Source organism: Pimephales promelas, chromosome 4 (genome assembly GCF_988280905.1).
Source record: "Pimephales promelas chromosome 4, fPimPro1.hap1.1, whole genome shotgun sequence".
NCBI lineage: Eukaryota > Metazoa > Chordata > Actinopteri > Cypriniformes > Leuciscidae > Pimephales > Pimephales promelas.
The window spans coordinates 29,849,633-29,981,436 of NC_142772.1; the positions used below are offsets into that span (position 1 = coordinate 29,849,633).

Here is a 131,804-nt window from a genome sequence, read left to right on the forward strand (position 1 = left end):
CCGAAAAGTCATTAAAGACATCGTTAAAATAGTCCAAGTGACTACAGGGGCTCAATCTTAAGTTTATCAAACGACAAGAACACTTTTGTGCGCAAAAAAACAACAAAAATAACGACTTTATTTCAACTATTCACTTCCTTCTCCATGAGCCTGTAAGTCAGTTAACGTAGTGTGATTGCGTAGAGCTACGTCACACGTAGGCTCACTATTGGCCGACGCTGGTCATGTGTGTGTGATGCGTGTGACGTACAATAACAGAAGCTTACGCTATTAAACTAGTAACCTGACTCGCGCAGAGGGAGAAATAAACGAATAGTTGAAATAAAGTCGTTATTTTTGTTGTTTTTTTGCGCACAAAAGTGTTCTCGTCGTTTGATAAACTTAAGATTGAGCCCCTGTAGTCACTTGGACTATTTTAACGATGTCTTTAATGACTTTTCGAGGACAGCGAGAGCCAGTCCCTCAAGAAGCCTATGGACTGTATGCAGGAGCGATCTTAATATCTTAAATATCTTAATTCGTGTTCCGAAGATGAACGAAGGTCTTACGGGGTTGGAACAACATGAGGGTGAGTAAATACTGACAGAATTTTCATTTTTGGGTGAACTAACCCTTTAAACAGTTGAGTTTCACCGTTTTCAAATGCATTAAGCCGATTTTATGATACTTAGAAGAATATCAGTAACCAGACAGTTTCTGGTCTCATTGACTTCCATAGTAGGAAAAAAATATACTACGGAAGTCAATGAGACCAGAAACTGTCTGGTTACTGAAAATGGTAAAACTCAACTGTTTAACTCTGGGGGAGTTGTAAAATGAGCCTATTTCCAAAAAAGTGAGTATCCCTTTAAAGCATTATTAGCATTAAACAAAAAAAATTACGCGAATTACTTGGAACTAAAATAAACAAATATATACAACATAAATAAATAAATTAAGCTTATTTTATTTCAGCTAGTTTCCAAAGCAACATTTAAGTTGAAATACTAAAATAACTAAAACTAAAACCTAATTAAACATATAGATATTAAACAACAAGAACAAAAATGACAAAACACAACAAAATTCAATCAAATGAAAAATGGAAAAACTATAACAGTATATCATTTATACTAAAATAACACAATCTGATGATAACATATTTCTTTAAACATCACAAACACATATTAGAGAACTAGAGAACTGATTTTTGAGAGAACATTTGCCTTGCTTGGAGTCTTATTTATGAAAAAAATATTTGAATATTTGATTCATGTTGTTCATGATATATCATCCACTGCTGTAATTTATATTCAAACACTTTTCTCTGTTCATTTTTTAGCAGGAAGAAAACTGTCTAATTAGTATGACATATTATTTTTTTACTAGCAGCATTTCTTATTAATGATCAGGGTTTCTTCATATCGTGGCCAGTTGTGCAGCTCACTAATGACGCTTTCTAGCGACCAACAGCGACCCGATGACCTGCAGGGCTAAAATCACACAAGACTGTGAGAGAGAGGGCGTATACGTCTGTTATATGCCATGGTATAATCTGAGCATCACAAATAAAGCCTTTAAAGCCATAAATATGTCTGCGAGGAACACAGAGGTTTTAATTATGAAGCAGCATCTAGAAACAGCCATAAGCCTTTACGCTATCCGAGTATTTTTCCATTGTCTCCTTTCGCGTCCGTATGTAAATTGCATGAGCATATTTTCATCCAATTATAAACCATGTCTACACCTGGTATTAAAATGTGTTTTGGATTACAAGTACACAAGGGAGGCACATTCCCGTTTACACCTGGTGTTTTAATCCATTTCTTTTGTCCACTTAGACCACTTACGTCCAGATTATTTCGAGGGGAGGGTTTATGGGCGGGTAAATGTAGGGGTTTTTCAGATCTTTCGATTTTTCGCCCCGTTTGCACCTGGAATTAAAGTTACACTATGTAAGATTTCTGTAATAAAATATCCAAAAATCACTTGCACACTGTTATATATTTCCTGCAGTTGTGTACTTATACAATTCCCTGGTTTCCGCTCGTACTGCCATAGTAACTATGGCGACAGACATTGACAACTGCATTACGTCAGAGACTATTTAGAGACATGCCCAATCCTTAATAGAGTGCCGAAGTGATGACGTCACTTTGTAGGACAACTCGGAAGCTGGCGGTGCATGGGTTCCCTCGGTCGAAAAGCAATGCATTTTCCCCATAGACTTTTGGAAAATCGAAAAAAACAAGATCTGTATTTAACAAAGGGTTGTGATCCTTACACGTTTTGTCAAGCAAAATAATCTTTACAAGTTAATCCAAAATTTATACATTTTGAAGCCTATATAAATATTTAAAAAAACACAATCAGACACAATAAAGTTTAAAAAAACACAAGCAGGTTATAACTGTGTGTTCTATGTCATAGATCAAAACGTGAAAATATCTAAAGGCTTTGTTCACCACAGACCTTATTTCAGGGGATTTAGCAAAAACCCATTCAAAAATCCCATAGGCTTTAGAGCGAGGGAACTCACTTCCACGTTTTGGCCTACAGAGTGACGTCGTAACTTCGGCACTCTATACAACTATATAGGGAAAACCCATAACACCAAAGATGGTGGTTGTATGTACATGTCCCGCCCCTCCCGCTGGAAAGCCAATCATCTGCTTTTAACAGTCAAGCCGGGAAACATTTAAGCCTATCGTCTGTTTCCACTGACGCATGCGCACGGTTGAGGTTTGCGACAGCGAAAAATACGTTACTGTTTGAAAAAGCGGCAGATTTGATATGCAGTGTATGTGTGAGTTGTGTAAATATCAGACATCCCAAGTCTCCCTGAAGTTCCGGGAGTCTCCCGCAGACTGATAACGGCTCCCTGATCCCGCAAATTAGTTCAAATCTCCCGGAATAGAGCGAGCTCGCAAGAGCGAGTACATACTGTGCTTCAAACCGTGTAACGCGTGCACGACAGAGAGGGAGAGAACCCTTTGTAAAAGTATAACCTGTGGGGGAAATGGCGTTTTAAACCTTATTTTGGGGCAAAGTCATCAAACCTTTTCAGCGATTTTAATCATATTTTACTGCTGTTTCTATGTCTGCAGTTTTGAAAGTGCAGTTCTGACTCTCTGCCCATTCATTTAGATAGGAGCCTGGACAAACACATTTTGTCATGTGTTTAAAATTTTGTCTGAAATTATTTCAGTGTTCAGCACTTTGGCAAACCACGGTTGTTTTAAATGTGCTTTACAAATACAATTGTATTGTATTGTATTGTATGGTCTTGTTAGTCCGAAATAGCTGCCCGGACTGGAGGCGTTGCCAAGATGACGGCCGAGTGGCATGACTTGCCTAAAAAGACTTCGATTACGTCTAGAGGCACGCTCACGCTGTTGTTGTTTCGTTCAAACGTTATGGACCATGGCAAGCAGACTTTGGGACAATAGGAGAACTAAAACGAAGATCAATATCAGCGTGGCGTTTTCGAGATGCTAAGAGCTACTTCGACTTGACAGAGACGCGACTCTTGCATGTACTTTATTAGACAGGTAAGCAAATGTACATAAAACTAATCAATGTAAAGTGAAACAGTGCTGCGTTACCTCCCAAGTTTCAATTGTCTAATAAACTGACCTGTGTGAGTATTAATTTAGCACTTGCGGGTAGTTCGGTAGAATGAAATGTTATTCCTTTATATCCGGGAGGCTCGCTGATATCTGTCTCTCATTAGCAATCACACCCTGCTTCATACCATTGTCATGCTAAAAAACAACAATAATGTATTCACTCATCCATAAAAAAATCATTAGATCCATCGGCATGACGACAAGTTCCATAATTCCGCTTATGCTTCATCAACCTACGCCTTTGTTATTGTAAGAAGTTAGTAACCTCTAGCGGTTAAAAAAAGAATTTTGTAGGTTTAAGATGCATTTTGGTAAATCGGATCACATGTGAACAACACTAAATACGAATGCATTCGACCACATGAGCATTTAAACTACGAAAGCAATCCGGTCAAATGTCGATTCTGACTTTTTTTCTCGAGATTGTGAGTTTATAGGCTATCTCACAATTCTGACTTTATAACTCGTAAATGTGACATTAAATAATGCAATTCGAAATAGCATGTTATAAAGTCAGAATTGTGAGATAAAAAGTCACAATTACCTTTTTTATTATTCTGTAGTGGATACAAGGTTCCATAATTTTGTGTCGTCCACTTGTGCTTGGATCGATCAACTCTTTTTGATATCAGGTGTAAACAGGGCCTGAGAGAGAGATTTCTGGGAACAGATGGAGAAAGGGAGAGTTAAAGTAGTTGCACTGAGGAGGATTTTTTTGCTTAAGTAATTTTCCTGTGGTTTCAGAGTGATCAGTCACATGGCATTTATGACTGAGGTAATAAGCTCAACAATTGAATCCAGTATCCATGAGAAGATGACAGATTTCACCAATAACTTGTATTATAGCTTATAGTGGACAGACAATGCTAATAGATTGTCCTTATATGATTTGCTTGATTCTGCCTCTTTTCTTTCCAAGACACATGACATGAACTGGAACGGATGCTGTGACTTTTATCAAGCTAAAGCGGTCACAGAGAGGTTTGTCCTCTGATAAAGCCTTTTTTAGCACTCTCAGTCACATAATATCAGTGACAGCTACAGACTTCTCTTTCTCACCCCTCACACTTACAAATATACATACTGTTCATGAATGATGTTAAATTTAGGATTGTCAGTTCTGGTGCTACTAAAGCTGTTGATAAGAACCAAATAGCCTCGACAAAGGACACATTTGCCCCCAAAACAAAAAGAAAAAACACAAAAAAGAGCAAGAGAGATGAAAGCAGACTTTTCTACTGTGAAGTTTAAAAAGTCCACTCACGAAAATGCTTTTATTGTTGCATTTTTAATTTAATTTAAAAATGAACAGTTCTGAATTTATCATCTTTTGCTTTAAGGCATGAACTCAAACCTGAAGATCACATTCTCCAGTATGACTTGAGAATGATCCAAAAAGCATATTGTGCTTCAGTGCTTTCTCATCTCATAAATGTTTGTATTTTATTAGTGTTCTAGAAATAGAAGCAAAATGTTTTTTTATGTATACATGACAACGTTTTCATGTTTTATAATTGTTTAAAACTATTCCTTTTTTCAGTTTTAATTAGATTTTGAATCACATACTTTAAATGTGGACCTTCAATGTTGGGTTTCCATTATAGGGACAGTCCATAGACATAATGATTATTATACGATACAGACTGTATATTCAATCGCTTAACCCTAGACCTAAAACTTTCTACATTTTTACATTTAGAAAAAACGTAACATGAATTATAAGCTATTTTTCTAAAGGGGACAAAAAAAAAAATAGCTCAAGGACAAAGGATTTCGGATATTGCCATCTTTGTGTGGGAACATTGTTCCCATAATGAAGGTTTACCAGGCCACACACACGAATGGCTGAGACTGAAATGTCATTCGTGTCTCATCCTTTTGCATCAATCACAAACACCTTCTATTTCCCCTCCATCTGTCCTTTCCTATAGGCAGCTGCGGTCTAAAGAGCAAAGTTTATTTTCTGTGAAGCTGAGACAGTCGAGGTTTATCCGTGTCCTATAACCACTGACCCTAAACTACTGCTTGTGTGAATAAACATCTTTCTCGTCTGTCTTATCTAGGTTTTTTTTTTCTTTTGCGTGCGCAAACATCAACTACACCAAAAAAAAAAAAATCTGGAAATGACTAATCTAAAAAAACGAGTCAATGAGCAAGAATATTGCACATTATAAAGTCTGGAAGACTAGAAAAATGGTTTGAAGAGTCTTTGAGGAACTAAAATACTGCTGAGAGCAGAGAGGCGTAAATATTTTGTTGACATAAAGGCATGAAAATATGACATCAGAGCATTTTATCACGATGACATCTTTAATTAAAAATGTCCACGGGAGAGAAAAACCACTCCTGCTGTGTTGTGTTTGCCTGAAAATTATATCTTCCTTAAAAGAAATGTATTTCAACTGATTTAAATCTATACTCAACAAACCGTTCATGAGCTTTGATATATATATTATCGCTGAAACTTTGAGGTGTTTGCACATCTCTTGTGGATATTATGATTAATTAGCTCAGTTTCTGTGTAAAATATGAAACTGTCAGAAGTAGTTATTATAAAGCAGTGTGGTTGTTTAATGACAATGGCTCAGTTTCACTTCTTCACTAGAATTGTATTGTATTTTCTTATCTTTACAGTTTTTACAATCATTTTCAGAACCTTGATGTCATTTTTCACAACTCTAGATAAAAACTCACAACCAATGATCAAAATGCACATTTTTCAAAACTTAAACCCATTTCTCAATTGCTTGGATACAACACACATACAACTTAGATCATTTGTTCATTCAACATAAATCACCTGTTCAATATGACTATTTGAAAAGGCAATTCACACATTACATTTCAAATGAGTGTCTATTTCTTACAATGATCTAACTATCAATTGATACAACTGCTCAAAATGATAAGTAACTGTTGCAGTACTCTAGTTGTATGGAAACATACACACAATCTTCCATGTTTACAGTAAATCATGAAAGTTTCAAGATAAAAGATTCATTGTCACCAATTAGCGTAGAGCATGAACCAATTCGACTAAATATCCATGGATGTAGCATATTATATATATTTTGCGCTGATTCCAATACGTAAACATCATTATGTTGTGATATTGTAGTGTTTTGCATCAATATATTAGACACTTTATTCAATGATTCCACTAGGCCTATATCTGTATTCTCTACTGCAGTACTTTTACAAAGATGTATATTTACTGTACATGTAGTACCATAATGAAATCTGTGTTATCCATTTTGTTCTACAATATTTAATGATTGTACGAACAATCACAGTGAATCTATCAGTTGCTTTTGTGTGGGTGATCTAAAATTATGTTTCAATGGTATTTCACAGTAAATGTGTTTTTCGAACCAATGATGTACTGTAACTGCACTGTAATACCAATCCACAAACTTTCCATAATGCAGGTAATGGTTGTCAACATGCAGGGGAGGAATTGAAGCAAAGATTTGAGTATGAATACCGAACATTCAGACAGGATTACTAACTTGTGTGGGAAGATGTGGGGGAAGATTCTCTGTCTGCTTTGTGGCAGTAATGTCACAATTGAACATATCAAATTCAAAGCAACCCCGTGAAACAAAGAACACGACACTCAAGCATTTTCAGAAGGCGTTTTGAAAATTGCAAACAAAAGATGTTTGTCAACTAACCAGTTACCGAACTGGCTAAATTTGAGTGTACACACACTTAAGACAAGTGCTTTCCTTTAAATTTTTAATTTAAACACCAGCGAATGATACAGGTCTATTAAATCAAAGCATCCACATGGCTCCTTTTGTAAATTTGATGACAATTAGTTTAAGTTCATTCTCAGACGAATCGTTCTTTTAAGTCTGTTCTTTTAAACCAGTGTGAATCAGGCTAATACCGTCAGAACGGTTCTTGAGTTAACTCACTGAATCCATTGTAATTCCTAACTCAAAGCTTGCTATTAAAACTTTAATTAAAAAATATAAAATGTCTGGGAACATGCAATGGCATATAAAAGCTGATGAATATTTTATATATATATAATAATTGCAGCAGACAAGTACAGTAATGAACAGGTGTTATTTATACACAGCAATAGTTTTATAAGTGTTCAGATTGTTAGAAGTTGATCATTATGACTTTATCTGCAGCAGCCGAAAGTGTGGAATTTTAAAATGAATCAGTCGTCCTGTTTTAAAGTTCACAGTGGTTTAACTAGTCTGCCTTAATCCACTTTCAAAGTCACACTGCGAATTTATGGGCTACCCTCTGACCTTATGAATTACAAACACATGCACACACAAACACGCGCACACATACGAGAGATCAGAACCAAAAGGGAACATGTGTAGGCAGCGTGAGGGAATGGGTGCATGGATGATGTCCAGACTTCACAGGCTTCAAAAGAGAAAGAACAAGATTAAGTTTGTGAATGGAAAGGAAGACAGAGAGACGTGGAGATATGAAAAGTAAGGTTTGCTTTATAGCTTAACCCGCTTCATTTTTTCCATCCACATATTCATTTTTACTTAGCGCTACAAAAATAGCATTTTTTGTCTATACTGAAAAAAGTGATAACCTGCAATTGTATCTGATCAATCCCTTTAATTGAGTATTTTTTGAGAGTAACCCAATGGTTTTCAACTCAGCACATTTTGTAAGTCTCATTAATGTTATTCTCAGTTCATGAAGCTATGCATACATATCACCGGAGGCAAAGTTGTGCAACACAAGGCTTCTGCTCTGACAGATTCAGTAATACTTGAAATCGAATAAACCAATTTATTTAGATTAATTAATTAATTAATTACATTTTTCAGTATAGTTTGACATTTTTTGTTTTAACATAATATTTCTAAACAGTGGAAACATTTACTTCTTATTTTGTGATCATTTACTAAGGCTCATTTAGTTTTGCTAATATCAAGCGCTGAGGTTGTTGCATTACAATGTATTCATGCTTGTTTGTCTCACGAGTTTATGTGATGATTCATATGGTGTTGCAATAGTTCAATACAATAAGAGTTGAACCATTAAAACCATGTAAATTTCAACTCTTAAAAGTCGGCATGAAACAGAAGTCTTTTTTTACTTGTGACATATTCTTGAACAACAGATAGTATTTTATTGTGAATTATATATACGCACCAAACGGCTTCTCTAACAAGAAAAAAAATAAAAAAATTTAGGCCGGGACTTGATTTTGTCCATTGGGAATTGTTTGGATTTGTTGGACCGTTGTGGTTTGCTATTCGCTGTGAACTGATGTGAGTGACAGGTATAGCCCTGCCCTTAAGTAACCAGTAAACGCATCATCAGAGAAGAGACGTCACTGAGATTGGGGTTAAGTTATTAGATTACGAGCACACATGTATTTATTTATTTATTTTTTAATATACATTATATGTATATGTTTTTTGTGTTTTTTTTTTTTATATATAACCTTGAACTTGAATGGTCTCGGATGTGCACAACAGGTCCATTCCATATTTGGCTCCCACTGGCACAGTGTCCTCATTAGAGATAGTTTCTCTCTGCAGGAGAATCTAAAGCACAAACGCCAGAGAAGAGCATCTAAGGCTCAGACAGAAGGAAGAACACTTTAATAAATCTCTGCGGTCCATTCAAACACACACACACGTACACACGTTAGACTCGAGTTTATGGAGGGTGACACACACACATGTGGCTGAGATTAAGTGATATCATGTATCAGCATTGATGACTTTACCAGAACTCATATTAGTAGCAGGCATGACACTACAGATATCACACACACACACACACACACACACAGGAACACAGAACAGGGATTTTCCCAGCCAATCAATGTAGAAAGATACTCATGCTATCCATTTTTCAATTTAATTAACTCAAGAATTGTTTGTAATTATGTGTGGATGAAAGAGAAAAGGAAATCTTGACACAGTGCGTCTGTTTCTGTGTATATGAATGCCTGTGTACATACATATGTTTAATTGAAGGTCTATGTATATTTGCAACAGATGCAACAGCTACAGTGTGTCGATACTTGCATATCACATAGCTAACGTAACACATCTTTTATTTATTTATTTTTTGCAGAAACATTTTGCAGGGGAGAAAAGCAAGAAGAAAAGCTTCATCCCCAAAAGAAAAGCAAAACCTGCCCATGTGCGTGCTACCCACACACTCACAAACAAAATGTCAGAAACCTTGTTAACGCTTGACTAAACACCACTAAAGAGACCATGTAAATAAGAGCAGTTCATCGACATGGTACACGGACAAAAGACACACAGACAAAACATGAAGAAAATAAACATGAAAAAAAGATTAGAGCCTGAAGGATCTACACCAATTATTGTCTCTGAGAAACAAACAAAAAGAACAATTTCATGAAGATCTAAAAAAATTAATCAATTAATTTTCAAAGCAGTCCCGTGTCAGAATTATAGCTGACACAGTTGGAACAGATCGACTGGTACCGTGCATGACACAGACACTCATGTGAGCCCCCCCAGATATTACATTAATTCAAACATACAGTTTTAGGTCACCATCTTGTATACAAATGGAAAAACTCAGAACTCAGAGCAGCTGAGAGCATCAGTCATGAGCTCAGTTTACAGTAGGACATTCAAGGGTGATTTTTGAAACCTCTTCAGAGTCAAATGCTTAGCTGATCACAAGCAAAGTGTGTTTTAAAGTTTTGCCTCTGTGTGCTTACAAAATCTTAAGTTCTCATCAGTATTTCAGCCCAGAGGACATTTTATCATAATTCTGTAACGAACACACACACACACACACACACACACACACACCCAACCCCCCTCTCCAACACACACACACACACACACACACAAAGCCCCGGAGCATAGTCTAGTCTTAGTAATTAAAAACGGCAAACACCTTTAACTTAAAACTGAACAACTTTGTGCGTGTGTGAAACATTTCTTTGGTTGTTCCTGTTCTAACCTGTAATCTGAGGAGTGTATCTTTCACAATCCTTTAAACTGAGTAGAACAGCTGCCAACATGGATGATAAATCATCAACAACAAAAAAATAAAAAAATTAAAAAAACTGTCTGGTTAGTGACCACAATTTACAAACAGGTTTTCAGTCAGATATGTAAATATTATAACAATGAAGCCACATCAAGCGACTAGTTTATTCATTAAGTGTGAACCATAAATTCTAACAGCTCACACATGCATTTTTTGATTTAAACTGAATTATTTTAATTTTCCTGCCCCCTTTTTCCTGCGACACTGTAACTACACAATTGGCATTAATGAAAATAATGGCCCTGATTCAATTTTTTTTTTTTTTTTTTTACATTTTTAAACAAAATATTACCAAAAAAAGATATTGACCATAACATGAAAATGAATACCACCATATAACTGTATTCAACACAATAATAATAATAGTGTTACTTGCCTAATTTTAAATATTAATAACTCAAAATGATTAAATACAAATGTCCTTGGGATCAAATTATTCAATAATGTGTTTGATCAAAATAAATTCTTCCATATGAATTGAAATATTTTACAAAAGTGTCATTTTATGTGCACCATAGTTTACTTTTTTTTTACTGAGAATAATTTCATACTCATAAGTTCCCTTATATACCATATACGTAGAGTAGCCTATAACAATATGATATTACATTATAATTTTGATTAAAAAAATGATACAATAAAATAATAAATAAAACAATGATATTTAATCGTTTCCAAAATATTGCTGGTTTAACTTAAAAAAGTAAGTAACCTGGTTGCCTTAAAATTTTAAGTTGACTGAACTGGAAAAAGTGAGTTAATACAATGAAGGAGATTAATTTAATCATCAGAAACTCAAAATAATAAGTTATCTCAACTAAATAAATTATTAGAAAGTTGATTTGACAAAAGAAAATATGTTGTGATAACAAATCTTGAAAATATTTTTAAAAAAATATTGTTGGTTTAACTTAAAAAATTAAGTATGGTTGCCTTAAAATTTTAAGTTGATTGAAATGGAAAAAGTGAGTTAATACAATGAAGGAGATTGATTTAATCATCAGAAACTCAAAATAATACGTTATCTGAACTAAATAAATTATTTAAGTTGATTTGACAAAAGAAAAAAATGTCCCCTTGAGCCAAATAGGTTTATGTTTTAATGCTATCATTTTTTTTTACTATGCGGAATGTCATGGATTTAGGTTTTCTCTAGTATAGATATCACAAAAAAATACACAATTCAAAGCAAGAGAAAGAGAGAGTGCATATGGAAATGATCACAGTGATGTGATGGTTAGACGGAAGTGGGGCTTTATGATGGAGAGGAGCCTACTGGAGTTTGTTCTCGTACATCTCTATCTACGGTCTGCATGGGGACGAGGCGAGGGAGGGAAAAACACTTGAGACAGCACAACGTCTCAGCGGCAGCAGAAGCAGAGATGGTGTGCGTGCTTTATGGTAAATCGCTCTGCCATACGCATTCACACAGCAGCATATAGACGGTAGAGGACATTCCGCTCGGAAAATACTTTAAGCTCAGAAACAGATCATTCCCATTACACTGACCTCCTGCCGCAACACCACGACGGCCCTCCTTTGGCTTCCCCTTGCCTCACACACACACTCACCCAAAATCTCATTACACACTTTCTCATAGCAGAATGAAAAAAGGTGATAACATATGTCATCTCACAGACGTTTGCAATTTCCGACAAATATGCAGATGCACAGGCGATATTGCTTTGGGTCGTGCACCGTGTGTTGAGGTTATTGTTACTCTACTGTTAAAACTGTTGAACTGCTTTAGTTCACTGTGCTTTGGGGGTGAAAATCTGGATCATATCTAAAGGGAACACGCAGTCACCGTGTCTTTCTCACGGGCCGTAATCCAACTTAAAAAAAAAAAAAAAGAACACTCACACATACACCTCTGCAGGGTAAATTCTGGGCTTGGCTACAGGAGACCGAAGGGGGAAGTGTGGGATGATTGGTCTGATTAACAGTTAAATGGATCCAGAGGGCAGCACATCACTAAGAGTATTGTTTCCCTATTTATATACAAAAACACATCCTGCATTTAGATAAGAGAACACACACACGCTGTTTATCTCTATTTGTTTTTTACACAGGATTCGGTGAACGCAGATCAGGATCGCAGAACGCCTTTCAGGTCTGCGGTGAGGCAAGTTTAAACTGTGTGAGTGGCATAGTGCCAGGTCAGGTTGGCACCTCACAAACAGCTGGAAGTGAATAGAGGTGTGCGTGTGGGTGTGTGTGCACGTAGGTGGATGAAATTTAGCTCTCAAAGATTATGGTTCAGCTGTAATTTTCAATGCTTTATTTTGCTAATGGGGTTTCACGTTTAAGCAGCATTAATGACACGGAGACACCTCCTGAATGGAAAACACACACACACACACTCTCTCTCTCTCTCTCTTGCAATATGTGTTGAAGACTTTTATTACAGGAACTTTGTTCTCTAAAAGAATCTTTCTTTCATATTTTCTTTTAACTTTGCTCAATTTTATTTTTTTATTTATCTTTTGTTCTCTCTGTTTAGAGAAGTGTAGTTATGCTGTCATTCTGTCTGCGAATCTGTACCAATTCTGAATCATTTTTTCCAACTAAATAAATAACAAAGAAAGAGTTCAGATCAGATTTGTTTTAAATCATTTTTTTTTTCCAAATGAAAAAGGACAGAGACAGATTTAATGATTTCAGCTGTACGGAAAAATGACAGAAATGCTGCTTCAAAGATTACCATCACACACACAGTGAGAAGGTAATTGACTGAGTCTTTGCACCTGTTGTTAAAGTGGCTTGGAGGATCCGTAGCAGTCACGTCAATACAGATACTCTGATACAGTCAGCCTCGTCTCTTCTAGAGGACAAATCTTTTATGAATTCCCTGGTCGTCGGGAATCTTTTTCCTCGCTCTCTTTTTCGATACGCTTGAGAAGGGAAAATTTCTGAAAATGTCATCACAACTATTAAAACCTTCTAAAAAAAACTGATAAAAAAATAAAAAGCATGCACTTTTGGGGAAGGAGTTTTGGTAACACTTTACTTAAAGCCTTTATGTATAATGTATTGTAAATATATTCATTATGTATAATACATTACAGTATATCTTTTTATTTTATTTATTCATTTTATTTATTCATTTGACAGGGACAGTTTACATTAATTAGCATTACTGCAAATTTACTAGAATTTTTTTTTTCAGCCATTGTCCCTGGACAGATGTTAATATTGTCTACCTTAAAAAGAAACAGCAGTTAAAACTATGCAAGGAAAATACAAAATATAAAAACAATAAAACAATATAAATCGCTAAATCCTTTAGGTAAATACAAATTATATTATTATATTATCAACATTTTGGCAAAATATAAATGTTGAAAACAGTTACTCAACAAGCACACAGATGGCAGATTACATCTTGTTACATCTAAAATTGGTCGTGTTTTAATGCATTATACTTTCTAAAGATGTATGCATTATAACTGTGGTTACAATTATTCATGAGGCCATACAATGCATGAAGGTGCATTATAAAGTGTTACTGGGGTGTTTTATACTTTATCTAACTCTTGACATTAATTTCATTGTTAACAGTTTATTCAGTTATATTGAAGAATTGAGGTATTTTTCTGTCTTTCTCTTTTATCCTCTCCCTTTTTCAGTTTTGCACTCTTTGCCCATTTTTCATTATATGATTTAGTTGGAGCAATTCTGAACACTTCCTTTTAAAGATTAAGATGTCTCCCAAAAACATGTCTAACTTCTGCCTTCCTATATTCATATGTGACTATATTTGTATGTGTCAGTCCTAAATCAAACACAGAGGCATGACCAACCCCTGCTGGTCAAACCCAGGGATACACACACACACACACACGGGCAAACACACACTCAGGGCCAAAGCCCAGGCAAGCGGAACAATTGCTGGCCTCTAGAAATCATTTAGAAACTCTTTTACATCACTTCTGACCAAAATAAGCAGTAGAAGTGCATTTAATAGTGTTCACATCTGTGTGTCTGTGTGTGTGTCATACCAATGAAAAAACAAACACAGCCATTTTTCCCCTCTTTCATGCTCGACTGCAGAGCGACGCAATTCTAATCCGGACTCACACGGTCATGAAACTACAGGAATTCGGTGCGAGTTTAATGCTGGACACAGACGCACACACATCTGTAGCCTGTTACTGAAAGCAGAGAGGTTATTTCAACAGGGTAATGGAAATAATGGCTAGCAACACACGTATGCTGACACAAAACACATTTACACACACACACACACACACACACACACACAGAAAGAGAGAGAGAGAGCTAGGAGGTACAGTGCCTCATGCTGACCTGTGTTAGTGTGATGAGGTGCAGTCATAAAGATAAAGATGAAATTTGAATCTGAGTGGATCCACATGATACGCCGTTGTGTGTGTGTGTGCGAGCGAGAGAGTGTTTCGCTATATACAAAACGATTTCTGGAAATGTCATTACAAATATACTAAAACTTTTTAAATAGGGGTTTTAATATGAGATGTTGAAAATAAATAGAAGATAATTGTAAAAGGTGAAGCTCAAAATGACTTCTGTTGGTATAATTTAGTATTTAATTCAAATGTATACAATATTATTTAATATTTTAAATCAATTTTTTAATATTGAGCAAAACATGCATGTAAAGGATTTTTTTAGTTACTTGACAAAACTTGTTTTTAAACTTTATAAGCTTCATTAAAAAAAAAATTAAAATATACATGTAAAAACTATATACCGGTAAGTCATTTTAGAAATGTTTGATCAGGGCCCGTATTTATCATGCTTCTCAAAGTGCCATTTTAGTCTTTAAGTGCTGAGAATTCAAGAAATTTACTACTTTTAAACTTAAAGTATAAAAGCAAGTTATCAAATGTCTTAAAGCGAGTAATCACTCTTACTCTCCCACACTTATTCAAGAACTGGAGAGGACTATCGAGTGGTTAGGAGTTGCCAGGCTTGTGCTGACACTGAAGAGACGTGCGCAAATCTTTCAGGAGAGTAAGAATGTTATTGAAATGTTTGACAACGAGCAGTTAAAGAGGCTACATGCGTTTCCTGAAATTTAAACTCGTGACTGACACCTGTGGCCAAAAAACAGAAATGCTCTTCCTTCCTGCTCGCTCTCGCAGCGTGTTTGTGCACACTTCACAAGTCATCTGCTGCAAGGAGGTCAACATTATGTTTACAGAGGTAAGAACAGTCAAATACTTATTGTTTGAGATAAGTGTCCTGCTTGCGACTCGAGTGTAGGCTACTTGCTGACTAGCGGTGGTGGCAGATTGATCTGAAACGTTTAACATGAACGCGCTTGACGTCACGTCCGCAGACGGCGCGGGAAAATATACGGTATAGAGTAATGACAAATAAAAATCGCTTGTTATTACCACCAACAAGGCTCAAAATAGCCCCACAGTAACACTGTAGCATAATAAGGGTCCCTACATTCAAACCGAAGCATTGAGAACTTTGTCAGTGTCCATACAGTTTAATAAGAAGATGTTTTATACACACACAGTCAACTTCGCGAATACAGGAAGAAGCCATCTTTGAAAAATAGTCTCTACCAGTCGATCTACGAACGCTGATCCAAGTGCGCTGAACTGTGCAGAATCTCATATGGTCCATTGTTTCCGGAAGAAACACAAACACGAACCATTTTCTACTCTTCAATATGTACATGTAGCCAACTGTTCACGCTCACCTTATTCACATCTCACCAGCGCACTTGGATCGGCATTCGTAGATCTTATTAATATCTAGATTTTATATATTTATCATTTTACATTTAAGTGAAAAGTATAAAAGTATATAAAAAAATCCATAACTGCACTCATTGGAATTACTGCAATACTGCATAATGTGCTTTATGTTGTTGTCAGAGTCATGTTTGTCATGCTTGGTCAGTTTTTTTCCTTGAGTATATGTTCACTGACTATGTTCACCAGTGAATCATTATGTTTCTCTGTGTATTTAAGCCCATAGTTTCCTCAGTTCTTTGTTTGGTCTCGTTTGCATTTATATTGATGTGGTTGTGATTTCTTATTTCTGTGTTTTACTGAGTATTATTAAATATAATACATATACTTCCATTAAACATAGTTCTCCTTCATGGTGCAATTTCTAAAGCCACCAACCCTGACTAAGACCCCCTCACTATGGAACTGCTGGCCGTCCAATTGCTTTGTCTTGAGCAGAAGGACCGGTCCGAATCCGGAACGCTCGCTTTGCATTCAACGATCCTCGGGGAGATTTTGCCGCATATGTGGAGTGGGTGCTGATGAATAACAGATCAGCATTCACCATCTGCCCCACTGAGGACATCACCAGCACCCAAGGACCTGAAGCCCCAGCCAGCCACCTCCCACACATTGTACGGAAGTAACGCCAGAGCCCACCATAGACAGAGAGCTAGAGACTGCCGCAATCCACAAGCCAGCGCTTGAGAGGAGGACTGAGCCAACCATCAACCACAGAGCCGAGGCCCACAGAGAGTCTGACCAGGTGCATGAGCTGGCAACACTGTACATTGCAGTGGAACTGCTTGTGAAATACAAGGGCATGGGGTAAAGCCCCGCCCACACACCGAATCTGTGAGTAAGCTGCAGCTGGCCCTGCAAATATTTATGAAGATTTGGAAGAAGATGTTTCCCTGATTCCCATCCGTGCTGATCCCACCAAACTCTAAGTCTCCTGTTTCTTAATCCAGCTCAGTGTCTCCAGAGTTAGCCTCCCTCTCCCATCTCCTCTTCCAAAACAGGCCAGCCTGTCAGCCCTGACTCTGCTGATTACCTTCAGACCCTCAATTTCTCCACTAATTCGAGTGGATTTATTGTGTGGATCTGCCTCTTGTCTTCTAGTCTCCAACTCAACCCAGTCAAGAGGGTCTCCTGGCTCTGCCTTGAGGCTCTGAGTCAATCACTCCACCTCGGCCTGTTAACCTGTCAGCTCCACCTTGACTCTTCCCTCCATCAACTTGACCTGGGACCATCGTCCTTATGGGTCCACTGGGCTCCTTCATCCCTCCAGCTATGTCTTAGTCAGATGTCACCCTGCCTTAGACTTAGGGCCTTCAGCTACACTCTGTTCCTTCGGTTCTGTCGAGCTCTGCCTTCCCATTGCCTCCACCTAGGTCCTTGGTTTCCCTGTCTCAGTCTTTTGGCGCCCTAGCTCCACCTCAGGCTTCAGAGCCATTGGTGTTGTGTGGTCACATCAGCTCTTGTTTGCGCCCTGGTCTCCTCTTCCATATGCTCCATCTCCGTCAGTTGTTCTGGTGTCGTCAGCCAAGTCTCCACCATAGCTCCTCCCTCCCTTAACTCCGCTATGGGCCATCGCCCTGGCTGTGCCCTGCGTCTCCGCTCGGTGTAGTCTGGGGCTCAGTGTCCCCTTGACTACTCCTGCTCCTGGCTCCTCCCATCATTCTCACAAGCCTGGTTTCTCCCACCATCAACTTCATTTCCATCCCTTTGCCAATTTCGTTCACCTCCAGAGCCCCCACCCTCCCTCCTCTGCTGGACTGTATACAGCACGAGGACGTGCCTTGCGGGAGCGGGGTGTAATGTTAGAGTTAGGTTTGTTTCTTGAGGTTCAGTTTAGTCCTGATTAGTCCCTAGTTTGTTCCCTTGGTTACTGATTCCCTTGGTTACTGATTGGCTCCCTGCGTATTTAAGCCCTTAATTTACTCTGTTCTTAGTTCGTTCTCGTTTGCGTTTTATGTTTACGTGGTGGTAGTGATTCTCATTTCTGTACTGTATATTCCTGAGTATTTGCTACTAAATTAGTTCCTGTTGAATTCTCCTTCGTTGTGTGATTTCTACAGCCGACAACCCTGACAGAGGTAACATCTAAATTAATTGATTGAATTGAAGTCAAAACAAAAACATTTAACGTTATTCACTCAACCAATCAATGTAAATGCATTGTTACATCAGCAAAATATAAATGTAATAAAACAGGAGAATCAGGTCGACATCTGTTACTTCAACTAGCTTGGCAAGACAAAACCATGCCTGCGAGTTCAGGCTTAATAATTTTAATGTAAAAGGAGATGCTCATAAAACAAGTTTAATCATGTGATCCAGCCCTTAGGTGTCGTAACACCTTAAAGCAACAGACAATGAACGTAATCCCTTAGCCCATGAATCACAACTCACAGTCTAGGGAATTATTAGTTATTATTCCACTGTGGTTTCAGTCTTATGATCTACTCTGTCCAGCACTAACAGAGACTTTCATGTGGGGTGTCTTTAGTTGTTTTACAGTCACCAGTTGATTTGGTGTTGTAATGGGCGTACTTGCTTATTTATGTTGTACGACTTCTCCAGATGGGTCAGTGATTCAGAGCCTTGATATCATAAGACCTCTGCCGTTAAATCTTCCAAAGATTTCACACCCTCCCTTCAAAAAATGCAGCTGTGGGGGATTATATGGAGAACGAAGAGGCTGATGTGAGCCTGTAGCTTGACGCAACCGGCAGTGTAAAAATACGACAGCTTGTGATTGGTTTGTTTAATGGATTCATTGGGAAAACAAAAGGCTGACATGATGAGACTACACCCACGTGGGAAAGAAGCCCTCGGCTGATATCAAAGGAGCGGATAACCAACAGAGGATTGGCAGAACTCCGGGTTGCACCCAATGATTGTGTGTCTGACACAGATGCCAAACGTTGTGTTTACCCCACGCTGAGCGCCATCCATCAGCCTCAGCAGTGCTCTTCACTGGCCTCCACCTACAATGACAAAGAGTCGTGGCAAGCATTGCAAAATATCTCTGAACTGTTCGTGATGTGTATGAGTGTGTGCTCCGATATCAGAATAAAAACACTTCTACAAACCTGTGCTAAGTGGAAAGAAGACAAAGATGTCTCCATTGACTCATCATTCATCTCTCAAGTGAGCCATTGTTCATTTCAGAAAAAGGGGGGAGGATGAAAAACGAGTTCACGATATGCATTTAAACGGCAATAATATTACTGAATGCAACGTTGATGGAACAAGCAAAGACGATACATAAAATCTTGAGGATGTTTAATTAAAAAACACTCTAATTATACAAAGCAGGACATCAATAGCAGAAATCCAGTCATTAAAGCCAACGTGCCAATTAGAGCATATGTCAGCCATCCGAAACTGCTAACTGAGCTGCTATGATAAAACAGCAAGAATCAATAAAAGAAAACTTTATGATTTGCCCTGAAACGCTCAGTCACCACAAATGACTGTATGACTCTGCTGCCTGGCCTGCTGGAGCTTTTATTATAGAAACTGCGCATTTTCAACTGCTTATCTTTTTGTAATTGATGTTTACAGTTAAAATGTATACACAGTACACACTACCGTTCAAAAGTATGGGCTCAGTATGATTAAAAAAAAAGTATGTTTATTATTTTTATTTGAAAATGTTGATTATATAGCACTTTAAAAAGTGAATTAATGAAATTAGCAAACAGCTCTACATTATGTAATGCTTGACAGCTCATTAGAAAAGTTATATAATTGCCATTATTATATAAAATTTGCATTATATAAGTTTATTAATGACTTAATACAAGTTATTAGTAACTAAAACTATTAACTATTTTAAAAAAATACAACAAAAAATGCTTCTGTAACAATACATACAGTAGAACAGAGAAAGATGTTTCACTAGAAATGTATAAATATATTTACTTTCCATTGACTTATGTTATATACTAAGCTAATAATATTGTCCATCATAAACCTGACCACCGCAGGCATCATTTTACGTCCTCATCAAAATATTAACAATATGGTGAAGTTGATTTTTTTGGTCCTCACACCATTTGTAATTTGAGGTTTTAATATGCTTGTTGGTACATGGTCCCCCACAATGTAGTCAAAATCTGAATACGAACACACACACACACACACACAAAGCGACAAGTATGACAGAGTGATGATATTTGAGGAAACTCTCAGAGGTAATAAAAGGGAAAATGAGTTCCATTGCACAAAATCATCATGATTCTCTCTTTCCCTCTTTCCCTTTCGATCTTAATCTCTTCCAAGTAGAAAGCAGCAGAGATGGCAGAATAATGAGCTCTTACCTAGTTTGAAAGTCCCTCTCACACACATACACAGAAACACACACAGAGAAAAGAGCCAAGGCCTTGGCGGCAGTCGACAGAGACTTCAACAGCAGTGAGAAATATCAGTCTTCGCTTCTAAACGCATATAAAACGTCTGGAAGCTCTTTTCACTGTCACATAGGTGTGTGTGTGTGTGTGTGTGTGTGTGTATACGCGTAAATGTAACACACTTTAACCCATCTGCTTGCCAGACACTACACAGAACCCACTGCAGAAATAACTTAAGACTAAATGAAAATAAATGCCCCTCATCATTCTCCATCATCAAATATATCAGCTCTCTCTCTCACTCTCTCTCTCTTCCTCTGAGTGTGATGGGAGTTCAGGGATGTTATGCTCTCTCTCAGGACTACATCAATCAGCCCTGACCCGCCTGGTGGGCTCAGAGTGTGTGCTTGTGTTTTATCTTCAACAGTTTGCATCTACTGAGATATCAAAGAGAGAGGAGGGAAAGTGGGAGAGGTTATTTAAACAGAGCGACAGAGAGAGAGAGAGACTACAGTATGTGTATGCATGTTGAGTCAGCACTTCTGCATTTTTTTAGTGAAATTACTGGATGTCTGTGGTGTGTGTGTGTGTGTGTGTGTGTGTGTGTGTGTGTGTGAACATGACCAGATTACTCATTTTATACTCATTCCTCTTCTGCTCATCACTGTTAATCAGACACGTCTTAACTCAACCTGCAATTTTGTTATTAGTTTGCAATTGAGAACTAAAAAAGAAAAGGTAACACTTTGCTTTGTAATAACTTGTTTAAAATTCAGAACCTGCACAGCACATTTGCTTTGTTGTTTTAGTTAATGATGTCTATTGGGAAACAGCAATTTCATAAACTGTGCATGGCTACCAAGGACTAAATTGTCAACAACATTTAGATGCGTCATGCCTATTCACATGCCTCCTATGGTTTTTCAGCCAAGTGGATTTTCAATGCAACTTGACATGACAAATTAAATAGAACATAAAACATATGAAAAATTAACTTAAAGGTGGGGTAGGTAGAAATTTTCAAAAAAAAAAAACCCTCAGTATTCTGAAAAAGAAAGTACACTCGGGTGTCTGTAGTCCTCTCAGTGCTACAATAAACACAGCTCATTATTTAATTCACTCCCACCCACTCCCATCTGGGATCCTTACAAAGCCACGCCCCCAAAACACATGAACGACATGAAAGGCTGGTAGTACTCACTATCAAGCTAGCATATTGATACTGGTGGTAATGGTAAAGTTTCAAATATATTGAGTTTGATTCGGTAACGAGCTAGTAACATAAAATCTAAAAACAGCAAAGCTAAAACAGGTTGCATTGATACACATTGTCCCGTTACCATCAGTTACACTGTGATGAAGGTGAGTTTCGTGTAAGGTTCATAACATGCACGGTGTTTTACATGTAATGCCGAGTTCAGACTGCACGATTTTAGCTCGCCGACAGGTTTTGATAAATCGCAGACAAATGCCCGAAATCACAGGCAAATCGGCGCTCATTCACGCAGGTGACAATCATGGAGTGTGAATGAGCAAAGAAGCGATCTGAGAGAATCACCGACGAATCGCAGACGCTCCTGAGATATTTGGCATGCTAAATATCTGGACCTGACGGCGATTCAACATCCTGCTGTGTGAAAAGTGTTCTGACTGAAAACTACATCGGCGATTACTGACAGCCAATGAGAGAGCAAGATACAGAGCAGTGGGGAGTTCGGGGAGGAGTTATGGATCACATATCATCAACATGCATGGCATTGTTTCAGAAAAAAGGCTTCTTCTCGGTCTATTTGGACCCAAGAAATGGAAGGAAAACTTGCAGAAATTTGACAGGAGCACCCGTGTCTGTTTGACGTTTCATTTGAGCTGTACCACAACCAGGTTGAAAATGAAAAATTCTCAGGTGAGAACTCTGGCTCGCACGTTTGGGGTTGAGTTGTTTCCATGTCACATCTCACGTGTTTGTTGTGAAACGTAGGACTACAGACACTACAGACACTCGATTTGTATACTTTCTTTTTTCAGAGTACTTACATTTTAATTATGTATTGGTATATATAGACAGTTTCAATTTGGGAAAAAGATTTTTAGAAAATTTCTACCTACCCCACCTTTAAAGTAAAAAAATAAAAAGTCTACCCACCCTCATGACACAAATTTTAAAGTTAATATTACACATACAAAACAAAAACGTGACAATTGGCTGTCAAATTCAGTAGCAATCTTTTGTTTAATTTATTAAAAAAAGTTTCACTGACATTTTATTAACTTTCTAACTAAGCACTCTTAAGATCAAAATCATCAGAATATTTTAAGTCTCTTTTGCACTGATGAGAAAAAAAGTGAGTTGGTATCGCCGGCACGACCGCCGATCCCAGGGAGTTAAGCAATATTACAAGCAAGCAAGAGTGCTGAACCTGCAATTTTGTAATTAGTTTGCAAAAGAGAACCAAATTGGACATGTTTCCGAGTTTGATATTGTCTTGACACAACAGTATAATAAACAAGAATTTAATACTGAGTAACTTCCATTTGATGCTTAATATGGGAGTTACTTTAAAAATGTTTTGACAATGACAATGAAATTATTTCTAAACCTATACACATCCATTGAGCGTCTTTTGGCAACACACAGGCTTTTCATCCACTTAAGTGAATGATTCAATGACTCACTCATAAAGCCTGTCACTTGCTTTGTTCTCAAATGAATCAGTGTTTTTGACCAATTCGGTTGAATTAATGATTCAATGTCTCTTTCAAATACAGTAACTGTTATATAAAATAGATTGGGTCATATGCTCAAATGTACCAAACTTCAGAAACAACTTCTGAAACCTCTATGCTTGAATTATACAAATGAACAAACAAACAAACCCCTTTTCATTTATGCCCATTTAAATTGCGTGAAAGAGGAACATGAATCCATATCCAGTTTGTCTGTTTCCTTTTAGTTACAGTTGTGAGCCAAATAAAAGAGCTGCAGTGATGGCTGTGGAACACCTGTGGTGTGCCTGTATGTGATATGCCCATTGCACAGGAGAGTTCTCACTTTACAGCACACGCAGGAGTCTCTCTTGATGAATTGTCTGTGTAAATCAGATCGGCATAAGTTAGAAACATCTGTGGCATGAAGATCTAACCAGCACAACTTCCTTTATGTCAATGAAACAGTGACACTCGCATCCTCAGAGCAGAAACCAATATCTACTTTCTGATGATCTTTTGATGAAATATGTAGCAGGCTGCAGTGATGTAAACTTTGTTTATAGTACGGCCTGCTATGGATTTCATCAAAACTTTGTTTGCATCGCTTCAGCCCGCTGGAAATTTCACTTTGTTTACATCACTGCAGAAATGTGTTTTGATGCGTCGTGTGGTGAATGAACATCATCTTCCTGCTATAAAAAGAATACGTTTTTGAGTATCAACACATGCCAATGTCAAAAACGTACATTTTTGTAGTACATCCATCTGGACATCATGGTTTCACTTTATTTTGATGGTTCCTTTTACACATTCCATTGACATTAAGTAATGTTGCACCTACATTTCTACTTAGTCTCATTAGAGTGTTAGTAGAGTTTTAGTATACTGGTAGGGTTAGGGTTAGAATAAGTTGACGTACTTAGAATAAGTACTTATTTTCAGCAGAATGTCTGATGTGGAGCATCACAATAAAGAGTTAACAGATATTCCCAACCCCCCCCCCCCCCCACAAAAAGTAAGGTGGTACTTTTTCAGAGTTCGGGAACTTTCAGGGTGGGACTTGTGCACTGAACATGCTGATTGGTTCTTACCACTTGTTTTTTCTGGCCGATGGCGCGCGTTTGTCCCATCCATCTACGAGCTTTCTGAATACGCCGTTTTGTTAATTACCTCGTTAGTAAACCAATCGCACACAAAAGCAGACCAGCTTGAATCTCCTCCATACAAAACTCGAAACGCACTCAAAACAAACGCGCAGAGTGGGAGGAGCAGTCACACGCAGTTCAACGTCACTACATAATCTTCCCACCCCGGACCGGTACTTTAGTCTGCGGTGTAAACGCAGTAAGCAAGCGGTCTGGGGCAAAAAAAGGTCCTGTGAGAAAAGTTCCTGGGTCAAATAGTTCCTGGTAATTGCGGTGGAAACGCGGCTATAGTACTTAGTCAACAGGATGTTCAAAAGGGACAATCAAAATAAAGTGTAACAGGAACCTCCCATGTTTTTAAGCTGTGGGCCTCATTCAAGCAGCATTCGTTCGAATCTGGTTTTCAGAATGTAGTGTTTCCATTTCCCCTCTTCCTCCCCCCTAATTATTTCCTGTCTTAATTTTCTCAAAATGGGCTAAAATAAAAAGTAGATTATGTGTGACACAGCAACTTTACACAGACAGCCATTAAAGTAATATTTTCACATGAAAGGCCACGGTAGGTAATGAGAACCACAGTCTCCTGCAAGCAGATGGCTCAAAAACATCATATCCCACTGAGAGAGATAAAGAATTCAAAGCCTTTTGAAACACCTGCTTCAGTTCAGCCTGCAATTGCTCAGTTTTAGCACGTCACCAACTGAGCTAATCAGAGTCTGAGCCCAGAGAGGTGTTTATGAACAGAGCGCTTCTGAAAAATCATCTCCAAATCAAAAGCAGAGAGGACCAACACATGTACGGACATTCCTAAACACGCTGTTTTGTTAACAGACTCACTGGCTTTCTGTGAATGGCGGCGGTGGGATATTTTTACATTATTGGATTGCTCTCTGTAATGATCGATTCCGATGGGTTAATGCCGTATTCAGTGGTCAGATATTTCATATTATACACTGAAATATCAGATGATGCTTCTTTCTTATTGCATCTCAGTTATCGCTTTTTAGTGGCCACATGCAAACTGCAGCTAAATTCGGTTGTCATTTCACCTTTTAGTGCTAAATCCTAGTAATTTATGGGAGTGAGAACTGCATTTTACAACTGAATTAACTCTCAAGTAACAAAATCCGACGACTAAACCCAATTAACTAACCCAAAGATGCTTAAAATATGTGGACATGGCAACAAGAGAATGCTCGGCCAAACAGCAAATACAAAACACGATGCCTCTGTTGACAGTGGTTTGGTTAAAATTGCCAAACATAAGTCTTTGGTTCCTGTAATATTACATTGTTCAAAAATAGAAGATAGCAAACATAGAAGATAGCAAACATCAATTTTGGTAGGGTAGTGTTCTATACACACAAACAAAATTCACTCTCATTTTTAAATAAGGTTGTCACTTCTGTGACAGTATGCATATGGCCACTGAAAATCCCCTAAGAGGACTTCATTATTAATATTACTGTTGCATACAATAATATCATAAATAATCTAGCACCAGTTACTATCTGGTTGGCATTCCAAAATAGTAGGCGGTGATATTGCAGCTTAACGCTTGTTGCCACCCATCACAAAACAGAAAAAATAGAGTAACTAGTGTGTAGCTAATGTTGCTGCCAGTAATTGGCAGAGATAACAGATGAAAGTGAGACTACCCCCAACGGGAAAAAAGTTAGATCACCAGTGTGGGAGTTTTGGGAATTTTGGTTAGACAGCCTACTCTGCATAAAGTGCAGATTAGCATTAAGTTATTTTGTACACTTATGTGTACAAACTCTTTTCCACTTCCCTACAATTGCATTTTGAGTGTGATTCGAATAAACAGGGTTAAAGATGAATTTTACTTATTACATTATGTTTTTCTATAGATGCCCTAATAATATTGTTATTGTGAAATCTTTTGGCCACCACAATTATGTATGAAAAACCTATATATCGTGACATCCTTAGTACAAAGTAATTGATGTATTTTTTCTTAGTATAATCTTTAAGATAATAAACTCAAACATATAATATCCCAGCCAGGTCTCATCCCAATGATTTTGAAATTGTGTCTACAATCGACGCACATGGCACCCTACGCAGATATATATATGGGCCAGAAGGCGCCTTCTAGTGGTCTAACCCTAACACTACCCCAGACCTAAACCTACCCATAACAGAAGCATCTTAAAAAGTGTCACCTATTTGAAGCCCTGAGATGAGAATCCGTTGAATATCCACGTCATTTTAAGGTAATATATAGATTCTAAAATATAAAGGTATTTAAAATAAGGTTCATTATAACATTAGTTAACTACATTAGTTAGCATTAACTAATAATGAACTGCACTTAATCAGCATTTATTAATCTCTGTCAATGGTCATTTAAATTGGTAATTTCATTTGCTAAAAACTTTTACAAATTTGTTAACATTATAGTTAATGCACTGTGAACAAACAAAGTAACAAATGTATTGTTCATGGTTAGCTTATGTTAGTTAATTAAAACATTAATTAACTAATGTTAACTAATGAACCTTACTGTAAAGTATTGCCACTCAAAAATTGAATCTCCATACATTTAGTGATTTGTTGAGTATAGCCATGTAAACACGATGAAACACATTATATAATATCTCACACTGTAGGTGTGACTATATGTGCCCAGGTGACTATCCTTGTGAAGTCAAATGATTATTTTATTTGAATTTTACTTCCTTAATGCGTTGCCAGTGCCACCCAGTGAAATCATCAGAACGTTAAACCATGTTCTCTTTTATGTGAACCTGTCAGGGCTGAAGTGAACTCATAAGGGCCGCTCTTACTGATCTGGGAGCAGTTTGCTTTGATATTGCTCACTGGGTTGTCAGCAGAGTGTGTCAGGCTTCTGTCTGCTCCCTCACAGCCACTGTTTGCTTCAATTGACTTCAAACCAGCTAGTCCAAAAATACAAAATGCGCACAAGACAAACAAGCCAAGAAAAAGACAGAAGGGCATGGAGACTGTTTCAAAAGACCCGCTGTCATGCTATTCCCCATGCTGTGTAAGCTCTCTAAAAAGCTGTCTAACCTGTACAATGCTATGTGCCAACTCTGTCAATATGCAAAAATATTTAATTTAGTGATATATGAGCAACCACGAAGAAAAAAAAAAATCACATTGTGATGACCATTAAATTAAAAATCTGAACTTACTATGAGTTTTTCTCTAGAATAAACTCTTGAAATATCTGACAGCACTGAAACGTTTCTCCCCCATTATTAGGAAAGTGTTGCAGGAATGTTATACTGTGCCTCCAGCAATGATGAGGAGGTAAGAATAGTTGACACACTTTTGCGAAGTCTGATGGTTTTCTCTAGAGGGACACTGGGACATCTCGCACACACACACAGACCTCTTTTTCCCCCGGTCTGTTTGCCCGTGTGAGTGGGGAAGATCTCATTAGACCTTGATAACTGGGCATCCTGGCAAATAATGTATACAGGTGCGCGTGTGAACGTTAACTCGCTTTCATCAGGAGTATTTCTGTTCACTCAGTTCTAGGTGAATGCATATTCCATTAATATTAATACACTCATTTGCGTGCCTGAGTGGGACCCAATATGGCATCAACCATTTAATAATTAATTGGAGTTTCTGCATATTCATGAGTATATCATTCCAAAGCACAAGGTTTTGGAAGCCAACAGATGCCACTGAGATGTTTAGCTCTTAATTCAGGCCACTGAGATAAATTGTCCAATTTCTGTTAATGAGTTGATTTGCCCGAACGGTAGCTACAAACCAAAAGGACGAGATGAGAGAGAGAGAGAGAGAGCGAGAGTGAAAGGGACTGCACGAGTCTCTGGAATATCAAACTCTTATTAGAGCTTGAAATGACGGTTTGAAATGTGACTGGCAGCTTGACATACTGGAGTTGCCATGGTGACAGAGAACAAGACAGAGGCCGATTCTTTTGAGTAATCACTCACGAGGGGTGTTTAATTAAAGTGACAGATTTCTGTAAAATATTAAAAGAGGGATGTGATTCATTTAAGACTCTCGCCAGCCAGTTTGAGTCACGGAGGTGACACGGACAAGAAAATATCTTGCTGTTTGATTCGTTGGTCCTGGACCAATTCCTGAACTTCAAACATCCCAGTCGGGATTCTGGCAAAAAAAAAAAAAAAAAGAAAAGAAAAAAATAGTGTTCCGTCAGGCTGGGGTAGTCCAGACTGCGTTCGCTTACTTTGATGTGATCCCCAAAACTTGCATATGCCGAGAGAATGTGTGTGTAACTCTTCCAAGAGTCATGCTGTGGGCTCTTGGCTCCGTGTTCGGGCTGATTAAATGATGATCGGAGAGTTTTAACACTTAGGCTTGCGCTGCTTCTGCTGCTGTATCGTTCTCTGAAGCCAATTAAAACAAAGCAGCAGATAATTACTCCCCCCATGAGCTTTAATACCAGGGTGTGCGAGAATGCTGATTAACTGCCCGAGAAACAACCCTGAGTGTGAGTGCGTGCTTGTGAGATGTTATCCTCTTTGTTCCTTGCGTATTGCAGCATTATTGGTGTGAAAATAATGGGGATCTTCATTTGGTTATGAGGTGTGCTGCTGTGGAGGCACTGCTATACGGTACTTTGTTCTCTCGCTCCCTTTCCTGCACTTCCTAAGCTGATGGAAAACATTTATTACCTGTTGTTCAGGAATGCTCTCTCCATGTTCAAGCACATGTGCAGGCTTATTCAATAAGCCAGTCATAGGTATTTTATGCACTCCCTGAACCCTAATTAGATTCAGGATTACATCCTCGTCCCCATGAGGAAAGAACATTGGATTTTACAGAGAACATCATAACTACTTCTATGATCGCTCAGTCTTGATTAAGTCCCCAGACTCCAGCCATCAAAATAGCCTTACATGTGCTTTTGCACAGCAGAAACTTCATGACTGGCATATATCACAGTAAGGGTTTTTGGATTGTCAGGCATGATGCCCATTGTCACTAAATATTCCCAGTGATTTTGGCTTGACACCTTCTCTGGTTGTAGGAAGTTTGATTTTGATTGAAAGAAATAGTTTAAATTCTAAATAATTAAAATTCTGTCACACTAATTTCTCAACTTCGTGATGTTCCAAACCTTTATAATAAGAATGCAAATTATCGATTAATTCATTAATCATTAGTTGATCAACCTTATCGATCGATTAACGATTAACTGATAAGTGCCTATTTTCCCGAAAATGTAAATTTCTCACGGTATCAATTTAACATAAAAAGCTAAATATTGCTTAGACTGAATAAAAATGCATGTTATATTGCTCAATTGATGTTTTATTGTTTTTAAAAGTTGGGATACGTCACAGAATAATGGCGTGTTGCATGTGAAACATTAAGCAACATAAAATCAATTTTAAATAAAAATCTAAATGGGTAGGCTTATCCTATATGAAGCCTACATATAATAATCTATCTAGTAAACTACGTATATAAATAACTTGAAACATTAGCAGCAGCACTTATAATATAGGCTGAGGGGGAAGTCAAATGTACAGCTTGTAATGAGTGGAAATAAGGTGTGGCCCCTTTAAGAGTTGCGCGCTCCCTGTTGAACTATCGGCAGTATTGTATTGTATGTGCCGTGCGTCGCGAACACCCCTTTTGCTGTCTTTGTTGAAGTGAACACATCATGTATGAAAGTGTGACAAACAGTTAGACTTATTTCCCGGGAAAAATAACAAACTGGGAGGGGTTCGGGAGATAGGGCTAAAAAAAAAAACGTGAGAAACCCAAGAAAACGGGAGTGTTGACTGGTATGAGCTAAGTTATTGTTAGAACACAGCTGGATTTTCGAGGTTAGCACACTGTATAGCTGCCCAGCTGGTAGTCAATATCGATGCATTCCACTCGTTCAATTAGCCGACAATTAATTTAATTTTATCAAGTAAATTCTTGTTGACAATTAATCGATTAACCGTTTGTATCCCTACTTTATGATTTTCTCAGTGAAACACAAATTCGAAGAGAATTCAAAGAATCTTCATGTTGATCTTTTCGATACAAGATTCTGATAAACTTCCCCCAAAAAGAGCAGTACATCATAAAATTAGGCCAGATGACTCACTGGTTGACGAGCACACTGAAAGCTACAACTTCCGTCTGTTTTTCACACTATTCTTTTTCATGATTTCAGACCTCGGATTCTGCAAATCATCTGGCCTAGATTTTTCAAAATGTGGAACAAAAAAAGAGCCGGGAAAATAATGAAAACTGTTCAAAAACTTTCTTTTTCTTTGATTTTAGGGTTAATCATCATCCTTTATTCACCTTCAAGTTGTTCCAGACTTGTATAAGTTATTCACTGTGCAGTGGCAGGTCAACGATAACCTACAGACTCAACCTTCCACCTCACTACCGTATTTCCAACACTATCTCACGACCAATTCGTACGAATTCGACGCATGATTAAAAAGTGGCTAATTCGTACTAATTCGTACGACCTCACTCGTACTAATTCGTACGATTTGTCTAAAACCACGTGATGGTTAGGTTTAGGGGTGGGGTAAGGGGTAGGTCATTCGTACGAATTCATACGAATTGGCCAATTCGTAAAATATGTACGATTTAGCAAAATCGTATTAATTCGTACGAGTGAGGTCGTATGAATTGTTACGAATTAGTCACTTTTTAATCATTCGTCGAATTCGTACGACTTGGTCGTGAGATCGGGTTGGTATTTCACCTTCATTTCATGACTCCCACCTGAAACCCTTCACTGAACCTCTGTCTTCTTCCCCTACAGAACCAACCATGGACGAAGTACTTCCTCCTCCAGATGTCGCTGACAAGGACCTAGTGTACCAACTCCATACCATCCTCAACTCACAGTGGCAGGGCGGGCCCCTTAAGTACCTGATTTTGGGGGGATATGGTCCAGAAGAACGCTCATGGGTGTATCGGGATGACATCCTGGACCCGTTGCTTCACACCCAGTTCCACAAAGATCACCCTGACCATCCACCCTGTCACTGCCAGGCGCCGGCCTTGGAGGAGGGGGTACTGTCACAGAGTCAGCCACACCGTCACAGCCCCAATCATCACTAGGACCCGTCCAAGCCCACAAAATCACCAGAGTACTGACTTGCTGCAACTGCACTACCTCTTAAAAACACCCTTTATATGCCCTGTTCACCTTTCACTCCTTGTCTGGTCTCGTTGCAGTATAAACTGCTTTATGTCAGACTCCTTACTAATTTACTCACCTGAGATCGTCTCGTCCTGTATCCAGTCTCCTGACCGTCTTCCGTCTGTCATCCTGATCCAGATCGCCTGTCTTCGTGTTCACTCGTCACCTGCACAGAGAAGCCTCTTCAGTCATCGCCAGCTAAGTCACCATCCATCCATTGCTCCACCACCACTCTGCTTTTAATAAACACTGTGCTGTGCACCTAAACCTGTCTGTCTCCTCCTGTGTTTGAGACACCTGCAGACTATTTTTCCAGTTATGAATTCTATCATTGAGGATTTCTATAAAATATTGTGCAAAAATCTCATCTCAGTCTCGTCTCGTGAGATCCCATCACACTCACTGTAAAAATGATTTTTAATGATTAGTAATCACAACATTTTTTCTTTTGTCAAATCAACTTTTATAATTTATTTAGTTAAGAAAACATATAATTTTGAGTTTCTGATGATTAAATCATTCTCCTTCATTATATTAAGTCACTTTTTCCATTTCAATGAACTTAAAATTAAGGCAACCAGGTTACTTACTTTAAGTTAAACCAACAATATTTTTTTTACAGTGAAGATTTAGGGATTCAGAAAACATAACTTAGAAAATTGTTTGTGACCAAATTATTCCACAGACAAATTACTTTAACTTCAACAGGATACTAGCCAGCACTCAAACTATCAGAGTTAGGTGTAAATAAAGATGATTGCAGGATTTAATCGCGGGGAGCAGTTTAGATTTAACAAAGAACTCAGGATACAAGTAACAACAACGGAACAAAATAAAAACATAAATGATGGACAATGAACTGAAAGAAACAGAGCTTAAATACACTGACCAAACTAATTAATGAAATGAACCATGTGTGCAAATTAATCAAACAATGAAAAACCATAGCAATGAGCTGAAACCTAGAACACAGAACTAAAACACATGACAAAACCCACCCACACAGAGACAAACCCAAATGATACCTTACACAAACATAATTTAATTTTAGTTACTATGACAGCTTTACAAATGTTCTTTGACATGAACTCAGCAACATCCTAGCCCTTCTCAAACACACACACACAACCTTAAGAATAGGCTCAACAGAGATGATATGTTGTCTCTAATAAGTTGTGATTTCTTTCTGCCCTTAGAAAACTGACCTTTCTCCCTTTTTCTTTTTTTGTATTTTATGTTTTTCTTCTCTGTTTTTCTATCAGATAAAGAGCAAAGGAGGGACAAAAGCAAGCAAGAAATGAAAAGAGTGAATTTGAGAGAAATTAATCTGAGAGTCCTCTCATTTTTGAGAAACCAAATCTACCAGATTAACCGCAAAGGCCGAATCATACTCGTTCCCGTTGATAGATGGCAAGACTAGACTTTTAAATGTTTTTGATTAGTTCTGTGGTGTATGGACTCATTTCTTTGTCTATTTTCATTATTGTTATTTTAAGCCATCAAGATGGAATTTGTTTAATGTAGTTGCTCATTAGTTGGGTAATTATGCTTGTTTAATCTTGGAGCTGATTGGCCCCCTAACCCCTCACTTCCTGCCAGCATTTAAATACCTCACCTGTCAATCAATTAATCTATTTTGAGAACTAATGACAGTGTAATTACCATAATTAACCTCGAGAGAGAGAGAGAGAGAGAGAGAGAGAGAGAGAGAATGTCAGAAATAAAGAAACGGGAGATTTGGAGAAAGACATCTGTACACTGATCCTCCATGATCCTTTCTGAGCCATGCTTGACTCTCTGGAAGGTGCATTTTCATTGGCTAGTGAATGCAGCATCACTGCATAATCTATAGTCGGTGCTAATCACGGTCATTACATTCCCTTTCTTCACTTGTCTTGAAGCACAAGTAGCTCCCTATTGATTTTCACAGGAGCCTGTCACCTTAATACTTGATGGTGAACTTGTTTTTTGTTCCTGTGCCATTGAGCACACAAAGCTATTGTTCACCAGTGACATATCACATATAAAGGCTTTCAATTGGTTTTGTGAACATCCAACATTCCCCTTCTGCATTCTAGGTGGGTCTATTCCCAAATCTGATATGAATTCTTTCAAGCTTAATGCTGCTGGCTAAAAGCCTGACATTGAGAGGGTATGCTTGGTGTGCTCTTAGGGAACATTGTGTGAAGGGCCTGTGTGTGCGTGTGTGTGTGTGTTCATGCAGAGCCACTGGGACTGTCCTGCTGTTGGACACGAGCAATGAAATCCCTACTCAATTATACCAGTACAGCCTCCGGACACAAGGACACATATACACACATGCCACAGCCATATTGCATTAACCCTTATCAGACCCCATCCTCTCTAATATTAACCATTCAGTGCTCACTTTCAGTTCATACTGTAAATGCCTCCAGGCCAAACCACCGTCCCACTGTCCCACTGACATTAAAACTGCCACCACTCTGATCACACACAATCACAGAACACCTAAATGAGGATATACACTACACTGTAAAAATGAATAATTTATCTAATCAATAAAATTGTGGCAACAGATTACAAGCAATTTTATTTATTAAATTGAACAAATTAGAATTGAGTAATTGTTAATCAAATTAATATTCTAATTAATTCTAATTTGTACAGTTTAATTAATAATATTGCTTGTAATATGTTGCCACAATTTTATTGTTTAGATAAATTATTCATTTTTACAGTGTAGTGTATATCCTCATTTAGGTGTTCTGTGATTGTGTGTGATCAGAGTGGTGGCAGTTTTGATGTCAGTGGGACAGTGGGACGGTGGTTTGGCCTGGGGGCATTTATGAACTGAAAGTGAGCACTGAATGGTTAATATTAGAGAGGATGGGGTCTGATAAGGGTTAATGCAATATGGCTGTGGCATGTATGCATATGTGTCCTATGTGTCCTTAAAAAAATAGAGTTGGTAGGATTTTTTTACTGTTTTTTAAAAGAAGTCTCTTATGCTCACAGCAGTTAAAATACAGTGAAAATAATACTCTGAGTATTATTACAATGTCAAATAATCTTTTTTTTATGTGAATACATTTTACAATATATTCACAAATATATCTGTCTTCAGTGTAACATTTCTTTCAGAAATCATCACAATATGCTGATTCGGTGATTAAGAAACATTTCTTACAATTATCAACGTTGAAAACAGTTTAATAGTTAATAGCCGCTTCATATTTTTGTGATAAGAGTTATGATGAAAAGAAAGTTCAAAAGAACAGCACTTATTTGATATATATATATATATATATATATATATATGAGCAATGAAATCGTGTATATATATATATATATATATATATATATATATATATATATATATATATATATATATATATATATATATATATATATATATGAAGAGTTCAGATGCAAAAGCCTCTAAATGCCATTTGAAATTTTCTTCTTTAATGATGATTTTTTATCAAACTTGTATATTTAAGTTCAGTAATTTCACTTAAATGGCAATGATAATTACCTATTAATTGTTATTTAAGTGAAATTACTGAACTTAAATATACAACTTTGATAAAAATCATCATTAAAGATGAAAATTTCAAATGGCATTTAGAGGCTTTTGCATCTGAACTCTTCATATATATATACACACCGATTTTCTTAATATTATGCTATTAAGAAAAAATCGGTTTAGCAGAATGACAATGAAAACAGCCTGCAAATTTAATTTGTTTTCATTGTCATTCTGCTAAACCAATTTTCTTAATAGCATAATAGTGATTGAAAATAATGAAATTGAAAATAACAAGGATTTAAAGTGTAGCTTAACTGGATTTTCTTTTTTTGTGTGTGCTAAAAATAATGAGTGTAAAAGTTGTGGCACAACTAAACAAAACACTAAACATTAAGGCACACTTTGTTAAGGATCACAGATAGATTCAAAACTTGTCCTCCTGCCCAACACATACTGTATTGCCACTGTTGTAAATATTACAGTTCTTTGCCAAAAGGAACAACAAGCAGAGTCCTGCTCAAACGAACATGAACAGACTGCAATTTTAATGTTGCCAAAAGCAAGTTCGGTTGAATCAACAATAACCTGCTCAGAGACACAAACTCACACACACACACACACACACACACACACACACACACACACACACACACACACACACACACACACATTGATGTGATTACAATTCAGTTATCAATTATTAAACCCTCATATATGCTTATGTATAACCATAACAATCACTTTTGATCCACCGTGGTCATGCAGTGTCCTCATTGTCCTTTATTTAGTAAAAAAAAAAAGAAAAAAAAATGTAAATCATATTTCGAATTAAATGCACTCTACACAGTCTCTGGTCTTTCTGCTTTAACCATCTGACAGACAGAAATCGTGCTGAAAACTTCAACTAGGATGAGAAGGTCAGAGATCTGTAATGGCCTCCAGGGAAAAATGTCTAAAGAGATCAGAAAACTCACCACCCTGCCCTCACCCTCTCTGACTGTTTCCAAGAAAATGGTTTCGCTTCTCATTTGCATCAGTTTTGATGAGATGAATGTTAGAACAAAACATCCATAAAAGAGAGAAAGAGAAAGGGTGATTGCAAAAGAGCTCACATCTGTAGAGGTTATGCTAAATGAAGGTTAAATTGGTTTCGCTTGTCATAGCGCATAAACAGCTGAGGATCCACTGCAGGGCACTTAGAAACTCCCAAACCACACACAGCAGATTGAATTTCATTGTTTTAATATCTAATCAACTCTACACAGATATTTCTATACAGATGCTGCATATTCATCATCCTAATCATCATTACACAGAGCAAATGTGTGTATACAAACACCCAGCATGCCCATCTGTGAATGAACCCTTATGAAAGCCCAGCTGCGTAGAGAGGCGGAGATGGGGGCATTTCTTTGGAAAAGCTTTCAAAATTTCCCAAATCCAGACACATCCATTAACGACAGAATCCTGTTACTCCCGTCATGCGATCTAGCTTTGACGGCACATTATTTTAGGCATCATCTTCAATGAGAAATATCATTCATCTCGCAGCGTTCAGAATATTGTCCATCAAAACATCTCCGGAGTCATCAGATGTTTTGTCGAGCTTAAGCATTCAGGGCTTTGTCTCAAGGTCGGTGTGTGTGAGGGTGCATAATCACTGTTCCTAAGTGCCCTAGAGAGGGATGTCAGCTCTAAACACTCAAACGGATACTGACAGTGTGTTTACCCGCTAAAACATTCCTTAATGCTCTCGCAGAGAAACAAGCGCATTGTCCAAAACCCTCCCACCGCCAGTCAAGCCCCTAATCTCGTGTCTTCTGCTGTATTCCTCTACAAGGTGAAACTTGTTTTGACACAAACACACACAGCGAGTGAAACAATTCTGCTCTTCGCATTTATCGAATAAGGCCAGTAACTGCTGTTTGTGGACTGATTACAATAATCACTACCTGCTTTAAAGTATCAGCATTATGAATGTGAAGGATTTCATTTCGTTTGACTGCATCTTTATGGACTCCTTCATGGATGATATGAACAGAATCCAACACAATTTGGCTACAGCATTGTTATGCGTCATGACAGCCTCTATAACAAGTGCACTGAACTGTAAAGGTGCCTGTGTGGTATCTTAAAGCCTTCATTCCCTGCATATATTTCATACCCTTGGTAATCGGCTTGGCTCTGTCCCACTATGGAGCTGTATCCTAGAGGCATATGCCAATCTGAATTTTGATCTGGATTAGGCATCATGTCAGCTGCATTCCTGAAAATGAACTGTGCTCTAGAAAGTGGCAGCACTGGCTTTCTAGGGCATCTGCAAACATGAACTGATTCATCATAGTGGATTGGTTAAAAATCGAGGAGGATTTTTTTTTTTTTGAGGAATGTTTGTTTTCCTCACTGTATACAAATTTGGCTCAGAACACAATCATACATTATACATTGATTATGCTGGGAAGAATGAGCTAGGTTTTGCACAAAAACACATTACAATGACACGCAAATATCGAAGCAATATTACGCGAACCGGAGCACCGTTGTTAAGAAAATCAGAAGCCCGGATGATGTGATTCAGCAGTATCAGATGTGTTGACGTTCAGACCAACAGCACAACTGTGTCAAATATATACAGCAGTTCAGAAAACAAGAAGTTTACACTGATTAACTTACATTTAAGACACAATGTGTCCTGGTCATTTTATGTTAATCTAAAGAAAATTGTTTTAAGGTCAAAGCAGAATCAGCCATTGCACATTACAAGCAACACACAGCAGGGACGTTTTGATCCTGAATGAATCGTTGTTATTGAACAAATCGACCGAGTAAATTATTTATTGACTTGCTCATAAATACAAGCCGTGTCTGAGAAGCTGTGTTTTATTGCCCAATCAGGCAATGTATTCGCAGGCAGCGTTTGCACAAGAAGGTACCACTCAAAACTCATTTCGAACAGGCTTCTGAGTAGGGCTGTAGAATCGATTAATCACAATTAATCACATCTAACATACAAGTCTGTGTTTACATACTATATATATATATATATATGAAGAGTTCAGATGCAAAAGCCTCTAAATGCCATTCGAAATTTTCTTCTTTAATGATGATTATCAAACTTGTATATTTAAGTTTTTTTTTTACTTAAATAACAATTAATAGGTAATTATCATTGCCATTTAAGTGAAATCACTGAACTTAAATATACGAGTGTGATAAAAATGATCATTCTAGAAGAAAATTTCAAATGGCACTTAGAGGCTTTTGCATCTGAACTCTTCATATATATATATGTCTGTGTGTGTGTGTGTGTGTGTGTGTGTGTGTGTGTGTGTGTGTGTGTGTGTGCGTATATATATTTATGTATATACACACACACACACATATACATACAGTATATATGTATGAATATACAGTATAACAGTACACCAGTGGCAGAGAGAATCTGTAACCATTGTAAGTTTACTTTGAATATGTCTTGATTGTTCTTTGTATGTGGATCTGCATAAGAAATATTTGGGTGATCTCACTCTTGTTGGAGATTTTTGTATTAATGTGTCACATGTTTGTGATTCAGAGTATGAATAAATATACTAAAATAACACTGAGTGGGGCTTAGATGGCAGTCTGTCTGGAACACAGTGATTCAGTGAAAAAGTGAAACCTACCAGTGCTATTGGCCTGTTACATCAGCATGCATGTTTATAAGAGACATGGATCAGGGATTTGTGGCAACATAAACACAAGGGAGGATGTGATTATGTCTCTATGTAGTGTCAGGATCATACAGTGTATAGTGCATTTAGTTAGGAAGCACTTTATCATTGCTACATTTGTGCTGAGTTAATGTATAAAACTCCACGAGAGCCGCTCAGATATTCCTCCTTAGTCGTTTTCCCATGAAAGCCATTTTGATAACAGCTGTGAGTGCAAAGTTACATCAGAGCAGCATCTCTAAATCCTCTGAGCTTAATATGTTTTTTTTTCTCTCACTCTGCATGAATATTGAATATGTCCTTTTAGCATTAGAGACAGTGACCCTGCATAGAACAGGCCCAAACACAGATACAAGACTCTCTCTGGAGATATTTTTGGTGCAAAACAACTGAACGCCTGTGACAGTGGAATTTGTAGTTGTAGAGAATAGCCATACATGTGTTATCAGTACATTTGAAATCACAGAGAGAAATGTTTTATAAATCGGTTGCAAACTTATAGACTTTTTTTTATCTTCCAAAAACACAACACAAGAGTTACACCTTCTCAAATTCTTCATTGCAGGGGCACAAATCCTATTCTACAAATCACAAATTAAGAAACTCGTATGCTCATATTTTTGCTGCAGTTGCTGCAGTGAATATGGTGCAAAACGCATTTATAGACCCACATCAAAAAATGTGATGCACAGAGAAAATTGGCTCATCAGTATGTGAATTCATCCAATCAATGAGAGTTGCACACTTGTAGAATATTTTCTCACAAATGTCTGGTATATTCCACAAGTAGTTGTGCTAAAGTAGTTTTGCACCAAAAATATCTTCATACACTCAGGCAATGTTTTCCGCTTTTAGCAAAGCTGGACAGAGACTTAATTCTCAGTGTGAATATTTTATGGCTCTCTGAGCTGCTAATGCCAGCCAAGAGGAGATATGCTTCTAAACCATGCACACAACACAACCTCTTCTTTACTTCTCGCTGTGTTTATCTCCAGGAAATCAGCATATGGTATTATCATTTTCTTTTCTGACTAATATTTGCTAATTAATGAGAAAGACAGACTTAAATTACCAATATACACACAGAGAGAGAGAAAGAAATCATACTCTTTCTGTTTTCCATGGACGTCATGCATGTATATAAAATGTTTTATTTGATCAGCATTCCAGTGAGTCTCTTCTAATGTTTATACCCTAACACATACAGTACCCCTCACATTTTTTTTTCTTTTTAACATTTTAAGTGTTTATTAACTGTTTCCTTGTTGGCTGGTCCACACATTGTAGGCGAACCCGACTCCCACACACATATACTAAACCGAGCTATGTACAATAAATGAGGACATTCCTCAGATTTCAACTGTTAAATGAAAATAAATCACCTTCGAAATAAAGTTATTAAATTAAATTTCGTAATTAAATTGAACTAATTAAACCCTAAACCTAACACAAATTTTTTTGGGGCTTTTTTTTTTTAAAAAAAAAATAAAAAACTTCCCTAAAACATACCCGAAAAACATTCTCTTTTCTCATTCTATTTTTCCTTTTTATTTAATTCTTTTAACATATGTAAATAGGAATAAATGTGTGAAAAGAACAAAAGAAACAAAATAATTACGAGTTCTCTTATATATTTTAAATGCCACGGATTTAAAAAGGACGGGTAGTTGCTTATTTTCAAATTTGCTACTTTAATTAATTTAAAACAAAATACTTTTCATTAATTATTATTTTGAAAATATCTCACAATTGTTACTTTATTTCTCATAACTGCAACATTATGTATCTCACAATAGTCACTTTACAGGTGAAACTTGAAAAATTAGTATATTTTGCTGATATAGCATCCATGCCACGCTGTATTGAGACAGTAATTCATGCAAAAGGGGTCCAAACCAAGTGCTGAGTACATGATTATACTTTTCAAACGGCCTACATGTTTGTATTTAAAATTTTCTTTTTTATTGATTTCATGAAATATTCTAATTTTGAACATGGTGTTTTCATAAGCTGTAAACCATCATCAAAGTTATAACAAATAAAGGCTTGAAATATCTCATATATTCGTTTCACCTTTTAAGTTGAATTAATGAAATAAATACATTTTTGCTAAATATTCTAATTTTTCTTATCTCACAATTTTATGTTATAGCCTACATAATAGGGAACATTTCTTCATTTGTGATTTAGCTTACTGGAAATATATTTCATTATCCTGTCCCAAAAAATAATCCATAGACATACAGACACAAATACATACTGATATACACTTTACATACTGATATACACTTACTGATTCCACCGTGCAAAAAAAAAAGAAAAAAAAAAGAAAAGAAAATTTCAATTTATTTTTATTTTTAATATACTTTATGATATGTTGCCATGGAAACAACATACATAGTGGAACTATTTTTGGAAAAAAACAACAACAAAAAAACAAAAACAAATTGCCATTTAAACTTGATGTATTTCAAAAATAAAAATGCATTGGCAGTTATGACAAGCCATATTAACTTTTAAAAAATTAAAAAAATTAGGGCCATACAAAATTTACAGGATACTAATTCTTAATATCAACAATTAAATTTTTACTAGCTAAAATGATAGCTATTCATATCAGGAATTCGATTTCGACTATAACCATGGCAATTTTTGAAATCAGAAATTACATTTTCACTAGTAACAATGCTAATTCTTGATATCCACAATAACATTTTCACTAGTTAAAATACTAATTCTTGATTTCATCTGAAAAAAAAAAAACTTTTCTTATTTTTTTTTATATTTTTATTTTTTATATTAAGAATTCATTCAATTGTCACTAGTTGAAATGTCCACTCTTGATGTCCACAACTGAATTGCAACTAGTAACAATGTTCATTTTTAAAAGCAATAATTCAATTTCACAAGCGACAATGTTGATTTCTGATATTATAAAGGACTGTTACTAGTAAGAAAGAAACTTTAGATATCTAAAATAATATTGATATCAGATTTTCAGGTATCATTTTTTAAGCTCCCCATTACCCCTTTAAACTAATCCTGGTGTTTATATATTTTTAGATTAGAACAGTGGCAAGAAAAACGAACTTTACAGCGCTTCGAGAGCCCTCTAGTGATCTGGAGCATTTCCCTTGTGTTGCGGCTTCATTTTGTTGAGTTGTGGATTCATTTCATTGTGTTGTGGCTTAATTTCATTGTGTTGTGCAAAGACATACAGATATACACTTACAAACACACAAAGACTCCCACTATGCTCCATTTATTGCTGTTTTTTGCAAAACCATGGCCATTTGCACTGTATAGAAACCAAGAGAAATATGAATATTTGCTATACGAGAAGGGAGTAAAGCAGATGGCTGGTATGACTTAGGAGTGTCAGCAAGAACAAGTTAAGCATGAACACACATGTACAGAGGTGCATGTGTTAGAGCTACAGGAAGTTATAATGGTAGGCATAGTGGGTAACTACAAAAACACTGTAATCAGCTAATCAAAGCCCTTGAACACACACACACACACACACACACACACACTCCCTGTACTGTAGGCCTAAAAGCACATTCAGCCTAATCAAGGTCTTTATGTAACCCAGATATGCCTCTGTTTCAGGCACCCAATATCCATCACACAAACACACATGCCGTGTGGCTACCGTAGAGTCAGGCTCTGTTCTCTCCCTCTGTATCTCAATGATTCTGAGCATATAATGAAGATAAATGAGTATTGCCAGACCACCGCACTCCCTCGTTCACTGTCACTCCTGTTCTGCACTGGGAGAAGAGGAACGGGGCCCAGAACTGTGGTTATGGTTGGCCTTTGCCAAAAATCATCTTTCAGACTCAGAGGGAAAGATTAATTTATTCTCAATAAGTGCACATTGATTTTTATAGCCGTGCTCTATGCGATGGAATAAAGTCTGCGAGTCATTATAGGAACTCATAGAGGAAAGTATGTCACACACAAACTAGTGCACTGATGAAGGCAAATAAAAACAGGCTCAGATAACATTCATCACCACATAAACACATCTGCCTCCATGTTCCCCCCAGGTAAGCAGAGCACCTTTGTGTACCTTTAATGTCTCTCAGCTCATCTCTCTCTCGCCGTTCCATTCACCTATACAGTAAAATTATAAGCAATGATAAATGCACTTTAATTCACAGACGCTTTGATATTGCTTTTTTACTGGCCAGAGGCTGACAAACACACAGCAGCAAAGCAGTATTACAACTCTGCGGCTGATAATATCTCTCCAGATGAGATGAATGATTAATACGCCAAATAAGCGAACAAGTATAGTAGGCAGAGCATTTTTTTCCACACCCGCTGGCAAGTGCTCAGCGCATCTTCAGTACTTCACTCTGGCCATTGAACACAATACAAATAATGCAATTACGTTTGATGCGTTTATGCTTTCGGCCTGTCTAAACTAATACAGCGACTGTTCCTGTCGAACCACTCAAGGGCTGGCAAAAACAATTCAATTAATTATGAATGCCTAGATTCTCATGTTCCTTGTTCAGAGAATGTGTGATCTTGTTTTAAATTTTAAATTCAGTGCTTGAGAGAACGAATGAAGGAGCGTTTATAGAGAATTTAATGCATATTTTTTAAATCATGTCATTAAATGACTCAGTGCGAATCACAAGCAAATATGCAAAAATATTCAACTATGAAGTCATCACTTTTTTTTTTAATTTATGTGTCACGCACACAGAACACTAGAGGCAGATGAAACAGGCCTCATGAAAGGATGTTTCCCTCTGAAAAAGTGAACCAAACTGAACTCTTTTATGTGTTTTCATCCCATTCGTGGCAGCGGAGAGAGGTGAGATATGAATATTAATTCACATCAAAGTGAAAAAAAAAAAAACGCTTTTTTTTTTCCCGGTAAATGCAACATTAACAAATGAATTATGGATCAACTCAAATTTACCCAGAGTTCCTCATGTTCCAGCTCTCTGTGTAAAAGGCTTACAGTTGTCCAACAGATTTCTTCAATAATCTCATCCAGAGCTGACATATATGCTCCTGACCCGCTTCCTCTTTAACTGACTACTGACCCACTTTTAGACACACACACACACACACACACACACACACACCACACACACTCACAGGTCACTTGGAATTAACACAACTAAGATCATTTCAGATTTACTCAGCATCTCCTTGCAGCAAAAACACAAATGTTGCCTCCTGCGCTCTCGTGTTCCATTTTTGGAAGATGGCTTAAAAACATTTGGTCAACACACACACACAAGCACTCTCTCTCACACACAGTCTTCTCTCCCTGGGGCACTGGAATACCAGGTTGCCCTGGTTACTGATTCTATGGGATGCCAGCCTGATCTGATGGAACAAAATTAAAGTGGCTTTTGTCTGAACCATCAGCAGAGGCCACACACACATATACAAAAGCACACATAGACATAAAACACAAGCACACAAACACACTTGAAATATGATTATAAAGGCCACATGTCGTCCACATGACTCACGCATGAGGTTAGAGAAAGATTGTGTGTGGACTGAAATAGAAAAGTGAATCAAATTGGCCTGTGTGAGTGAGTATTATGCCCTGTCTCTTTACCCTGGATATTCTCACACTCAAAGTCAGAGGAAGCTTTTATAGTTGCTTTAGTTTTTAGACCCATAGACTCTCCAATTCCAAAACAGCTGACATATCTGCCTGCAAAGAAACTTAAAACCTCCACAATTCAGATCCTGTCAGAAGCATTTGATCTGCAAGCACAGTTATTGTATATTCATACTGCTAATAGTGCAGTGTGCAGCTGCTGGCTATAGCTGATGACAAGCTCTCCAGTTAAACCTCCAGAATTCTATCTAGTTAAGCATAGCCATTAATATCCAGTTTCATATGGCATAATGGGATATCTGCATTACAGGATTCAAGGAACTCTTCTCCTCAAATTGTTCACAGTGCTTTTCATCATCGCACCGTCTAAAAATGATGCATTTCTCTTCCTTTCGAGATGAGGATTTTTTGGCATCAAAAGAAAGCAGGTTCATTTCTTAAAAAAAAAAAAAAAAAATCCATCCATTTGCATGTTTTACTTCAGGTCATGTATGGAACTATGGAAGCTTGCTTCCGCCTCAGAATGAAAAATAAAAAAGGTAATTGCGACTTTTAATCTCAAAATTGTTACTTTTTTTTCTCACAATTGTAATTCGTAAATCGTAATTCTGAGAAATAAAGTCGCAATTGCGTGTTATGTCAGAATTGCGAGATAAAAAGTCATAATTGCGTGATATAAAGTCGCAATTGTGTGTTATAAAGTCAGAAATGCATGATATAAAGTCGAAATTGCATGTTGTAAAGTCAGAATTGTGAGATATAAAAAAATAGTCTTTTTTTCCCTTAGAATTGGCCTGATAACTCACAATTGCAAGTTTATATCTCACAATTCTGAGATGTCAGATGTCAGAATTTCAAGATATAAACTCGCAATTATGTGTTAGTCAGAATTGTGAGATGTAGCTACTGTAAACTCGCAATTGTGAGGAAAAAAAGTCTTTTTTTCACAATTGCGACTTTATTTCTCATAATTGCGACTTTATATCTCGCAATTGACTTCATTTCTCAGAATTGTGACTTTATATCTCGTAATTGTGACTTTATTTCTCACAATTCTGACTTCATATCTCGCAATTGTGAGATAAAAAGTTGCAATTATTATTATTATTTTTTTAATTGTCATTTAAGTGAAATTACTGAACTTAAATATACACGCTTGATAAAAATGTTCATTTTAGAAGAAAATTTCAAATGGCATTTAGAGGCTTTTGCATCTGAACTCTTCATATATATATATATATATATATATATATATATATATATATATATATATACACACACACACACACACACACACACACACACACACACACACACACACACTGTATATACCGTATATATGAAGAGTTCAGATGCAAAAGCCTCTAAGTGCCATTTGAAATTTTCTTCTATAATGATCATTTTTATCAAGCTTGTATATATAAGTTCAGTGATTTCACTTAAATGGCAATGATAATTACCTATTAATTGTTATTTAAGTGAAATTACTGAACTTAAATATAGAAGTTTGATAAAAATCATCATTAAAGAAGAAAATTTCAAATGGCATGTAGAGGCTTTTGCATCTGAACTCTTCATATATATATACAGATGCAAAAGCCTGAAATTTTCTTATAAAATTAATCGTATATTTAAGTAATTTCACTTTAATGAAAAATTAATAGGTAATTCTCATTACCAATAAAGTGAAATAACTAAAGATAAAAATACTTCTGCATCTGAAGTCATATTTGAGACATTGCCGATTTTGCAGGTTTTCCCACTTACAAATCACATTGAAGTCTGTAATTTTTATCATAGGTACTCTTCAACTGTGAGTGACGGAATCTAAAACAAAAATCCAGAAAATGACATTGATTTAAGTAATTCATTTGCATTTTATTTCATGACATATACGCATTTGATTCATCAGAAAAGCAGACCTTTTCTGTGTTTGGTACAGAAGCCTTTGTTTACCAATTAGAGATCATATGTTTCCTGTAGTTCTTGACCAGGTTTGCACACACTGTAGCAGGGATTTTGGCCACTCCTCCATGCAGAACCTTCTCCAGATCCGTCAGGTTTCGGGGCTGTCGCTGGGCAATACAGACTTTTCAGCTCCCTCCAAAGATTTTCTATTGGGTTCAGGACTGGAGACTGGATAGGCCACTCCAGGAGCTTGAGTTTAGTTGCCACTCCTTGTGTGTTTCGGGCCGTAGTCATGCTGTAAGGCCCAGCCACGATTTATCTTCAATGCTCTTACTGAAGGAAGAAGGTTGTTGGCCAAGATCTTGCTATAGATCTTGCATGCGGCCACATCCATCATCCCTGGACCAGGACCATCCATCCATGTTTCCACCTCCATGCTTCACAGTTGGGATGGTGTTCTTGGGGTTGTACTCATCCTTCTTCTTCCTCCAAACACAGTGAGTGGAGTTTAGACCAAAAAGCTCTATTTTTGTCTCATCAGACCATATGACCTTCTCCAATTCCTCGTCTGGATCATCCAGATGGTCATTGGCAAACTTCAGACTGGCCTGGACATGCGTTGGCTTGAGCAGTGGGACCTTGCGTGCACCGCAGGATTTTAATCCTTGACGGCACAGTGTGCTAGTAAAGGTTTTCTTTGAGACTGTGGTCCCAGCTCTCTTCAGGTCATTGGCCAGGTCCTGCCGTGTAGTTCTGGGCTGATCCCTCACCTTCCTCATGATCATTGATGGCCCACGAGGTGAGATCTTGCATGGAGCCCCAGACCGAAGCAGATTGACCGTCATCTTGAACTTCTTCCATATTACAATGATTGCGCCAACTGTTGTTGCCTTCTCACCAAGCTGCCCATCCCAACCTTGTGCAGGTCTACAATTGTATCTGATGTCCTTACACAGCTCTCTGGTCTAGGCCATTGTGGAGAGGTTGGAGTCTGTGTGGACAGGTGTCTTTTATACAGGTTACGGGTTCAAACAGGTGCAGTTAATACAGGTAATGAGTGGAGAACACCAGGGCTTCTTAAAGAGAAAATAGCAGGTCTGTGAGAGCCGGAATTCTAGTTGGAAGGTGATCAAATACTTGAATAATGAATTACTGAAAAATCATACAATGTGATTTTCTGGATTTTTGCTTTAGATTCCATCATTCACAGTTGAAGAGTACCTATGATAAAAATGACAGACTTCTACATGATTTGTAAGTGGGAAAACCTGAAAAATCGGCAATGTGTCAAATACTTGTTCTTCCCACTGTATATGTATTTATATGATTTGATAAGATATCAATATCCAAAATCTTTGTCCTTGTGGGAATATTTAACTTATAAATCATGCAGATATTTTTTTAGAAACATAAAAATGCAGAATGTTTTCTATGATGGGTTTAGGTGTAGGGTTAGTGTAAGTGTACAAATCATTGTCCCCATAAAACACAACATGTACATATACTGTAAATACAGGTCTTAGTTATTAATAATTAGCCAAGTAAGCTTGTTTAAACCAGAGAGGCAGTTTAAAGATGTCTATTGTGAATCAATGGAGACAATTACTAACAAGAAAATGGCAAGAGAATGAATCGATTTGTCTGACTGCAGGAAATCTGTCAAAACAAACAGGTGGAAATAGTAAATTACCAGAGGACCTCAGACAGCCAGACAATAGGGCCATCTTGGGTAAACAAAGAGGCAGCGCCATTGGAAATATCTGGCATGTGCGTGTGGAGGAGTGTGAATGCTGGTGTATGTGTGTGATATTCAGGCCTCCCAAACAAATTCTCTTTCATCTTTTTATGTTCCAGCCTCATCAGTGATCAATCTGGAATAAGAGAGGGTTTAATGACATCTTCCAGATGAGGAATGGTGTAAGTGTGTGAAATGCATCTGTGTGCTTCTGTTTGATTGTGTGTGTGTAATGGAGAGAGAGAAATGTGATTATGATGCTGGATGAGGATCAGGCTTAATATGGCTGCATCAACAAGAGAGACAATAAAGAGCTACAGAGGTTGGAGAGGAAGGGGGGGGGGGGGGGTGTCTGAATAAATGAAAATATCACTGTAATAACGCTGCTCTGCTTAATCATTCCCTAATAATGTTTTCTATCTGGCTGTACATATTGCTGCTAAACATTACCTGTGTAGGAGAGAGATTTTACATCCAACTATAAGTGTTGACAGGTTTTTACATGTTATTTGAGTTTAACAAGTTCAGTGTTCGTTAGAAAGTATGACCGATTTAATTTATTTTGCATCGCAAAATATATGTACATTAAAAATTTGGATTCATATATGAGGACGATACAAGAAAAAAAAACCCATCAGTATTTGTAAAATAAGAGATTACATAATAAAATATGAAAAAATACAATAAAATGGAAATAAAAAAACAAAACTGCCATACTCGGCGAGAACATAATTAACTTGCCTGTGGAAATGCCATAAACAAGTGGTCTTTGAGACGCTTTTTAAAAGTTTGGAAAAACTGCTCGTAGGTCTCTCGTGTCTACAACTTGAGATCGTGTTAAATTAAGGCTCATTAGCCACAGTCCTTGTGTTTTAAGTATCTGGATGGTCTGAGTGATCTACAGGGTCTACTTATCTTTGTTACCCTGAAGACAGTCAAAAATGAATGAAGATTAGGCTTTTAGTTGGATTCAGAACAGTGCTTGGGTTATGGGCAGAGATAAGTTTGGCTTTGGGATAAATCACACCACATTTTTAAGATTTTTTGAAGAATATCTTGGCCAATCTTTCCAATATAAAGAAAGTGAATGCATGACAAAGTGTACCATAAAAGTATAATAAATGTGATCCATATGTGCTATATTCAAAGACTTCTGAAGTCATACTGTACAGTCTTTTGGTCATGACAGATGTACTGTATGATTCATGAACAAATTGTATTTTGGGTCAAATCTTTTCAATGAATCAGTCAGAATTCCAGTTCACAAAACTGGTCTAAAGGATTCAGTCCCCAATCGAATGGATTGAGTTCTCATTGTGAACACAGTTGAATCAATGATTCAGATTCAGTGGGAAGTGCGGATCAATCATACAACTGACGCTTTTGACCATACGTCAACATCCGCCATTTTATACCCTTTAACGTTGGTTAGATGACGTTATCTAATCCTAACCCTACCCCGTCACCTAACTGACAATAAAGGTAAAGCGTCAGTTGGAAGACGTCTTGGGATGAGACTGTGTTAGTTAATCACACAAAGCTACTATCAGACTTGAAACATAATGTAGCCTACTGTGCGAGTCGTATGGACTAATTTAATGATATTTTTATGTTGCTTCAATGATTTTTTTTAGAAACTAAACTCTCCAATTCTCATCCATCCAATTTAAATATTTTCAAAGAGAACTGATCTTTTAGTTACAGTTAATAGAAAGAGACAGAACAGACTTGGGGATGAGGGGATGTGCAAATGTTGATAAAAGTTCCTTTAGTTCCTTTATTCCTTTAGGTTATGGGTTAGGTTGAATGTACAAGGCCCTTCCTTATGATAATGTTAGGAACTTTATGCATTGTAAACTTATATTTTAAGAGTCTAATGTATTTGGTAGCTGACTGACTCTTGTAACTCTACATCATTTTTTTCAGTGGTATGTATAATTCACACATGCATGTATATGAGTTCCTGTCAGCGAACTTTCTCAGGTGTGAAATGACTTTCTCAACATCAAATGAGAGGAAAATATGGAGAGAAACACCTTTCACTCAGTGGATAAGCACCAGTGCACCTCATTACGAACATGTGTGAGAGAGTCTGAGTGTGTGTGTGTGTGTTCTCAGTTGTTTGAGCAAAAATAAGAGTATGCCAGAATTATTAAAAGAGGAGCGAAATGGAGGTAGATTGAAAAAAAAAAGAGAAGAGAGAGAGAGAGAGCGGTGAGTGTAACGAAAGAAAGAGAGAGGCCTTGTCATTTGTCTCATGGCTGACAATTTTTAAACATGAAGGGAAAGGACCAATTAGGTCAATTAAATGTTCTGTGTAGTGTTCACCATGAAATATTTAGCAAACTATTTAGCTGTGTGTCTAGGTCAGAGTGAGGTAATGGCTAAATGAACGTAATAGGGCTTTTAATCAGCCATTCCTGACAACAAGATAGACTCAAATCACAAGCAAAACACTTATTATTTGAGCTATTATCACCACAACACACACACACACACATATGCACACAGCTTTGCCCTCAGTGATGAGTGTTTGATTTTTAGTGATTTTTACAGAGAGGGTGGGCTTAGCAATCTATAGTCACAGGAGCAATGGTACATTATTGAAACTCAGTGTAATGTAAAGCACCAAAGTTGCGTCAATGCATTTATGAGAGCACATTTCTTTGCAAATGCATAAAAATAATCGAATTGAAGAATAAGTCGTGAATAACCACACTGCAAAAATAGTAAAATATTGTTACATAAAATAATTTTATAAAATATTATTATTATTTGACTTAAAATTCATAAAACATTACATAAATATTCATGTTACATAAAAGTATATAAAATACAACATATTATAAAAAATGATATACATACACTACCTAACTAAGATTTAATTTTATTTAGATAAATGAACACATTTTATTCAGCAAAGAAACATTAATTTATGTTAAAAACACTTCGATTTCAAATAAAAACTGTTCTTTTGAGCGTTTCTATTCATCTGAGAATCCTGAAAAAAAGGTCTCATGGCTTCCACAAAAGCAGCACAAATGTTTTCAACATTGATGATAATAATAGGAAATATGTATTGATCACCAAATCATCATATTAGAATGATTTCTGAAGGATCATATGACACTGCAGGCTGGGATGCTGGAAATCCAACTTTGCCATTACAGGAATAAATTGCATTTATTCAAAAAGAAAACACTTATTTCAAATTGTAATAATATTTCACAATATTACAATTTTTACTGTATTTTTGATCAACCAAATGCAGTCACGGTGAGCATAAGAGTACTTTCCTAGTATATCATTTTTTTTTGCTTTTTTTCTAGTGAACAAAATAGTGCACACAATATTTGTAATATTAATGTGCATATAAAATATAACAATAACAATATACACATATCATCAGTGTACTTTGTTTAATTTGCAGAATTGTTCTGATCCAACAACTTTTTTTGCAGTGCTGAATGCGAAAAGTTCAGTAGAACATCTACGGCAACAAAGTTCAGTTACTGAGGCACAGAACAGCTCCACATGCAGGCAGTGAAAAAAAGCTAAAAGTCTCCATCAGATGATTATGTTTCACCCTCTATAACAGGAGAGAAGACATCAAGATATGATGCTCTTTTTCTGTTTCCTTTTGCCAAGGATGTCTGCCTAGAATTATCTGCTTCTCTCTTCCTCCTTGAATATAAATGAAGGAGTCCCCCCACCCCCCCCCCCCCACCCCATTCTCTCTTCTTCTGATTTGGCATTTGCCTGCTCACCCCATCTATGAGGTCTCACCTCATAAAATAGACACTGCTTGAAAGAGAGAGACGGAGAGTATCTTAGGAATGTTCTTTTTCTTGCAGGCAGAATACAACATGAAATTCAGTTTGGTCACACAGTTCTTGTTGCCTTTCAGTCACACATGTGCAAACGGTCTTTGTCTTGTTCTGTCTTGTTTTCTCTTTACACTGCCATTCCTACACAGACGTTATGAAGAGAAATGAAAAAACAAAAAAAAACTTTGCTTTCTTTTTAGACATTTTTTGATTTGAAATGTCTCTATTGCAGGAAGATTTCAGAGTATAATTCCCAAAACATCCAGCACACTACAGGTGACAGCAAAGTATGTTCAACAATGAGTTATTTTGAGCTGTAAATCAGATAAATCAGTTCCAAGATATAGAAGAAAGTGGCCAAATACAGACACTCCAGTTTATCTCCTCCTTCAGCCCTTCACGGGTTGATCTCACAAACTTTATCTTAGTGAAGGAGCTGATGTAGATGATAACCTCAAGAGCAGCTGCTCAAGAAAGTGAATTTATCTTTGACCTCTAATCTTGGATCAAGAACTGACACATAAGATTTGCAAAACTATTCATTGTTTATCTGAGGCTTACTAATGATTTAACCCTCTTTTCCTAGGCCCTCTCAGTAGGGCTCACACACACTTTCATAAAATCAAACCAGAATTTTTTTTTTCCCTTTTTGACTCATATTATGCTTAATTTCATTTACCATCATCATTAATAATTTGTTAAACTTATAATGATGAGACCAAACTTTTAAACTAAAAACAATTATTACTGTCAGTGAAAAATAGACTTGTTAAGTGGCTTTTCTCTTTAATGAGACACCTAAGCTTGTTTGTCTTTGCACGTTTTTAGCTGTTCAAATCTTTCTCAGAGAAAAAAAAAGTAAAATTATTTATAAATAAGACACAGTTGGATGTTTAACAAAGACATTTGCAGTATTTATTTGGCAGAATGTAATTACTATCAAAGCTCAACAAGTATGAATAAAATCTTTATCAGGTCAGTGCCAAAACACCTGTTACTGTACATACCGTAAAGATACAGTCAATAATAAGTGAGTTATGTTAATGTATTTTCCCCCATAATTGCTAATCTTTATCCAATAAGTGCATTTATAAGTGATTTAGAGACAGCTACAATATTTAACTGAAAATTATATTGAAATTATATATGCATACTTAACTAATACTTAACTAATTTACTTAACTAGTAGTGTCAACCACATAATTTGTATCAATCAAAAGTTACAACAAATATTACTTACTTAATAAAAAGGAAGTTTTATGTTGTATGTGTACAAACAAACATAAAAATCTTTCCAAATTCCTCTGGTGGTAGTATTTGAGGAATAGATGCCAGTGCTGTTCACAGGTGGAGAGAGGAGGAGTGAAGAAAGACAGAGTGAAAGAGAGAGAGAGGGGGCTGGACAGACAGACACTAAACAGTGACATTTTGGACATGCAGTTTACTGAGTGATTTATTAGTGTAATAAAGAAATTACCCCAATTATACACACAAACACACATTCTTTCTCTCTCTCTCTCTCTCTTTCTCTCTCCCTCTCTCTCTCTCTCTCTCTCACACACACACACACACACACACACACCACTGATGGCCAGCCATATTGAAACACTCATCCTGAGAAAGGGCAAGGGTAGGGGTAAAGAATCACACCATTACACACATTCACTCACACACACACACACACACACACACACACACACACACACACACACACACACACACACACACACACACACACACACACACACACACACACACACACACACACACACACACACACACACACACACACACACACACACACACACACACAATTATCCACTGAAAGTTCTGGACTCATAATACATGCTCTTTTGTGATTCAATCTGGATTAGTTTATCCGACACAACAAAAGTCTCTTCAGGAGTAATCATGAACAAAGATTGTATCAGTGTGTGAGTGTGTGTGCGTGTTCTATCAATGTGCCCACATGGCCAGCCATATTCTGTGCCGCCACCAAAACACAAGAGAAAAGGTCAAGCTAGAAGGTGAGATGGCTATAAGAATTGAGTAGGATGTAGACAATAAAGAGCATTATACGAGAGAACAAACTAAAGATGAACAGCATGAGAAAATGCAGAGTTGGTGGATAAAAGGAGGAGAGAGACAGAGAGATGAAAGTATGGAGTGATGAGGTTCATCATGTTGATCCATTGAACCTGATTGATCTTTTTGTCCAGGCACTCAGCCTGAATAATGGAGTCTAATGTGTGTGTGTGTGTGTGTGTGTGTGTCTGCAGCACTAATAAGTGGATTTAAATTGGATAAGCTTACCAGCGAGTGCCCTATCCTCAGGAGTAGTGAAGTGAAAATACTAAATTATGCTTGTGTTTTATATTGTATAAATCACTAATTATTCAGTTTCAGATGCGGTTTGTAGAGGAGAGCAGTAATTTCCTAGCTTACAGCACAGTTCTCCCCTTCAAAAGTAGCACATTTTAGTATAATAATAATAAAAAGACTGAAAAAACCCCAATAAAGATATTAAAACATACAACAATTCAAGTTTTTGATTAAAGTTATTGATTAAACAGATTAGTGACTAACATCAGCCGTTGTTTTGGTTATATCAAATAAATTCAATTAACACACATTTAGTTGAGATGGATGATGTCTGCTAATATATACAATACATTTGAGGCAAATTAGTTTTAGGGTAAACATTTTCTGAATAGCTGAGCAAAAAACTTAAAGTGTAACAGTGTTACAATAATGCTCTACCCTATTCTTCACTTAATACAATATAGTCTATGGATGTGCCTAACACAGGACAATAATATTATGAATGAGAGAAAAGTGTTGAGATGAAAATTATTAACGATAATGTTACATTTAATGGTTTTTTGATACTTTGAGTAGATACTTGATACCTTGTTACATTTCATTCTGTAACTGTTACTGTATCTGTTTAGTTAGCTGGTCTGGTCAGGGTTTTCAGGTTAGGAGTCAGGGCCAGGGATTACAAGTTTTGTGTTCTCAGCTAAATGCGCCTGTAATAATTTCAATTAACTCTCTATCATTCATTGCTTTGTTAAGGAAGCGTTTCTGCTTATACCTGATGCTAAACTTGAATTTGTTAAAGTCACCATGACATTAAAATAGAAATCATTTTTCATTGCATATTGTAGTATTTATTTTGATTTATCCATGCACACTCACATGAGATCACACACACACACACACACACACACACATATATATATATATATATATATATACATACATACATACATATATACATATATATATATATATATATATATATATATATATATATACATACATACATACATATACACACACACACACACACACACATATACATATATATATATATATATATATATATATATATATATATATATATATATACATATATATATATACATACATATATATATATATATATATATACACACACACACACACACACACACACACACGCGCACACACACACACACACACACACACATATATATATATATATATATATATACTGTATATATTAAGGCTGTCAACACGCATTAATGTGATTAATTTTTAATGTGTTAAAATTAGCATCTGTTATTTTTCTTCATCCTTTGGCTATAGCTTTACATTATATCCAAGCATTATATATTCAAGCACGACAAGACAAATAAAGAATGTGCTACCGGTGAATGTCCTGTCTATGTGACACACACACACAACGCACAGAAAGACGCACACCAGTATCGTGTGCACAGACAGCATTTCGCGTTTGAACAAACAACACACTATTATGCCAAAATGTACGTTTTGTCAAGTATCCTTATACCATAAGAACAGTCTTAAATGAGTTAAATAACATCTTAAATGAACCTGAAGAGTTTTGAGAAAATGGGATGTGTGTGAGATCCACATCTATGTCAGCAGCGGCTGGTCTTAAAGGGACAGCAGCCAATAAAGCTTTCTGTCAGTAAAGTTAATCAAAGAACAAAGGGAACAGATAAAATCACTCACGGCTCTTGACTAAAGAACTTATAGATTAAATAGAGACTAATCCTTATTAAATCTATAATTGATGCCGTGCAAACTGTTTGATAAATTGAATTCATTCATTTGTGAATATTGTTCTGTATATGGAAGGACATCCATAAGCCACTCTTGTATTGTCTTAGCTTTGTGCTTATAGGGTCATTGTCCTGTTGGAAGGTGAACCTCCTACCCTGTCAGAGGTTCTGAGTGCTCCAGTCCATACCAAGGCTCTCTCTATATTTTTCTGCGTTGAGCTTTCCTTCAACCCCAATTAGTCCCTGCTGCTTAAAAACACCCCCACAGCATGATGCTGCCACCACTCCACTCTTAACTGTTGGGATGGTATGCAGGTGATGAACGGTCACTGACAGTCTGGAGCTCAAATCGCTGAAAACGTCTATGCACAAAATGTCAAATAAAGGCTATGTTTATATAAGTCACATATTTGAGGTCAAAATAACTTCATTCTTGCCTAAAAAAAACTTTTTAAACCACATTATGTAACAACATCAGTAGTATTTGTAAAAGTATAATTGTTTGCTCATCTGCCATGACGCACTCTGTGAGAAATGCTACAAGCGGAGCATTACAAACGGTGAAACGGCACCCGACCCGTGGTGATCCTGGTTGAATATCGCATGGTTGGAAAAAGTCAGAATCGAGAACAAGAAGGAACTGTTTTTCTTGTACACAGCACTCTGAGACAAATTTTCCTGTTAAATGGTTGTCAAACAACAAAATGACTTCCTGATTTGGTGGGTAAAAGTTTCCCTGCTTCACTGCTTATTTTTAAAAGAAATTATAAAACAATATGCCAAGCTACTTATGTCAGTAAGTATTTTTTTCTCCCTCTCTCTCAAGACTTTTAGCCTTTTATGGAGACCTCTCCTTAAAAAGTCTTTTAGCCTCTCAAGACTTTTAGCCTTTAAAGCTACACTGTGTGATTTTTACCCCCATCTAGCGGTGAAAAGGTATATGACCATCTAGTGAATATTAGTTTCTGTTCCTCTCAATTCCGATTTTGTCGAATTCTCAATTCCAACGGTGGCCAATGTAGTCCAAGATTAACATGGCTTTTAACTCAAACATAAACGCGAAAGGCGAAGCTTGAATTAATGGGTATGTCCCTCTTTGGCTAATGTACTTTCAAGATGGAGGGGCAACATGGCGACCGACATTAGAAATGTCTTTTCAATGGCATATTATACACTCACGAGAATACTTTATTACTTGAACGAAGTAAATATACATTAATGAGCACATATATTTTTGAAAGAACTGTTTTTAGCTAAGAATAAACTAAAAGAGTTACACAGTGTAGCTTTAAGCTTGTCTGTAAAAGCAGGAGGGGCAGTGCCCCACCAAAATAATTATCCAAACATTATTTTTTGACATTACTTATTTACGATACAGCACTTGCCTCGAGTACATTATTGCTTACGTAAGACATGGCTTCGGCAGGCATTATGATACTAGCAGGGCAGCTGGTCTCGGAGCCCTCCCCAGCTCTACAGCGCCCCACATTGTTCAATGTAAATCAGTCAAAGTATGATGTAAATCTGTGGTGAAAAATGGAACTGCAGAGCGTTCTAAATGAGAACCATAGGGGCAGAGGCAATATATATTACATTAAGGCAATTTTAAGGTAACATTTTATGTGTTTGTTGTGAGTACTAGAGTATGTCAATCATCATTAGAGCGCCACCTTCAGTCTGAATAACGCAAGGACATTAGAATTCTGCCAAAAGTGTGTCTGATGTGTTGATGTGTAGAATTTAATGCTTACAAAATGTTTATCATAAAAAAATAGCGCTAAGACCCAGAATCTGCCCTACGTAAATTTACGACCAGGAGCCACTACCTACTTTAAGATCAACAACAACAACAAAATCTAAATAAAATGTAATTGATGAATTGAAATTGATAAATGTATTAATTCATAAAATCAAAAATGTTTAATATATATCAATTCATTTTATGCATTGCTCTTTTATAATTTTTGAATAACTTTATAAATGCTTAATTGACCAAGGCTAGTTCCCCACGTTACTGCCTAATTTAGCTGTTTCTTCACATTTCCAAAAGAATTGACTGTTCTGCCAGTTTTCTTTTATCAGTAGTATTATCGCTGTGATAATCTATTCAAGATGTTAATAATGTCATAGAATACTGGATGTCTGTTTTAAAAAATAACCTGGCACAAGCTTTTGCTGCAAACCTTAACTGATTGAAGCGTGCATTTTTTTCCCACTGCAAGCCAAAAATATTTTTGATGAGTCACATTTGACCTATTTAGCTTTAGCCCAGGGCATTTGCTACCGTTCCGCACGGCTCTAACATGCACCCTCTGACATCCTTTAGCGTGTCCTTACGCCGTCTGAGGAATGTGACTCTCTCTCTCTCTCTCGTTCTCATTTCCTTTATAGGCAGAGAAAACACAGTGGTTGAAATTTAGTATTCCTGACAGAGAAGAACACAAAAACTACAGCTTTGCTACTTTCACCCTGCACATAGATGAGAGGCGAAAGAGTGGGAGGTCAAATTTTTTGATCTAAGACTTCAGAGAGAGTAAGTGAGAGTGAATGAGAGAGACAGCATCTAAATGAGCTTTGTTCTTCCCATATGGCTTTAATTGTGTAGCTGGGAAACAGTAGTTTAGATGATCACATTGTTTGCACATAGTAAATTAATGCTCTGACTCCTCTCCAAAAATAACATTAGAGCTGGCACTGGTCGGCAGCGGAGCCTTCAGGCCCAAAATACAATAATACACACAGGAAACCTTCACGCTTCAGTACAAACGCACACGATGGCAGACTGACTGCCTGTCAGAGTTGAATTAAAACTGAGGAATGTCTATCAGATATGGATGAGACTGAATGTTTTCTGGTCAAAGTATTTGCCAGCAATAGTGTAAAAAGGAAGTTTGTTTGTGAGAATCTCAAGGTCTCTCTCTCGCTCTGTATACGTTACAGTTGATTTGCTGGCATCAGAACGCAGATCGGATTCAGATTAAGTAAACACGAGTGGAAGTCAATGACAGCTTGTAGAGGGCTGTGTGTGTTAAAGACGTATGAAGAAACACTTTTCACCCAATCTGTTATCTTAACCCAGCCAGCTACTTCCAGATACATGCTTATTTTCCATTCTTTATACTTAAGAGTAACTAAACCCTAAACCAACTTTTTTTAGTTAATGATCTGTAAGAATGGATCTTTATTAATACCAGTCATTGATTCAAGTAACTTTTTTTGTAATTTGTGTATAAAGTGTTTTATTTCTACAATATGGTGTAAAAACGTCTTAATGCTGCCCTCTTTAGGTTGAACGGTGGCTACTGCAGTTGAATTTTCCTATTGGATGTTCCGTACTTCGTGACGTACGCAGATTTCAGCTCACCACGCTCTTGGTACTGTATGAGCAACGCCCTTGGCAGCTTGTTTCGTCAAAACCACTGTAGCGAGTCAGGAGTTAGAATTGCGAGTATTGAAAACGATCAGCATAGAGTGTTTTAGCCTCTATATTTCGTCCCCGGGGTCTGCCCACTTTTTTAGGATTTTTCAAATATTGCCAGAGGGTGGAGTCAGGCTCTGACCAGGGGTTTAGTTACCCTTTAAGTATTTTGTATTTATGAACATATATATATATATATATATATATATATGCGCCTATACTATTCTCTTTTATCAACTTTATGCACATACTGAATCAGAATTTTTCAAGGAATCAGCTGAGTGAATGATTCAGTGACTCACTCATTAATACACTCATTTTTTTAAATTACCAAATAAATCAGATTGAGAATTAAGTTAATAAACCCATTTTTTTGAAGTTAATAATTCAATATTCATAAATTAATTAAATTAACCACTTATAAAGACAGACGGCCATTTCATTGAATGAATCTGTGTTTTTGTCAAAGGTCACCACATACTAATGTAACCAGCAGAAAAAGAGTCACTGCAAAAAAACAAAAAAAAAAACAAAAAAAAAAACACCACTAATAAGCAAATAGTGTGTCGGGAACAAACACAGTCAAGTGGAGTGATACAAACAGTGAAAAGTCCCAGTGCTTTAGAATAACGTTTGGAGAATCACATTCAAGGACGGGAACTAACTATAATGGTAAACATATTAATACATGAAGAAAAAAAAAAACTGCACTCCTCAAACAACTTCATAGTTTTTAATAAAGAGCAAAGGAATCTGACGCTTATGTTCACTGTGAATGTAGAGGACATAAATAATCATCACATGAACTCTTCATCAAGGTTGCTCTTGTAAAGAAATGCTTTTTGAAGGGCCTCTCACATATGCAACTCTTCATTACGGGTCCTCTCATAATATGAGCCCTTCATCACGAACACTCTGTTTTACATCAGCTCTTCATTACAGGTCCTCACTTCTCATACATGAACTCTTCATCACACGAACTCTTCATCACATGCTAATGAGATCTACAGACCTGACACAGTCAGGGTCCAGAGTTTGACTCTGATTGGACCAGGACTCTTTTTCTCCCTCTCATCTTTATTTATATTTATTGTCATTATATTACAGTGGAGAGTAGACAGGGATTTCTTAATATGAATTTACGTAGCAAACAAGATGCAGAATTGCAATTGCAATTTATTTTAAAATGAATATAACAACAATTAGTGTCATTTACAACTGAAAATGGGAGGGTTAAACAAATTTGGAATGATGATGACAGACACATATATGGACAACCCTTTTCTTTTTCAGTAGCACTACCTGTTTAATTGATCTGAATTGTAATCAGGTAAACTACACTTCCTGTATTTCCAATGCTACTTCCAGTGGTTTGACGCCAGTTTACTTTAAGTTTGCACATTTTGCCCAATCCTGGCTGTTCGAGGAGACTCGGAAGACAGAAAATGGGCTAAAAGAGTAAAAACAAGTTTTTTTTTCTTCTTCTCTGTTTCTCTCACTTTATTATTACTTTCTTCCTCTGCCTCAGTAAATGCACATAGAGTCGGCTTTGCTTTATCAGTTTGATCCATCTTTGCCTTTCTACTGATCAAAACCACCTGTAGGGAAAAACACTGAACTGGAACGTTAACAAAAAACAAAAAAACAATCTGTATGTATGTATGTGTGTGTGTGTGCCCGTGTTTTGGCCTGGCTGAATGGTAATTACTGATGGAGTCACTCAAGGCCTATCCAATTCAATTTCTCCATCTCCTCTTGGCCTGATGTGAAACTAAGATATGGTGTGTGTGTGTGTGTGTGTGTGTGAGTGAGTGTCTGATTTTCTTTTCCATCTTCCCTCCTTTTGCCTGCCATATTTTCACTCTCCCTCTCTTCTTCCTCTTCCTTTTTCAATTGTCTATGCATGCAAGTGTGTGTGTGTGTTTGTGTTATTTTCTGTCCTCCGTCACTTTCCATCTCTCTCACCTCCCTCTCAATCTTTCTCTTCCCAGTGCGTTGATGAAGGCTTCAGCACCATACAGCCTTTCTTCACATTTCCCATGTATTTTTAATAAAGAGGCTTATGCTTCTGTTTACAATCAGATTGTGTTCCACACCTGCGCGCTCGCACACACATGACGAGGCCAGCCACTTGGGAAGGTGTAAAGCTGATAGGTTTAAGGGGGGAGAGATAGAGATCTCTGACTAATCTGAACCCTGTTGGCAGGAGGTTTAACCTGAAGATGAGAATCTCTCTCCACTCACTGCTCTGAGGCCAGCCATTTAGATCTGTTTCCCCAGCTGTGTGTTCATAAATGATTCAATTAAGCTCAGCTCTGATCTGATCAAAGATTAGTCTGAATGCTCCGAGATAAAACATTCTGAAGCTCAATGAGGAAAAAAACATACCGCATGTCCCCTGATTCGTTGCCGGATGTACAGATAGATGGATGCAGAGATTGGATATTTGCATAAAAATGTATAGGATGTTTAATTAACTGTCTGCACACATAGCAGGGTTGGCCAACATCCAGAGCTGAATAATTGGCTCCCTTTCAACTCATGACTTGGAATTTGCCAGGAATTTACCTCAAGCCACAGGATGTTGAATTGGAACTACAATTAGGATGACAGGATGCAAAACTGCATCGCAATTTAAATAGGCGCACAACAGAAGACCTAGTCTGACTCAAGTTCTCACTGACTCATTTTGACCCATTATACATATTTATTGTTGAAATAGTTTATAATATTGCTAAAATTATTGCTATTTATTGTATTTATTGTACCCATTATGCCTGATATGCAGCAAGCTTATAATAAACAAGAACTACTGGAAACTGGTTTGTTATAAGGAATCATTTGTGGCTAATAGCCAATAGATAAACAAAAATCATATATATATATATATATATATATATATGATTTTTGTTTATCTATTGGCTATTATATATATATATATATATATATATATATATATAAATTAATAGCATTAAAGTGGGTTACCACCATGAAGACTAAAACTGACGTGCAAATCATTAATACAAAACAAGTTAAATGGCTTTTAACTTTTCAACTTTTAATAAAATAAAATTTAATTTGTGTACTAATAAACATGCAATGCATATAGTTCATGAATTCTGTGGCAGTTTACAATATAATGCCAGATCCCGAATTAACATGTATTCATTTAGCAAGTGCTTTTATCCAAAGTAACTTACAAATGAGGAATGCACCAAGCAATTCACCTTAGAGGCGGCAGTAACACTTGAAGTGCTAGCAATACAACGTTTTAAACATTGCTTGGAATAAGCTAGAACAAGGAGTCAAGGTTGGGTGATTTTCAGAACAGAATTGAGAATGAATTGAATTGATTCAATTAGTGACACCTGACAAAAAAGGGCAAAATAAATATAAAAATGTATACACACACACTCACAATCCTCAATGAACAGCACTAATGAGCACAAATGGTGAAGCTATGGAAGTAGCAGGGGACATGTCATTTAACAAAACAAATTCATCAACCACACCTTTTTTTCCGGGCTAGTGTGTTCACATAGAGGTTTCATGGGCCAATGTGAATAAATCTAGATTTAAACTATTCTATGCATGACCTGACAATTTATTCATATCCATAATGAAGCAATGTAAGCATTAAGGAGCTTCAACACCATAAGTTGCATTAATACTCAAAGCCGGAGCTCTCTTGCAGAAAGTCCCAAACAGACTGATAGAAGTAAAAAAAAAAAAAAAAAAAAAAAACTTATAACGTTACAGGAAGGCGTCCAGCTATCGCTGTAGCTGAATAAAAAGCAGAAATGTGTTGACTGATGTAACATGAAGACAAACGACAATTGATGGTTGTGTTTTTTTACAAGCCATCTCTTGGGGTATTTTCATAACAACAAAGTATATGAATTGTAAGAACTGTAAAATATATTTTCTACCATATTCTGTGAATTATATATATATTTTTTACATTGTATAAAATCCATGATGACTTAATGCACAAGTGTTTGTAGTACATAAATCAATCATAAAATTGTCATAGGAAAATTAAGGGGAAAAAAAAACTTTAGAATACAAATAATAGGTTATAAAATGGTATTTTGAGCAGTGTATTTGATTTCTTAAGAAAATAAATAAGAAACAAAACATTTCATTTAGACACGGGTTTAGAAAAATAGTAGTATTACATGACATCTGTGTCCCCCTCACTTTTGAAATGATGACTATGGCCCTGGGTGAAGCGACATAACTATACATTCATTGGTAGTCCATGAAAAATGCAGCTCATTTTTAACATGATAATTTCTTCCTCTCCCGCGGGTTCTGGGTTCAGTAACGTTTAAAAGGCTTTAATGGGTAGCGTAGCTGCAGAAAGAAGCGTCTGCCTTCAGGCGTATACGTTAACAAAGCAAGCAGCCCCCATTCTCTCACCCTCTGATGTCTAAATGAGCATAAAGAGATATTACACAGCACATTATCATCACTGTTATGAATCAACATGGATGAACTCAATTTTTATTTCAATAATGGTGGTAGGCCTGAAGAGTTACAATGCACAACCATGATGGCACAGGATGAAAGGAAGGAAGGATGGATGCATGGACGGACAGGCAGACGGATGGAGGGGTGTATTGCACAAAACACTTGGCCATATTCAGTTCATAAAGGAAGAATCACCTCAGCTCACTGTATTCCTTCTCGCATTCATTCGCTTTCCTGCCAACGCAATTCAGCTCAGAGGAACTGGAATCCGGACAGATCCATTCCGGCTCTAAGCCGCCGGCCATTGGCGCCCCTCCACATTTATAATGTTGACTAGCGGATCAAAGTGCTGAGAGTGTGTGTAGTAGTGTATGTGTCTTAGTCAGAGGCCCCTAAGGGTCCTCACTGAGCCTGAGGTGGCCAGTGCATGCCTGAAAAATGGGGGTGAGATTTCACGGAGCATGAGTGGCTTTAGACTGTTTGCTTTGCCACAGAGTTATTGCGAACACATGTGATACACACACACACGCACAAGATGCTGAAGGCATTTTAAAGCTCTGTGGCGGGACAGTGATTTAATCGTCCTCCATCCGGTCTACTGCGGACATACTCTAGATGAAGCGTCCTAATGACATGAAATGAGAAGAATTCGCTCACATCTTACTGAATTAGTGAGGACTGACATATTTTATTGGACAAATTTTAAATCCGATATAAATCTTTCCCTTGTGATATTATGCCTTTAATAATATTATAAAATCAAATATTTGGACCCATCTATTTCCGTCCTCAAACACAAAGCCTAAGGTCATCGTCACTATTTACTGCGGGAAAACAACATTAATCTGTCAGGCAGCGCCGGCCCGAGCCTTTTGGGGGCCCTAAGCAGAATTTGATTTGGGGGCCCCTCCCACGACGCGGAGTCACCTGTGTTTGACGATTATTGACATAAATGTCACGCAAAAATGATACATTATAAATGAATACACTGAGGTTATGTATTAATAAAAAAATAGATGCCTACTTAAATAAAAAAGTTTGAAAACAGTCTTAAAACTGTCTCAAAACATATACAATAAATTATTTGCTAAAATTATGACAAAACTGAGAAATTAGAAACGTAAGAGCAATGATACTTTGGCCTATCCTCCTGGGACCCAGGAATAGACTTTTGTCCACTGTAGTGGACATTATATTTTATTGTATTTCTATGACACCATGCATGTCACATTTTTTTTTTCTGGATGTCCTGTAAAGAGCACATTCAGGGCAATACAGAGATACCAAATGTTTGGAGGTTTCACCATGAAAACAACTTCTCCTTGGTCTTTAAAAATGTCTAACATTAATTTAGTGATCAAATGTAGCACTCTTATTGAAATATGGTAATATATTGTAATTATAATTTAAATCTAACTACTTTTCAAATTGTATTTCATCAACCAACATCTCATGAAAATGTTATGGGGTTTCAAATGAAAAAAATGACTTTCCGTTACAGGGCATTGATTTCATTCATGTCCACTGTAGAGAACATCAGGACATAAATCATGTTTATCAGGCATTCTGGGAGACATAACAAGTGAATATGTAAATAAATTATACGTCAATATTCTTATGACATATTAGACATTATTATTAAAATGTTGCTTATTATTACGCCAATGCTTACACTTCTTTCCTCATTAAATGTTGCTCCAAGAACACATTAATGTGCAAATTAGATACAGTGTATAGATACTTTGCATTGAATGGGAATATTAATTTATGCCAATTTGACCCATATATTGCATAAAGTAAATTGGTGTATCAATTAATTCCATTATATCTTTCATAACATAGTTGATAATCATCTTTATACAAATTTTAGTTCAAAAAAATCCTGAAACCCCAAAATGTATTGGTGATTGGAAAAAAAATCCCATTGTTTTTGCCTACACATTGTATGTCATTTAATTTTAACAACTGAGTCCTGGTGTCCACTACAGAGGACAAAGTATTACATATGAATAAAATATAATTTTTCAAAAAGGTTTTTTTTTTTTTTTTACCATTTGTTTATTATGCTCTAAACAATGATGATGACATGAAAAAAAAATCTAAATAAAAAAAAAAAACTTTCTGGGTCTCAGCTATTGTTGAAAACTAAAAATATTACTAGCCTATTTCTCAACTGTCTCAATACAGAGTAACTATCCTCAAAATCTTTATTATTGTTATTATTATTATTGTAACAGACTTTGTTATATAGTACATGACATAATCAACACAGTCTGTTACTATAATACCGGTTATGATGTTCTGGCGCTCGTTGTATGTGTGTATGCAATGTATTTTTCCCCTCGGGGCTTGCCGTAGATGGGTCGTGCGCACTTGCTAGGCTACTGGAGTGTCGCGGGTGTTTGGAGATCTGATGTGTGGTATAATAAAGTGGAGAAGAGTTCAAACTGCTATGTTTATTATTTATTCAAACTGCTACCCTTACACCTTGAAGGATAAGTTCTCCTGCGGGCTATTTTCTCCAACTTAAACCGATACCGTGACTAGGCGCAGTTGCGCACGAATTGTCTATGCACGCGCGAGGTGTCTAGAAGATTATGCGTATGACTTAAACGCTGGCAGACAGAGCAGCAGTTGTAACTTGTAGGCAGGTATATTGACCATTAAATCAGAATTTTGTTGTCTTGAACTATTCATTCAGTCATATTCATTCATTCATTGATTTATGTCACTTGTTTAAGTCATCTAAAAAAATAAAAATAAAAAATAACCTCGATTAGGGGGCCCCCTTGTGGCCAGGGGGCCCCAAGCAGCCGCTTAGTTCGCTTATGCCTCGGGCCGGCCCTGCTGTCAGGGTTCACCGTGAGAGCGCGCACGGACAGACGCGTACGCACACAACTCTTATTCATCTCCAGAAATGCAGTCCTGCTCTGCCACAACTTCTGTTTGTGTAGGGACTTTATGTGTTTGGATGGGCAAAACACTGGGATCATGAAGAGAAGAGCTGACAGAAAAAGAGAAGGAAAGTGGGAGAGAAATAGAGAGGGAGAAAGAGCCTGTCCAGCCAATATGTGGGGGCTTACCGCTCTCAGCAAGTGCTGACCACTACAGCCAAAGAAAACTTGCCTAACCCTGCAAGATGTTTTCTTTAATGTTTATCCTCTCTCTCATTTGGCAACATCCTTACCCCCCGTTTCAATGGTTTCTAAAGGAACAAAGATGTTAACTGTCTCCGTGACCACTAGTAAAACAAAAATCAGGATGCGGACTTTGACACCATTGTTACTTTAGCAGAAAGCAAACAGCTGTTAGACCTCTGGGTCACGGTGGCTTCACGGTGAAGGGTCTGGACTGCTAACGCAAAGGTTGCAGGCTCTGTTTCAAGTAGGGCTGAGCCAGCAGCAAGAGGGCTGGGGTTAGGTTTTGGTTTAGTGTTATGAATTACCATTAGCCCTTGTAAACGCAGGATTTTAAGCTGTTCATGCATAATAAGTATGTGCGTATGGCTCCGCTCCAAAACCCAGTGAGCTGTATGCGTAGGCAGCGTTTCAAGTCATCACGGGGTCGCTTCAGACATGAAACCTGGTGCAAAAGATAGACAGACTTCCTAGAGAACTTCATTTGGCAAAGAGTTGTGTTAAAAATACGAATCCAAAATTGCAGAAAGAAATGGAATAGGTATACGGTACACTTAGGATTCATTCAATACTAAAAAGTATCAATACAAATAGTTTGATCTCATTAAAAAGTGCCATTTTACTCAATTTAATTTTGGTTTATTAGTAAATGTACATCACAAAATGATCTCCAAATAGGTCACTTATTTGGTTCCATTTCAGTTAGTATTCTGCCCTAGAACAGACAGCGAGGCAGCACACACGATTTTGGAACAGAGCTGGTGTGTGGGAGTTTGTGTGGGCCACTACCCAGGAAGTCCAATTTGCTGAGTAGCAAAAAAAAAAAAAAAAAAAGGCTAAAAATAAAACAAACACAAACAATATAGTCAGCACAAAGATTATGTGAACAAGCAGGAGTGTGAAGGACTTGAATAATTGTACTTCATTACTACTTTAGTTTTATTTTAAAGAATTTATTTCTATTACTGAAGCATACTTGTATTGTGCTCAATTACATTTCCAAGGAAAACATGGCCTAATTTCTTTACATCATTTTCAAGACTTTCAAAGTACAAAGTAAATTTTTTTTGCAGGTCATCTTGACTTAAATCTCCATTTAACTGAAACAAACTAATCAAATTACACTCCCAGCTGAAATTACAGCCAATGATATACAATTAACTAAGTTCTATTTGGCAAGAACTGCAGTCATTTGTCCTACCGAAGAGACATCTCATTTGTCAAGTATGACATTTTAATTGTAGACACTGCTAAAGATGAATGAGGGACTTAAGTGTGAATGCAGTTGAAGATTGGTCTGTACTCAGATTGCATTCAAATGTCAAAAAAACTATATATCTGGCTGCTGATTTGAGCCTTAAGTTACTTTAATAAGAGAATCTTTATCTCTTGATTTCATTGGTCCGTTCCAAGAGACCCATTACTAATTAAAAAAAAAAAAACCCCAGACGTCTCTCCTGTGCTCACCAATGATGCATCTATTTGATCAAAATATAGTAATATTGTGAAATATCATTATTAAAATAGTGTTTTTCAATTTCAATATATGTTTATTTATTCAGCAGCCATTACTCTTCATTCACATTATGCTGATTTACTGTTCAATAAACATTTTTTTTTAAATTAATAACGTTGAAAACAGTTGTGCTGCTTGACATTTAGTGAATTTGATGAATATAAAGTTTTTATTTGAAATAGTGAATTACTGTCACTTTTGATCAATTTAAAGCATCCTTGTGGAATAAAAGAAAAATCTTACTGTTCCCAAATTTATGAACAGTGTATATTTTAAGTTTCCATAATATACTTTTTTACATTCATTTTACATTTAAACACTTAGACACAGTAAAAGTAAAAATCTGACTTTCATTAAAGTATGATTAGATATCTCCTCACGGCACTGTGCATTAAGAGGATAAACCAACATAGAAATGTTTAAGAATGAGTCCTTTCATTAAATCACTCTCTCCTCAGAAATAACACCACTAAATTGAGACCTTTCTCTCTTCACGAATCACCACACCACATATGAGTGGATTTCAGTCACATAGGATGTAATGATCTCAGGGGAGTCATTTCAACTGGCCAATGCAAACACATGCTCAAAAAAAATTGCACAGTTTCACTTCTTTGAACAATTATCTTAACACACACACAGGCATATCATATCACCTGTCAATCTTCAGAGGCTGTAATAAAGAAGTGTTTTTCTTCAACATGGCCCATAAACTTCACTGCACTCCACAGGGTGTTATCACAACACTAAATCGACCGGAGGGGTCTCTCACACAAACACAAGCTAAACCTTAATATATTGCGGATGACAGCTTGCACATATAAATGTACTGTATAGACAGTACACACTCCATGGACAATGAGAATGTCCAACATGTCTCTGTCACCCTAATGAGGACAGTTTCCTCACAAAGACACACAGCACATATCCACGATGGGGTGCAAAGTGAGAAAGACTGGGGAGGAAGTCTTCCATAAGCCTCACATTCCTCACTGAGAGCAGCGTTAGAGTGGTTTCATTTCCACAGAGAACAATTTCCTGTCAGGAATTATACACACACACACACACCACTGGCTATGCATTAGGGAATCACCTTACACACAGTGGACCAAAAATCCTCTCAGTGGGAAAATAACCGTTTCGTCTCAGTGAGAGAGTGTTTTATGCCTTTTTGAATTGTCTTGTGCATATTTGGACCGCAGTGTGCGCAGACTATGAAATCTAAAAGATAACAATGATTTTCTCGCATTGATGTGCTGGAGAACAGGAAAGACAAATCCTGGGAATCTTCAAATTACTAAAGCAAAAATGTCTGACATGTGCGATCAGCAGGATCATTGCGAGATGTAAGATGAAAGGTTTCTTCTACTGATCCCAAGGTCACAGTATGAGCGCACAAACAGACACGCACCAAGTAGAATAAAGTGAAAGTAAAAAAAAAAAAAACAGGATAACAAAAACAAACCCACACAAAAAAAATAAAACATTCATCGATGCACTACAGTTCAAAAGTTTTGAACCAGCACTGTTTTTCATTTTTTGAAAGAATTCATATTATTTTTATTAAGCAAGGATTCATTAAATTGCTAAATAAATAAAATTAAAAAATACAGGAAAACGCGTCTATACTGAACATTTTGAAATCACAATAATAAATTATAAATTCAAGAATAAATTATATAAATCAAGAATAAATTTTAGAATATATTAAAAAGGAAAACAGTTACTTTAAATTGTGACAATATTTCACATTATTTCTGTTTGACTGTATTTTTGATCAAATAAATACAGTGTACAGCATAAGAGACACTTTCAAAAACATTACACGACCCCCAAAATTTGAACGGTGTATATTGGCAGTTTTTTTTTTTCATGCCACAGAAAGAGAGAGAGAGAGAGAGAGAGAGAGAGAGAGAAGGTTCACACCAGTTTCACTTTATTATAAGTGACCCAAACTTTCCTTTATGAAATATGGGTATTTCTTATTAGGATAAAGTGATATGGGTATTTCACCACAGAAAACTAATAGATCATTGTTCATTTCGACTCGAGTTTACAGAACCAATTCAGGTTATTTTGAATAATTAGCATCCCGCTGCCGAGACTTCTAATGTGCATTATTTGTGTTTATTTGTCTTTATTTTTTTGTTTCATTTTTGAACAGAGCCAATAATGGCTAGAGAGAGAGAGAGAGAGAGAGAGAGAGAGAGAGAGAGAGAGAGAGAGAGAGAGAGAGAGAGAGAGAGAGAGAGAGAGAGAGAGAGAGAGAGAGAGAGAGAGAGAGAGATTCAGATTCCTTTCCTCTGTATTCATGCTGTGGTTTCTAAATCAAATCCAGCATGTTCATCTGTTCTTCTGCTAGTGTGTGTGTTTGCTGATTGATTGAACTAGGGCACTAGAAGTAACACGCTGTATCATTACTGTATTAAGTTTTTATTTAATAACCAAAGACCATTATTACATAAATGAATTATTGATTAACTATTGGATTTCTTTCATCTCATGAAGATTTCTGCACAATTACAATGAATTACAATTATGGATGCTGCTGCAAATTAATCTCAGTGTGTGTGTGTGAGTCCAAGTGCATGTGTGTGTTCTCATTAGGACTGTATAGGAAAAGAGCAGCTGTCCACATTACGCCTCAGTTCCAGCCTATTTCACACAGCTGTGTTAACAACACAGAGAGAAAGAGAGAATGTAACATTCCACCCATGTCACTTGGACTACATCAAGAAATATCATAGCTCTCGGCAAGCGTGTTTATGAGCGTACACATACAGTACATACAAACACACACGGCTCTTCCACAAACCCAGCCTGTCTGCGAGATGCGACTTGTCTTAGAATTGCCCACGTGGCATCCCAATGCAGAGCAACAAGTAACCACACAGTCTTCAACAGATCTTACTAGAACATCCATAGACTACTCAGAAGACTCACAATGATATGTCTGTCATAGATTGAATAAACATAATTTCAAATAGTTCAGGAGTCTGAGCCAGGCTGAATACTTTTAGACAGATTTAGTCTACTAAATGACTGTGAGCAGATGCGCTAACAACTATTTAAATATAGTATGACACCCAAATGACCTGACCAGAATCACAATTTCTTTTAGCAGTGTCTGGGCATCTTGAGCTAACCATTTTTAAGGTTTAATTCACATTTTTAGACATATTAGTTTTAGAAGGATATCGTTTACATTTCTGTGCGTTAGTATACACACTATGACAACTTTCCACAGTTAAACAAAATCCTCCAAATCGTGATGCGTTTATATGATCCTTTGGGAAATTTGCGCATTGTAAATATTTACGAGTTATGTCTGGCATCTCAAAATCTAATTTTGCTCTCTCTCTCTCTCTCTCTCTCTCTCTCTCTCTCTCTCTCTCTCACACACACACACACACAAAGATAATTTACAGTTGGGAAAGACAGATATAATTTGTAAATTGCGTTTGTGTGTATTCTGATAGAAAAGTAATATATTTGTAAAAATAAGTTAAATGCTCTAGTGGATACACATGTTTTTCATTCCTTTTAATCTGTGTTTGTGATTATCTATTAATGTAGATGTTTTAGGATGCTTTTCAAATGTTTTTGTTACGGCAATTATGTAACAAGAGGTTAAACTTTTAAATCAAATTAAAGAAATGCTACTGTAGATGAAATGCTCCGGTAAAAGATTTATGATGTGTTGATTTTGTGATGTTAAGGACAGTATCCAGAAGTTTGTCTTTATAGGTGCAAATCATCTGTATTTGGTAATGCAATTGGTAATGATAATGGTTCTGAGTTTGTTATCTAAATACATTTTGGTTTGGCGAGTGTGAAACCTTTTTGTGTGGATTAAATATTTAATCTCTCCTCAACATAAAAATGTCACTCTGAAAGTGAACCCATATGGAACCTGGTTTTGTTTTAAAAGCCGTCCCACCCACATGTCTATAGTTCAGTAAATAAATTGCTGAAATGTTGAACTTTGTGAATAGTATTTAAATCAAAAAATCTTCCCGTCTCACAAACACAAAGAGTCACATTATGGGAAATTACAAAACTGAAAAATTAACTACGTTTAAACAGTGAATTTAGCCAAATTCAGCAATCATTTACTCACCCATGTTGTTCCAAAACTGTATGACTTTCTTCTGTGGAACATAATTGTATATAAGAAATTATTTTTTTGTCTCTTTTTTTGTCCATACAATGGAAGCCAATGGTCACCAAAACGGTTTGGTTTCCAACATTCTTTAGAATATTTTCTTTTACGTTTTGCAAGAATTAAAATACACATACATGTTTTGAATGACACAAGGGTGTGTAAATTATGACATAATTAAAATTTTTGGGTGAACTATGAAATTAAATATCTCATATTTTCTTTATTATGAGTGCATCCCTCCACTTCCTTTGACCAATGAATTAACAACCTTGCAGAAAGTCATTTATTGTTACAGTATTTAAGTTGGCTTAGTTGAGTTTGTGGCAGTTCCAAATCAAAGTTAACAAAAATATGCAACACTTGTGATACTTTGTGGTTTATTATGCCATGCTTTTGCATCAGTTACGTGTTTGATTAGAATCGTTGTTAACCGGCAATTTTATTTTATTACTCTCATCACCGTCCTGATCGGATCCATTTTGAGTTCTGCAGGCACTCATACAAAATTAACAAAGTTTATCGACCATTCAAAAGTTTAAAGGTTGATGGGTGAAAAGATTTCGTGATGCTTTTTGTCCAGCAGAATCTTGAAACCATTTTGAGAATGTCATTGTTCTAGAATGTCAGGGATTGCTGTCTCCCAGCCAATCATCCCGCTAAAGAACCACAGAAAAGCTCGGCATCGAATTCAGCATGGATACTCTGAACATCTGGACAGCAGAGAGGCCCCGGTGATTACACTGCTGGCGATACGCACCGCAGACAAACTCACTCTGAGCTTTACAGAGAATGTGTGAGCCCTGAAAGGAGTGTGTGTGTGTGGGAGGGGGGGGGGCACCACAGGAGAGAAAACGAGAGAGGGACAGAGAGAAGCGAAACTTAGCAGGCCAAAGGGAGGAGTGAACGGCAGCTGTAGTGTGGTACTGATCACCGAGCTCATGTGAAAGGCTCATGTGTTTGGCCGCAGCTTGCTTTCAGCTCTCCTGAGGAATGCAGGGAGATCTGAGGCTCTTTGGAAGCGCTCCAGACGTTCACACAGCTCAAATGGAACGCCGTAAACCTTGCACAGTAAGCATTCTGAAACATATTCCTTTACAAGGATGGGGAAAGGTCCCTGTGAGGTGGGATTCAGCAGGGAGAGAATATAGGGGAACCCCCACGGACATCAGACAGCAACTTCAAGAAGACCACTGGGGTGCATAAAGATGGTCTGCTCTTTCCATTCAACACTGTGTCTTACACAAAGCATTTTTGAGCGCGTTTATGATGTTGAAAAAAGTGTGCTTTGCTGTGTTTAAAATGACTAAATAAAATGGTTATGTTTTCAGTTCTGTATAAAGGGAATGCTGGGAATCCACTTTTTTTATGGGGTGGGGGTCCTGTAGTCTGCACTTTGATGAATGTTGTGTCTGATTATTCATCAACATAAAGTTATAAAAAAAATATATAAAAGGATTTATGTTTTTTCATTACTTCAACCATCACACTATACATCACTGTTAAACAAAAAATGTGTTTGAAAAATTGAACTTGAATTAAATTAATGTTTTGTATAAGATTTACAAAGTTATCCTGAGAATCAAACTGTTGATCATCTAAATTGTTTTTTTTATTAAACTAAACATTTAGCTGGAACAGTCTGATATGAGTTTAGATTGAATGTAAAGTAAAAAGTTGAGGAGATTAAATTAAGGGATGACAATTTTTTTTCACCATTTTATGAATTCTTTCCCTCTTTCTGAACTAGTTTTCATCAATTATCCTTTACCAAAAAGGTCTATGCGGTTTAACACTGTTTTATGTGTCCTTGGAAATGCCGCTGACAGCCATACGTTTCATTTCATTCCTTGTTTACAGATGTCACCGTGCAAAAGTGTATGCGTGTCCCTGATTTAGGCTTAAACGCACAGGTGCACCATCACTATGGAAACGACTGGAGCAACCGAGGGGAGATCGCTGGCTAACACTTCCATGGCTACTAGTATTTCTTAAGTTGTGTTTGTCAGGACACCTGGAGAAGAGACAGTATTGTTCTGCAAAGTGCAAACTTTCTTTACTAGGATAAAAGAAAATACTTGCATTTCACTCAAAATTTTGTATGTTAAATGCTGCAAATTGGAAGTTTCCTTTCAAACAGTTCGACATAAATCATCTATTGGAGGAAAAACAAAGTAAACTGATTTCTGTTGAAAATGTAAATATTTCAGTGAGAAAGTATTGCATGCTGAATCTTAATGTCACTCTTGTTTTGAAGCAACTGCAAGGAAATCAATCTAGAGTGACTATTAATTAGTGTAAAACAGTTTAACTAAATCAGTAAATAAAATAAATAGAAATTGTATGTGGATGTGATTATAAAAGAAAAATTTGCATATTAAAATCGGTTAGATTATAATGCTCTAAATAAAAAATAAACAAAAGACAAATACTCTAAGCTTGCGTGACATGTCGTTTCAGATCTGAAAGGAGGCAGTTTATCTGTTATTAACACTGACAGAACACCTCCGACTTCACTTGATGTTTCCCTCTTGAGCAGCAAGGTACCTCACATCAGTGCCGGGGAAGCTGCAGTTTGCTTTGCTACAGGCTAGTCTACGTCAATACAGTCAAGCTATCCTCTTGCTATTTAAAGCAGGACAATATACCAGTATACCAATGAACCAGGCCCGGCGCCAGGTGACTTTAGGACAACTGTGCACAGCGGGCAATGAGCATTTAAATATGCTTTGTAGCTTTAATAAGGATTAATGTAGCCTATATTCAATTTATAATTTATTCAGTAAAGACTGCACAGATACAAAAGGTATCTGCATTTTAGTAGGGCAAGTAAAATCTGAACCGGCTTGACAGGGCCAGAAGAAAAAAACTTAGCGTTGAGACCTTGTATATTAAAGGCACAGCTATGTGACATTTATTACAATGGCTTTATGTAAAGATTGTTTTAAGTTCATTTAAATTAAACGTTGTTATATTGAAATAAATAAATAAATGTTAAAGCCTATTAAATGTGAAAATAAATAGCTTTTAATTATACTGTAATGTTAAATGGCTAATTGGCAATAAATAAGCTTGAACTGAAAAAAAAAGAACATCCATTTAACAGACAAATAAACATTAATATTGGCATCAGTTAGGTAACACTTTACAATAAGGTTTCATTTAGAAGTTTACTTTTGTTAAGATGAACTAAGAATGAACTTCAACAGCATTTATTAATCTCAATGTTCATTTTCAACATTTGAATACATTATTAAAATCAAATGTATCAGTTGACGCTGGTTATACTGTGAACTAACATGAACAATGCATTAACTAACAACTAACATTAATAAAATACTGTAACAAATGTATTGCTCATTGTTAGTTTATGTTAATACATTAACTAATATTCACAAATGAGACCTTATTGCAAAGTGTTACCATATATATATATATATATATATATATATATATATATATATATACATACATGCTGATCAAACATTTTAAAATAATTCATTAATAAAATAAATAAATAAGTTGCATTTATTTAATCAAAAATACAGCAAAACCAGTCATATTGGTACAATTATTATTAGAATTTCAAACACTTGATTTTTATTTTAATATATTTTAAAATGTCATTTAATTGCTGTGATGGCAAAGCTTAATTTTCCCTGCCACATGATCCTTCACATGAATATACTGATTTAGTGTTTAAGAAAAAAATCGTATTATTATTAATGATGAAAAAGGCTGTGTTTACCGCTTTTGTGGAAACCATGATCCTTCTTTCGTAATTCTCAGAAATATTCTAATATAAATATTTTGCATCATTACATGTGCATTGTATATGCTAGTCAATATTGGTCAAGTTAATACATCCTTGCTAAATAAAAGTATCGATACAATTTAAATTAAAACATCTTACAGACCCCACACTTTTGAACAGTGGTGTATAATGTTTATAAAATTAATAAATTAATATAATCTGTCACAAAACAAATGAGATTTGAAACAAATTATACTGAAACGAAATTTTATTCAAAAGAAGTGATCTAAAGAGATGAGGATGAGGACAGATGCAAGAAATAATTCTACACCACTAACCCTGTTCTGATTGAAAATGATACATATAAGCGCATATGAGTGTGTGGGATGTACTAGGATATAAATGTATTCTCTCTAGCCTCTTTTGATTAAATTTGAGATTATTCACTCAGTCATTATCAAACACCGGAGAAAAGAGAAAGTCACCAGGAACGTTCCAGAGCAGATGGACTAATGTAACACTCCAGCATCACTAGATCATCTCAAGATTTGGAAAGTGTACACACAAAACCGTCACATGGGCCCCATTAACATCCATATTCAGCGCTTTTAGAATTGCACGGTTGTTTGTCTTTATAGATTTCAAGGGCTAAATCTATTCCATCTTTGCTTTTCTCGTGAAAAATGAGTCGCTTTTGATGTCATCAATCAATTCTGCCTCTGACCCTCTTCAAAGGTCATATGATATTTACAAAGGAATACTTCCTGTCGAAAAACCCGCATCATTAAAAAAGGTTCATCCTGATGGCACGTCTTCATAACAATCATCTAATCTTCTCTTTTAAAACACCATCAGTATTGGCGCCCTCTTTTTCCAAGTGCATTCAGCATTTAAACGCTAAAGATGAGCACTACCTGAAGCAGAAGGGAAACGTCACCTTTGGCCTAACAAGGAGAAAAGACAGTCACAAGCATGCAAGGGGAGAAAGTGACTCATGCGGATGAGAGACCAGGAGAGAAAAGAGAAGGAAAGAGTCAGTTTTCACAAGGCAGAGGGAGGCTGTGGCGAGTTTAGGCCTGGTTTTGGAAACACTATAAAGACAAAGAGCCGTGCAACCCTAAAAATGCCTGTCTGTGACACGCACACTAAAGATTTTACACACACTCATGCATTTAGCAGATGCTGAAACCTTGTGGCCTGTGCAAGTGTGGAAGTGCAAAGCATCTGAAGACTGATCGAGGTCACAAGGGTGAGTGCTTGTTGCTGATCTGAAGCCATTTTCTCACATTTTAAAACCTTAAAGACACAAACTTGAGCAAAACCTCTGGATTCTGGTATGTGTTAAACGGCTGAACTTTGACTTGCTTCGTCTTATGAGGCAAAGTAAGTCTGGCAGTGTCCATTCATTGGCAAAACAAATGACCTTGAAAGAACCCTCTCAAATACCTCGGACAACCTGAAGTTGGGAGAGTTCAGTTGAACTAGCTACAATGTAGTAGTTTTTCATTTCATTACAAATATAAAAGCACTGAACTGTTAAGCAATGAGCAGGCACTGGCAGAATCTGCAGACAGTTTTTCCCATTTTCTGCATGGATTTTATGGGGGAAATTGTGGAATGGATGTTATAGTATAAATATGGTCAAATATCTTGTACAGTATAAGCACATACTGTAGGCTCAATTTGTTATCATGCAATGATACTAACAATGAACAACTGTTTTATTCATCTAGATTAATGTTAACTTATTAACTTAATATAATCAAGTCACAGTGTCACAGTGTTTATGAACAAATCGGTTGACTGAATTATATTGAGAAACGAAACAAGTAAATGTCTTTATGAACAAGTCATTCGGTAAACTGATTCATAAAAAAATAAAATAAATAAATAAATTCAGGAACGAAACACCTCTATTTTTTAACTGGTCTTAAACCCGGTGTGGCTTTTTTACAAACAATTTTTAATAACAGAGCAAAACATGACAAATTAACTGACAATAGTGTCTATAATGTGAGTTACTTAATATAACAGTTTTGTTTATTGAACTGTTGTACAAAAGCAAATTCACACTGGCAAACATGCTGTTGTTGAATACCTAGTCTTTTTAGTGTGATATTGCTAAAATGTATAGAGAGTATAAAAAAAGTAATAAATAAAAATTCAATTCAGATTTATTTGTATAGCGCATTTCACAATATATATTGTTTCAAAAAGCAGCTTTACAGAAAGTCCATAAATGTACATAGGAAAATACAGTTAGTTAATCATGTATTCATTTAGTAGATGCAACAGATTAACATTTATGTACTAATCTAGGTTAAAGTTCACTGTTATTTCAACATAATGCATATATATATATTATATATATATATATATATATATATATATATATATATATATGAAGAGTTCAGATGCAAAAGCCTCTAAGTGCCATTTGAAATTTTCTTCTAGAATGATCATTTTTATCAAGCTTGTATATTTAAGTTCAGTGATTTCACTTAAATGGCAATGATAATTACCTATTAATTGTTATTTAAGTGAAATTACTGAACTTAAATATACAAGTTTGATAAAAATCATCATTAAAGAAGAAAATTTCAAATGGCATTTAGAGGCTTTTGCATCTGAACTCTTCATATTGTCTCAGAAGTCAAATGACATTCAAGCAGACGTCCTGAAATCATACTCTCAATGGTGGTCAAGGTCAGCACGACCCTGTTCTGCTTAGCGCTCTATCACACCAAGTCAGGTAGTTGAGGCACAGTCTCACAGCTGTTTTGAATCTTTTACAAAGCGAATTTCTATCCAAAGTGAACTACAGCAATTCCCCATAGAACAACCTGGAGTTAAGTGCCTTGCTAAAGGGCACAACAGCGATAGGGCTCTCTCAGCATCGCTTGGGTTCAGAGGTTCCCCCTACCTGGAATTTAGCTCACGACTTCTGCATTACCAGCCCAGAAGCTGCTAACCTCTACCATGTCGGAGCTGCTCTCATTGGAAAGAGGCTAAAAGATTTCACAGTGTTTCCTCATCCATGTCAGAGACACACTCTACACAAAGAAATGACCTGGCATGTGTGTACTTGTGTGACTGTTTATATTTATGTGGGAGCCTGCTCACGCTGAGGTAAATGGAGTGTGAAGACTTTTCCTCCTCAGACATTTGTGTTTGTCTCTTATGAGATCTTATTACTTAGCTGCAATAGTTAAAAATGTACACACACACACACACACACACACACACACACACACACACACACACACACACACACACACACACACACACACACACACACACACACACACACACACACACACACACACACACACACACACACACACACACACTTATAAACAGGAAGTTGGGTTGAGTTGTGGTGTCAGGGTGGATCCGAGGAGTCCAGGACACATGATGTTGTATTTTTTATTTGCATCCAGACCTCACACATACAGTACACACCCTCAGTTTTTCCCACTTCATTCTAAAAGTGGTCTGTTTATTCCGGCGGTCCATCGCTTCGAAACTGAGGACCATCATTTCCAGCTAAACAGACTGAACACATCCTACTGGAAAGACAGGAAGCATTCTATTGGAACCCCCCTGAAAAAATTAAGTCAAAACATTTACTAACTTAGAGCCTAACATGTCCATTCCACTCCCCAAAATCTCTCAACTTCAGGAATTTTGCATTTACAGAATGCCAATATATCTTTACGCAATTAAAACATTTATTCTGCAGGGTCAATCTCCAGCTGTTAAAACTGAGGAGGAAATTGCACTGGGGATCAGCGTGAAGTCTTTAGTGCTAGCAGTGGCAAATATTTTAGTTGTAAAAAGGAATATTGATTATTACTATAATATTGATTCAATATTTGCTTAAATTTTTTAGTTGGATTACACAACTTAAATAGTCCTGGTTTTGCTGGGGATTTTCCAATGGTTATTTCATGGTTCCTTTACATGGCTAGGCCAATTCTGTCGAACAATTGGCTCAGAAGATACACCGATTTATTCAAGAACGAAACAAGCCACTGTCTTTATGAGTGAGTCACTGAATCACTTAGTTAACCGATTTGTTCAAAAACACTGATTCACTCAGGAACAAAAGGAAGTGACTGTCTCTAAAATGATTCAATCAAAGGCTTAATTAAAAAACACAGTGTTTTAGGACCAAAACTGGGTTACTAAATGATTCAATACCCGACTCAAAAAAGATGGTTACTTATCTTTATGAGTGAGGTATTGAATCATTTTAGTAACCCAATTCATTAAAAAAGTGAATAATTCAAGAAACACCACTACTGTGCGCTGCTGACAAATTAACTGAAAATATTGTCTATAATGTAACTCTAATAATAACTTTTTTATTGAAATGTTGTATAAAAGTAATAACACTTACAATCACGCTTTAAGTCTGAATATTCCATACACTCATTTGAGCTATATTTCTAAGAATATTCCCCAAAGCCTTTTGTACTTTTCTATATTTGTAATGGTTAGATATGCTCTCACTATGTTTAATTGTAAATGCCTCACATAATGCAATAAATGTAAGTTACTTTGGCTAGAAAGAAACAGAAATTCACAGAATAATCTGAACCAGCAACACATCACACAATATTTTAATTTATGTATTAGGGGATAAAACAGCAAATAAGGAAGATATTTGTGCAGAATAATTTATATAGTATAATGGTTTATATACAGAAGTTATAGGGTGTAGACTTGAACCACACTGTGAGGGATTCCATGTCAACTGTAAACCCTCGGAAACCTGTTGTCCTACAGATCAATGTACTGAGGTAGAGAGAAATAGAAAGAGAGAGCAGGAGAGAAACAAATAGGACAGTTTGTTGCATTTTGTAGGCGAGACAAACACTATGGGGATACAAAAAAATATGGAGTCAGCACAAACCACACACACACACACACACCACAAACACACGTGCGTGCACACACATACACACGCAGACCAGCAGACAGAATTGGGGCGAGAAAAAGGAGGAGGCAGCAAGCAGAAGCGATAGGAAAAATGTCCTTATGACGGAGGACACCGGTTCTGAGCAAAGTGTTCATTTTACTTCAGCAAATTAAACTTACCACACTTATCAAATAAAGCCAATAGTGCTTTATAGACCACATCAATAAATGAGACTGCTTTCAATATTTTTTTTTACTCTCTATCTCATTTATTTGGGTAAGATCTACATTAATCTGAACGCTAAATCTGTCACTCTCCCTCTCTCTCGCTCTCTCTCTCTCTCTCACACACACACACACACTTTGTCTGGATTATAACACAGTTGAAACCTTGTTTAATACAGCCTTAAGGTCTGTGATCCTGCAATTGACAGTGAACTCATGATTGGTGTTTATTAGTACAGCTCTGCAGTCTGCATACTATCTGTACTACCGGTATGCACACACGCACAAAGAAAGTCATAAAGGTTTGGAATGACAAGAGGGGAGGTAAATAAATGATGATAGAATTGTCATTTCCAGGTGAACTATCCTTTTAATGTGTGATAAATCTGCTGCAAACAACCAATTCCCCCCCAAAAACGAATTTACTAGTATACATGTAGATATACGGGGTTAAACAATTTCTGCAAATCTGCAGTTTGTCAGAACACTAGGAATGACACAATTTGCCATCAGGCCACAAGTTAATATGCTCAGCTGTACTTGAGGGATTCCAGGGTCCATGAAGAAGCAATTTGTTTCACAGATGAAGTTTAACTCAAGATAAATGTAATTAATCAGCAGATTATAATATGGCTTAGCCCAAGACTAGGTCTAATCTACGTCCAGGAAACCCCCAAACTTGAATTAATGGAGCCTTGGAGCCAGTTGGTGTTATTAGCATGACAGGGGATTAGCATGACGATATGTGAGCTGGCATGCTAATGCTGTAGTGACAGGCTATGGTCAGTTAGCATTAGCTAGTGCTAATGATACCTCAGTGATGTGTGAAATCCAATTATATCGCAACCACATAATTTGCAATATTACTCCATATGGTACAGAACACTTGTGTGCGCGTGTTTTGAGCAGGTCCGCTTGTTTTACTGCGGTGCAACAAGCATGTGTGTTTCATCTGGACTCTGAACTGAGACAAGCTCTCTCTGTCCCACAATGCATGATTGATTCATACCCTGAAGTGTTTGGGAGCTTGGTCAACAAACCATATGTCCTACGCAAATGCTTAGCTCAAATTAAAGTAATTCTTGATCAAAAACATAAAAGTATTCTGGACAAAACAATCCTTCTTGAATCTTTTGGCAAACAAGACCTGACCCCCCCCCAAAAAACTGTTACTGTTAACACAGGATTTATGTCATGCTATAGCCCACAGAACCCTCTCTAAATGAGTATAGCACAATTGGATGGGATGCTGGTGTTCAACAGGGAATTCTTAACCAGTAAAGACTTCCTAGGTCAACCACTATCACCAGAATGCATTTATTAATCTACGCTGCTTCAAAAATTTAGGTTCAGTTAATTTTTTTTAAAGCAGTTAAAACTTTTAGTCAGCAGGAATGCATTTAATTGGTCAAAAGTGGCAGCAATGACATTTACATTGTTAAAAAGGGTTTTTGATTTATGTATCAGTTTTTTTTTTGTTTTTTTTTACAAAAAATATGCATTTATGCCTAATTTTGCCTATTTTTTTTTATCAAAAAAACACTTTTCTCATAATATTCTTTGCACATCAAATAATTTCTCAAAGAACGATTAGTTTGATGATTCAGTCTCCCTAAACCCCACCTTTAAGGCGAGCTACTCTGCACTGATTGGTCAGATGGCTGAGCCTGTTGTGATTGGTCTACCGTTTACAGTGTGTGAAGGAAATTAAACACCCATTACAACACCAAATTTGAACTCTGGAGGCTTCATCAGCACTCGATACACAGTGATATGAACGATGGGATCGTTTTATTTTTGGCATCAAGTCCTCATCCTTTTGAAGTGCAAGCAAAGTGCATGCAGTTCTGAAAATATAGAGTATTCTATGTCGACAACACGAAGGAGCAAACTTTTCCTCAGCAACAACTACAGTGTTTGAGGGCGGGGCAAAGTAGACGTTGTTCGTGGGAGGCAATATCATTATTTGTTAAATTGCACTTTCGAAAAAAACTTTAGAAATTTTCACAAACAGCTATATTACACACTGACACTACATGAAATATAATTGTCGAAAAAGCACAATAGAGGCGCTTTATAGAACCGTTTTCAACATTTATTATAATAAGACATGTTTCTTGAGCATGGAATCAGCATATTATCATGTGGATCATGTGACACTGAGGACTGGAGTAATGATACTGAAAATCTTTGCCATCACATGAATAAATTATATAACAATAGAAAATAGTTATTAAAAATTCTAATAATATTTCTCAATATTACTGTTTTTACAGTATTTTTGATCAAACACAATCAGCCTTGGTGAGCATAAAAGACTTCTCTCAAAAACATTAAAAAATACTTTATAAATACTTTTTATTCTAAATTATGTTTGTCATAATACATTCATGTTAATGTTGAAATCTATTTGTATATTTATAAATGATCATCCCCCCTAGAATACTACAGAAAATAGTGTAAACACATTGTTCAATGTTGGGTTATAACATGTAATGCATTTACTAAAGTAAAAAAAATTAACCAAATGATGTACTTCCAAACACTCAAACTGAGAAACTTAAATCACAATTAATGTCTGATTATAAAACTAATTGTGAATTCTGAACAAAGACATGTCCTCTGTGCCTCTTTCATTGAGAAACAAGGTCTCTGTCCATGTGGGTGTTTTTGGGGGGGACCGCAGCCTGTTGAAAGCAGCTGGTGGTTAGGCTACCCTTGGCCCAGAGCCCGAACTGCATTGAATAACACGTATACATACGTTCACACACACACACACACACACACACACACACACACACACACACACACACACACACACATTCCATCACTGATCATCTCTGCACACACATGCAAAATATCCTCCAGACACACTCACCAGAGCCTTAACCCAGCACCTGGCCTGTTATGCGTGTGTGTGTGTGTTTGGTCTTGGCCATTTGCAGAGGCTTTAAATGTTTCCTATATTATACATGTTTGTTTCATGTGAAAAAACATCATAATCGTTCCGATTACACATTTGAATTATCAAAGCGGGAACAACATACATTATTAATGCATTTACTCTCACTATTCCAGTATTCAGATATTAGGCCTATAAGTCCTGCATCGATTCAGTCTTCCACGTACTTCGTAGATTTCAGAAACAAACGAATTTGAAGCACATAAGCATTAACAGCGCACGGCAAACTGTACCTTATCTAACCTTATAATCAGAGGCTGTTCTTTGAAGTCTGTGTCTACTTGTCATGATTTCGGTCTGTTTTGGGAAGTTAGCTAAAACAGAAGAGATCTGGTCGGGTCCATCTATTTAGACACCAACCATACCGCATGTTCACATCCACATGTTTACTAATTGACCTTGCTTAGTAAAAGTTTGCACTGTGCCTCGTGCTCCTCCTGCCTTCCCAGCACCTCCAGCCCATCGGATCACTCCATCAGCAAACCACTTACAGCCCATTTTCAGTCCATCCAAGCGTATTTTTCTTCTCTTCCCTCTATTTATGCATTTCATCTCTCAAACCATCTCTCCTTCACTCGCTTTCTATTATGCTCCTATCTTGTTCAGATAGTGCTCCATTCTTCCATTTTTTCCATCTTTTTCTGTCTTTTACTCTCATTACATTGCCAGTAGCTGAAGATGATGTTTGCAGGCTTGTGATCTTGACCCTAATATGCTAAATGTCTGTGCCTGCGGGGTCTGTCTCCTATCTGGCCCTTTTTTTTTTTTTTGGAGAGAGAATCCAGATCTCAGCTAAAGCACATATCCAGATTACAAACACATAATGTTCCATTGAAGCCAGAGAAGTTGGCACGTCAGAGAATCCTTGGAGATGGATTTTTTTTTTTTTTTTTTTTTGCTGTATACAGAGAGCCATATTTGGTCACCTTTTATTCGTCACTTCCGTTTTTTTAACATCAGTTTGCTTTTAAGATTATATCTGAAATTACTATGCAAACAGATGCCAGTGTAACGGAGACTTCTAACGGCTTTTCATAGGGGCTGCAAAGTGTGACGTTTGTTTTAATGTGTTTGTGTGACATTAAACGTTTTCTGTAATTGTGAAATGCTCAGTATAAACAGAAATCTGATCATTTGATGTTTAGGTCGATTACATGTTATATACCAGGGTTTTCAAACTCCAACGGGCCAGAAAAAGGGAAAAATCTTGGATTAAAAATTTTAAATAAATTAAAATAAAATATATTATTATTATTATTATTATTATTAGTAGTAGTAGTAGTATATATTGCATGAGCATGGCATTGGCTAATATACTATATTAAATGTTCATGTTATCCTTAGATACTGATACTGCTATTGAATGTAAAGATTATGTGATTTTCTGTGATATTGATCTTGATACTTAAAGGGTTAGTTCACCCAAAAATGAAAATTCTGTCAGTATTTACTCACCCTCATGTTGTTCCAAACCTCTATGTGTTTATTTGTTCTGCTGAACACAAAGGAAGATATTTGGAAGAATGTTTTAATCAAACAGATCTCATTCCCCATTGACTACCATAGTAGGAAAAAATTACATACTATGGTTGTTTTGAGGTTTGTGATATCTATGGTTTTCTATGACAACTGTAGAGCTAGATTATTTACTGAGGATTTATTACTGCTCGATTATCTAAACAAAAAACTTGTCTGCTTTACACAATAATTAACTACCTTCACCTTGGAGTTAATTCTAGTCCATAGTTATGCAGATAGCTCACTAACAGACTTGATAGCTACTAGAAAGACCTGGAACTACAGGACTCTACGTTGAAAATACCCGTTTGTTGCCCGCCAGGCATCTATGGTAGTCACGTGGCTGCAAAGTATGAATACACAAGAGACATGTCAATTCTGAGCCTTCCTATGAAACATTACTTTAGAGAACTATCCATGCTTCAAACACTGACAATGTGTCATTGTCAAGTTCTTTTTGATCCGAGCAAAAAACTCTGAAGCATGCTGATTTACAACGCTTCAGCATTAAGATCCCACCATCGAATTCTATTCCAGAACCCCAACATGTTCTCACATTCTGCCGCACACCCCCACATCCCTAAAACCGTGAGCTTGTAAAAATCAATAACATGGAAAACACCATCAAAAAAAATCCAGACAACTCATAAAAGAATACATCTTACAAAATGGAAAACAAACATCAACAGCTGTTCGGCAAGCATGTGCTCGTAAATATCACACGCCGGCCCGGAGAAAAAGAGCTGTATCCTAGTGATGACATCCACTCTCAACTCTCCTTCTCAAAAAAAAAAAAAAAAAAAAAAAAGTCATCATGCGCTTGTTAAAAACAAATCAGACATTCAATATCCTGGTATTTTCATTGTGTTCTCCATTTTTTTCTCTCTTGAACAAAAACACACACACAAAGTTGGCTATGATCCAGACACACTATTACGGGAAATGCGAAGAGGAAACGGAGATCAATAGGCTAATCAATGAGACAGTGTGACAGAAAAAAGAGATGTGTGTGTGTGTGTGTGTGTGGGTGAGTGGAACACAAGAAGGGAGATTTAGAGGTGAAAACAACAAGCTTGTTAAAGTTGTATAGCTTTTAAAGGAACAAGCTGTTTGGCCTAATTACAATCAAAATAAAGCTAAACAGAACACTTAAATAAAAAAGCACATCTCCATAGTGTCAAAGAAAAATCAATAGCTTTAGCGATAGTTTACTTGTTTACAAACTTATATTCAGAACAACAGAACTCTGAAGTGATACTGCTTAATAATCATCCTTTTTAAAATTTCATGAAAATCTAAAAGAAATATGAATATAAAGTCTGAATAATGTTCAACACTCTGGAATACTCACAGTAACAAATGTAAAAGAAAAGACAGCTTGAGACTTTAAATTGATGGTATATGTGTGCTACCAGTGGTACACGTGTGAGGTAAACGAGTTAGTACTAACAATAAACCAAGATGTCTCTATAAACTGGTCATTAACTTGATTGAGTGGGTGCATCAATCAGGTGATCTCAGGTAGCTACCATGGTCTATTGTTACTAGGAGAGAATGACTCACAGGCTAAACATAGAACTCAGGTGTGCACACTGTCTGCCCTACCTGTCAGTGGTTACCATGGAAACACCTGGAGATAAATCACCTAACTTCCTGAGTTGAATGGGGTCACTATTTAGCCACTTTTGAAAGGACGTTAATGGGACAACCTCTGGTCCCTCTGGTGTTGTATGTTCTCCAGTCAACCTCATACCTGATGATGCAGCATTTCTCGTTCAATATGGGCAAAATTGCACTTTTCTACAGCAAATTTAAGACACAGAAGTCAAAAAGTCAAATCAGAGGTGTGAATGTGTATGAAACACACTCGTATTTTCAGATATATACAGATGAGCAAAAACATATGCTTAGTTATTCGTGTGTAGCGCCAACCAAACAAGACATGGACTCTAAAAGCCCCCTGAAGGTGTTCTCTGGTATTTGGAACCAAGACATTAGCAGCAGAACTTCAATGCAAGGTGGAGCTCAGTTGGATTGGATCTGGGGGATTTGAACGCCAGGGCAACACATTGAACTGAATGATTCTGAATGGAAACTTTACTATTAAAAAGTTGCCAAATGGTTCCATTGACAAGACCAAAGTGATCTGTGTGTTTTGTCGTTGTGAACTGAGCTACAGTATCATCGCAGCACGTCCACTCTGAAACACCACTTGATGATGGCCAAGCACACACACACACAGCTGGTGCGAATTCCCTGCCCCATCGTCAATATCAGGACCTCGTCAGTATTTCTTTCACCCTTTTATTGATGGACAGTGTTACATTGTGTGAGAGATTATTTGCTCCAAGTGAGAATGTTAGTGTGAAATTGAACACACTATTTGCCAATGTTGTTTTCAATAAAACGAGATGTTGATAAGAGCATTAAAATGAGAAAAAAAAGTAATGAGACAAAAAGAAATCAAGAGACATTTAGAATAGATAAAAATGTGTGATTAATCGCAAGTTAACTATGACATTAATCTGATTAATTGCGATTAAATATTATATATATATATATATACACACATACATATATAAACACACATACATGTATATATGTATATAATATTTAATCGCAATTAATCAGATACACAATAACAATACATACACAACATTATGTCAGAGTTCAAAAGAGGACAAATTGTTGTTATGTCTCTCTGGCTCATCTGTGACTAGGAAAGCAAGCATTTGTGGTGTATCGAGAGCTACGATATCAAGGGTAATGTCGGTATACCACCATGTAGGACAAACCATATCCAACATGAGTAACTGTCAACGCAAGAGGAAGCTGTCTGAAAGGACTATCCATGTACTAACCCAAATTATATCCATCCAAAAACATAAAACAAAACAAAAAACATAAAACCACAAACTTACTGCAGAATTATATGCACATTCACTCTTCTGTTTCCACCAAAACTGTTTTTATGGAGCTCTACAAAGTCAATATTCATGGTCAGGCTGCTATTGCCAAACCTTGTCACCTTTGCCAATGGCAAATGTCGGTTTCATTGGTGCCAACAGTGCAAATCTTGTGCTGAGGACAATGTGAAACATGTATTGTTCTCTGATGAGTCCACATTCATTGTCTTTCCCACATCTGTTGTTATGGTGTGGAGAATACCCAAAGAGGTTTACCACCCCAACTGTTGTGTGCCCAAAGTGAAGCAAGGGGGTGGATTAGTGACGATTTGGGCTGCAATATCATAACATTTCCAACCGTGCTTGATGGACACTGCCAAAGACTACTGAAGCATTCTGGAGGACCATGTGCACCTAATGGTTCAAACATTGTGCCCTGAAGGGGGTGTCGTGTATCAGCATGATAATGCACCAATACACACAGCAAGACAGTAGAATGGTGTGATGAACATGAAAGTGAAGCTGAACATCTCCCATGGCCTGCACAGTCACCAGATCTCAATATTTTATAGAACCACTTTGGAGGAGTCAGAAATCGTTTTCCTCCAGCAGGAAGACCTGGCCACTGTTCTGAAAGCAAAATGGCTCAAAATCCCTCTGGACACTGTGAAGGGACTTGTATCTTTCATTTCCAATACAAATTGATGCTGTATTGGCTGAAAAAGAAGGCCCTTCACCATACTAATAAATAAATGAGTGTGGTCTAAAAACAGGTGTTTCAGTTTAATTGTCCACACACACACACACAACTTCAAAATGCATATTTACTTAAAATATTCTAATGATAAATTATTTAAAATTACTATAATGAATAAGCAATTTATGAATATGTAAAAATAATTTTAAATGTGATTAGTCAAACAAGTACTGAACAAACAGGAAGGGTCATTAAACAACCATTAAACAAATCAGTAAAGTACTTTTAATTTTTAAAAAGAATTCTAAACATTAGTCTGACTGCAAAATCTCTATTACAAGTGTGTTTTATTTATCTATCTGTTTTGTTCAATGTGTCACTGATTTCACTGTTGTGTATGCGTGTGTGTGAATTCTCTAGTTTTAGTGTGTCTGTGTGCCACATGGAGACTACTGTTTGTGCTGATGTGTGTCTTAAGGGTATGTGGATCTGTTGGCACTGAAACTGCTTGCAGAGAAAGAATGCCAATGTGGACATGTAGTCATTACCCTCTCCTGGCCTGGCAATGATGTGGTTAGTGTAGCGTAGCCTATAGCCTTAGGCTCTTACAGCACAGCCTAACCATAAGAGCACCTGCACATCCCAGCATGTCCCGTTGCCTGTAGCTTGAGCAGAACGCTGAAGCTCTTGTAATGCCCTTCTATCCTTCAGCTGCCACACGCTCTCAAAATGAAAACTACATCAGTCATACCTTTACAAAAGAGTGCTTCTACTGTGATGCTCTTAAAAAATTGTAAAAGATTATACTGTAGGAATGATTAACATATTCATATATAAATGGTTTGATACTATGGATACTATATTAAAAAAAAAATTGGAAATACACAGCATAGGATCAAAGCCACAAAATACACTGAAAAACATGCCTTTACAAATGTGTTTTCTACAAATAAGGTATACCTGAAGAAAACTGACGTTTTTTGTAAGAACTATCAAACATTGTTATAGTCAGTCACCTCAGTCGTCATCTCAGGTCTTGACTTCTCAACTGTATCCAACAATCAAAAGCATATGCCATAATCCATTAAATTTACTGTACAAATATATATATATATTTATTACTAAATGACAAAAAAAGGTTGTTTTGCTGTTAAAAAAAAAGTTTAGCTGTTTCCTACATGTTGTGTGCACAGTGCTGTTATCATGATCATGAACTAAACAGCTTTCATAAATTAAAGCCAAATTGAAATATTTATTAAAAAAATTAATACAAAAGCAAAATTACCAAAACTCAAACAAAAATTTTAAATGAAACCTGAGAAGCTAATTAAAAACCTTAATAAATACTATAATCGTGTATGAATAATGCAAAAGAAAAAAAAACTGCATGCAAATTTTAGTGCATTCATTCAATTCAATTCATTCAATTCAATATTTACTGTTACACAAAATGTAACGGCACCAAAATAACTAGCTAACCCCCACTGAATGAAAGCTTAATTAACCTTGTTACACACTCTGGTGCAACTACACCTGGTGCAACAGTTTAAAATTCATTGTTTAGCAGTAATATGTAGGGCTGTCATACGATTAATCGTGATTAATCGCAGCCAAAATAAAAGTTTGTGTTTACATAATATATGTGGGTGCACTGTGTATAATTATATATATATATATATATATATATATATATATATATATATATATATAAAATACACACACATGCTTGTATACATTTAAGAAATATTTTCATGTATATACTTTATACAGATTTATATATAATTATGTAAATATAAATATTTTATATATAAATATTTTTTTTCTTAAATATACATGCATGTGTGTGTATTTATATATATATATTAATTATACACACATGCATGTATATTTCACATACATTACACACATACATCATGTAAACACAAACTTTTATTTTGGATGCGATTAATTGCGATTAATCGTTTGACAGCCCTAGTAATATGTATTATACTGTATATGATCTGTGTTGACTGACTGGACATGAGTGTACATGTGTGTTGAACCCCTTCTGACTATTAACTATGTCACCAAAGTCTTCAGCTTTTAATCTCAACCCTGCACCTTGCTAATGCTACCTACAGTAATCACACATACAAACACACTGTCACTCTCACACATGAAACAAACACTCTTTCTCAAGTGTCCGGCTTCATCCTCTTACCTCAGTTTTACTCACTCTCTCTCACACACACGTCTGACCTGTAGAGATAAGCTATGTGGTAAAGGTAAAATATTCCCTCTCTAAATGTTAAACAGCAGAGAGTTCCCCGGGAACATAATTTCTGAGAAAGCCAATCGCACCGACGGACGAGTGGACAGAGTTATCAGAACAGACGTCAACTCAATTTTCTCTTGCATCTCCAACATAAAACATGACCCTTTTCAAGGTTAACTTGCTACGGTGTAATAAGTGTAACTGCGAACTCCATCTTACGATAAGTCGTAGTTGACTGACTGAATATTTAGCCTCTGTATGAGACAGCAGACTGATTCAATAAAGTGCGTCAAATATTTGAAGCTCGTATTTGACTTGCTGATGCGTTTCACAGACTAAGGTCTGGGGAACTGCCGCTGGATATAAATTTAAAGCAAAGAATTTAACAGATCTGAACTCGAACGAGTAGACCTAAAAAGAGGCAAAGGAGTGCTGACTCTCGACCAGTTCAAAAGCTTAAAGCTCTGCCTCTCAGGATAAAGTCAACCACGTTAAAAGATCCCAGATCAGTGTCAGTGACATTCTTAGACTGTCAAATGGTACACTTCCTTCGTCCAATAGCCAACACTGGAGAAAAATGATGTAAAACTCTCAACACAATGGCAAATAATAACACTGTGGCTTTGACAGGAAATCTGAAATTGGGTTCGTTTATATGCTATCGATGCAGTGCATTTATGTCATAAACAGAGCGACCTGCCAAAAGTGCATTTTAGCTGCTGTGTTGACAGCATATACATATAATGCTTCCTCCAAACTAAATATTTACAGGCAAGTTTGCTATTTGGAAGCATTGATGGACTTCGCTAGGGCATCATGACGTCTTGACCCTCCCCAGACACGAAACACATAGAGGACAAACACGCACAAGCATACTGACGGTACGACACCAGATGGTTTCAGATGCTGTTTGTCCTTCACTTGGCCTCTGCTAGAGTTTACTGACTCTAAAACTGTTCACAAATATTTATAAAAGGGTAGCTGGCTAAAAGGTCCTGTAAAGAAAACTGCATAATTATAATAATAAAAAAAAAACATTCTATTAGTTTGCATAAGATCTGACCCAGTCCTCCTCAAACCCCTCGATCACAATGTTTGTTTAAAATAAAGCTTGACAAATTGTAGAAAAACAGATCCACAGAACTGATAGCATAATGGATTCATTAGAGAAGGGTTAAGAGGTGACATTCTTGTTACCATATAAAGGTGTTATTGATTTGATGTAAGAACATGGAACTAAGGGGCTGTTGGATCATTCAAGCAAGAGCAGACCAAGCACAATCAATCAGACTGAGAGCTTTCATAATACATGAGAATCCAGTCTGGCAGTGTAGATTTTCAGATAAATTGAGAGACACAGACATATAGATAAATTGAAACGGAGGGCCAGACAAATGGAGGCATATACCAAGCTGCTTAACAACCTCACGTCTCTCTCCGTTTCAGCAGGAATAGTGCCAGACAAGACCACCATTACATATCATATCACATTTCATATGTAGGCGCTGACCTTTAACTATTTACTGTCTTATGTCTTTCCTTGCAGCCTAGCAGGTCTGAGTAGGCTTAAAACATACACTACCCATTCCGCAACAGAAATCTATTTTTTTCTGGCCAAAAGATGTTTAACTATTATGCTACATATATGTTGCAAACAGCATATGGCTTAAGGAAAACTGTTTTTATTTTTTTTAAACTGAAAATATTTCGTTCCTTCAAGTGCATACAAATTGTGCAACTGGGCATTTTCAGCCTTAAAGGGGTCCTATTATGCTTTATTCACTTTTTAACTAGTTAGTGCGTAATGTTGCAGTTGCATAAAAAAAAACCTCTGCAAGGTTACAAAACTCAAAGTCCACTGACTCCAAAGGGAGATATTTTATTTAATAGAATCCACTTTTCAAGTGTTACAGAACTACAGTGAACTTTTTACAGGCTCGTTTGGACTACAATGCAGATCTTATGAAGTCATAATGTTCCTCATTTAAATAATCTTTTCCACCCATGGACTATGCAAAAAAGTTTGTTTTTCCACCTCAGAAAATGTTTGTCCTAAGGCTGAGGAACTTAGGTTAAAACAATTTTTTAACAATGTTCCTGAATATATATATATATATACTATAACCTCAACGTTTGTCTGTGCACTGCACATTTTATGAAGAACCGTTTTCAGAAGAGAGGCCTACAATGCCGGCTATAGCCAACGCACAAAAGCTTCTCCTGAAAGACGTAGCCAAACCCATTTTGTCGGGACAATCTTTTGTTTATGGATCACAACTTGTAAGTATGTCTTATTATTTGTAGTTGTGTTTTCCGTTTCAATTATAAGCTTTATGTAGTTGCCACGATAAAAAACAAACAAAAAAAAAACACCACTCTAAAACATCCCGTTAAATCCGTGCTTGTTGAAATCAGTTCTGCACAATCCTATTGTACTGGCCTGAATCGGGCTCCAAATGGTATGAAATTGATGCCATTGCCAAAATTAATATTTACATCTGAGTAGAGGTCACGATTACTTTATGAAGGGGCGTGACATTTCCCGAACAAGCGCTGCCAAACACAACACATGGGCCAGCAAACCAATCACAGAACATTTTGTATTAAAGAAGGAAGTGCTTCGTCGAAAACAATGCGTTCAACCAGACTTGAGATAGAGAGGAGCTGTAATTATGTAAAATATGTGAAAAATACATTTTTTACATCACGTTTTTTTAACAATCAAGCATAAAAACATTCTAGTACACCCCAAAAACAAATTGAAGACTTTGTAAAAGGCCATAATAAGACCCCTTTAAAATTTAGTTGAGTAAAATGTATTACTACGGTAAGGGTACAGGAATGTCCACATCTTTTAAAGGTCCCCTGTCTTGGGGTTATTTTATTATTTTTTAATGTTTCCTGGGTTGCCCTTATAATGTTAGTATGTTTTTTTTAAGATCAAAACTAATCATAATTTAGAAATAAAAAGGCATTTTATTTTCATATTTTCCTAGCCTGATTTTAGCCTCTGATTTGAACACATTAACTTGCCTGTCTGAACTTGAACAGGCTACACATTAGAAATTGATGCTTGGTCGCTCAATCGATTTATTTTCAGATGTTCATCGAGTTGAGGCAACAGTCGTCGGTGAAATGTTTGGACCATACAAAACTTTGGGAAGTTGTGTCAGCGCATTTACAGAGAAAATAAAATTAACCCATTGTTTCTAAGAGGCTTGGATGAAGGAACTAAAAATACCTTTTGTGTTCAGTTTGTACATCCGAACACTGATCAACTGCCATGCTTTGCTCGTTTGCAAGAAATGATTTCTCTCGAGGAAAATTTCAAATCGCGTTCGTACTTCCTAGCTCATTTTCTCATGGGCGAGCCAAATTCTCCGGGCGGGCAAAGCAGAGAAAGGGGAGGTAACCTTTCCTCGTTATGACGTACAGTAATAACGAGGAGATTCAAGATCAGTGCGTCTGAGCTGCAGAGAAGAGAAAAACAGCCAAAGCTTGGTTTACACCGATTGAAAGGGAACTAATATTAATGTTAAAAAACCTCAGAAAGTGAGAATTTCATGTCAGGGGAGCTTTAAAATCTATATTAGCGATACATTTTGGGCTATTTCTTGTGTATTTTATCACTAGCTCTATTTCATCGAATTTGCATTCCAAAATGTTTCAAACTGTCATTTGAAATGCAACGCCAAACCTTAGCCGTGGACACTCCTGTCCTTCACAGCCCAGAGCCGCACACATGCATAGCCAAATGTTATCCATGACTCAGTTATTAATAAAGACTTCTTAAAAACGAGTTTAACAATTCCACAATTCATGGGCGCATGAATAATGTTTAAAGACTAGAGCCCAAAGTTATTATTATTATGAATTTCTAGCTATTACAGCATGTCTAAGACAGATCAAACACGCAACCTGTCAAACACACGTGGCATGAGAGAGTGTGTGTGTGTGTGTCTGCACTGCAGTAAATTATCCTCCACAACCCTAGAACATTAGAGACCATGCTTTGATATTGCTTCGAGCCTAATATAGTCAGCAAACTCTCTAACCACAATGAATTTATTATTTCTGAAGAGGAAAAAAAAAAATCCTCAAATGCAGAATTATTAGCTTATATACCGAGGCTGCTCTAAATCTCAGAGTCCCGCCGCCATGACATTAATGACTCTCAGCTGAAGTTCAGGCCAGGGCTGATCTATCGTTCCACCTCAAATGAAGACAATGTTTTTGGCTGTCCAGGTTTCATTTCTAATAGAAAACTATTGATTTAGCAATAAGAGGCATTCATAGAGGTGGGCTATGTATGATGGCATGATTTACAGCATAGTATTAAAACTCTATCAATATTTTACAGCTTTGGATTTTGATTCAGGGCCATAATATTGGCATTCGTGTCTAACAAGCTAAAAAAAAGACAGAAAATAGCTATTAATGATGGCACTGTTTTGTTAGCTCTGTGTTCAAAGAGAGATAAACTGTAAAATATTAAGATGAGAGTAAAGTATCATATTTCATGAATACACATTGCCGTACATATAAAAATCAAACTTATACTCACTCACACACAAAATACACATACCAGAAATGGAACAAATTCGTATTGCACACACAGATACACACACCTGTTTACCTGTTAAAAAAAAAAAAAAGTCAAATTGAGTGACAGTTAGTGACAAGTGTCACTTATACACACAAACATACTTGTGCCCCTGAAGGCAGGAGTGAGAATTAGGAACTGATGAGACTCTGACAGGGCTTGTGACAACCACTGCCAGTGGCAAATACTTAATATAGTAACTGACATCAAGATTATTAGAGCGGATATTAAACAAACACATGCTCTTTCTTTGTCTACCTTGAGCAAAGTCGACCCAGCAGAAGCACAAATGATACATTCATCTAATCGCACATACATCACATTCAAAGAACCATATGCAAAGTATAATCACGACATAAAGACGATCTATGCCATATAAACAAATGTTTCAAAGACATTTGATACAAAAACAGATCAAGGTCACCGTATGAGAGTGTGTGTGTGTGTGTGTGTGTGTGTGTGTGTGTGTGTGTGTGTGTGTGTGTGTGAGAGAGAGAGCTGATGTAAGTGTTTAAATAGGCAATTTCCTTCTCAAACAGTGGCTGTCCCATTTATTCAATGAGCTGCAGTCTCCCTCTCTGTCCTCTCAGTCTTCTATTAGGTTACAGTGCTGTGGTTTGTTGCTGTGGGTGCCAGTAATAATTGAGCAAGTAAATGTGTGATCATGCTCTCTTTACGGTCATCATCCATCTCTCCATCACCAAACAGATAAACAAGTAATGGTATGCACACACACTCATACATACACTCTGTTCCTGTGTTTAGTGGTAGCATGATCGATAGCAAGCCTTCATCATCGTCCTCATCATGGCTTTCTGTTAAATGAAACCGTCCACACATGCTTGAACAAAAACACATTTGTTTTCATATCACGGTGTGGAACGTCCATTCCATTTTAACTCAGCTAAGCATATTTGCATTTTCCTTTTTTTTTTATCAAGTTTACAATAGCAAAGAAAAGATCATAGAGTAAAATAAAATTTCATTACTACAAACCTATTTACAATGTAAATAAAAACTGGCCACAATGGATTTTTAATTAGGGGCCAAGCACCGAAGGTGCGGAGGCACCAACCCTACCCCAGACCTAAACCTACCCAGTCACCTAACTGACGTTAAAGGTAAAGTGTCAGTTGGATGACGCCCCAGGATCGTCATCTAACTGACGTTAAAGGGTACCCTAAAACGGCGGATGTTGACGTATGGTCAAAAGCATCAGTTGTATGACGTCTTGGGATGAGACTGTGTTAGAGGCACCTATTGTTTTCAATCCCGTTCCTATTATTATAATTATTCTTCATTCTTCTGACTGGGCGTCTATGGCAGCCCAAAGAACCGTTAGCGGGAAAGTTGTTATGGTTTGACATTCTGATAGAGGACAGTTCCAACATTAAATACACCAATTTTGGTGTTTCTAACTCATTTGGTGTTTCTAACTATGGCCACCATTTTGAATTGGCCAAAAAAAAACTACTTTTGAGAACTTGTCCTAGACGGTTTGTCTGTTTTTACCAATTTTGCATCAGATTATCTCCAGACAGTGCCGACAAAAAGTTATGGAATTCAAGTTGATTCACTTAACTGTTTTAACTTAACTGTTGCATAAGGCTATAATCTCCGCAACGCTTAATCGTATTCAGACCAAACTTGGTACACATCATCACAAAAGTATGACCTGAGGCTACATACTGCGTTTCGGCGCAGCACCACTTACTGGTACGGAGATAAGAAAAATTTAAGAAGTTTTTTTTGCTCATAACTTCTGAACGGTTTATCCAAAAATCATAAAAGTGGTCTTGTTAGATTCAGAGCATCATGCCGAGTTGACTGATATCCTATTTCATCAGTCGGCCATTTTGAATTATGTGATAAAACAGAAGCGATTTGAGATATTTTCACCAAATTTGGCACAAACATTTATGGGCTCATTCTGAAGACACATGAAAAAATTGTGGGATTTTGCCTCAAAATAATACAAAACAATGATAAATATTTGAATACAAAAATTATTTTAAAATGTAATAATATTTTATAAAAATTACAGTATTACAGTAATTTCACTTAAATGGCAATGAAGATTACCTATTAATTGCCATTTAAGTGAAATTACTGAACTTAAATATACAAGCTTGATAAAAATTATCATTCTAGAAGAAAATTTCAAATGGCACTTAGAGGCTTTTGCATCTGAACGCTTCTTAGTCTCTTAAGTCATTTTCCCCATGGGGACAGATGGCAGGTCCAAGTCCAAATAAGGTGATGTCAGGTTTTACTGTCCTTCCAGAAACATTTGGTACCTAGCAGAAACTAACTTACACATACATACAATTCAGAGTGTTTGTGATTATGGGTAATGTCAGCTCTACTTTTTTAATATTTATAAGCAGGAAGGAAAGGAAACTTCCTGGTGTGTCAAGTGTCAAAGCAGAGTGTCTAGACACCTCATAGCTGTCTTATAACCTGCCAACACCCAAGCAAAAAGCCCTCGGACGCCTCTCTCGCTGCTTCTGCTTCTATTCTTCCCTCCCTCTCACATGATCTCACCTACAGCACACAATCCGTGCCTGTCATTTCCACTCAGGCTAACTCTACTTTAAAAATCTTGAGTAAAACTTTCACATGCACTCCTGAGAACTCCTGACTTAAATATAAGTTTCCAGCTCACCCTATTGAGGTTTAAAGAACAGAAAAGGAAATGTAGCTGCAAGCAGCCATTACCAGGGCCAAGCAGAAAAGCAGACGACAAGACATACCAACATGGCCGGGAGTTTCAGACCAACTGCAGCAAGACATTTAAAGATTAATTTAGGCAAAACGGCTTAAAAATTATATATACAGTAACTTAATGATAAATGGTTTATCACTCTCGAGCAATAGATGGCGCAGTTCTGAAATTGATAGTGAGATGACAATGACACATAAAAAAATTGGTGTCAAAAAGTGAAGGAGTCTAACAAGTCTTGTGAGAAAAAGTAGGCCACCAAAGTTATAATATGCTATTGGAGAATAAAATTGCACCACTAGGAAACTTCTCAGGCTCCATCATGGCATCGTGGTGATGACCCATACTGAGTTTTGTGACAATCCGTCTATGGCAAACTATTCAAAAGTTCTAAGACAAAATAGCCATTTTTCATATCTCCGGATATGAAAAAAATGGCAGAACGCAGTAAGTAGCCTCAGGACATGCTTCTGATGACACATACCAAGTTTAGTCTGAATACGATAATGCGTTGCAGAGATACAGCCTTAAGTCTGTTTTCACAAGCGCAACATTAAATTAGATTGAGGGGTATTCGAGAACGTTTTGACGAATCAACATGAATTCCATAACTTTTTGTCCCCACTGGTTTTTGGGTAATTCAAAATGACAGACATTTTGATGATGGAAAATGATGTTATAGGGTGCAATCAAATCATCATGAGCTCAGGAATCAGAAGAAAAAATTATAGGCCTTACGGTTCAAAAGTTATTAGCATAATATGAGTGAAAATTTGGACAGGTGGTGGCACTAGAGGCAATTAGTTAGAGACACCAAAATTGGTGTACCGTATAAAACTTGCCTGGGCTTTTATTTTCCCAAATCGTCGAACTGCACCGGTTTGTATTTGAGACAGGCATGAGACCGGCCTTTTTAATTTAGTGTTGAGACGTTGTTCATTGAGTGTAGGCCTAGAGTCTCTAATCTCTAAAAGGCTTTAGCGGGATAAAAATTTGCTTCGGCCGCCAAAAAGCGGACCATCTGACTGGTTTTAGAAGATTAAATACAACCCGAAACTAAAAAAAACAGAACCTTTTTTTAAAAACGGGCTTTTATTTACCCAAACCTACAGCCACATCAGGCGTGTAAAAGAGACAGGCATCTATTTGGGACTCGGCTATTATTTGAAGTTTTATTTAATGTTGGCACTGTCCTCTATCAGAATGTCAAACCATAACTTTCCCGCAAACGGTTATTTGGGCTGCCATAGACGCCCAGTCGGAAGAAGAAGAAACTACAGAATAATAAGAAGAACCACTGGAACAGATACAACAGGTGTCTCCGCACCTTCAGTGCTTGGCCCCTTATTACAGTAAAAGTGGCTGATGACCACAGCTGCCTCTGGACCTCATCTACTTTCATTTGAATTTACTGCAAGAAAGTCACAGGTTTGGAACACCATGGGACAAGTTAATCATGAACAAAGAAAAAAAAAACATTTTGGGGTGAACTACCACTGTAATGAAATTTGATAAAAGTACTACATTTCTAAGTAATAATAAATTCTTAACTTCTAATCAGGCAGTTGCAACACTAATTCTCTCATTCTTACTTTATCGTATTATTAATGGCATCATATTTGAGGAATGTACTTTTTAAGTTTTTCATAAGAGTAAGTGATTTTCCAATTTCAATCAAATCATATGATCTGCTCATTACTCTTCTGCAGCTTATACCGATTCCTCAATGTCCCAATGGCTCCGAAGTAAGCGCATGCAGACAAACTGGCTCATTCCACTGCTGTCCTTATGGTTAAATATTCATACAGTAGTATTTATGAATCAATAGATTATTTATAAAACCTGGCACCCGACTAAGAAAAGTATAATTAATTCATGCTAAAGGTAGTGAGTGACTGTGTGTGCCGCGATCACGTTTTTTTTTTTTTTTTTTTTTTTTTACAAAACCTTCTTTTGAATCAAATTATTTATAAAGTATTTAAAAATAAAATATTTTTTCAATTATTATTCTTAAAAAAAAAGTAAAAATTAAAAAAAAAAAAAAGATTGGGATAGGGTTTATCTATAGCAATAAAAATAGGCTTTAAACCAATAGAGAAGTCTACAGCATGTCCTCATTTAGTCCTCAAAGTAAATGACCTACACTATGAGATAAAGATAAGACGTGATGATCAAAAGACAAGAGAAAAGTGAAAGGTGTGTTAGTCTAGCTCTATAGTTTTTATTTAGCTTGCAAAGAGACAGGGATAAACAGTGAATAACATTTTTGAAACAAACCAATCAAAATCCATCTAAGGTGGACAGCCAGTGATCGCCATGCAATTTAGTTGGGACATTTTGACATTTAATCACTCCTTAATAACAATACCTACTTATTAATATCAATAATAACAACAATACATACTAACTCCTTAAAAAGTTCATTTAAAGCAACCCGACAAAACCTGTATCCTTTTTTTAATGTTGCCTTAAAAAAAACTGCATGACACTTTTAAAGGATAGTCCCTTATCACCTACGTACATTGTGGGGACCATCCAATTTAATGACAAGGTCAGAGTCCCCAAGGGTTTATGTAAGGGTAAAACGTTTAGGGGTTTGGGGCAAGATAACAACAGAAACAATGGGGAAGTCCCCATCATGATAGAAAAAAGATGTGTATGTCCGTCTGTGTGTGAAAAGCAGAGGAAGAAAGAGAGATACAGATTTAAAATGTAAAACTGCTCAGTGTGAGAAATGACTGCTGGTGAATCACGTAAACCTCTCACATATATGACAAAGTAAGTGAATTTGCAGAATTAAAAGTCTTGACAGAGAAGCTTCACTTTAGTGACACTTGTCAGACTGACAAGGACATCACCACAGCTCACCCTGCTGGCCACAGTGAAGCACTTCACCCTCATTGCACACAAAGCATCTGCACAACTGCTGACACCCGGTGATATCCTAAAATCCAAAGTAATTCTAAAGTTTACAGAGTTCTCAAATAAAATGCATTAAAATGGATTCCAACGAGCATGCTTCAACTGCACTTCGAGAGAGAACGAGTATATTATTTAAGACTGAATATAAATAAATCATCCCAGCAATCACAAACACTCTCACTTATACATGTTGAATATGCTAATATTCAATATTATTAATTCCAGTTTTTTATCACTGCACAAATAAGTCTTCAGAAATCCACATACATATGACTCAAAACAAAATCACCAGCTTCATGTCCACACATATATTTACAAGAAATCATAGTTCATGCTAGTTCAAACAAACACACACAGAGAAAGAGAGAGAGGGGTGATACTTAATAGGGACATTCTATAGACTTCTATTGTGCTTTCATACAGCCATTATACTATAACCCAAACCCACACCCTTTTCCTAATAGATTACAATATATATATATATATATATATATATATATATATATATATATATATATATATATATATATATATATATATATATATATATATAAATATATATAAAACAAGGACATCCCTAAAAAGATTTTTTTTTTCAGATTTAGCTCACTTCTGGGCAATAATTTAATACTAAATTGAATTATTATTAAAATTAAAAGAATTAAATTACTATTATTATTATTATTTCTAAAAAGGTTTTGTCCAATTTAGCTAACTTCAGGGGACAAATTTGTCCCCAAACTAAAGCCAAGTACATACATACACACAGCTCTGTGGTCTGGATATGATTTCCATGCTTTAGGAGTTTTGGAAGTTTTTGGAGGCCATGCCTACTTAATTTCCTCTGAGGAAACACAAACCCAGACTCTAATCACCCAAACACGCACAAATACATACAGTATAAGAGGCAAACACACACACACACACACGCACACACACACACTAATCACTACCTCACTGTGCACCCGATATTATATTGTTTATTCTAAATAAATTACTAGCGAGAGAGTGTGAGTCAGTGCTGTGCCATAGGAGAGAAGAAAGACAAACAGAAAGAGTGATTACAAGCGAGTGAACGAGAAAGACAAAAGCAAAGGAAAAAGTAATATCCTGTTTGGCTGAGGAAAAAAAAAAATAAACCGACCGACACATTAAAAAAATACGAAGGCTGAAGAAAATACACAGAGAGTTTCCACAGAAGAAAACACGCCTTGATGACAGGCTTTTGTGCATTTATGATCCTTGGTAAGAATTTCCATGTTTATATTATTGTTTTTATTTTACAAATGAAGGAGGCGGTTATGTCTGTGTATGTGGTTGTATATATGTGTATGTATTTGTAGGGCAGCTAAAAGCAGGCAAGGAGAAATTACCACACTCATTTATCACTTGTGTTATCTGCCCTAAAGGCCATCACACACACACACACTCTAACACACATGCTCCTTCAAACTTTACAGGAACATTAAAAAACTTTTCACACAAAACTTTCTGCAAAAACTTTCCTTAAATCCTTGAGAGGCTTATGCATCAAGATTAACAAATTCGGCTTTTCCCGCTGGAAAACATTAACAGTGACATATTAAGTATTAAGCTCAACTCATTTCTTTATTCCTTTTCTTCCTTGGGACAGAAAATGTGATATTGACTATTTATGCAATATTTGATTAAAATCTTTTTAATCCTTATAAGTTATAAAAGGAATTACAAATCATTATAGTGTGTTATAAAGGAATACATGTTATTCTAATTCAGTTTTTGCACAATGTTACAATGTATACAGCCTATCAAGATTAGAAAACATTGATAAACACTGTACGCTACTATGTTGATTTTGCTCATCCTGTTGGATTGATTTAGCAGTTTTTCGCAGCTTTCGAGTTAGTTGAATTAGCTGCAAAGCCAGTTCAGTTCACTGAAAACCTACATGAATCATGTCTTTAATCTGCCTTTGACATAAGGCTAGGCAAGTCTGTAATTATCTAGTTAGGAAGCATGTACGCATGATGTATTGTATGGTGGGATTACCTCAAGATTAAGAAAAAAAAAAAAAGAAAAAAACACTGAACTATCTGGAGATAATCAAGAGACCCCTGCCGAACCATATCTAATTTAATCCAAATGCACTGAATTTTAAGTCAGAGTTTGAAAAACGCTGTCTATGTTCTCAGGCAAGGCCATCTCTGGGTCTCCAAAGCATTTTCTCCATTTATATTCACAAACAATTTCTCACCCAACATGCCCTGCATAAATTTACAGGCCAGTAGATAACTTTGAATAATAACTCATTAACATGATAAGTAATTGATGTACATTTATATAAGACTTTAGTGTTGCACAACATATGATCACCATATCAGTATTAGAGCCCGTTTAATTTATAGGTAACTGTTGATATTGGATATGTAATGTTGTCAATTTATCATTTACTGGGGAAATGAAAATTATTACTTGTTTAAATGGCATTAGCCAAAATTATATTATCAAGCATCTCTGATATGCATAAAAAAATTCGTATTATTATTTTAATGTAAATTAACTCTGTTAAGCATTATATCCATCATAAAATCTGTTCAAATATGCAAGTAACGTTTTTCTGGCACATGACAATATGAACAAATACCTGTAGCAAAAAGTACAAAGACTAAACCTTGAATCCCACTAAACTAGTTGACAGAGCAAGTACTGCAAAACTACAACTTGGCAGACCTTTGTACTTGCTCTTAATCTACAGTATGGTAGTCACCCTGCAGCACCCTGCCTTGCTCAAGGGCAGTTTTGATCTCACCAAGTCTGGTTCACGACCTCCCTGAAATTAAATCTCCTCCCTTTGCGTTAATACACCAGATCATTAACCATCCGGCCATGATCTAAACAGAGACTAAGGAGACTTTGAGGAGGAACTATGTGGGCACTCAGCAAGAAGAATAAAAACACACTGGAGGAAATCTGATTTATCTAATCTTTTATGGTGATCAGTCAGTCTGAAGAGAAGCAGAGAGTCAAACAGTTTTGGTTGGTACAGTTTTGCGCCCAAGATTTATTGATTCTTCACTTTCAATGTACATTTAAGCCTCTGAGAAATGTGTTCTCTCGAGTTATTTGAGCCAAGTGAATTATAAAGCAAAACATGAAAACAAACTTGAGGTCGCCTTTTGTGAAAACACGTGTTCACTACAGTCATGAAAAGTATGTTTAAATATTATTATGGCTTTAATGTGTGCACCGGATCATTTGCCAGCTATACTGTTGATACAATTAACATGCTGCGCGCATCTTTAAATATTATTGTGTTTTATTAAAAAATGTATCATGTTCAAATTAAGAGAACATAACCACGTTGCATCTACTCTCTGTATTAAGGACTGGTCCGTCCTTAATATAGAGGGACCGTGAAGAGTACTTAGTCCCAGTAGACCCAACATCATTTGGGTCAAAGACTGAGTGGAAAACATGTGTTCCGAAGAGAAACACAGAAAGAGAGAGAAATGATGTTCAGATGTGAGCATACAAACCACTGACTGTGAGAGGACATACAGATATGGATCAGAAGACATGAACGTATTGAATTACATAAGAGATCTAAGAGACATCTTTTGTTACCCCCACAGCAACAAACTGCCCCTTTCTTAGACACACACAAAATAGTCAATTCAGCAGTCAATAGTATACACTAGCACTGGGACCATTAAGAGTTGTGTGATTGTCGGACAGTGATTTTAGAGCTATACAATTCAAAAACACACTAACTTACATTAGATTGATAATCACACACACACACATATTGTCTTGCAATTTCATCTGTCAGACTATAATAACCTGAAATAACAATTACAGTCTAAACAGTGCCACCTCCTTGGCTCCAATGAGAAAACTAAAATGCACACTTAATATTCAGCACAGGTAATATGTGTGGTGCTTTCCTCTCGAGGAATCTGCTCTTGTGTTTTTCTTTTTAAGAACGTTAATGGCCTGTGTGGATCTGATGAAGGAAGAGAAGGGGGTCTCCGAAATATGACAGAAGCCATATCCCAACACACACATGCAGCTTCTGAGCTTCAGAATAGTTCAAGCATTTAAACGCCACTGAAAACACACACAAATATGTGCCGTTGCAGGTTTTCTCATCTATTTTTCATATCGACAGAAAAAGCGCACAAAGGGAGGAGGGGAGGTGTGAAAAAGCTGTAAAAGTGCCGGCGGGTTGAACTCTCCTGTGTACGTTCTACTACGGCAACCATTTTCACATTTATTTTAACGCTGGAAATTGATCACTGGGGACCACAATGTGTTAAAACACAGGCCTCCTGACCACATACGCAACATACAACTATGTTCAATAAATGTTGAATATTTAAAATTACAGAAAATTGCAGCTGGAACTACTTCATATTCCCAGTCATCAACAGACGCCATATGAATGCTGATAATACAATTATGGTTTCATAATTATTTTTTAAATTTCTTACATATTGAAATTCTGACAACTTTTTTAATTTTGTACTGGATATAAAAAAAGTTTTAGCTAAAGTAAAAAGACATGCTGGTCTGATTCTATATAGCTATAGGAATGATTCTCACATCAATTATGGAAATAGGATGTGTTTTGAGTTTGGAGAGACCTAAATATTTTGGAAATGAAATGAGAAAAAAAAAATTGATAATGTAAAGTCTTTTGTGCAAAATCCTTTCAAACAATCAACAAATAAAAAGTACATCATTTACAGATGAAGGACTCACTAAACAGCCCTCTGTGTTCATGGGTGTGGGGCTTTGTAGATGAGCGCATATTGTCCCTTTAAGAGCACAACTAGGTCGGCGGTCGCTGTGGCGTCGGCTGTGTCTGCGAGGCTAGTGATCTGATTGGTTGTGATTTGTGGGAGAGCTGATCTGATTGGTGGTGATGAGGTCTGTTTCACAAGGCCTGGCTCATATGGGCCAGGTGTCAGAAAGCATCGTTTCCACGCCAACGCATTACAATGAGACTGGAACAAAAGGCCTGACGGGGCAACCTAGAGCCGGCGTGGGGGGGTGGGGGGGATCAAGTGAGTGAATGGAGTTTAACTCCAGACTTGCCTGACATAAATCTGAAAATGCAGATTAACCTCCGCTTTTGAACGTGGAGCATAAACAGAAGAGGTCAAACTAACCTCACCTTGAATATCAAGAATCACCTACATGCTTATGATCAAAACGCACAGTAAACATACCTTTAAACACTTTTACAGAAGCACGCCTTACTCAAAGTTACAAACACCCAGGCCCAAAACCCATATAAAATAAGAGTACAAAACCATACTTATGAAAATTCAAGCCCTAACAAAAACAAAGATTCTCACACAATTCACACTGCTCCTCTTTAACTTGTAAGACTTTTTTATCCACTCCATTTAGGCTGTGTCTGCACTTCCTGTGAAGTATGAAGATGTCAGATAAGTCTTAACCATGAGGACCATTTCAACCCATTATCACATTGAAACATTCTCGCACTGCCCCCTTATGGTTCATTCCATCCACACTGCAAGGCACATGGTATCCTTCTACAACAGATAAGAGAGTGATCCTTAAGTTGACATGTCCTTTAGAAATCTCAGATCCCATCCATCGGAATGGAAAGGAAAGACAGCGTAGGTGTAAGTGACAAGTGTCATTATCACTTAAGAGTGATGCCATTGAGAGTGGTTTATTTACTGTTCTGTGATCATGCAGAAGATCGATATGTGTGTGTGTGCGTCTGTGTGTGTGTAGTTGTGTGCATTCATAGAGAGGACAGTCTAATTATCTAATCGTTTCTGTTGAACGATCGTTCATCCCCAGCGTGGCATTTGGAAGACAGGCATCAGAAACTCATTTTAATGCCTATTATTAGTGCACACAATACTGAGAGTAGGAGTGCAGAAGTGAGGAAGGGAGAATGGTGGGCGGCTATGTGAATGTCAGATTCTCCTTTATTAACGCTGGAATTTTGTAAATCTAATTGAATGTTTTCTCAGGTTGGGCTGTGGCACTTAACTCGGCACACACACGCATTGGGTTTTCCTGTTTTATGGGGACGTTCCATAAAAATAATGTTATTTAAACTGGACAAACCCTATACTCCATTCCTTAATCCTAAACATTCCCACCACAGAAACTTTCTGCATTTAAAAAAAAAAAAAAAAAAAAAAATTTTCCTAATGGGGACCAAAAACGTCCCCACAAGGCCAAAAATTTCTGGTATCGCCATCTTATTTAGGGCAACTGTGACTTTAATTTTATTTACAATTTTATATAATATATATATATATATATATATATATATATATATATATATTATGCAGTTGATTTGTCTTTTTTATATATACAAATGAGGACATTATCAAAAGATACATACCACATCAGTATCAGTCAACATTGAATATTTAATTGTATATGCTTACTCAATGTGTCGCCAGTAATTTGAACCCCACTTCTGTGTCTCATCAGTCTCATCCCAAGAAGTCATATAACTGACGTCTTGGGACGTCTTTTGACCATACGTCAACATCTGCCTTTTTAGGGTACCCTTAAACGTCAGTTAGATGACGATCCCGGGCAGCCACATAATGCTTTACCTTTAACGTCGGTTAGGTGACAGTGTAGGTTTAGGTCTGGGGTAGGGGTAGGATCCGATAACGTCATCTAACCGACGTTTAAGGCTACCCTAAAAAGGTGGATGTTGACGTATGGTCACAAGACGTCCCAAGACATCAGTTATATGACGTCTGTCTGTGATGGGTACACGTCACTGGGTAACATATTTTGACTAATACCCGCCAATGATCCAGAGTTGGCTAACGTATGTGCTTGTATTTATACAGTTAATACAGTTCCCACTTGTGCAGCACAATAAATTAGAAATATGCACATCGGTTTGTTGATGGAGATACTCTTGTTAATGCTGATGGTGAGGATTTACAGTTGAAACATCTCATAATGTACACCAAACTGAGTAGCGCATCACCGAGAAACGTCCTGCTCAGTCGTCCATGCGATGGAGGTTCGGGTTGAATAACTAGTTTTCCAATGTTTCATCATCAGACTCACGGTTGGATTTATATGGTAAAATCGGTGCCATCGTTACTGTCTTTAGTTTACAGTGTGCAATCGCTGAGCTTTAGGAAGCCTCCAGAGCTGAAGTTCAGTTATGGTAATGGCCGTTTCGTTTTCAACAGGCACGAATAACAACAAACTGGGCCATCTGGCCAATCAGAGCAGAGCAGCTTGCAGAAAGGAGGGAAGAGTCGTTTGAGAATGATTGTAAAAAAAATAAGTTTTTTCTTTTGGTGAATGTAAACCTGTTAGGACACCTCTAAAATAATTAAAAACCTTTAAAATAATATATATATAGGGGCATTTAACATTTATAACAATTGATTTGCGTTTTTAGTGTCATATTTTAAAACCATTTTGTCTAAATATTATACATATTAATATATTCTAATATCGGCCATAACATGGCAATACTTATCACATGACAATAATTCTGTCATGACAACTCTCAAAGAGATTGGCAATGGTAATTGATATGGCAAATTGCAATGTTAATGTATTTGGCCTTTGCGGAATAGATCTGCTGCTCTGCAGAGTGCCGAGACTTGTTGCTGCCAAAACATTCACAGACATTGCTGTTAGCATGTAAGACATGCTGCTGCAACATACATGAAATAACCCCCTTAGCAGATACAGGTGGAGCTAGGGACGGTGGAGGGTTTCTGAAGCTCGCTGCTAACAGCTGTTCAGTTATTATTCAGTTCATGGACTTTAAGTTTCATTATTAGTACATAACAGTAACACAAACACTGATTAACACTACTATTAACGGAAACTGTAACATGAACACAAACTCTCCCCAAACCCACAAACCACTTTTTCCCCTCAGTAATATCAGTGTAACATTTTCAGATCAGTTACAGCTTATTTGACATCCCGTCCTGCATTGATTTGCTCATATATGCATGGATATATGCATTGATTTTTTTCACTCTGTTCGTCTCAGTTCACGTCAGGAATAGAAGCTCAATGAATCTGATCATGATGTATAGTGCGCTGGGAAGATTTCCATCTCCCAGAACAGTGGAAGATCTAGTATTTATATTGAACAGAAACTTTCAAAGCACTTGAGTTCTTCATTTTAAGCAGTTCAAAAAAGTTTTAGTTCTGGAAAATCTGTCTCTCAAGAGTAATTCTTCAGTTTGAAATATAAAACTAACACCATTTAACTGCAGCGGTTTGCTACTTATTCAGGGAGGATCTGATTTTTTAACCTTTATTTAAACCAAGTATTAATCTTTTTGAAAACAGTTTAATTTCTCAGGAATAATGAAAGATCTCTAGCAGAGTAAACAAATAAAACAATCCTCATATACGCCAGTGGCAGTTTTTCTTCATAAGCAAGAGCGTGAAAACAGTCTTGAATGGTGAGCTATTTCTTCTTGAAGCAAATGAACAGTTTCTTATCCACGGATGCTTAAGCACCAAATATAAACGGGATTCAGCAAAAATATTATTTTGCTGCCTTTGTGACTGCTTTTTTATAATAAAAAAAACGCCTTTTGATTGAGATGTGAAACATTCAGGTTTTACGTTTCGGCCCTCAGATTTTTCATTGCATAATTAACACAAGGTTAAAAATGCTTTAAGATTGTGTAATGACCTCTCGGTGCATTCCAGATCATCAGATCAATTCACAAAAATGCATGTGTGTATTGATTTGGACAGTAGTCTGATTTTTGAATCCGTGGGATACAACCGGGGAGGGGGAAACCGATGATCATTCAATTAAATGCGCGGGTTATCGTTACACGCATGCGTGTCTATTAAATGGGAATCAGAAGGAGTGTGTGTACGTGTGTGTGAATAATTATATCATGGCTGGATGCCTGTTCACTCACTGTGCAGCCAATGATGAGCTGATTAACAAGGATTTTAATTATTCACCAAAACAAGGTGCCCTTTCACACACACACACACTGAAACACCACAGTAGCAGACAGACGGTGGCATCCTGTGGCGCCATGGTTCTCTGCAGGCACTGAGATGTTCATTGTGCCCACCATCTTCTGTCTAAATGTATCAAATCATTGCAAGCAAACACAACATACTCTATGCATGCACGTCTCACACACACACACACACAACTAAACGCACATGCACACATGCACCAAAGAGCAAGCGAACACAGCTGGCAAATCCTCTGGTGTAACATCTGATGTAATTCAATTTTAGATGGGCTGCTGTATAACTTCTGAATCGAACAATTCACTCTCTTGACTTCCATCTGTGGAGCGTTCGGTAGAGATGAACTGCAGCAAATTTGTTTGTGACAGAAAACCAAATGAAATGAGCTTTGCTGAACGCTTGACTGCACATCATGGCACTACAGAGGCTGAAATCATGATCTGGTGAAGATGTCAGCAGACATATTTTTGAGTGCAAAAGTACAGCGACAGCAAATGCTTAGATGATATTCTGGCAGCGGTGGATTTTATTAAATGAGGTCTCGCTGAGCTTATGTGTACAAGTTTAAATGTGACTGAAGAGCTTCCTAAGAACTTCCAAAAGTTTTGGTGTGCCCTATTCTGTGTTTTTCTTCTTCAAAGCAATGTGAATGACTGGAATATAAATTTGCTAGAACAGCAGAGTTCAGTGAAACTGCTTTACACGGCTTTTGTTACCCATATCTGAAACTGGGTGGGTGACAGTTCATTGATTTGAATGTCTCTATGGAACAAAACAAAACAATGTTTTAATTAATTAATCTAATTAAACCTATTTAGAACAAATTAATGTTTTTCGGGTGGGCAGTTGTCCCGTTTTGGTTTGCTCATGTCATATTCCATGTCTGTCATGTGATTCCCTGTTTGTCATGTGATCCTGCCATGTGTCTTTTTATTGGTTAATCAATCGTCTGTTCATTGTTCACAGGTTTCCCTTGTCTTATGCCAAGCACCTGAACTGAAGAGAATTATATATATATATATATATATATATATATATATATATATATATATTGTTTTTAATTTTTTTATAATTATTATTATTATATATATAATTATTTTTGTTAATTCTAATATGAACTTATATTGATTTTCAGTTAATACTCACCTTTACTTCTGAACCTCGTATCCTCCAAATGGCACATACTAATTGTACCAATGTTTCTTCCTCTTAGATTAGAAATATTTTTTGAGTTCATTTGGAGTTCATTCTATTCTGTACATCTGAACATATCTGTTCTTTGTGTAGCCTACATTCTATTTCTTTTGGCTCTGGACTGCTATCGCTGCCCGTTCGAGGCTTGGCCACATATTACTGCTTGCTGCTATAAAACATTTTAATGTCATTAGAAATTCATTTTTTTTACCCGTCAGCATTACAATTCAAGTAAAAAGACTGATCATTGTATTAAAAAAAAAAACTCAATCATAAATATACTTACATTATGTGATCTAAACAGTAATTGATTTTTCGTAGTTTAAAACACAATATAAATTAAATGAATATGGAAATTTGAATCAAAATGATATTAAGAATTTGTGTGACAAGTTGGGGATCAGCACTGAGTGGACCAAGCTCATAATAATTAGGTGGGACCACCTTGGCCCAGATTTAATTGCAATGGATGACTAGCATGACTAGTCACCAAGGGGAAGAAGAGATGAGGGACACAAAAAAAGGAGCTGGTTCTTCATTTGTTATTATACTGACTCCCAGATCTTAATGCCAGAAAGAGCTCAGGGCTTTGGGTCTGAGGACAGCCGACTCACAGAGACATTTAGGCAAATACTAAAACAGATATTAAAGTGCAGGGTTTCCAGAAAAGGTGGCCCATGGCCTCAGGACAAAGTCAAACTGCTGACTCCTTCCAAACATTTATCTAGCATAAGTATGTTGACTACTTAAACTACTCAAAGCAGGCTACTGTCTATTTGACTCTAAACTCCATATGAAGTAGTTTTAGGTTTGTTGACCGATTGCAGTTCATTATCACTTTCTTTCCATAATTGTTGCAAACTTTCTTCTTGCAAATAAAAATAAGAAGCCAAATAACTTACCATAAAGAAATATTAAATGGCACACATAGAAAAAGTTACATATTGATTAAAATTACTTTCAATCTAAAAATACTGTTTCCTATTTTTAATATTATAAAGGTAATTTAATAGATGGCAAAGTTGAATTTTCAGCAGCTATTACTCTTTTCTACTCCACTGTTTGGAAAAGAGCAGCTAGTACATTCTCAAAGCATCTTCTACAGAAATAAATTCTTAAAGGGTGTTGAACGACAAAAAGGTGAGCACATAATGATAGAATTTTGTTTAGGGTGAACTATCACCAAAAACAAAAACAAAAAACCTTCTCCTTGGAAAAGGAGCTCTGTGGGTGGACTTAAGGGTCTGTTAAGGAGACTAACTGCTGCACTCCCAGCTCTAAAACCATTTCACTGCATTATTGATAAAGTATTGTAGTGTGCCAAATGGAGCGAGAAAATAAGACACCATGGAAACGTGACATGGCTCATAACATTTCCAGCCCATAACATCACTTCTCTACTTCTCTTCTAAGTCTTACTGTAGAAAATGCAACAGATTACAACCTTATCCTGCATAACAATATGTGCTCGCCTAAGGGCCAAATGTCTGAAAAAGTGTGAGAACTTAAGAGACCTTTGTTCTTTTTAGGCAGTCTACTAAACAAAAGCCTGTATACAATCTCAATGTGAATGTCTCATCTCAATCATCTAAATAGCAATTGGAAGGGAAGAACCAAAAAGTTTGGAGCTACTGAAGCTTTCCACTTCCATCTCACCGTTCCTGTAGCTCTAACAGTAGAGCATGCTGCTAGAGAACATGGGTTCATTTTCCAAATTGTGTTCTTGGATGCAGTTTAAGTCAATTTGGATACAAGGATCTGCCAAATGTATAAAAGTAAATAAAAACTGGCCCTGTTAGAATCAGATCCAGAAAGAAAAAGTAATGTGAGCAATGCAAAAAAAATAATAAAAAAAAATAACACACAGGATGCCTGCTAATACATACATTTCATGACAAGACTGACAGATAATCTCTTAAGTGAAATCCTCTGGTCTCAGCAAACAGACGTTTTCCATTTCCACACATGGCCTAGACTGGTAAGGCCAAAAGGCCTTGAGGAAACATCTCTTCTGCTGGAGAATTCTTGGAATTCATTAAATTAAAGCAGAGGAGTGAGACTCTATGCAACTTTCAGTGCCCTTCAACAAAGAAGAGGTCACACGGGTGTTTTGCGTGGGGCTGGGGCTAAGAGGGTCTTCTTGGCCTGCTGCCCTCATCCATTCATTAGACATTATGAAGCTTTTCCCACTCATGCTTCACATACCAGTCGCACTGTCCAGATCTCAGCCATGCCAATAACTGTACATAATAAAAATTAATTATGCAACCAAGGAGACCCTTGTTATAAAATTGGCACACTGCAAACCATAGAATTACCTGCTGGGTCACTGTTTCAACATTAATAATAACGTCCTCGAAGGCCAGATATAAAATGCAGGGCAATCCACAGTTTCTTTGAGCATCAGGAGGTTTATCACAGTTGCAAAACTGCCCAGGAAAGGCAAAAGGGAAGGAAAAAAGTCTGTTGGTGCCTCAGTTACAACTTCGCTCAGAGAAACTGACAATAACGGCTCTCAATCATGATGTCACACCACATGTTATAGCATCAAACAATAAGTAAAACCAAACTTATTTAAAAACCGAACACTTGAACTTACATCAGTGTATTTAAAAAAACTACCTAAAATGACAGTAACCATCTTTGGAAAAAAATGATTTAAAGTGCAATTTGATTTTAGTTTTCAATTTAGTTTGTCTCACGTCCCATTAGAGACTGAATCCTACATTATAATCTACAGTATGAAAAATGGACATTCATTTTGAGACTTAGATGCTTTAGATGATGACATCAAAATGCAAAAATAAGGATTGAGTATACAATGAAATATCAAATAAATAAATATAATGTTAATATCTTCTGAAATGGCACTGGATGGTTTAGAAGAAATCCTACAAACAGTAAGTTCAGCTCTGATCTTAATCATTTAAGTGTTCTCATAGTGCTAGAACAAAGCTATATTATTTTCATAATTCACAAAAACACACACAGATCCAGCTTACATCATCCATTTTTAGTATATCTCCTTCATTGTATTTCAGGAGGATTGATCTGCAGTGTCAGCAGCAGTGACTCACATTTCATTCTCTCAAATGGGTAAAATATGATCAAAGGGAGGGAGAATATAATACGGCCAATAGAAGATACTCTACCGAGTAGACAACAAAATCAATTGCAGTGTGATCTGAGCTAAAATTAAGTTCTGAAGAAGACAAAAACTGACAAGAAGATTGAAAAGAGGAGTTGATTACTTTTCATTTAATAGCTGCTTTCTGTCTAAAGTCCCTTACAATACTTCAATTGTCAGGACAGGCCCCAGGAGCAACGTTGGGTTAAGTGAGTTGCTTAAAAGCACAATGGTGTTGTCATCCATACCTGGGATCAAACGCATGACCTTTCTGCTTCCAGCTTGGATCCTTAATTACTAGCCAAAACCACAGAAGGCCTCTGAAAAGACTCTGAAACAAGGAAAAGCATTTATATATCAACTGGTTAAAACATTGTGTAACATTAAATCAGTTGAATACTGTATTATAAGAATGCTCAGTCAGTTGATCATTTCAACAGTGTGAGCTGCAAAGAAGCTGAAAATGTCATTGGTGAAGGTTACAGAGCTTCTTTTTTATCACTATGATCCTATACAAAGGAACATAAATCAGATGTATTGACTTATAACACTTGGGACTTCTGATAGACTTAACATGAACGCCTGATCATTACATCTGAGAGAGAGAGAGGGGGGGGGGGATGAAGGTGAACAGAAGGACTGGGAGATGGAATTTGATCTTAATAACATGAGAGACAGTGAGAAATATGATCTAAAGGGCCTTCACAGAGTGTTCAGAAGTGTCATACAATAACCTGTAATGACTAAAGGTTTTTTTGGCTTTTTTTCACAAATTCATTCGGAATAAAATGTAGCTATTATTTACATTTGTTTTCATCTTCTTCAAAATCGCCCTTTTTTTGTAAACCACCAATGCTAAATTTAATACAAAAATCAATGACAGATACATACTATCTTTAGATAGTAAAGGGCTCTGGTTTGGTATGAACATGGTTATGCTGTGACGGCTCTTCCTGCTGAAATGTTATCAAACTTTTATAAGGCAGCAAATAAAGTGTCCGATAGAAGTAGGTAAAAGGGACCTATATGCATTTGAAGGCTAACGTTATATTCAAGACATATAGGTGAAACGCAAAAAACAACAAGGCATCCAAATAGAGGCAAAAGCATAACGTTACCGATCACCGTCAAAAACTGAACCACCGCATTTCCAACTAATCGAGACGGAGGCTGGGACTAACAATATCAGGGAGCAACACTGTTCATGCAAAGCTGGGTAGGTCTATAATCGTTATTACAAAGCAAACGGACTACACGAGTATAACGTTGTATATTTATTAGCAACGTGTGCTAGCGTATCAACAACCGGAATGAGAACCGAAATCATAACCTAAAACATTAGAAAACGGTCTAACTAGTATAACTTCACAGTGAGGTTAGAAGCAAAAAAGATGTGCTTGTTGATCTTTGAGGGGTTTAGCTGACCGAGGACGTCCACACAGTTTAATCCAAAGACAACACTTGTCAGGATTTGACTTCGGTTTTGGGAAGGGAAACAACGGACACCCCCCTCCAACCTCTCTGGGAAACGCGTATCTGTGTTACATATACCCCAGGCACAATGTTTAACCATATTTTGGATAAAACTACGACGGTAATACCCTGCCGAGACCAAAAATATGAGACGCCTCTGTTGAAAGTCAATGGAGCGCTGTGAAAAAGTGTCCGACCTCTGTGGGAGCTTGTTCTTGGCTGCGCTGTGATTGGTCAATGTACATTCTAGGGAGTGGCTTAGCCAAAGGCGAATTGTTGTCAGAACTTTAAACTACTAATAGTCCAAATGGGTTTTAACAGGATATCCAAGCTTAAAAATACCTTAAATCAAACAGTAAATGGAAGAGAAGCAAAAAATAGAAAAAGGCAACAAATAGTATTTTAAGGGACGGTTAAGGGATTGCAGGCCTTGACATCAATAGCTACCCGCCAAATGTGGGTGGATTTCTGGTTGAATTTGATATAATAAACATTTCAAACGTAGCATTTTAAAAAGGCATCTTAAGTAGGCCTAGTAAAATAACTTGTGTTAAAAATATTGATTTTTCAAGAAATATAGATACTGAATTATCAAATATATTTTAATATAAATCTTCCGCAGCAGACACAGCTGCGCATTCCCACTCTCTCATCTCTCTGACAGCGATTTGGCAAACAAATTCGAGTCCCTTTACTTCACAAATATTGCTGGTGTTACAATTTACAAGGCTTAAATTTCCACGAGAGGTTGCGCTTATTGAGCATAACTTCATTTTACTCATTCCCGCAATTTATGAAAGCTGCTCCATCTGAAAGCACTAGGCTATAGCGTGCATTTGAAAAAGCCACACACGTCAAACATATTTGCAAACATATGAATCATTTATGAACCTCCTCCTGTACAACAAAAGATCATATTTAATAACATGCTTTACTCAAAACTCACTTTATAACGACAGTGGAGCATCCTTCTGTGAGATGATGTGGCTTCTTACACTGAATAAAGCAGTTGTGTATTTATAAGTAATGTTTAATCAACAAAGCATTTCAGTCTACTGCAGGAGTGTCAAACTCAGTTCCTAGAGGGCCACAAGCCTGCAGAGTTCAGCTTCAACCCTAATTAAGCACACCTGATCAGCTAATCAAGTCCTTCAGGATCATTTGAAAACTGCAAGGCCCTGTCCCAATATCCGCTCTTGCGCCCTTGTGCCCCTCAATGCGCGTTCTCGCTAAGGGGTGCAAGACCGTAGGGTGTCCCAATCCTCTAATAGTGTTCTCCAGGGGTGATCAAAAGGGCACTTAATGCACCCTTTTCGTAAGTGCGCATCAGACCTCACTTTGCTGTGGGATATTACCCAGAATCCTTGTAGGGGAGAACGGTTGCTATGGTGCTGTTCGGGAGCGGAAACTCCGAAGATAAACGATGCCGGTGTGGTGAAGAATTTTTCAAAAATATTTGTGTTATTGGGTCACGAAATGTAGTTTTAAGAGTTTTTCAGTCGAGAATATAGTTGTTTAAAGCTGAAATCTGTGGTTTATTTATAAAAATAGCGCCTATTTTAAAAAATTGATCTGACGGGTTCGGAGTTCCAGGTAGTCACAGGGCGGCGGGTGCTCAGCGCTCATGTACCCCGCCTGCAACAGCGTCTTGCCCCGGCTAGTCATTCTTGCGTTTCCCGCGGGCTCTGTGTCTAGTGGTTAAACATGAGCTATAAATCGGCTTGTGTACATCAGACGGGCGATCTTTGGTCTCATTATTCTATGATTTGTTCCCTGGAAAATCGTTTTGGCTGAGGGGAAAAGTGAAGTTTCATAACTATATATTTAGGCTATTTAACTGTAACGTTGAAACGTATGTTTGACTGAATCTTTTAACTTCTTGCCTTATTTGTTGACTTACTGTATATAGCTTCTTATACTTATACTACTTATACTTTTTAAGCTTATACTTTAATAATGGCTATTCTTGGTCAATAAAATAAAAAGAGACAAGGTTGTGTCATTTTATTTTATACAGCCTATATGTTAGACTATTTTAATCTATAGCCTATACAAAATATATCACCAACACGTCATGTTTTTTTTTCTCATTTTTTTTTTTCATGTATGGGAATTTCATATATCAATTTCCATAATAACAATTAACATTGCATTTCGAATCTCTGTGAATATGGTAAGGCAGTATAAACTCAGGTAAACCTCAATCACATTTTATCTTAGCCAAAAACTGTTTTAATATTAATAGCATTAACAGAAAGGTTGCTGGCTAAGAGTTAAAAAAAAAAAGTAGCTTTTTGAGGTGTGCAAAACTGTCCCAATTCTGCTCTTCACAGCTTCGGGCCCTTGCGCTCTTTCTCCGCTAAGTGCACTTTCAACAAGTGTCCACTTCGAGGAAGGCCTTAGGGCTCAAGTGAGTATTGGGACAGGGCCCAAGTGTGTGTGTTGAAGCAGGGTTGGAAGTAAACTCTGTAGGGCTGTGGCCATCATCTCTCTGCTCGTTAAGCGCACCGTCAAGCACAGCAGTCATTCTGTTGTACATCACTCACCGATTTTTTTTATCCAGTCCAGCCCTGGTGGCTAGTGAGCAAAAGCGTCAAGCCCTGATACCTATGAACGGAATGGAGTCAAGATTTCACAACGGCATAAAATCAAATAAATAAATAAATAAATAAAAAAAATCATGCAAGTATTAGGCTAAAATTAGTTTAAATGACTCATGTGCTACATTCAATCTTCTTAATCTGAAGCCCTTTTTGTGTGAACTAATTCTTTTAAAGAAAATATAAACTACTAGTGTAACCTCTCCCTATAAGAGAAACGACTTTGCTAAAAATACAGTAGGCCTAGCTTATGAAGCTCAGCCAAAACCAGACTTAAACCCCAAATAAAGAAAAACCTGTAAACTACAGCACACACACACTGTAGATGGCGGAAATAACAGATCATTTAACCGAGCACAATGTTCAAATAAATGAAAACAGTTTTTAAAAAGGACAACCCACACCTACAAAAAGATTAAGATGCACCACGTGTCTGTTTGTGGCTATCGAATGTAAAATCCTCCACAGGACAAGGCCAAAAATGCGGATGATGAAGATGAGATAGTGATGGGTTTCCTGAAAATGGGAAAGAGGAGCATATTCTGAGAGATGAGTGTGGTGAGATGAAAGGTCAACATCACTGAAAATGTCAGACAAACAAGGAATATTTTAGAGGAGAGATTCAGACGGACAGACAATCTGTAACAGAGACTGTGATGCATTCATGATATTTTTGTTGATGCCACCGGTGCCAGGTTTCAGCTAGGATGTATAGTGATTTGATTGGGAAGAACCTTGTAAAAGTCATTTAGTGTAATTTGAATACAGTAGTGTTTATGTGAGCGAGATCCGTTTAAGTACAAGATCAAGACTGTCTTCCCCGTTTATGAATGAAGGCAGCAGCAATCAGAGGATATTCTTTCTCTCGTTTGGCTGGCTCATGATGTAATCAAGTTCAGTTATGAGAGAGAATGAAACTGAGAAATGAAAGGAGTAATGCTTATGACTTCCATCTTTCACACAAGCTCAGAGGGATGCAGACTGGCTAATTTTAGAAGCTTACCTTCAAAAAGAGACAGAAACATATAGCCTAATCTTGATGGCTGCCACAACTGTTATGTCTCATTTAGACGGATTGTCTGTCCTCTTGTCCCTTAGATACATTAACTGTCATTTACTCTGCCTCTGTATATGTGTCCTGTTAAATTACTAGTACAGTCGTCCTTAAATTGATGGCACCCCTGGTAAATATGTAAATATGATAAAAAACTGGCTGTAAAAAAATTAATTTGCATTGTTTATCCTTTTGATCTTTCATTAAAAAAAAAAATGCCAAAAATCTAACCTTTCATTGAAGTAAAATAATTGAAAGTGTGTGTGCGGGGGCGGGGGCGGGGGGGATTCACATTATGAAATACAAATACGTTTGCCACAATTATTGGCACCCCTAGAATTTTTTATGAGTAAAATATCTCTGAAGTATATTCCCATTAATGTTTACTTTTTTAGCACAACAGGGTGACTATGAGCATGAAATTATCTAACTATGACTTCTTGTTTCATAGGAGTTTAAATATGAGGAAACACAAAGGCCAAATTCCCTTAATCGTGCATCACAATGAGTAAAATCAAAGTATAGTTCTGAAGTGCAGCAAAAGATTGTTGACCATCACAAAATAGAAAGTGGCTGTAAAAATTGAAAATCCCCATTTTGAGCATCAGGGCAATCATTTAGACGTTCCAATCAACTAACTAAAGATGTTACGAATCTGCCAGGAAGAGGACGTGTGTCTATATTGTCTTAATGCACAGTGAGTCAAAATGTCTGACAAAATGTCAGACACGACTGGAACTTAAAACGGCACAGCTGTGGTCAGGTAAAAATAATAAAAAAAAATAGCTTTTTGGCAGCAAACATGCTAGATGTGTTTGGTGCACACAAAGAAAAAAAGTACCCCATGTGTATAATTTAATAAACTGTTGGATCTTTAATTTTGTAGGCATATTTTTCTGCTGGAGGTCCTGGACATCTTGATACATCGCATCGTTTATCAACAGATAAAAAATTAAAACCTGATGCCGTGGTTGGATCTTCCATCAGGACAACGATCGCAAACAAACATCAAAATAAACACAAAAATGTGTTAAGGAGCACAAAATTAAGCTTATACCATGATCTTCCTGGTTCCCAGACCGGATGAGTCGAGTGAACTGAAGAGACGAAGCACCAACATGGACCTGGGAATCTGAAGGTCTGGAGATGATCTGGAGAAATTCTGTATGGAGGAATGGTCTCTGATCTCTCGTCAGGTGTTCTCTAAACTCAGGCATTAAATGTGAAAACTCTGAGCAGTTATCTTGTCAAAAGGGGTGCCAAAAGGACCAATAATTGTGGCCAACTTGTTTAGGAGAAAAACGTTTATTTCATGATGTGATTCTCATGGGTTAGATTTTTTTGAATGAAAGATCAAAATGATAAAGCAGATTTATTTTTTACAGACAGTTTTGATCATATTTACCAGGGGTGCCATAAATTCTGAGCACGACTGTATCTGCTAAGCCGCTAAGGTATGGGCTTGAAGATTTGAAAACTATTTCTCAAACACGACCAGAACAGAGCTTCTCCTTTTGTACCATTTAAAAGAAGAAATAAAAGACTACCTGTACATGCTCCTTCAGATATACCTAGTATCCAAATGTGTACATGAGATTTTGTTTTTCTGTGTTTTCAGCGATATTTTGGCTCGTTTGTGCTGACGCTCTACCTGTTGAAACCGACTTGTCACAGATTACATAATGCTGCCATCTAGTGATTTGCAAAATGAACTACACCTCTGAAATTCAGTGCACAAAATGCAGGTGACTTCTCACTAGAGTTCTCAACGGGCCTGAAAATTATTACCCGTACCCGACCCGACCCGGCCCGTGGCGTTTAAAGCCGGGCCGGACCCGATCCGACACATCAACATTATCTGCCCGAACCCGGCCCAACTCGGACGCGCTGTAGGCTATTCATTCCGGTGAAATCACAAAATAAAATGCACACAAACTTAGAAAGATTGACTTACTAGTCCATCAACAAGATCGCCAGGTCAGCATTACCGTTGCATACAGAGCTGCTTTTTAGCTCGCGCCAAGGAGTGAAAAGCCCGACCGAGTGGGAGTCGGGACTCTTGTCAGGTTTCTCACGCGGTCAGATTCTCTTTTCCTTTTCCTAATCTTCCGACCGCGTTTTCTTTTTCCATCGTCTTTTGCTTTTTCCATCGTCTAGTATCACGTCTGAAATGCGCGCAAGTGCAGTGTTGAGAGTTTTTTTTAAAGCGTATGTACAGAAAAATTACAATTCTATCGATTCTTTGCACTTTGGAACACAAAACTAGGCGTTGTAAGCTCCATATGGTTATTTCGGCGAGGAGACTCATGTGCGGACAATCTTTGGCTGCTGAGATTTATAAAGTGAATTCTGAGCAGGTTCTGGCGTACGAACGGTTTTATAAATCTGATTTTTTTATTTTTATTTTTATTTTTTTATTTTTTTTGCCGTATAGGCTACACCATTTTTGGCTTCCGGGTGCAAGTAGGCCTACACTTTTAGTAAAGATCCTATGCACAGTTTTATAAATGAGACCCCAGAAGGCTATGTTTACACTTGGCATTAACATGCGATCACTTTGAATGCACTTTGAAAACTCTGATTTTGGAAACGCTTCGGAGCACGGATGCACTAGCACACATCTGACCCGGGGCCTACGCAAGTATGCGTTTCCCCCAGTGAGCCTTCTTGCACAGACACTGTGCAAAGTCAGGGAGGATGAGGCTAGTCTTGCTAGTTGCCCTATCCAATATATATTATAATATTCCTGGTTCCCAGAACAGCCCCTCCCTGGCCCATTCCAATGAGGAATGGAGGAAACAACGTCTGACATCTGGCTTTCCGTGTGCGCCCTCCCTGGTTCATTCTGCTTTCTGTGCGCATGCTCATCTGTGTGCTCAGAAAAACATTTATCAGAAGTTTAGACTGACATGGCTTTAAAGCACATTAAAAAACACTGCCATGATGACGAAGAGCTGCAATGTCACATGAGTGTGATTGGGATGGAGATGATGATTGATAATCACAAGTTTTTGGCACCGTATACAAGGAATGAGCTGTACAGGCTCTGCCTTCTTCTGGAATGTGTGGTGGGGAGCAGCAGATCATTTACATTTAATTAAATCTATTGAATGTAAATGTTAAATCTGTAAATGTCTAAATTAATGTATCAGAGAAACAAAATGTGGCTGTACCTAATCATGAAGGTGAGATTACAGCTTTGAGGTGAGGTCATAACACACCATCTGACTGCAAAAAGCATATTTGCACATGCAGCAGACACCTGTCAATGAGATACATGTGAAAGCTAAATTTCTCCAGGTATTGCTTCAGGCACAAATTGTAACACACAATATTTTTGTTTTAATTTCTTAGTTCTTGTCTCACTTTAAATCATTCCTCATACCCAACAATCCACCATGACACACTTCGTGAGGTCATAACACACCATCTGACTGCAAAAAGCATATTTGCACATGCAGCAGACACCTGTCAATGAGATACATGTGAAAGCTAAATTTCTCCAGGTATTGCTTCAGGCACAAATTGTAACACACAATATTTTTGTTTTAATTTCTTAGTTCTTGTCTCACTTTAAATCATTCCTCATACCCAACAATCCACCATGACACACTTCTTGGCACAGAAATGTTGAGCTCCCTTAGGCTTGTCCAAATGTTAAACCTGTTCAAATGAACAGAGTGAAAATGACTAGTGAAAGTCATTATGTTTTACCTTTCTAATTTACACAAACCCGGCTTCAATGCTAATCACCGGAGTACAGCTAATCTCTTAATAATTGTAATCATGTGATTTTCATTAAAATGCCCACCAGAGGGCATGTGGAGATCATATGTTTTACAGTCTCCAGCAGGTAAATGTTATACAACAGTCTGATCAAATGGAATTAAATTAACCGCCACTGATTTTTCAAATGAAAGCATTATATTCAGTTACTGAGCTTTTTCATATCTCTGAATCAAATTTCCAAAGATCCTCCAATGTCCATGGTAAATTTTATTTTAATTCAGGGTTAACTAAGGCCAAAGAAAAAAAGTCCATTGCAAAATCCATGTTTCATTTCAGAAAAACAAGCTAAGAACTGTCCAAGTTCAACTCAACACATAAAAAAGTTACACGGTTGGCTACTAATCCAACAAACACCCCTTCCCTCTCTCTTCCAAACATTTCATCTGTTCTTTTATAGTTTTGGTCTCCTACTTCATTTTCAAACTGACCAAACTGATCATAACATTCATCTTCACAGAGTACAGTACTTGCAACCTTATAAACAATACCTTGATAATATCCATCTTTAACAAGTTGCATTACTAAGAAAACTTTCAAACACATACACGATCTTTAGGTTTAAATATCCTTAATGGACCAACTCCTCCCCTTCAGGATGACAAAGAATCGGTTTCCTGTTTGCTGGCGCCTCCTTCTAGGCATTTCCAGAAACTGGTAAGACAGACACATGCACATTAATATACAAAGATTGTTTGTCCAACTTCACCTGTATGCTCCACTTTGATAACAGTCACCATGGAATGTGCACCTTTCATGTGAATGCCACTAAAACAAACACAAAATAAAGATCTTACAAAATTATTTAGTGTGGTTCGCTGAATGTGTGCTACATCACGCTTGGAAATTTCTGTAAAAAAATCTATGAAGCTGCAGGACTGAAAATATCAGTTTGTTGTTGTTGCATGAACCATGGTAACTGGTTAGATAGCAGTATGGCTTTGGAACAACAAAAGGGTAGGCCTAGGCCCTTTGATGAACAACATGGGTCTAAATAGACCGACTGAGTTTAATATATCTTTGCAAGAAATTAATTTTATCTTTCAGTATTCCAGGTAGTCCTCAATTAACTTGTTTACATCATTACAAATCCTTATTTAAATTTTTCCTTCTTACTTTTAAGAATAAAATCATTTTTGTGTCACGACTGCACATTGGTTGTGGGGAGATCCTCCTAGAGGTGCACTACACTATAGTTCAATTTCAGTGTTATCGGTTATATGTGACAAAGTGGCCAATAAACATATTTCATATTAAGTGTTACAGTAAATGTGTTGATCTAATCAACTGTGACATTGGTTATTTTAACAAAAAGGTTTTCTTTATTCTTTTGTTTTATCACATTAGATGGGTCAAACGATGTATTTACACAAAACCTAGGAAATATTAAAATATGAATTTGTGATAATTGAAAACAAGATATTTTGAATATTCATAAATCATGAAATTTATAGTTTCAAAAGTGATTTCAAAAGAACAAAAACAGTGAAACAAAAAAATTCCAAGCCATGCCTGAAATAACATGAATACAGGTCTTTTTAGACCCATGTTGTGCTTTAGAAGGGGAATTCATAGCTTGCACATCAAAGGGTTAAAGAAAATGGTAGAATTATCATTTTGACCTGAAATAATGTATATATATATATATATATATATATATATTTGTGGGATCCATTCTCCTTTGACTGCTCTGTGTGTCGGTCATGCACTGTAGTCAATCTCTTTGGAATCTCATCTTTAGGGGTCTGCAATGAAATTGAGAATGAACACTCACACACACCTGGACACCCATCACAGATTTTCAAAACACATAATTTAGTATGATTGACAAGCTTTTTTCCCCTCATGGGAAAAAGTCCTAATCCGTCCCCTGAGAATACCTGAACCACCCACAGACAGTCACTCAATTTCTGAAGGATCCTGTGACAATGGGGTAATGGCTTCTGAATCAGCTTTGATTGCAAAGCTATAACAAAACATAAATAATTGCATATAAAATATAATTTTAGGAGGACAATATATTTCACAATCTTATGGGTTTTTTTTTTTTTGTTACTGCATTTTGTCAAATAGGCCTAAATGCAGTACTAAGCATATTTCTTTTACAGTGCATCTGGAAAATATTCACAGCGCTTCACTTTTTCCACATTTTGTTGTTACAGCCTTATGGATGAAATTATTCCAAAATGGATGAAATTAATTATTTTCCTCAATCTACAAACAATAACCCATAATAACAACATGAAAGAAGTTTGTTTGAAATCTGCAGGCATTTTCAGATCTCTCCAGAGATGTTCAATCGATTTCAAGTTGGGGTTCTTGCTGGGCCACTCAAGGGCATTCACAGAGTTGTCCTGTAGCCACTCCTTGGTTATCTTGGCTGTGCGTTTGGGGTCATTGTCCTGTTGAAAGCTAAACCGTTTGCCTTCTACTGAGGAGTTGCTTCCGTCTGGCCACTCATACAGGCCTGATTGGTGGAGTGCTGCAGAGATGGTTGTTCTTCTCAAAGGTTCTCCTCTCTCCACAGATAAAGTCTAGAGCTCTGTCAGAGTGACCATCGGGTTCTTGGTCACCTCTCTGACTAAGGCCCTTCTCCTCCGATCACTTAGTTTGGCCAGGCAGGCAGCCAGCAGGAAGAGTGCTGGTATTTCCAAACTACTTCCTTTTACAGATGACGGAGGCCCGCACTGTGCTCATTGGGATCTTCAATGCTGCAGAATTTTTTATGTCCCTCAATACAATCCTGTCTCCGATGTCTACAGACTGTTCCTAGGACTTCATGTCTTGGTTTGTGCTCTGACATGCACTGTTAACTGTAGGACCTTATATAGACAGGTGTGTTCCTTTCCAAATCATGTCAAATCAACTGAATTTAACATAGGTGGACTCCAATCAAGTTGTAGATACATCTCAAGAATGATTGTTGGAAACAGGATGCACCTGAGCTCTTTTGAGTGTCATATATATATATATATATATATGAAGAGTTCAGATGCAAAAGCCTCTAAGTGCCATTTGAAATTTTCTTCTAGAATGATCATTTTTATCAAGCTTGCATATTTAGGTTCAGTGATTTCACTTAAATGGCAATGATAATTACCTATTAATTGTTATTTAAGTGAAATTACTGAACTTAAATATACAAGTTTGATAAAAATCATCATTAAAGAAGAAAATTTCAAATGGCATTTAGAGGCTTTTGCATCTGAACTCTTCATATATATATATATATATATATATATATATATATATATATATATATATATATATATATATATATATTTAACAATTTGCATAGATTTCTAGATTTCAAACAAACTTATTTCATGTTGTCATTATGGGGAATGTTTGTAGAATTTTGGGGAAAATAATTCATGTAACCCTTACACCGTATTTACTTATAGTGCTTAATCCTGTAATTGTGGACAAATGTGGGCACAGAGGACTCAGATGTGATCCTAATTTTTATTATTTTTATTTATTATAAATGTTATATCACTGTCTTCTATAAAGTTTTGTCTATCCAGTTATGGTGTTTTTTTTTTTTGAATTTATTTACTTCAAAAAGTACCACATTTTCTATGTAAATTATTTCTATGTAAATTAATTACTATTAGTTTTATTATTTTTTTAAACTACATTAAAATATCATTCCAATAATTTCTTAAAGCTAAAACAGATCAAGGGAAGTATTTTTTAAAAATAAATCAAAACTATTTTGCCCACATTTGTCCAGAATATGGTTTTAGGGTTAATCCATTTTGGAATAAGATTGTAACATAAGAAAATGTGGAAAAAGTGAAGTGCTGTAAATACTTTCCAGATGAACTGTATAATAATAATAATGTAAGTATAAAAAAAATAAAAATTTTAATTTAAGAAATAAAACTTTGTTTAGAACTAAAGCTAGATACTGATATACTGATATACAGTAGGTTATATATAGACCTGGCTCACAGAAACACACATCTTTCCCTCAAACTCAAAGAATAATTTTTCGCCCTGTCAACACTCAGACCGACTACCATCAACATGCTTATATCTGCACTAACACCTACAACCGCCTATCAATTACACACACTCATCACTCTCAGAATGAACTTTAGGACTTCCTTTAAACTTAAAATGAATCCCTTGTTACTCAGGAAGTTACTTATATTCCTACACACCTTTCTATGACCTCAAATGTACTTGCCTTTTTTTTTTTTTTAACTGGAGGACATGGGAGGATGTTTCAGCCCTGGCACCACCGAGTAATGTATTTTCGGCTTAGCCAAGACCATGGCCAGAACTGGTTTACCTATTCAGAGGCTGTGTCCTGAATGGCCGGATTACATTTTAAACTGTTCAAGTGTTGGGTGTTAACTTATGTAAATGAGTCATTCTACGAAATGGGTTGGAGTGCCGCAGTATTCCGGGGTGCTGTGTTTAGCGCAAGGTATATCCAAACTATCTGTGTTGCATGACTATAATGGCTATTTGGGTTCAGTGCACTAAGCAAGGTCTTATTGTCTTCCTGCTGGGTTGTGAGTGACTGCCAACAGCGCTAGTGTTTATGTATATGCTTCCAAAACATGCTGGTACTTGGCGTGCTGTCCGGGTGGAAGGCTCCAGGCTTGGAATTTCTTCCCGAACCCAGAGTACTCCCCCCCGTTGTTGAGTGTAGATGGAACTAGAGATGGAACTAACGCCCTGTCCACACGGAGACGCATTTAGCTTATTAGTCATATTGGCGTTTCGTCCAGGTGGATCCGGCGTTTTGGAACACTGAAACCGCTATTTTTTGAAACCGAGTCCCAGGGTGGATAAATCTGAAAACAGCACCCTTGTGTTTTCGTGTGTACGGCCAATCTGGATATTTTGTGAAACGTTGATGTCATCACCCCACGTGTCGACTAGTCAGACAGTCACGTAACCGCAACAACAACTGCCGAACTACTCGTATAATAATAATGATTATAATAATATACTGCAGCAGAAACTACTGAGCCTCTTGTATTCATTTTTGAATTTCTTTTTGTATGAATTGTATCTTAAATTTAATCAATGTTTCATCAACCAGTTACCTGGATTTAATAAATAAGAAGCAAATATAGGCTATCCCAGACAGCAAACTGACATTGAATCAACGTGGAAACGACGTCTCTCATGACATTGAAACAACGTTGATTTTGCTCATCGAATTAACATTGAACCAACGTCAGACGCGGCATTCTTCAAAGCTAAATGAAAATCGAAAATTGGTTTGCTTTCATAACGTTGAAACAACGCGTTGATTTCAAGTTGATTTTCCGTTAGTTTTGAAAGAATGACGCGTCTGACGTTGGTTCAACGTTAATTCGATGAGCAAAACAATGTCAGATCAACATTGTTTCTATGTCATATTTCCACGTTTGTTCAATGTCAGTTTGCTATCTGGGATAGCAGACAATATAATCAGGACATGGACGCACTGGTGCAATATAACTTGCATTCATTGCTTGTGAATTGGAGCTTGTCTCATAAATGAACAGAAACTCAGAAATATATAGAAAGCTTGAAATGTCTACGTTTAAACAACGTCGAACAACAATTCCAAAACGAAAGAAACAGATACTGTAACTCTCTCTTATAGCCTAATCCGTATGAAGTGCATTAGCCTACTCCACAGGTGCATTCACAATACTACCAAGAGTCAAGTCAAGTCACATTTATTTATATAGCGCTTTTCACAATACAGATTGTATCAAAGCAGCTTCACACTGAGGCGAGTCAGCTTCGTCAACTTCATCTTTTTCAGTCAAGAATGACACAGAAAACACTAGTTTATTAATAAATAATTAAAATGTCTAGATTTGACACATTCATTTGCCGGCTCTTTGTGGCAAGCTTTCTGACTCGGCTAACTAACTGAATATCGATTTGTGACTCCCTATACCAGGCAGTTTATGGTTGTTCCAAAAAGTTCTTGGTAAAAAAAAATAAACTGTGCCTATTATTATTGTATATCCTAGTATTTATTTTACTGTCTATATCATGGACTGGTCTATATAGTAGCCTACAGCGCGCAAGGTTTTATGCACATGCTCTATGTCTTCTTCTCGCATTTTTTATGTATCTCTACGCATGCAACGTCCTCTGGGAGACCACTGCTCGCTGGACAGAGAAAGAAGAAACATAGATGCATGCAACATCCGCTGGGAGAACGATGCTCGCCGTACAGTGAAAGAGAAAACAGATGCATGGAACATCCGCTGGGAGACCATGCTCGCTGGATGGAGAAAGAGGAAACATAGATACATGCAACGTCCGCTTGGAGACCATGCTCGCTGAATGGAGAAAGAGGAGTCGTCAATGCTGTGGCAGTGGAGAAAAAGAGCTCCTGCAGGAGCAGAGGAGACATCACTGCTGTGGTAGTGGAGAAAATTAGCCAGAGAAACAAAGACTAGATCAGAAATATTTTTTTTCTTGTGCAGTGAGGCCTGGAAATCACCTGTATCCAAGTTAATGCTCAGAATTCAAATGGATGAGGCTGAACCCATGGATTTTTAACCTGTGCAATTTGAATCTCAGCAGAAACTGCGGTGCTGAGAGATTGATTATTAAACGTTTGAAAATGTTCTTATTTTTTCAGTTTATTTTCAGCATTTTGACAATGCTTCAATATCTGACGCTTTACCCTTTAGCGTCAGTTAGATGACGCTCTAGGATCGCGTCTAACCCTACCCCTACCCCAGACCTAAACCTACCCGCGTCATCTAACTGACGCTTTTCCTTTAGCGTCAGTTAGATGACGTCGTAGGATCGCGTCATGCAACTGACGCTAGAAGGGCGCCTAAAGCATCGAATATTGAAGCATGGTCAAAAGGTGACGCCTTGGGGTGAGAATGCGTTGTTATTTTCATAATTTATATGGGTCATATTCCCTGCCTATTTGTTTGTTCTGGCTATTTGAGTAAATTAAAACATAATACTTGCATTTAAATGAGAAATTGCCATCCACCACCGAACTCTCAGCCTCATACAATATCGACTTATAAGGTAGGATAGGCCACTTAGGATCCATTTGTATCCTCTCTTTCAAGGGGATACGAAGGGTTCATTTGGTGTCGCTTGGGTAGCCAATTCGTCATGCCACGGTGACACAACCAGCCTTCGAATACGGCCTTCGGGGGATGGAGAATTGAATTGGGACAGCCTTCATCACACCGTGGTGACGCAATCGGCCTTTAAATGTGACCTTCGGAGGGTGCAGCCTTTGAATTGGGACGTCCTTCGTCACGCCGCTGTGACGCAATCAGGCTTCAAAAA

General features: G+C 36.9%; 1 long non-coding RNA gene across 1 annotated transcript; it reads right to left on the reverse strand.

Moving 5' to 3' along the window:
* Nucleotides 1-19,039: 19,039 nt before the first annotated feature.
* Nucleotides 19,040-118,177, reverse strand: LOC120461658 (uncharacterized). The gene is made up of 4 exons (XR_005618228.2): nt 118,021-118,177; nt 115,850-115,932; nt 31,820-31,909; nt 19,040-19,371 (listed from the first exon to the last, which is right to left on the reverse strand). It is a non-coding gene; the product is annotated as an uncharacterized LOC120461658 (long non-coding RNA).
* Between the last annotated feature and the right edge of the window lie 13,627 nt (nt 118,178-131,804).